Source organism: Propithecus coquereli, unplaced genomic scaffold, assembly GCF_000956105.1.
Source record: "Propithecus coquereli isolate 6110/MARCELLA unplaced genomic scaffold, Pcoq_1.0 Scaffold439, whole genome shotgun sequence".
In the NCBI taxonomy this organism is placed as follows: domain Eukaryota; kingdom Metazoa; phylum Chordata; class Mammalia; order Primates; family Indriidae; genus Propithecus; species Propithecus coquereli.
Window position 1 is genome coordinate 1,628,638 of NW_012150163.1, and position 144,179 is coordinate 1,772,816.

Here is a 144,179-nt window from a genome sequence, read left to right on the forward strand (position 1 = left end):
TGTCTCTGAGCCCTGGGCTTCTGCGCAGCTCAGCGTGGAAACCGCGGCGTCTGATGACTCAGTGCAGCCCCGACGCGCTCAGGACAGCTCACTGCCGCTGCCGAGAGCCTGACCGGCAGCCCGCCAGGATTCAGCCCTCCTGGAAGGTGACCGGTGGAGGCCAGACGGGGGCATATGTAGATTCAATACTTAAAACACAGAGCCGTGCAGCTGGGCAACGGCGTCGGTAATCAAAGTCATCCGTCAGCTACGCAAGGGGCAACGAGCGGCGGCTTCCCTTGCACCATCCCCATGTCCCACCGGGAAGGAGGGACCGTGTTACCAGGGAGGGCTTCTGTCTGTGCTCCCGAATCCTGCCCCACGGTGCCACTGCCGCCTTTTTATCGACACTCCTGAGCCGGGGTTCCCAGTCACAGATCTGCGCGGTGGGTGTGACACGTGGCCGCGCAATGAGCTCACACGGCGTCCACTGAGGAGGAAAACGGGACTCTGGTCTCACGTCCGAGCTGCAGAGTGCTCCTTCGACACCAGTGCCCGTCAGCGACGCTGTGCCCAGCCCGTTTCTTCGCAGCGGTTTGCAGAACTGGGGAGTGAGAGGTCCCCTCTGCACCGGACGTTTGACAAAGCAGCTCCAAGAAATGGGCCCGTGAACGTGGGCTCTCGTTTCTCGGGAGAAACAAGCTCTGGGCCTCGGGAGGCGAAGGCTTGACGACGGGCCATCTCCGTGAAGGCGGCTTCTCGCTGTCACTCGCGTAGCTGATGGACGGCAAGGTGCCCACCGCCCCTCTGACGCCTCCGCACCCACCTTCCCCCCGTCCAATCTCCTCGTGCTGCCTCCAGTGGCCCCTGAGGTCCTGGGCCCTGACCCCTGCGTCCTCAGCCCCAGGTGCCGGGGCCACCGGGCACCTGCCAGTCACCACGATGAGGCTGGTGCTGCTGTTAGTGGCACCCGGGATGGAGCTGGGATTTGTGGGGCTACCTGCACTCCCCTTGAGCCCTGGGGCACAGGGCTGCCTGCCAGACCCCGGGGAACGGGACCGCCCTTCACAGACAGGCCTAAGCAACGGCTTCTCCCAATGTGGGTCTCTTTACCCGGGACCAACAGTGCTGAGAGCAAAGCGCGCGAGGGCTGCGATCAGCGCAGAGCTTCCCGTGGGAACTGGTGAATTTCATCCCCGCAAATCCACAATCTCCTTCCTCGGGGGGCAGAGGACACTCCAGAGAAACGTGCTCTCAGCTATCAGGCCACAGTGAGTGGCCCGTGCCAGGCGTCAGGGAGTGAGGCTGGTCAGGTACCGACCGCGGCGGGCGCGCTGGGGCTGCGGGCTGCGCGGGGGCTCTGTGACGCCGGGGCCAGGCCCAGGCCGCCAGTGTGCCTTCCAAGGCCGCGTGGGGGGTGACAGCAGAGCTCCACGGAGCAGGGGTGCTGCTGTCACCGCCACGGCAGGTGAGAGCATGGGGACGGGGGAAAAGGGGTGACTTTCTCACGGACACGGGAAAGGCGGGGAAGTTCGCTCCCGGCAGGTGCCGCCCAGAGCTTGTCACCAGCTCTCCCGACTCCACTTGCATGCAGGGCTTCCATGTGGTTCCCTCCGAGGCTGGACGTGCCCAGCACCAGCTCCAGGTGGGCAGGGCTGTGCCGTTTACCCCGGCCCCACAGGGATCACGGGTTGCGGAGCGCACACAGACGTCGGCCACCTGGCCTACTGAGCTCTTTTTCTATTGAGGATTTGGGCTGCATGTGATTTAAAAATGTCTTATTTCTGGAAACTGTTTCCTTTTAAACATGATAGAGCAGTAGAAGTGTCCACCCTTCTGCCCCATCCCCTTGTCTTCCGTGGGGGCCGTGAGAGTCCCAGGGAGGCTCTGACGCAGCGATGCCGCCGTGTTTACTCGGGGGAACCTCGGCCGAGATTCCCTATCGCTGCCGCCCCCGGGTGTGGCTGGACAACGGAAACCGTGTCTCTAGTGTCAGTCTCCAGCAGTTAACGCCTCGGTTTGGCAAATCTAAAGGGGCTGGCTGCTCCGATTCCGCCAGGCTCTGTGCGGTGGGAAGAGTCCTGCGGGAGCCCCGGTGGCGGCTATCTGGGAGCTGTGTGACCTCGGGCAGGCCACAGCCTGCACGCCCCGATTCCCTTGCTTCTAGAACAGGATAAGAATGCCTTTCTGACTTACCTGTCAGCGTTGGGAAGGATCGAACGGGACCAAATGAGAGGGTCGTGGGACAGCAGGCCCAGGGGACACAGTTCGATGCCAGGCATTGCCGTGCCGATGTCCCTGACTGGTCAGACTCGGGAGTGTGCGCGTTGACCGTCAGGCACTGAGATAAAGCTCGCCCCAGAGTGCCCTAGAGCAAGTGCAGTGCCCACTACTGTAACAGCACCCTGGCGGAGCCCTCTGCTGACCCGCTGCGGGACAGGGAGGAGAGAGCGGGGGATGTCTGTTTCCGTCGCAGGAATAGATTTGCACCAGGACCCGGCGGAGTTTCTGGCAGAAGCGTGTGCGCTCACCCCGCCTCCGCCAGCTCAGCGCGGGCCAGTCACGGGACCCCTGGAAGCAGCAGTCTGCACCAGGGACAACGAGACCACCAGCAGCTGGGGAGGGGTGGCAAGGCAGTGAGGAAGCTGTGTGTCCTCGGGGCGTCTGGACCCCGCCCGCCCGTCTGAAGGCCACAGCTGCTGCCGGTTTCAGCGGCTGCCGGAACTGACTCTCGGTCGTGCGCTGCTGTGGAGATGTCATGTGCTGATCTTCTGACATTTTTTGCTGCCGATTGTTTGCTCTTGGTATAATTATCGTTCTATTTTGTAATAATCTCTATTTTCTCTCCAGTGGCTTTTAAGATGCTGAATTCTTTATTCAATATTTATGCTTTAAAATGCTACATTCAGCATATATGGGGCAAATATTGCGCAGTCTTTATGCCGTGTTTATTCTTTATTATTGATGTTTTACAGTTTCATTATGATGTCTTTAGACATGGGCTTATTATTTAAGCCTCTTTGTTTCCTGAGTGCATTTTCTGGGTGAGAACGAAGGCCTTTGTTCAATTCTGGAAAGTTTCCCATCGTTCTCTTTCCAAATATTGCTTCTTCAGGATTTGTTCTTTTCTTTGGAATCCCTCTTCGACCTCAGCTGAAAATTCTATCCCTACATTTTCTCAACTGCTTTTCGCAGACTTTATCTGTGCGTCTCTGTGCTGTGCTCTGGATGAATTCTCGGTTCTACGTGAAGAACTCGAGTGTGTGCGCAGGCGGGAGCACATCCCGTCTGTGAAGTTTATTTTTTTAATGACTATATTATCGATTTCTAAGATCCCATCCTGATTTCTTTTTTATATTCACCTGTTATTATTTAATGCCAGCCTGTTATTGCTTAATTTATTTCAGTCTTTCTGAAATTGCTCTGTTTTGTCTGGAGGGAACTGTGTCCTGACGGGTACGGCTGCTGTTTGTACGCTCGTGCTCTTTGCGCACCGTGGCCGTGTCTGTGGCCGCGTGTCAGGTGGGACACCCTTCGTTTCCCACAGTCTCTCTTCCCCTCTGTGCCCTCCTCTCTGCCGGGGGCCTTTCAGGTGCTTCCACCCAACCTCCTGGGGTCCCCCGCCCAGGAGGGAACCAGCTCACGGGATGCTGGCTGGGGCCTCTGCCCTGTAGTGACATTGGGGACACCATAGGACTCGTTGCTGGCACCACAGGCCACTCATCTCCGTTCCTGATCCACGCTGAGCCTGCATCTGCGTCTCTCCCTGGGCCTGCGGCCTGCTTGGAACCCCAGCCCCAGAACGCCCAGATTTAACAGGGATCCCAGATCTGGTCCAGGACATTGCCCAGGGAACTTACCCTGTCGCCCCTTAGAAGTCCAGCTAAGGACACCTCTGCAAACTCCTGAAACTCAAAACTTTGAACCTTTGTGCCGTCACTGTGTGGCAGAGCCTTCATTTAATTAAACTATTTGTTTGAGATAATCATAGCTTTGTATGTGTATATAATACAGAGAGAGCCTGGGTACACTGACCCTATTTTTCCCAACGCTAACTTCTTGCGGAACTGAGTACGGCCTCGCGAACCAAGGTATCGACGTTGACAGTCAAGACCCAGGACGTTTCCACCACAGAGGAGTCTCGTGCTGCCCTTTCACGGCTACCCCACTTCCCTCCCACCCTGCCCTCTCCGTCACCCGTGGCAACTGCTAGTCGAATCTGTTTTCCGTTTCTGTGATTTCATCACGTCAAGAAGTTCATATAAATGGAATCATGTAGCCTCGTAAACTTTGGGGATTGGCTTTTTTTCACTCAGCATCGTTCTCTGAAGACTCATTCGTGTTTCTGCGTGTACTGATGGCCTGTTCCTTCCTGCGGCCGCGTAGCGTCCAGGTGTGGCCGTGCCGCACTGCGCTCAACCATCCATCCGCCGAAGGACATCTCGGTTGATTCCAATTTGGGGTTATTATGACTACAGCTGCCATAAATATTGGTGTACAGGTTTTTATGTGAACATACTTTTTCATTTCTCTATGAGAAATGCCCAGGAGTGCAACTGCTGGGTTGTTTGGGAGTTGCACGATCAGTGTTTTACAAAACTGCAAACTGTTTGCAGAGCGACTGCACCATTCCCCTCCGACCAGCAACGTGCGAGTGAGCCCCCTCTCCGCAACTTCGCCAGCTCTTAGAGTTTCTACCACTTTTTGTTCTAGCCATTCTAACAGGCGTGTGGTGGTTGGACTGGGCATTTTCCAAGTGGTTAACGATGCTGAGCATCTTTTCCGAGGCCTATTTGCCAACTGCATGATCTGTTCAGTAAAATGTCTCTGTTTTTGTTTTGTTTTTTTTTACCCATTTTCTTTTCTTTTTGTTTTTTCTTTCTTTCTTTCTTTTTAACTATTGGGTCTTGATAGTTTTTTTATATATTCTAAATGCTAGTTGTTTGTCAGATCTGGTTTGCAAATATTTTCTCCTGTCTGTAGCTTGTCTTTTCTTAGCAGGGTCTTTTACAGAGCAAAAGTTAATCATTTTTATGAAGTCCAGTTTATCAATTTTTTCTTTTACGGATTATATTTTTGGTGTCAAGTCCAAGAACACTTTGCCTAGGACTAGATCCTGAAGGTCTTCTATATTTTTCCTAAAGTTTTATAGTTTTACAGTTTACAGTTAAGTTCATGGTCCATTTTTATACCAAGCGTGAGAATTAGGTTGAGGTTTATTCACGTATTTATTGGCCTATAATTTGCAATTTTATAATTGCTCCAGCACCATTTACCGGAAAGGCCATCCTCCCTCCATTGTGTCGCTTCTGCAGCTTTGCTGAGAGTCGGGACAGTCATGGAGCCGGTTAGAGGTTTTCTGTAGCATGTCACGGCTTTTATTTGTTCTAAGTATTATCCGACCATACTCAGCGCAATGAATTCTGTAGTCAAAGTTCTTGGTAACGTCTCTCCTCTCCGTCCCCAGCAAAAGGCCACGACACCTCACACCTGTCCACTGAGTGAAACGCTGGTGCACACCTGCTCGGGGTGAAGGGTGCCCCACCCTTAGAGTCCCAGCCCGGGCTCCCCCACCCCTGTGGGACCTCAGTGGGCCTCTGTCCCTGGTCACCCTCGACTCAGCCAGTGCGTATCACTCCAGCCCCCCACTGTTCCCCAACTCTTCTGTCCACAGGGAGAGCTTCCCTCCTGGGGATCCCAAGAGGACAGTGACATGACTCCGAGCAGCGGAGTTTACATGGCACCTTCCGTTCCTCAGAGTCAGAACATTTGGATAAAACCCTAAAGACTGCGTTTGTGGGCCAGGGCTTCAGAAACAAAGTAGGATATATTTCTTTTTTCCTATCGTGTTTCCGAAACATGCTCGATATGGGAAATTAATTAAAATTATAGATCAGATAAAGGATACCGTGTTTAAAAGTCTAACACAGTGCGTGGCCATGAAATTAACAAAGAGCGCATTCACGCTGCGTAATCTCTGCTCATCGGATCCGGCCTCTCAGATGGGTGTTGCTTTTGACTGCCACTTGTGATTTGTGTTGGTGGGGTCGGGTTTTCTTGTGAGTACAGAAAAAGGTACTTAATTTGTCACCAAAGCTTGATTCCTTTTTTCTCCCCTGCACGTAAATCCTGTCAATTAGGTTAATAATAGAAGCAAACTTCATCATGAAATGAAATCTCCCCCAACATTAAAGACTGTGCAGTGGTCTCTTTGCCTAATTGTATTAATAAAATTTTCAGCAACATAGTTTTAGGGATCAATGTAGCAGGCCCTGCCAATCAAAGACTTTTCCACTTACTGAAAAGGTGCTAGACTTTTTAGTTTCTTTGTGACGAGCTATGGAAAGGCTGAGTTGCCCCCAGAAGATTAAATCTTTAATTTCGCATTATTTCCAGCCATCTCTATAGAACAAAGTGGGCTTTACCTGTTGAATATCGGGCTTATGCAGCTTGAAGTACTCTTGAGACATTAAGAGGCGGCCGAGAACGGTCTCTGAGATTTAAGCTGAGGGGAATTCTAAAGGGATTACCACTGCATTTTCCATAAAACGAGAAATAAAAACAGACTTAGGCAATGCATGATCATAAATGCATTCCTGCCGAGATGGAGGGTCCCATTCCCACTGCCGCCCGGAGGCCCAGGCAGGAAGCTCTGTCAAAGCACCCACACTTGTGAGGATTTGTGTGAGTCCGACTGATAATGAAGTTAGGGCTGAATACTTTGGAATGATTGGCTATTTAAAAAAAAAAAAGATACTCTTCCATTTTCTCTGGTCCAAAGGTGAGAAATGCGCACATTATTTTGACATCATTAAGATATCTTTTGTATGGCACGCTAACTTGCCCTGACCAGAACTGGGTAATTCTATGAATAAGTAAGAACAAAACTCTTCCTGGGAAGATTTTCACGACTGATTAACTATGTGGGTTTAAAAAAACGATGTCTTCCAAAGATTAAAAGAAAATGGGGACCCCAATTAAAATCCCATCATCCTTACTAATCAGCTTAAGAAACTCAACTAAAACAAAAGTTCTATTAAAAACGTACCAGCGTTCTCAAGTGTGCGTTGATTACTCGGCAATGCCCATTTTACATAAGCGCTGGATCTCTTTATGTTCTGAGGACATCTTGCTTTGAGAGTAAATGACTGAAACAGCGAAAGAAGATTAGAACAAATCGCTAGGATTGGTGTGAGGCAAAAGACAATTTTCATTTTCAAGTCTTCATATTCAAAGTAAATTTCTGAATTTGGGGAGTTGGGAGGACATCACCTCCCTGCGGCCGTCTGCCCCCATTTAACAAATGAATTAAATTAATTCTTCCATCGTGACCACAAATTTATTAAGAGGAAATAGAGAGTCTATAAACTGTTTCTTCTTACCCTGACTACAGAGGAGTTGGCCACACTTTTCCAGCTACACCGCTGCACGGTTAGACTCTTGCAACCTTTAGCATCTGTGATGCTAAGTACAAAACTGGTGTTTTCCAACAATACAAATGCAGACCAAATACGTCAAAAGAAAACTTAAGAACTGGACGATTTTCAGAGTCGAACCTTCCAGAATTGCATAATGCTATGGCTCAACTTGCTCAGGGTCGCAGGTCCGGTCAGTGGCAGAGCCAATAAAATCCAGACGTCCTGTCCCGGTCCCGTCTGCGTCGCAACCAACCCACCCCCCCCTCGCCCCCCCAACCCAACGGCCCGCCTCCCCCAAAAAACGCCCGCCCCCGCCCCCCGCCCAAAGAACAACCGCAAGGCCCAAGGGGCCACCCCGCCGGGGCAACCCGCCCAGCAAGGAAAAACCCAAAACCCTGGGAAAGAAAACGGCCCCCGCCCCCAACCGGGCCCCCCCGGCTGCATGTGTGACATCCGGTCCGGCTGTGATTGAGGACAGCGCTGTAGGCACCACGCAGGGGCCGTGTCCCCCAAAGCCTCACTGGGGCTTGGCACACCAGGAAAGACCCATTTTCTAGAACGATTTTGACCAATGTCCACCTCAGGAAAGGATGGGCATGGAACGCACATCCAGCCCCAAACTGTCCCTGTCAGCCCGAAGGCCACGTCTGGGACGTCCGAATCCCTCGTGTTACCCAGTGACTTGTCTAAAAGGAAGGCCGGCGGGAGCAGGGCCACCGGCACGTGCAGAGGGGCTGCAGGCGGGTTTATGGGAGGCAGGAAGCAATGCGAGGGCAGGTGGAGACAGCAGGAGACAGACGTCACCTCGTCACCGTGGTCCCAGCCTCGCAGGAAGGAGAGTCCCCAGCCTCCCTCTCCGAGGACCCCTGGCCTTGATGTTCACCTTGGTGGGGGTGTGTTCCTGGGAGGGTGGGCCTCTCTGGCAGAGGGAGGTGACAGGGCCATTGCCCCTGCTGCCACGCCCTCATTGCTCTTACCTCACACCCTCTTAGGCCGGGAAGGACTCTGGGTTCTCCTCCTCCCTGCCGGGTCTGGTGGTCCCCGGACTCCGCTCAGTCCCCCTGGGAGCTGGACCTCCTGCCCTTGTGGGGCATCCTTCGAGCACTGGGAGGCTTTTCCCTCCCCTCTCCTTTCCCTCCTCCCCAGGGAGCCTGCATCCTGGAGCTCTGGCCCTGGGGCAGCTCAAACATTTTCTAAATAAAGTCCCCAGGAACTGCAGTTCCCAACCCCTGGGCCTCAGCCCAGTACCGGTCCGTGGCCTGTTAGGAAACAGGCCGCACATCACTGCCTGGGCTCTGCACCACCCTCCCCCTCCCATGACACTCCAGCCCACCCCACCCCCCATCCGTGGAAAAATTGTCTTTTGTGAAACTAGTCCCTGGTGCCAAAAAGATTGGAGACCACTGCCCAGCAAGATGACAGCTAGCCGCTTTTCTTCAGAACAAGTAAAACCCATCTGTCCTTGCAGTTCATACTTGTGTGACATGGTCCACAGCCTCTCCCGGCCTTGTCGCTGCTGGGGACATGCCAACTTATCAAGAACCTCTTAGATGCAACACCCCCACTGAATGCAACTCCAGGACTTCTCTGTCCAGCAAAGAGCAAGGCCTGGCTCATACTGTCTTCTCGACGGGAGCCCGGGGGTCTTTGTCGCAGGTACCCCCAGACCAGCTCTCGCCCACTGTGCACGAGCACAATTGATTTTCTTAACTTACACCTGATCTTAGCAGTGGGTGCTTCTGCTCCCCCAAATTTAGGAAATATCCACTCTGAAGATGGCCATGCAAAAAACAGTTTTTTACATCCCATTATTTCAAGCCCAAAGTATTAGCCTCACATGCATGTTAATAGATTTTCTCTACTGCATGTCAATCATCAGTTTACAGAAGTGCCGTGGAATGTCACATAAACGCTGTGATGCCAGACGGTGCACACCGTAGGCTACCGTGTACGTTTTTAATAATGCTTTTGTTTCAGGTCTATTTCTAGGCTGAATATTGAGGAATATGGGGTTTTACTGCTGCTTCCAAGCTCTTTCTTTCGTTGGAAAATGTCACTTTACCAACGCACGCAGCTATCGATGTTTGCTTTGGGTTCCTGTCTCACTGCACGCGGCGCGTGTGGGATCCCGAGTTTGTGCTGACAGTGCCCTGTGTCCAGGTACTTCTCGTTCCGGTAAAACGGGACCCAGAGGTGCCCCTTGTTCTGCTGTGTCCAAGTCAATCCTTTCAACAAATTTAATTGACAAATAATAGTTGTGTATGTTTATGGGATACAATGTGATATGTATACATTGCGGAATGATTAAATCAAGCTACTTAACATACCCATCACCAGACGAGCCTGGAGGACGTTATATGATACTAATTATTGAAATAAGCCAGACATGGAAAGACAAATACCCCAAGATCTCACTCACGTGTGGGACCCAAAAGGGCGGAACTCGCACAGCAGTGAATGGAGCGGGCTCAGGTGGGAAAGAGGAGCTGTCGGTCGAAAGGCGCAGCTCCAGGGGGCGGGAAGAGTGAATGTCCGTGGTCGACGGCACAGCCCGGTGACCGTAGTTAATGCATGTTTCAAATCTGCTAAAAAAGTAGATTTTAAGTGTTCTCACGTCAACCCATCCTTTAATCAACACATTCTGATTGAAAACCCCGTCGGCCTTGGTGTGGGAGAAGTCTCCTTTATGTGTCTCGGTAGAAGCGTGCGGTCTAGTTAGGGAAATACAACATAAGTGCACTAAAAAAGTCCTTCACCTCCCGCGATGGACTGCACATTTGTGCGTCCCCCAATTCGTGCACTGAAGCCCTCGCCCCCGGGGCCAGCACTGGGAGGAGGGGCGGTGGGAGAGGAGCGGTGGAGACGAGGTCTCGAGAGCGAAGTCCCTTGCTGGGATCAGCGCTCGTAGCAGAGGAGAGAGGGACTAGATCTCTCCACCGCGCGGAGACACAGGGAGAAGACAGCCGCACGCGAGCCCGGAGAGAGCCCTCGCCACACGACAGCCCTGGACCCGGGACTTCCAGCCTCCAGAACCATGGGAAACAAGCGTTTGCTGTCCAGGCCGCCCAGCAGGAAGTACTTGCCGCAGCGGTGTGAGCAGATTATTAGACACCCACGGGACAAGGGAGGCTCAGCGCTGTGCCAAGGGGATGCAGTCCTGGGGTGGAAAGGCTCGGGAAGGAGTTCACTGTGGGTGGGACGGGGGGATGCGTGGAGGAGCAGAGGAACTTGGGTCGGTGGGAAGGGAGCAGGAGAAGGTGGAGTCAGGACCTGTGTAAATGGCGCCCGTGCGGGCTGAGGCAGGGATGGGCCGCTGTGTAGACATGGACTGCGGGCACAGTCATGGGGCCTCCCTGGGGTCCACCACGGGAGTGAGAAGGGGGCGCCCAGGTGCCGGCTCTGGGCTGACTCTTCTTACCGACCGTTCCAACAGGGGTCTGACCACGGAGACCAGCAGGTGGGGTCGACACGGAGGGCGGTGGGGGGACGGCGGGCGTCCTGGGGCCGGGAGACTCCGCTGAGACGCTCCTGGCCGGCCAGGGGCCTTGCCAGTCTGTTTGAATGTCACCGTGGGTAGAATTCTTAAAAAGAAAAAGGAAATTAGGATCGAGATCCAGCCACAACGCTAATCTGATCATTAAGTGTTTCAAAGACCCAGAGAAGCCTCATCTCAGACTTTTCTATGGGTCACGAAATGACCACCTGCCACGAGTGCGGGGTCTTCCTTAGTTTCAAAGAAGTGTCTTTTTATACGTCCGTGAGGAGAGACTCACTGAAGCTCTGATGCGAAACAGCCTCCGTCAGCGCTGCAGCCGCACGCCAGCCCACCCGTTGCGCGCTCCGGCCTTCTCACAAGTCGCTGGAAACCGCGGTGAAAGAACTGACGCGGTTCAGAGCCACTTTCAATAAAAGTTCACGCAGCAAAGCCAAACACGACTGAGGATTCCTCGCGGCCTAGTCCATGCACACAGACTCCGTCGGTGCGGGCGGGGATTAAGTGGGATTAAAGGCCCTAATGACACTAAAGATGTGGAACGGCTCGTGTCTGGGCATTAAATGCAAGGATCGGAGCGGCCTGGAGTCCCTTCCGCCCACAGGAGGAACTCGCTGGGCGAGGCGGAGGTGCGGATTTGAACCCCTGGGCTCCTGAGCTGGGGCTGCAGGGTGGGGCCGGCTGCCCGCGTGTGGCCACAGTGAGGCAGAGGCTGCGCCAGGTCACCCGCGTCACTGCAGCCAAAACGTGGTGGGTGGATACGAATCGTCAGAGGCCAAACTCTATGTTCCTAGCTCAGAAACGATGCAGAAGTTGGTTGACACAAAGCACCTGTCCAGAATACGGTGCCCTGGCTGCTTCCGGCCCCTCCTTCCCCTCCTCTTCCCACGTGGCGGCACCCACGAGCTGGGCAAGTCACGAAACTTCTCAGGTGCTCAGATGAAATCAGCTACCCCCTGACATTTTACCACGCAAGTTGAAATTATAGACGGTGACCCCAAAGACTGTAAGATCCTCAATGACAGAAATGATCAGGTGGAATCATACGAGACTGCCGTTTCCGTGGTCCAAGACGGTCAAATATGAGTGTTGCCAAACTGTTCGACCTTAGTCACTAGACGCCTCTACAAAGAAAGGAGGGAATTCAAGACGTGCTGCAAAGATTTTCACTCAAACGGACCAAAGCCCTGAACTGAGTCAGCCCCCACCGACACTCCGGCCGCCCGGGGCTTTCTGAAGAGCAGCTGCATTCGCGGCTCTTTCGTTTTCAAAGAACAGATCTGCCAAGTAGGTTCTCAGGAGCGAAAGCTGGAGGTCGCAACCTGTCGCCTGCCCCAAGCCCCCAGTGGGAGCCACCGGGCAGTCTTGAGTTGGGGTGCGCTCCTGTGCGCCCTGCGGATGCCGGCGTGTGGGACTCGTGTGCCCTCCAGAGTGTGCGGCGGTTCCAGAGAGAAACAGTGCAGTGTCCCTCTGCTGTGGTCTTTTTTCTCCCCAGGGCCACCTGAGGACACTGCCCACAGGAGCCCTGCACCGGCCATCCCCTGGTGGGCCTTGGAAAGCCCTCCTGTCCTCTGGACCTCTTCCCTGCTTCTTGCTTTGTCTGAATTTCTCTTTTAAAATCTTATTACTTTAGCTTAAAACTGTCCTGGTGAAAATTGGATCCCCAGGAAGATGACATTATAAAACTGTTAACAGTATCACATTTTCTATGAAAAAGGATTTGGAACGGATTAGAATTTAATGATCCTGGGCCAGAGAGGCGCCAGGCCTGTGAGTTGCGGGAAGTAAAAGGATCCACTGTCCAAATGCCTTCCAGAAAAATCCGTCAGAATGTGGAGGCCTTAAGACACTTCAGTCGATTTGCATTTTGCACTGCTGGCGGGACGTTGCTGTCCTCCTGAGGGTGACTCACCTTCCCCTCCTGCCCCCGCGCCCGGTAATGACGAGGCCCTGGCTCGGGTGGGGCTCCCACAGCTGCTGCCTCCGGCAAAAGCCAGGAGGGACTCACCCTGGTCACTATCAAGCGCCTGCTGGGTGACTGCAGGGCAGGGTCTGGCGGGTGGGGTTCGTGCACGAGCGTCGTCCTCTGGGCGGCAGGGAGGAGCGTCATAGGGGCTGGTGGGCTCCCCGCACCCCCTCTCTGGCCACCCTGAAGCAGAAGTTCCCGATCCGCAGCTGAGGACCTTCAAGGATATATACATGGTTCCACTTTATGTAGGTTTTAGGACTCAGAAAACGTCTCCTGCATATTATCTTACTTAATCCACAGTTCAGCGGACGAGGGGCTGCGTCTCCCAGATGGTTGGGGGGACAGCTGGGCTCCGGGTCTGGTTCAGTGACAGCCACCAGGTTGTCTCCTCACCCGGCAAAATAATTAATCAGCACCAAGGCCGGACTCTTCAGAACCAAATAAACCCAGAAAGGCACAGGAAACGCATTTCAGGACCTTTCCTCTGTCTTTCTCATAGAGCGTCTTGTTCTAATGGTCGCTCTCGTGCTGATATTGTTCGTCACATCCCCCTCTCAGAAGCGTCCCGGAGTTCTGAGTCCCCCGATTTGCAGTTCTCCCAAAGGTCAGTGACAGCGCGGCCGCCGTTTCCTCCCAGGGCCACGGAAGGAGAGCTGTGAGCGCAGCAGTGTCCGCTCTCCGACTTTGCCTACGTCTGTCGCTGCTCCCGTGATCCGCGGCTCTCGACTCCGGCTTTACAACAAGAAGCACCCGGGGGCCTTCGAGAAACGCTTAGGCCCCCACCTCCCAGGCTGCTACTGATTTACTCCATCAGTGGAGCCCCAGGCCTTGGTACTTAAGAAATTTTCTGGATGATTCTAGCGTGCAGACAAGGATAAAAACCACCGTAGCAGAGATAACGTCATCGCGGGTCCTCAGGCGCGTCCATTTGCATCTGCGAGTTGCGGGTAGGCCGCGCAGCCCCGCGTCTGTCACACTCGAGGCTTCGCAAGCGCCACAGTGACAACTGCGACCGTTTATGGGGCGCCTAGTAAGAGCCGCACCGTGTGCTGACAGTTCACGTGGAATTTTAGTCACAGCCACGAACCCCGGCGCCTTACCGTGTCCTGCTCTCTTCACAGGTGAAGAGCCCGAGCCCCCGTGTGTCTTCGCGTTCAGCGGAGCCGAGACCGCAGCTGTCCGAGTGGACGGCAGGGCTGCGGCTCCCGGCGTGCGGTCCGCCCCGCGGTCACGCTGCACCGCGGCTTCGTGTGCGTGAACATGCCTTTAGCTCAGCTCGCCTCGAATGGGGAGGCTGGGGCTGGAAGCGCCTTTCAAGGGGCCTGTCAGACTTCCCGGTGAGGACCGTACGTTCTCATGTCCTTCGCTGCCCACCGCTTGGCCGTGGACCCCAAAAATCACCGACATGGAGCAGCGCGCAGCTGTGTTTAGTGGGGACAGAGTTCCAGGTTTGCAAGATGGGAAAGTTCTGGAGATCTGTCATCCAACAGTCTGAATGTGCTCACTGCCGCTGACCCGTACACTTAAGAACGGCCAAGATGGTAAATTTTATACGTGTTTTTTACTGCAAAAAAAAAAAAATGCTTTAAAATAATTGCTGGCATGAGCCACTACAGCTTTCGGAGGTGTCTCTTAGCATCAGAGGTATCGGGGCAGACGGAGGGTTGAACACAGAGTCCCTAAAAACCCCACACAATGCATTGAATTTAATTGACCTTTTAGTCTGGAAGAAAGGAATTCTCAGTGCGTCTTCAAGAGATTTCATTTTATTCTTAAGACAAACTTAACAGGAAACCTCAGTGTGTACTGCACCTGCCGGACATGCATGGAGATCTTGGGAGAATGAAAGCGCTGTCCCCCATCACCCCGTCAGCGTCCGAGTGTGCACGCTCTTAGCTGGGCGCGACGCCTGTGTCCCGTCTTCTGCCGTTTCCTCCATGTGCGCACGCGCAGCCTCCTCCCTCCACGTGCCAAGGTCACTGAAAGCAGCTGTTTCTGGCCAGTGTCTGCTCACCTCCACAGCGACGTGCGGGGGACGATCTGAGGCTGCACCCGCATCCTCGTGGATCTGGCGTTCGAATGGCGCGGGGAGCACTCGGACTCCACACTGTAAAGCGCTGTCTCCACTTCCCTGGCCGCCTCCCTCTCCACAGCAGCCACCGGTGACTAACGGACATATTGCAACTCGCAAAACAGAGAGCTCGCTACCTTTCCCGAAAGCAGGAGCCGTGCCTTCACGTCCTAGATCGCTGTGGACCCAGAGAAGGCCCGGGAGGGAGGAGGCAACGCCGCAGCCACTTCTGTGACCTCGCAGGGAGCAGCCGTTTTCCTGCCCCGCGCAGCGGCCTCGGCCAGCGGGGCCAGTCCGGGCAACGCTCGTTTTATTATGCGGCAAACAGTATCTCAGGTGATTAAATTTTTTATAGACCAAAGACATTTTTGTCATTTTTAATGTCTTACTACTAGTACTTTATAAAAAATACGTGAGATGATGTTGACATACGTTTTGCAGAGCGAACGGCTTTGGTGGTGTTTAATGGATGACTTATTACTCAGAAGGAATTCTTCGGGCCTGCTTCGCCTTTTAACTCGGGGCACTGTCTTTAAGCATTTTGCTGCGTTAGTGGGAGAAACAAAGTTAGTGGGAGAAACAAAAAGGAGGAAGACAAATAATAAGTATTTTGTCGATTGATCGGGAACCCTTAAGAACCTCTAGGAGAATAAGAAAGGCGTCATTTGGCCGTGAGGGAGAAACGGAAAATGATTTTCAAAAGTATTCCTCGAAGCATCACTCCAGGGAAAACAAACTGACCCTGACTTCCACAAAGGCCTGGAGCACCCATTTCTGCCCCTGTGGTAAGAGTCAGATCAGATCGGATCAGACCTGCAATAAGAAATGTTATTACCACATTGATAAGATGCCTCGAATCTTAGGAAGAAAAATGGCAACCATTAAAACGCAGGTCAATGGACCAGAACCGAAGGGTAACATCAGCTCTAGGGAGCTAGGACTGCGTGGGGGCAGCGGTCTCCGCGATCCTGCCCCGGTGCCCCCCGTGCCTTCCTGACCAGGCACTTTGGGTCGCAGTCAGCAAGTTTCGGCAAATGCCTGAGAACGATAATGAGTCACGTTTCAGTGAATCTGGTCGGTTCTGTGGCCGTCCCAACAGGAAGGAACAGCTCTCTGCCTCCGTCCTCCCATGATTCTGAGAGCCCTTCTATTCACGCTGCCTCTGACACAGAGACTGCCCAGTGGGATGTGAATCGCAGATCAACAACAAGTGCTCTTCAGTGCAAGTGTGTCCCACGCAATATGGGGGGTATATTTATTAATATAATGAAAAGGATTTGTTGACCCAAATTTCAAATTTTACTGGGTATCTTCTGTTCTTATTTGCAATATCTAGCAACTCTGTGTTCATTTCAGAGCAAATGGCTAACTCCATCCGTCACTGATAGACGTTGGACAGCAACAGAACCGCGCAACTCTGCCCGCGGCCGCGCAGGAGCAAACGTGACGAGGAGGCCGCCACCACCCACCCGTGCGGCTTGAGGAAGGAGACCGCTCACCCCACACTCACCGAAAGCTGGAAATTTTGCATTTTGCATTTTTTCCACCTAATTCTTACTCTAATTTTAAAAAGTTGGTATTTTTATTCCCATTTGGGACTCACTGAGACAGGTGACAGAGCCAAACCACCTCTGTGTCCAGGGAGAGTTTCTGCTCTTCCTTCTCCTCTTCTGCCCCTAGAGAAGCCCCCCTAAAACAGACGAGGCTGAGCAGGGGCCACGGAGGGACAGAGCTGGCAAGAGGGGCTCCTGGCGGCGCATCAGAAGGTGGTCCATGTTCATCCCGCGATGCGCACCTCATGCCATGTTGCCACCTGTACCCTCCGGGCCCAGCTGTAGGAGCCGCACGGATGTGCAGAATCCCCGTGCGGAGAGACGTCAGCGTAAGCTAACAGGACACAGCCGCGGGTAGAGCAAGATGGCAGAATACAGGAGCGAGGGACGCTGACAGAAGGACCTAGAAAGTCAGCTGAGGAACAGCAATCTACACTGTGCAGGGGACTCTAGAATTTTGATCTGAACGGCTGGATCTCTATAAACATCCACACACGACATCAGGAAGTTGTCTGTGGGTGCCGGGTTCCCGGGGGGCATTCAGTGATGGGGAGAAGAGGGATCAAGGGAGACCTGCGTGCCGCATGCTCAGATTTATGCAGGACGGTAAGGAGACCTCAGCTCAGAGTGTCACCAAAACAACTAACCAGCCAAGCCATGCTGGAGAGCACGCAGGTCAGGACGCAACCTGTGAGGGGGAGGCCGTGGGAAAAGAAGGCACAGCGACCAGTGAAAAATGAAAGTCGAGGGGGCTTCCTGGAGGAGGAGGGACTCTCCCATGGCTTTTGGTCGTAAAACCTCCAAAAGGAAATATTTTTCAATTAAGTTGGGAAAAAATAAGTCTGCAAATGGACCGCAGGAACTCCCTCATGTGCGAAGTATCCTCCTAGAGAAGGGTGCCAGGGTAAGTTTAAGATTTGTTCACTTAAGAGCTTTGGTGTGTGTCTATTAATATAAAATAAACAGCAAGTAATAAGTCATTGCCAAGAAAACACAAAGCGGGAAACGCGCATTAAAATGATGCACAACATAACTGCATTCAAGAATGTGCGCTAGGCCGGGCGTGGTGGCTCACGCCTGTAACCCTAGCACTCTGGGAGGCCGAGGAGGGTGGATTGTTTAAGCTCAGGAGTTTGAGACCAGCCTGAGCAAGAGCGAGACCCCGTCTCTACTAAAAATAGAAAGAAATTAATCGGACAACTAAAAATATATAGAAAAAATTAGCTGGGCATGGTGGCGCATGCCTGTAGTCCCAGCTACTTGGGAGGCTGAGGCAGGAGGATCGCTTGAGCCCAGGAATTTGAGGTTGCTGTGAGCAAGGCTGACGCCACGGCACTCTAGCCCGGGCAACACAGTGAGACTCTGTCTCAAAAAAAAAAAAAAAAAAAATGGGGGCTAATGTCAACGGCAAATTTCAACGATGCTCAAACCACAGTTCCTTTGCACCAGCCTACACTTCAGGCTCTTCGGGCCAGGAGCCCTGTCACAGGCCCTACTTGACTGGCTGGGTGGCACCAAAGCAGCCAGGACCAGCGATGAATGAACAAGCACAGCTGTGCTCCAAAATCCATGTGCGTGGCTGTGAGATTTTCTTATCATTTCCATGTGTTATGAATTATTATTCTCTTTTCATTTTTCTCAATCATTTAAAAATATAAATCCATGCCTCGTACAGGGATCATAAAAAATCCAGGCAACAGAATTGGTACTGGTGGTTTTAATACCCCCAAGAAGACTGTAAGTTTCCGAGGGCGGGGCCCAGGTGTGATTCCTGCAGTCCCTGCAACACTTTGCACAATGGAGGTGTGAACATGCAGTAGGTGTGGGCACAGGGCAGGTGTGGACACAGTGCAGGTGTGGACACAGGGCAAGTGTGGACACAGGACAGGTGTGGACACAGGGCAGGTGTGGACACAGGACAGGTGTGGGCACAGGGCAGGTGTGGACACAGGGCAGGTGTGGACACAGGACAGGTGTGGACACAGGACAGGTGCGGACACAAGGCAGGTGTGGACACAGGACAGGTGTGGACACAGAACAGGTGTGGGCACAGGACAGGTGTGGACACAGGGCAGGTGCGGACACAAGTGTGGACACAGGACAGGTGTGGGCACAAGGCAGGTGTGGACACAGGGCAGGTGTGGACACAGGACAGGTGTGGACACAGGACAGGTGCAGACACAAGGCAGGTGTGGACACAGGACAGGTGTGGACACAGGGCAGGTGCGGACACAAGGCAAGTGTGGACACAGGACAGGTGCGGACACAAGGCAGGTGTGGACACAGGACAGGTGTGGGCCCAGGACAGATGTGGACACTGTCCAGGTGTGGAGTTGTGGGACTGGGTCCCCAGGACCGGCCAGGCTGTGTCCCCAGACCTCTCACTGGGATACTTCCATTCCGTGCGGACAGGCAGAGGTGGTCCCAGCCTCCTTCCCGCTGCACTTCCACGGCCCCCCACAGCGCCGCGTGTAGGTGTGGAGACGGAGCGTGCGCGTCCGCCGTTGCGGGGCCTGGAAGGCGCGGAGATAAACAGCCATCCTGAGGGCGGTGCTGGGTGCGGGGAGGGGCAAGGGCTGGGACTGGGATGCAGATGAGTGACTGCTGGGCAGGGTGCCAGGCGGGAGCCAGACAGAGAGGTCTGCAGATTGCCATTTGTGGATGTCTCTGATTGATGGAAACAGAGGGAAATCAACTGATTTCTCGAGAGCAGAAACTATAATGGATGCTTTGATTTGGGTTCGCTGCAAAGCAATTTGCTCCCAAGCTCCAGGCTGGCTCCCCTCTGCTCCCAGTGTGGGCTCCCGGCCCAGGACCCTGCTCTCCCAGGTGCCACCTCCGCTGCCCGCCCTGCCCCTGCAGTGTCCTGGTTCCTCCTCTGCCCTCCCCTGCTGGTGCCTGCGGGTCCTACTCCGCAGGGCTGGGCGGATGCATCCGCTTCATCAGAGGACTTGCAGGGCCTCAGCCGGGCACTGCGCTCTCGGGCAAGCGTCCCGCAGGGGGCTCCAGAGAGGGACCTTGCACGCGTCACGGTGCCACTTCCACCAGATGTTTCAAAGACAGAGGGGCGGCTGCAGGGGCAGGTGGGCATGCCAAGGGGCAGTGGGAACACGTCTCCCTCCAGACGGGAGTGACAGCGGCGTGGTCCTGACTGAGCCCAGCAAGCACACCTGGCGTCCGGCGGGGCCCCGGATGCTCCCCGCAGACAACAGCGCGAGCCAGGCAGGCGCGGCCAGGTGGGGCGGGAGAACATGAAAAGAATGTTGCACGAGCAACTTGGCTGCTGCTACAAAGTGGAACAGGAGAGTGAGTGGAGATTAAAGGGAAGCAGTGGGAACCGGAGGAGATGACCTCGGGCAGAGCGGCAGGCAGCGCTGTGGGGGAGGCAGCCCCCGAAAGCCGGTCCCGCGAGGACGCGGGCTGAGGCCTGGCCAGCCGTGGCGGGACCTCTGGGGGCAGCACCTGTGTTCCCAGGTGAGAGCTGCCCACGGGTGCAGCTCGCTGAGCCACCAAGAACAGACCACGCGCTCCTGCGCTCTCAGGGAGAGCAGGGCTGAGTGGTCAGCTCTCCGCGGGTCACATCCCAGACTGGCTGTTCTCCGAGTCGCCTGGGGTGTTCGGGGGCGAGCTGGGGCCCACAGCTGCTGGCGTCGGGAAGTGAGGGGCAGGGAGTCTGGGCAGGGAGATTGCCAAGACTGCCGGGAACAGACCGTGCGGTGTGCAGGGTGGAGGGGCTGAGGGCGGGTGACAGCAGGTGCCTGGGGACAGGACGGGAGCTCCCACCACACGGTGGAAGAGTCTGCCAGGGCACCCGCCGCTGCACCCCTCGCAGAGAGGAGGATGTGGGGCTCCAGGTCGGCGATCAGGCGTGGGCGCCGGGGTACCGCGTTCGCTCCCGTCTGCGTCTGCAGACAGATCGAAGGCAGGACCGGCACAGGCCAAAGCCACAGGTTCCGGAGGCGTCTCCTGCTGCAGGAGTCCTCTGACCCCAGGGAAGCTGTGGGATTGTCACTGGAAGGAAAATACGGTGTCTGCAAAATCTGCAGCAACAGTGGGTGTCACGTGTGTCCAAATGCGTCTGCCTCGATCTGCGTCCCCGGCTCTGCTGACGAGGCGCAGCTACGTGGAGTCCCTTTCTAGATGTGCGTCTCCAGCAAGAACAGTCATCACTCGGGGACCGCCCGGCCGTGCAGGCACAGCCCAGGTGGCAGCCCTGCTGGCCCGTGGACGCCCCCAGGGCCTGCCCTGGTTTTCACGCCCCCACAGGGTAGTCACTGGTCCGTGGAGGTCTCACATCTGTCCCCATGAATGCCAGGGGCCAGGAGCGCAAGGGCAGCTTTGGGCCCTGCAGCCTCGGTCGCCGCCGTGGTGATTCTCCTGTTCTCAGGTCGGGTCCCGGAACGAGTGGGGGTTAGTGTGCCCGTCGTTGACCTGTTCACCCGTCGTCCACACGTTATCGGGGTTACTGTGCGAGGCCCTCGTCAGACCGTGAGTCGTGTCTGCCCTGGGGGGGCTTTAATGAGTTGGGGGTACAGTAGCCCAGGCCTGGCGGGGACAGTGACCCTGGAAACTGCCTTCCCGCCCTCCTGGGACTGAACCCACAGGGCCCTTCCACCTCTCCCATGTTTTCATCCCTTGAGCTGCAGGCCGAGAGTGAGTCCTGTTCTGGTGTTCGTGAGCTCACCGCGATGTCTTCTTTCCTGGAGATCTGCAGGCAGCGGGCTCTGGAAGCTTCAGTGTATCGCACGTCAACGTACAGGTGCACAGGTGACCTGGCAGTGGCAGCGTTGCCGTTGTCACTGCTAACGATGTCCAGATGCTCACCTGCCCGGAGGAAGCAGGCAGACAAGCTGGGGCCTCGCTGGCTACCCTCCTCCACCCTCAGGGCTGTCGGTCCCATGTGCTGTCCCACCCACACGAGGCTGGTCATGAGACTTGACAAGGGAGCAGCTTCCACTGTGCCGTCAGACACTGTCCCTCAAGCCAGCTGTGTCCCCAGGCCCAGGTGCACTACCTGGAATGGAGACACAAAGGGCCCAGCACAGCCCAGAGCTGTAGGAGAGCGCCATTGAGCCCTGGGGTGCACCTGGGGATCTGCTGGAAAGAGACACCGCTACCATCATTTCTGCAGGGGCGCAGGTCAAATGTCCCCATCTTGCATACAACGCCCTCGCGCCCTTGTCCAAAGATGAATGGCAGGGCGGAGGGACACGGGCACAGGGGTCGGCATGGGAGTGGTGGGGAGGTAGCATGGCGCGGGGGAAGGATACCAGAAGCATGGGGGGGAGGTGCAGGGCGCAGGGGCGCACGGCTGCGGGGGTGGGCACACAGGTGCGGGGTGAGGTGCACGGATGCGGGGCTGGGCGCACAGGTGCGGGGGGAGGTACAGGGCGCGGGGGCCCATGGCTGCGGCCTGGCAGCGCTCACCTGGCTGCGGCCCTGTCTCCTCGGACCGGTGTGCAGAGCCAGTGCGCAGGAACGTCGTTTCCACGCTGTGCATCCGGTTCTTTCCTGGCCTCTGAGTTTTGCTTCCATCTGATCACCAGGTAAGAATGGGATTACCACTATTTGGGCTGTTTTGATCATTTTAAAACAACCCCAAACAACAACACAGCATTTGGCTTTGAAATAAGCCTTCAATATCATTAGGCTGTCGCTGATTACCTGTAGCAACCGCTTATTAAAATGAAAAAAGCAGTTGGAAAAACAAGCACTCTAGATGCTATCGGGGAGCCGCTGAGGGGACCAGCTGGCCACCCCGCTCCACCCTCGACGGGGTGCTCGGGAGAGAGGTGAGCCCCAGGGAGCGCCCAGCCCGGGGAGCTGGCAAGGCCCCACCGTCTGGGGTCTGGCAGACAGGCTCTCCGGGAGGCTGCGGCCCTGCCCAGGTGTGGACCGGGCGGCGGCTGCTCCGGCGTGGGGGTGGGTGTCTGCTGCAGACTCCGGGAGCAGAGCTCGCTGCCTGTGCCCGCGCGTATGTGCACACGCGTGTGTGCATGTTGCCGCCAATCAGTTCGCCCTTCCTCCACCTTTCTCTGTTGCCTCGGGACTCTGATGGTGGAGAATTTCCTTGTAGAGAGCAGGATGCCCCCGATGTTAAGCTATCAGCTCACGTCCTGGGCTCCCCTTTGCCGGGCTGAGTTGACAGCGGAGATGAGCGGATAGCTCAGACCGAGGACGCGGGGGGCAGCGGGAGCGAGAGCAGACCGTGCCAGCACGGGGGACGCGGCCATCGGGGGAAGGACGTGTCAGTGGCTACATGAACTTGCAGCTCACGGTTGCCCCAGACAGATTTCTATGTTTCCTAAGTGAGAAAAGGCTGCTCGGCTGCAGAAACTGCCTCTCGCAAGGAGGGGCCACCCCTCCAGGACGGAGCTCACAGCTCCCTGAGGGAGACCCGCTGGGTGCTTCAAGGGCCGGGGCGGGCACAAGGGTCCCTTGGCCTGTCCCCGCCCTGGCGTCAGCTCCCAGTCACCCCACAAACGTCCCCCTGCTCCCTGGCCCTGCTCTGAGTGAGGGCGTGGACAGCCGGAAGGACGGAGCAGGACCCCGCTCCTCTGAATCGCTGGCCGGCCGCAGGAGACGTGTCGCACCGGCTCCCGAGACACGCAGCGACGTTCCTCACATGCATCTCCTCACAAACGTCCCTCCTCCAGGGCTCCGTCTCCTGGACCTCGGGGACTGGCGGGTCGTGGTCAGCAGGACCCGGAAGGCGCCGCTGGCTCCACCCCGCTCTCGCTCGCGCCCAGCACGGGCACAGCAGGGGCCGCTCCAGGCTTTAGGAGCGGAAGTTATTTTCTACAGCTGTGCACGTCCTGTGTTCCTGCTCTCTGCTCCTTTCTAAACCCAACCCTTCTGCAGCCCCACCCAGAGCCTCTGTGGTCAGGAGGCCTGCACGGACTTAGTCTGACGAGCACATTCGACACCGACTGGCGTGGCCGGGGCGTTCCATGTCTCCCCGTGGGCTGCAGGCTGCTCCTGCTGGCGCAGTCCTCCTCCCACTCGCCCAGCGCACTGAGCACGGTGACGCACGGCAGGGTGTGATGTGCCTGAAGAAGAACGGGACAGACGCTGCTGTCCGTTGAGTCCTTATCTTGAACTGAGCAAGGTCTCTCTGGGGCAGAAGGAACTTGCAGAGGAACAGCCGCTGTTGGCAAAGAACCACCCAAGGAAGCGTGTCGACGACATCATTTAACTACACCCAGCACCGTTCTAGGCCCTGCGGGGAAACAAAGAAAAGCCATGGTGCAGGTTCCGCCGTGGATCATACTTTTGGAGAGACAGGCTGGTGAGAGAAGCAAGACAATCCTGGAGCAATGCGGTTCACGATAAAATGGCCAGGTCGCACGGGGGAGCGCAAGGAGAACCGGCGCCTCTCCTCTCCCGTCTCCGCATGTGCCTCATCCGCGCAGCAAACGGTCCCTCCGTCCTTCGCGCTGCCCGGGGCCGGCGCTCACCGCCCCCCCAGGGCACACTCAGGGCCTCCACCCGCAGCTCAGTCCGTGTTCAGCCTCCCGCCTCTATACAACGAATCATTTTGGAAATAATCACATATAATCAACAATAACGTTCATTTTCTTGACTCATTCTTTAGAGTCAAAACAAGACACATTTTTAAAAGAATAAATTTCAATTTTAAAGATACTCTTCAAGTCCAGTTAATTATCTTAGGTATAAGTAAAAACTTGTGATTGTCAAACAAAAATATCATACATTCGCAGGTTTGCTGTTTTATTGCTTTAAATTTTCAGTGTAAATGGAAACCTCCACGTGGTCGCCTAGAAATAAGCAACGCAAGTCTCGTGTCCGTCCTCCGGGACGGGCGAGCGGCGATTGTTTATTCCGAATCCGCCGTGTCACGCGCCTGCAGGTGCGGACTCCGCCAGACACAGACTCCAGGACTCCTCACCACTGAAACCTGCCCGCTGGGTTGGGGCCGGCTTTTCAACAGGACTTTCTCCAAATTAACTTCCATAAATAAATAAAATGCTTAATCAAGAATAGGCATTAATAATAAAAACGTGCTCCTGGGAAGCTCACATGTATTACTAACAGCAGTAACCACGGCAATGGGGAACAAGGTCTTTTTTCAGTGAGGGTCTTTTAAGTGGCTGCGGTGTCTAGAATGGCAGGTGCAGGTGACAGCACAAGGCAGGTTCTCTTAGCCTTGTTAGTGTTCGCGGAGTCCCCGCAAACAATGCACTGGGAGCCCCACCCACAGCCGGCCCCACAGCCACTTGCCCTGTGGAAGCGCATCTCTGTGTTCCAGAGACCATGAGGGGCCACCACCTGTTCTACCCACCCTGGGCTGCACAGCTCCACGTCCAGAACTTCCAGCCCGACATTGTCCCCCTGCCACCCGCTGCCCCTGCACGTCTGCCCAGATGAGCCTGTTTCCTGTGTCTCCTGCACACACCAGCCTCCTTCTGTCCTTTCCCCGAGTCCTCTCGTCTCTGTATGTCCCCGACCCCAATTCCACCTTGTCTTAAGGGACTGTCTCCTTGTGTCCTTCCTCTGTGGACTGCTCTCTCGCTTTTTTGACAATAGCTTTGATAGCTGTTTGCATCCCTTACAGGCACCTATGTTACAGGTACATGTATTCCCCCTCGGTAAGAGGACAGGAACTATAAATATTTATTTTAGATCATTCACATAACCTAGTACAGTTCTAAACACAAAATAGACACTTAGAGGAATTTAATCCAAAGATTTTGAGCCAAAGACTTTTGAAGGAAACATAGCATTTGGGGAAATATCCCCTCTTCATTTGATTTCTGTCTCTGGGTGGTCCACCACAAAGCACCTAACCTTATGGTGCCTCAGTTTCCCCCCTCCATAAAATTGTCATAATAATATTTATTTCCCAGGGCTTACTTAATATTTGCAAGGCACTTTGATATCCTGAGATGAAAGGAGATACAGCCGACAAACATCATCATTTGCGAATCTGTCATTCCACCTATTGCTGTTGTTCACAAAGATTATCACGATCATCAACCATCATCATCCTCATGATGAGGATGAGGGCTGTGGCGGGATCTGGTCCTGGGTATCCTGACCCGGGTACGGGGTTAGACGCAACGAGAATCACAGACGCACCCAGATGCCGCCTGGAGGTGGGAGGTGTGCCCCTCCCGGCAGGCGCACACAGACGGGGGCTTCTAAGAGGTGGCTTCGACCGTTTTGTTCCCCAGCTAGAAATGTTCAGCGTTCCCTCGGGATGCCCGGGAAAAGCCCACAGATGGAGGGTTCTGCACTCGGGATCGGTCCAGGCTGGGCCCAAGTCCCGCGGTTCTGCCACTTGCTGCGGAGTTTACCGTCAAGCACCTTGCCGCTCTGGGGCTCAGGCTGCTGGTCCGTAAAACTGGGACGATGACGCCCGCCTTGTAGGGCAGTGTGCGGATCCCCAGTGACACGTGCAAAGCATTGTTACATTGCAACGTGACAAAGACGCGGAACGCACAAACCCTGAACACACTGACTCGGGGCACAGGCCCTGCGCCTGCCGGCCCAGCCACTTCCGGACGGATCGCAGCGGGAAAGCCCCGACGTCTGCGCCCCATCTGTAAAATGGGAAGGATAACAGCACCTGCCTCATAAAATGAGTTAACACATGAAAAATGCTTCTGACGGTGCCTGACCCGTGTAAGCACCATAAGTGTTGTTGCTGCTGTTATTATCATCACGCTGTCACCATGTAGGATGTGGCACTCCGTCAATCGTCAATGAGTAGCGACTTTTATTAATAAAAATTAAGCATCTAATTTTTATGCCGGTACCATAATAATTTCCATGAACATGGGATACCTTTCCGTTTATTTGTGTCTTCTTCCATTTCTTTCATCACAGTTTTGCAATATTCTGCGCAAGCCTCCTCCACCTCCTTTGTTAAGTGAAATAAGCCCGACACAGAAAGACAGACACCGTGTGTCCTCGCCCATATGCGGAAGCTGAAAACGCCAAAGCCACAAGAGCAGAGAGTAGATGGGGGTTGCCCGGGGCTGGAGTGGGGGGACAGGGAGACGTTGGGCCAAGGGAACCAAGCTTCAGTTAGACAAGAGAGTAATTGTCAGTATTGTTGGTGAAGGGTATGTTAATGGCTCAGTTCTATCATTCTGCATTGTAGACATTTGTCATGGCATCATTTTGTACCCCATGAACACACACAATCGCAGTTTGTCAACAGCCAATAAACATAAATAAATACAGTCAATCGCACTGACAGAAGGTGAATGTCCCAAATCCTGAACTCAGGCTTCCCCAGTGTAATCTGGCTCCAAAGAGCAGTGGCTGGGAGGTCGACACCCCAGGTCCCGGCCTGCCTCTCAGCCCTCGCCCTGCAGCGAGCAACCGAGTGAGCTGCGCGTCAGTCTGTAGACGTCAAGGTTCATTCGGCCTCAAGCTCTGAAGGCCGGTGCCCCCAGGCCCCTACCTTGCCCTGGCTGCTTTCTGCCGCGGACACGTCGGCCACAGCACAACCCCAACATCGTCCCAGCAGATCCCACCTGCCGCTGTCCCAGGCATTTGCTGCCAGCCTGAGCCTTCTCCCCGTCCCGCAGGCCTTGCCGCATCCTGCCTGGGTGCGTCGTCCCTCCTTTGGGTCTGGCCGTCCTCACCTTCCCACGGCCCTTCCATGCCCGGCGCACCTGGCACAGGTTTCCGCACCATCTGCTCCTGCGCTCACCCAGCCTGCCCCACCTGCGCAGTTCACTGCCTGTGACCGCCGGTGCTGAACACGGCGGGCGGTTTACACGCCTGTGCTTCCGCCCAGAAGCGATCCCACTCCTGTGGTCCGCCTGAAAAACACCAATTCCTTCTTCAAGACCCACTGCAAATGCTGTTTCCTTCTGAGGCTTCTCTCATCCCGGCAGTGAGAACAAGCCTATCTGTGTGCCTGAGCCAACCTCACGCATTTCTGCACAAGCTCTGCTCGGTGACGCTCGGTGACGCTGGGGGTATGACAGAGCCGGGCCAGCCTGGGCAGCCACAGCCCGGGGAGAAGTGCCTTCTCAGGTAGCGTCCCAGCAACTCCGCTTCCACCAGTAAAACTGAGGGGAGACGGGAATGAAATTCCCCTTAGTAGGTTCTTCTAATTAAAAGGGAAGTTGGACCAGTTTACGATTCTTAGCCTGATACCTGCTCGTGCACCGAGAGCAGCAGAACAGTCCGCGTTAGAAGCCCGGGCCTCGGGAGCCTCCCCCGCCACGGTTCCTGTTTCTCAGGGGAGCAGAGTGAGGGCACAAGGCAGGAAATGGTTGTTCTAGGCCACACCAGACGCTGGGGTGCACCTCGTCAAACCTGGGCATCAGGCTAGCGGCAGCTTCTACAGGTCCGAATGTCACAGGCCCAGGAGAACCAGAAAGGGTCCCACATGGGGCTTTGTTGTCAACATCCCACAAGGTTTGAATGGCCCTGTAGGACCCCTTAAGGGTCTTGCATTTGCTACTGAAACGAACGCCAAGTGCCAACTCCCCATTACACTGAGAGCACACATCTGAGAAGAAATATGCATTTCAGAGAGAAAGCTAATTCAGGGCTTCTAAAAAGTGTTTTGCTTAACAGAGTAATTACACAGTTCTGGAGCCTTTGAACCTCCACGGGGTCTTTCATCAGTTTATGTGCAATAATGCGTGAGGCGCAGCGTAGCCTCTGGGTAGATATTATCACCTCCCACAGCTGGGCCCAGGGGCTGGAGAGGAAGCCACTTGGCAGAGGAGGTGAGCGAGCCGGGGACCCGGACCGTGACTCTTCTGCCGAGAGCTCCTTCTTGGCAGACGTCTTCAGGGCCACCGTGGCCTCCACCGCGCCCCACTCCTCCCCAGGCCCACCACTCCGCTCTCTCTGTCCCAGGTCCCAGTCTCAGCAGGGGAGGCTTCCGAGTGGTCCGGGTTCAGAATTAGTCCGATTCTGCACATTTCCCCCCCAGGGGGTTTCGGCATGTTCCCCACCGTCACCGAGCCTCATCTCCCCATCTGTAAAATGGAGCGATCGTCACCATTTTGGGTCAATGCTGGGAGGGTCGTAGCAGGGCACACCCGGGCTGGCGGGAGCCCAGCCGCGAGCGGGAGAAGTGCGGCGTAGGAGTGACGGCAGCGCAGACAGCAGCCAGCGACGCCGCCTCCTCCCCGTGCCGGGAGCTGCGCCCTTCCCGTCGCGCTGCAGACGCCATGAAAGCTTTCCGGGAGCCTGACACTGGGGGCGCTGCCACGCTCCGCCCCTGGGGCGCTACAGGAGAAGCGCTCACTCGCGTGATTAATTCATCTGAGAGGAGGGACTGATGGGTGATAACGTGTTTCCAAAGCCAGGGGCCTCTGCCATCCTACGGGTCAGGCCTTCCCATGACAACCAGGAGGAGGGAGTGGCATGGATTTGGGGACCAGGTGTGTGAGGACACGGCTTCCCCTCCATGCGGGCAGAGGGCCGTGCGCGGGTGGAACATGCCTAGCCGCTCCTCCGGGACTTGGCCGGCTCAGTGGCCAGTCAGTGCTTTTGACAAAAAAAAAAAAGAAAAGAAAGTGGGAAGGTCTACATGACTTTGAACTTTTATCTCATCATGATTTTTCACTGTGTCATGGGCCAGATCTCACCTGCGTGCGGCAGTGGATGGTGGGGTCTTCCTGGCGCACTGCCCCAGGGCCGGGGCTTCCAGATGGGCAGTGGCAGCCCCGAGTCCTGCTCTCTGCAGCCAAAGGTCTATGTCCTCCAGCGAGCACTCGGCCTCCCTTCCACACCTTTCTCTGTAGGGCAGAGCGCTGAGTGGAGCGGCCCTGGCCTCTCCCCCTCCTGCCCCCTCTGGCCTGTGCCCGTGGCCCACTGTAGAGTCTACACCGCTCAGTTGGCCTCGGAACCCCTGTGGGCTACCAATGCTGGGTCCCTCTGACTCCCACCAAATGCCCTCCCGGGAGTGGGGACACCCGGCTCCCTCCTGTGCTTCAGGAAATCCCTTTCCTGATGGGCTCCCATTCCTGGCAACCCTGGGACAGGTGGACGACCCAGCAAGAGCCAGACGGTGCTGGGGGAAGAGCGGGCTCTGAGCCTCCCAAGGGCAGGGCCACAGCACAGAGCAGAGACATCCCCCCGACAGCTGCCGCTACTGGCACCTTGAGGTCTGCTGCGTTCCGTACAAGGAGCAGCAGGTCCCTGAAGATCCAACCTAGCCAAGAAGCCACAGCGCTGGGTCCCGCCCCGGGTGGATGGGCCCCAGGAGAAGGGCACAGGCCCTCCTGCAGAGCAGGTCTCAGAGGCAAGCCCTCCTGCTGTGCAGTCCTGCCTGTGTCCAGCCCAGGCCCGGTGTCTTCCGAGCCAGACAGGAGTGCTCCACCTCCTCCCTGCACCTCCTCCTCCCTGCTCGCTGAGACGCTGTGGGCACTTTGCAGGCCGGCTCTGTGTCACGAGAAAGGACAGTCAATGGGGACAGAAATGGTGGACACTATGGTGCTGAAAGCCAGCATGGCAAGTCCTGCTGATGCGGGCCCGTCCGTGGGGCTGGGGCGCGGGGAGAGAGCTGCACAGGCCTCCACCAGTGACTCCGCGGCCATCAGCAGTGAGCACTGTGAGCTCAGTGGCTGAGAGCCCGGCGCTGGGATCAGACAGTCTGAGTCGAGTCCTGCTCTCCTGAGCCAGACGGGTCACCTGCCCGCACCAGGCCTCAGTCCCCTGCCTGTGACACGGGAGAACGCTAGTGCGCGACTCAGTCACCGGGAAGACGAAGTGATGTAAGGAAGTGAGCACCATGCCCCGGCGGCACACATAAGGCGCGTGTTTCATCACCAGCAAATCTGCACGCAGTCCGTGCTGGCCTCCGGCTCGCACGCAAATCCCTGCTCAAAATGCGCCCCCACTTCCAGGTCATTGTCTTAAATCATCATCATTCCTAACGCTATAAAGAAATACCTTTTCCAGGAAGACGTCTCCACCTACCTGGTTGCCAGTGTTCTTCCTCTTTTACAAAGTCCTAGAAAGCCTTTTGTTTTTGATCTTGGTGTGACCATGCACACGTCGTTGCCTGCGTTTGAGACCTGTGTGTGTTTCTACATTCCTGGTCCACATCGTCCAGTAGACACGCAAGAGGAGCCACAAATACAAGCTGGGCATGACACAGATATTTTCCAGTGGCCACATTTTTAAAAGGAAAAAGAACCACGTGCAATTCATTCTAATACTATACATTTTTAACTAAACAATCCAAAATTATATTTAACATATAATCAACACATAATCAGCATGAAAAGTTCTCAATGACACATTTACATTCCTTTTCTTTCACTAAGTCTTTGACATCCACGAGAGCAGGCACCGCCTGGACCGGCCACATTTCACGCACCTAGGGTCCCGTGGGGCTGGCCATGGCCACCCTGGGGAGGGAAGCCCCAGACGGCAGAGTTCCCGGGGCACAAAATGGGCTCTCACAGGACAATCTCACATGGTAGGGCTGGAAGCACTTCTTGAAACATGACAGATTATCATGAAGTATGTTGTTAGACATTTTCGTGACCCGTGGCAATTCGTCCTGCATTTGGACCACATCATGCGTCTTATTTCTGCACTGATTTTTCAGGGGTGCTATTAAAAATCAAGTATGCACCAAAGCCCTGTGTCTACCCTGTGATGGAGAGCCCTGCACTGGGCTCCAATCACCCTGGGAGACTGTTCCGCCATTGGCTGGTCCTTGTGTCACACGCAGTCGTTGCTTGAGCTCTTAAAACGCCAGAGCTGCCGCTCAGTCACCAAGTGTTAAGCGGGAGTCACACGTGTGCAGGGTGCACAGGGAGCGCTACCGCCCACGCGGTCACTCCTCTGTCTGGGGAACCTGTGTGGACAAAGTGGATGCCCGTCGCTGTCACCGAACTGTGCATCGTTTCTAAGAGGCAAAGGTTCGAACTGCTCTACTTTAAACTTCGGAGTATTTTTAAATAGTTCAAGGAGCGTGGCAGAGTCGTTTGTGAGCGGAATGTAAACACACGTTTTGCAGAAGAGGCTGGTGTGCAAATTAACCTCAGCATGTTTCAATTCCATGTTAGTGTATTTTAAGTCTTAACGAAAGACACAACAAACTGGATTTTCAAGTCTCTTGAAGGGATTTCAAAGGCAAAAATCCTGAATTGCCCCATAGAGTAGATGTCTGGTTGATTTGTAAATCGTTGGTTGTACCAGAGGCACAAGAACACATCCACAAACTTACGTCAAAAAATGCTATCACGTCAAGGGAGGCTCTGATATCAGGAACACTAAATGATCCACAGCTGCGGGACGCTGCGGTGCTCTCCTATTGATAAGTAAATTTGCACCTCTTAGTCATAAATGTTGTCGACACTTGCCCTCCGTGAACATCATTTAGCTGTAAGCTCTTTGATAATGTTTTTAAAAATACAAAGGTCCTTCCTTAATGACACCGGATATTGCTGTGTTTGATTGCCGTCTGAGAGCTCAAGGCACTTTATAATGAAAGAGTTATGATTTCAGAAATCCCCCAATTATAAATAGAGCATCCCGCCTTCAGGTTTTGCCTCAGAAGGGGAGACAGCTGCCTGGCCTGGCCTCGGCACACCCCGGGAACAGCTGCCCCGCCAGGGTGGTGGACGGCGGCTTGTGTGGGGAAGAAGGATGGAAACATTCTAAGATGAGAGTTACAGAGAGAGGTGGCTGGTGTCTACCTGGAAGAGAGAAATCCCGCACCGGGCCGGCCCAAGTACACAGGTGCTAGAAAGGTGCTCTCCGTGGCAGAGGGGACCTTGCAGGCGCAGCGCTCAGTGGGGGACCCCCTCGAGGGCCTCTGGCTGCCTGGCTGCGGCTCACGCGGCATGAGAACCATCAGCCCACACCCCTCTGGAGGGAGGGGCCTGGTTCCTAGAAAGGGACGTTCTCCCTTTCGTTGTTGGTATTTAAACTGGTTCTTGGTTCGTCAGTTCCCTAAAGCTCCTTGGTTACTGGCCTGTGCTCCATCTGGGCGATGGACGGAGTCATGGTGCATCTCTGCCCCTCCTGCCCACAGCCTGGGCCACCTCCTGACACCCATCCTCTGTGGTGACTGTCCTGCCCTGCACTAAAGAGGTGACACCGCAGGAACAGACAGCAAGTGGCTCTCCCATCTCCACTCCCAGCTGCAGGACAAGAACAAAACAGGCCTAGTGCAGAGACACCTCGTTGGAAGGACGAAAGGGACTGTTGACAGTTGCAGTGGGGGTACCACTCCAACCACGAGGTCTGCAAATGTCCCTGAAGTTTTTGTTTTGTTTTCTAGAGAGGAGTGAACACATCATAGAGAAACTCACATGCGAAGGTGAAGTGAATGGTGTCGCGCTCGGATAGCAGGTCAAGGAAGGTTTGACCCTGCGCATGCCTGTGCCTGGGGGCTGTGCCGAGCCTCTGGGTCGGGGGCAGAGTTCAGGTGGGTTGGGGGAGAGAAGCTGGACCAGTGTTTGATTAAGAAGCATTTTGTTCCTATTGATTGTGGGCCAGCAGGCAGAGAAAGGGGATTTGAGGGTCCCTCTACCTTGGCCTGGGCAGACAAGGGGCCTCGTCAAATCACACGGGAGAGCTTCCTGGCAGTGAGCTGTGTCCCAGGACACAGGGTCAGGATTTCTTACCCACTGCAGCTCTCTAGTTCTCACAGGGCTCCTGTAAAACTCAGCATTGTCACCACCAAGGCACTGACACCCACAAAGGCAAGACAAATGTGCCCTTCTTAGGACAGCCATGGCGAGTGCTGGCGGCTGCTACTGAGTGGAGTGGCCAGCGCTGGGCGGATCAATTCCATCCCCGCGTCCCAGGGAGGAAGTGGGGGTGAAGGCAGACTGACCAGCATCTCTGAAGGATGAGAAGGGTGGTTTGAAAAGGAGCAAGAAACAGGGAGCTTTAGTCAAAGGAAACAGTGTAAACAAAACTCTCCCTACATAACCTGAACCATCACCAAAACAGAGACAATCCTAGCCCGACAAGCAATGTGGATGATCCCGGGACAGAGCTCCAGAGGCAGCGCCTGACCGATGGCCCAAAAGAAAATTTACGAATTCAGACAGGATGAGAGGTCCAGGTGTTTATTGGCCCCAGGGAGATGGGCGTGATTTGGAGTGCAGCAGGCAGCCTCATGGGCATCTGCTGAGGCGGGAAGGGGCAGCAAGTGGCCAACTTGGAGCAGGAGACGGGTCAGGCTCTGGGGGCAGCTCGGAAGGCTGGATCGCACCCCACAGGCAGTGGTCGCCTGCCTAGCCCTGCACGAAGCACCTGTCGGGCTGGCACCAGTGTTTGAGGATTATCAATCCGACGCAGTGAGTTGCGCCCAGCCGAACACCCGGTCTCCTCAGCCTCACTCTGGTCCTCCACCTGCCAGACGGGGCAGGAGCGCGGCTTGAGACATGGAGGGATGGGTTCCCACCACGCGCCAAGACCATCAGCAGGCGCCCGCCGGGCAGCTTCATGTGTTTGTGGTTTCTGGAAGCTTGGTGCCTCTGGTCTGTGGCTATGCTCCCTTTCCCCAGAACATTCTGGTCTCGGATGACTCCTCGGCTGAGTCCTACCCCTCTTTCGAGACTGGCCCAAGATCTTCCCCTGAACCCTTTCCTATCTGTGTCGTCACCCTGAGCTCCCGCCGCGGTCTCGAGAACATGCCCCGGCCCTCAGAGGGAGCCAGGCTCATCCCAAGCACAAAACGCAGCCTACATGCCAAGCCGAGGGGTGCTGAGTGGAATGTGCTGCCGGTAAAACAGGAGCCCCGGAAAGCTCTTCGGGCCTCCAAGACAGGTGTGAGACTGGGAGGATGCCAGGCCCGAGACCTGGGTACCGGGAGAGGCTACGCGGGCCCGTGTGCAGAGCGCGCACCCTGAACAGCCGGGAAATGCAGCACCGTCTCCACTGCTATTCCTGCCTCAGTGTCCCTCGACCCCGGTAAGGCCTCCCCGGTGGATCATCAGTCAAAGTGGAAGGAAACTCGGGGGCTGAGCCGGAAGGCTGAGCTGCTCATGCGGAAGCCCAGGGCCAGGCACGGCTCGGATGCACGTTGCGTTCTTGCCACCTTCCAATTTGAGGGTTGAGGTTTCTTTCTTTATCTTAAAAAGGGTGGATGAATAATAAAGGAATTGTGGTTCTGTATCACTTGTGATATTAATATTTTACACATATATATAAAGGAATATTATTTGCCTTAAAAACGAGGGCAACTCTGCTATTTGAACAGCATGGGTGAGCCCAGAGGACGTTACGCTAATGCAACAAGCCAGACACAGAGAGGTGCACATACGATCTCACTAAGTGCAGGACCCAGGAAACAACATGTTGAGTGACTAGAACGGAGGTGGACGGCAGTTACAGGGCCAGGGAGGGAGAACACGGGGATTGCGGGCAAAGGTCCGAATTCTCGGGCAGGTGGAGTGAACAAGGCTGGAGCTGCGACACGCAGCGTGAGGACTGCAGGGAATATTTGCTGCACAGGGAAACTGCTGGGAGGTGGGTTTGCAGTGCTCACGCGGCCGCGGGAAGGGCGGCGGCAGGTTCGTCTGCCTGTGGGATCACTCCACTGTGTCCGTTGGACCAACACGTCGTGGTCATCTTAAGTGCAGACAATGCAAACACTCTTCAAAAAACAAAGTACTGCGTGAAAACTAGAAAATAGAGGGAGGGCACCCCAGGCCCGCAGACCCGGGGATCACCAGGGCCTGTCTCAGCATTGGCCGTGGCGCAGGCCTCGGAGGAACTTCCCACAGAACGGAAGCAGCGGGAGGCCAAAATATTTAAGGAGGGACGCAGCAGCGAGGAATGACTATGAGAACCTAAAAGGCACAGAGGTGACGTTCCAGGGTGACTTTCCCTTTACTGCAGGGAATTTCATGGAAATAATTCTGCACTTGCTGTCACCACCCCAGCGCTGCGAGGAGGACACATTCGCGCCGCGCAGAGGGAGGAAAGCGCCGACCGCCCGGGGCCGCGAGCAGTCTGGTCCCGGCGGACCGGCTGCGGCGGGAGGACCCTGGCGCTGCTCACAGAGCTGTGGGGCAATCGGACGCCGGCCACGGTCCCACCGCAGCCCTGTTCCTGCTGCCACCTGCTGTGGCTGCTTCAATCACGCGCCTCGGAAAAGACACTTGAGGACCACAGGTGATGCTCGGAGTGTTGAGGATGGGGATGGATATTCTTTGTCATGTTTCAGGGAAAGGAGAGAAAACTGAACACAAGCAGTGAAGAGCCGCCCGGGCTGGCACCACGCCTGCGCCTCATCTCTTTTCTCATTTTCTCCGTTCTCAGCCTCCGCATGCGCGTCTCCTCCTGACTACCCCGTTCCCTCTCGCCAAGGGCCGGCCGCCCGCCCACCACGGGGCCTGCCCCGCGCCCACGTGCCTCCCCCCCCGCCCCGGCCTGGGCCACCCCATGGTGTCTGGGACCCCAGCGCCCTCCAGAGATGGTGCCTGCCCCAGGCTCTGACGTGAGGACCGGCCCCGGCCCTGCCCTGCGCAGGCACCAACACCCCTTTCACAGCCTGTGGGCCTGGGGGCGCCGGACCCTCCCCCTGGACCTCCCTCTGGCTTTCCCTCTCTCTTCCCGCCTCCACGGTGCATGCCGGTGTGCTCACTGAGAGCTGGAAGCGTGTGTCCCCCAGGCTGCTCTTCCTCAAGGTCAGAGAGTTCGGAGAGAAGCGAGGGCTGGGTGAGGGATGTCATCTGTGTAAGGGGACAGGACTTAAGCCGCTCCCAGGTGGTCCAGCTCTGTGGCACGGGGACGCTGGGCATGCAGGTGGGCGGGGCCTGAGCTGAGTGCTTACGGCCTCTTGTTTCCTTCTCTCGACAGTCCTACTGCTCAGGACCTCTGGCCATCCCCTGGGCACCCCCCATTGTCCCAGGTGTGCACCCTGCACAGGCCCTAGGGACGGGGCTGAACGCAAGCCACACCTGCTGCCCAGCCCTGCGCGCGCCTTTTCTGACTCACGCCCCGGTGCTCTGCGGGCTGGCGGAGGCCTCGGCTATCCTCACCGCACGTCTGTGGACCTGAAATGACGGAAGACGCGAGGGATGGAGCTTAGATATCTGGGTGCTGGTGACCCCCCTCTGCTCAGTGGCAGACGGCAGAGCCCCTTGGACCTCGGGAGGCCGCTGCCCCCCTGCCCTCTCATCACAGACCTGCTCTGTGCAATTCCAAGTTGTTCCTCCATCTCCTGTGCACGTGCCCTGCCAGGGGCATTATCTCCTAGTACGTGAGAGTCGGCGAGTTTGGCTGCGGGAAAAGCAGGTCGGACACCCCCTGCTTCATTCATCCCTTCACCCGTACGTCGCTTGGGAGCACCTGGCTGGGCACCTGGGTGACCACAGCAGCTGAGTGGGGACAGCATGTGCTCATCTCGGAAGGGCGTGGGGAAGAAGGAGGCAGGCGGGAGAGGGCTGCACACTGAGATGTCCTGGGCACATCGTGAGCACTCAGTGAGCCTGCAGGGCTGGGGACCCTGCCGCCTGCGGCCACATGTGGCCTTCTAGGCCCTTAAGTGCGGCCTTTTGACTGAATCCAAATTTTACAGAACAAACCCCAATTCTGTGAACTTTATTTGTTCTATAAAGTTTGGATTCAGCCGGGCGGGCTGCACTGCTGTGCGTCTCTGGGCACCGACACGGCCTGTGGTCCCCTGAAGTCTCAACTTGCACCTCCACAGACTGGAAACAAATGCGTACGTTGTGGCAGCCGAGTGTAGCCCCCTGGAACTTCACAAGTTAGCTATGCCCAACAGCCATCCCCCCAACAAAACCCAACTGTCCACAGTTTCTGCGCTCCAGTCCAGGGGTGGCCAATTTTTCCTGTACAGAACCACATAGAAATGTTTGAAGCTCCATGGGCCACAGGGTCTCTGTCACAAGGCCTCACCTGTGCTGTGGTGGCATCAGGATAATGTGCCGGTGCATGACAGTGGCTCTGTTCCAATAAAACTTTATTTACAAAGATGGGCAAGGGCCTGGATGTGGCCCTTGAGCTATAATTTGCTTCGCTCAGTGTCGGTTCCTGCGTCTGGTCAACATGGGTGTGTCCAGGACCTCCAGGGTCACTCAGCATCCCCCACCTTTGAAGACGCAAAGTCATTTTCCCACAGGCTCAGCTGAGTGTGTGCAGGACCAAGCTAGGCCTAGCGTCCCCACCCCCGGGTCTGCGCAGCCATTTGTCCTTTTCTCCTCTTGCCTGTGGTTGAATCCTGCAGCAGGAAAGTCAGTTGAGACAGGAAGGCAGCCACATCCCACTGGCCTGGCCAAGGGACACCTCCACAGCCCCGGGTGGACGTGACCTGCACTCCGGCTGGAGCCTCCCTGCAGGCTCGGCTTGTGTTACGGGCCAACCTGTGTCCCCAGATCCACACGCGGCCGACCTGAACCCCAGGATCTCCAGGCGTGGCTGCCTTTGCAGGCGGGGGCCTTCAAACAGGGGAGTGAGTCACATGCTCACGGGGTGGGTGCTGATTCATACGACCGACATCCTTATGAAAAGAAGAGGTTAAGACACGGACAGGCACAGAGACCCTGTGAGGACACGGGGAGGAGATGCTGCCTGTGAGCCCAGGAGAGGCCTCGGGAGGAACCGGCCCTGCTGGCACCTCGATCTCGAACTTCCAGCCTCCAGAACGGAGGGAAACCAGCGTCTGCTGTCTAAGCCACGCACGTGGGCCTGTGATGGGAGCCCCGGCAAACTGCGTGGTTTGCCTGCAGCGAGGTGAGTGAGGGCTGACGTTGGGAAGAGAGAGGCCAAGATTGCCACGTCCACGCGACAGGACGGTCGTCTTGCCTCCGGGAGCCACAGAGTCTCCACACGCCCACCCCGCAAGCCGCCCTGAGGAGGCCGAGCTGCGTGAAGACGCCGGACAGGGACTGGAGGCCGAAGCTGAGGGCTGTGTCTGGGCACTGGGGAGACGTGGCCGGGAGGAAGGGCCTCTGTACCGTGGCCACGGAATGAACAAAGCCCGGCGCTGCAGGGCCCCTCCTGGGGTCAAATCTCACGGCAAGCATGTCCCCATGCCAGGACAGCGTGGCCTCCAAGGAGTCCCATCTCCAGGTGACACAATAGCCCCAGTCCTCGCTTACTGAGCGGAGCAGGCAGTGGCCCGGCCTCCCGGAGGACAGCTATGGAATTAAAGTGCGTGGTCAGGATGTCCTTGAAGACTTAATCTTCCTAATTTTTCCTACATCTCCTAAGATTATTTTCATTTTGGAGCAGAGGAGGAGTGACATAGCGGTCGGCAGCGACTTCCTCCCCGCACGCCACAAGATGCAGACGAGACCAACTGTGTCTCTTTAAGACTCCAGCCCGAAATTTGCTCTCGTGGTTTTCAAAATAAAAACACGTGATCATTCCTTTTTATTTGAAAGAAATTTTTTTCAGGAAGCCTTGGAAACATTCTACTCTATCGGGTCTGTCTCTGCCCAGAACTGGAAAAGAAATGGTGAAACGAATTATTTTCCTCTACAGAAAAAACCTTGCCGGAGGGAGGAACACGAAGCGATTTGACAGGTGCAAGGGGCCGGAGGTGCAGGGCCCGCGAGGCGCGTCCCTGAGAGGCGGCGCAGACCTGGAAATGAATAAAAATGTTTCCCAAACACCACAAGATGCTCTGTGAGCGCGTGTCAGGGAGACAATGCGCACAGACGTGCCGGGGCCTCTGCAACGTGGCCCCGTGCCAGCCCCGGGACAGCTGTGTGGTGCGTAAGAATCACAGCAGCTGTATTTAAACTAGAAATTAAATCTCCTTCTATTTAATGTGTGCAGTCTTTTTAGTTATCAAAAAGGAAACATTAGCAATTAGGGAGTGTGTATTCGTGGACGGCGTTGGATTTGCTGTTTTTGTTGTGGATGTCTATGATCTCTCGTTCTAAGATAGGGTGGCGCGGGCGGCGGCGGTGGCCAGGTCTCCCGAAAGAGAGGGAGACTCTTACCACCTTTCCCTTTGTTAGCAGACAGGGATCTCAGACGCACCCCATCCCCGAGCTGAGAGAGGGCCAGGAAGTGGCAGGACTTTCATTCTCGAGTTTGGTTCTGATTTGAAATGCTAAGGTGGGGGAGGGGAGGGAAGAGGAGACAGGCAGGTGCGTAGCTGCGCACTCAGACGCACAGAGGCCAGGGAGACACGCGTTTCCATGTTACAAGCACAGGCAGCCTTTCCAAAGATGTCTCTGAAGGCCTCTGCGACCTGTTGGTCACCTGCAGGGTCAAGGTGTGCTGTGATGAGCTCGCGGTGACAGGGAGAGGAGGAGAGACACTGCTCACCTGTGGTCCCCAGTCCCCACACCTCACCCACGGGTCTGAGGTCTGCACCAAAAGGCAGAGGCCAGAGTGGGAGCGAGGGAGGAAGGAGAGAGGGGAGAGCCGTAGGTCTTTCCCAACGATTAATTCTGATAACACGTTTCTTTCGTGGCTGCTTCTCTTGCCCTGGTGTTTACTTTGCAAAGCGTGTTCACACCCACCAGTTTGTAGGTCTCTACAAACACCTCGTGAGCAGGACAGCTCTGGTCTCCACTCGACACATGGAGAAACTGAGTCAAGGTCTGCTGGGGAAAGCAGCAGCTCTCCCGCTTTGTCAACAGGAAAAGGACAGGGAGAGTCTCTGGAGAAGTCGGTGTGCGTGCGGGGAAGGCAGAGGGCGGGAAGCCGCCCCCGCAGCCTTGCCAGGGCCCAGGCGGCAGCTCCCCCACCTGGGCATCTTGTGGGCCACACCTATGGCGGCCAGAGGGCAAAGGCACCAGCCACATCCTCGAGAGCCACGTCCTCGCTGTGTGTCTGTGGACACCACCTGGTCTCACCTTGCATGGCAGACCTAGGAACGGGCCGCGTTGGGTCGTTCTGAGGCACCGGGGCTGGTCTGAGTGACACGAAGCGTGGAGGCGGGAGACCCAGGCGCCTTCAGGAAGTGTCCCAGGAGGTGGCTCCAGCCACGCTGGCTCTGCGCGGTGCCCACACCAGGCATGGGAGGAGAGGAGCGTGGAAGGCACAGGTACGTGAGGGGTCTGAGAGGGAGCTGCAAGCGGTTTAGCACGACCGGGGCAAACGGGAACCAGGCTGGGGAAATAAACAGGTGTCACTTGACTCTGAGGACCAGGACTGGTGCAGAAGGATTTAAGCAGGGAGGTGGCGGGATCAGAGCCCGTCACACAGGGCAGTGGGGCGCGGGGTGGGGGGGACTGGAGGGAAGTCCGGGATAGGGGCAGGGAGAGCCGACAGCAGATGCCCCGGCAGGGCGGCACATCCTCGTGTGGGGAGGGCAGGGGAGGGGAGCGGAGGCCGCGCACGGCAGCCTGCAGGGAGCTGGGCGCGCCTGCGGGGGGAAGCACCCTGCTGGCGCGATGGAGCCCGGAAGGCGAGGGAGGCAGACGCGACACATTCTACGACCCACCTTGCCCTCCCGCTGTCCCTTTATAGAAGACAGTTTTTAATCTGCCAAAGGATATGGCACTTTGCACCTCTTCACGCAACAAACATGACACTTCTACGAGCAAGTCTTACGGTAGGTAACACATTTTATATCTCAAAACTAACAGAGAGGCTGAACACTCTAAAAGACAAGTTTAAATACATCTGATAGTCAGTAAAACGTCCACTAGTGGGAAACTCGCACTCCAGTTAAATACTCTGTTGTCAGGACGTTGGCAAAGGCAGAACCCACTGAGCACAGCTGCGGAGCACGGCTCTGCCCCGACACACGGGTGAGTCCTTCGTCCCTCTGCTCTGCACCGAGGTCACGCCTCTCCGCCCAGGACAGGTAAGGCGACCACACCCCGCTGCGTGATCACCCTCCAGTGGAAACCTGCCGCGGCGTCCCCCGTGCCCTCTGCCAGGGGTGGGACCTGCTGCGGCCACATCTCCCTCAGCTGACGTCAGCTGGCCGGGAAGACCGGACGTTTCACTCAACTCAAGGCCGGATTTATCCAGCCAAAACTGTTTCCACAGGTTTTACAAACTGAAAGATCAATTTTTCCTTCAAAATGAGATCAATTATTTCCCCTGTGGCCTCAAGAACTTCTAGAAGGTTCCAGTTTTAGTTCAAACCCAGCTAAGGGTTGCCTCTTCAGCAAAGATAGGAGCAGAACTTCTCTGCCTTCCAAACAGCAGCCACCCTGTGTGTTGCAGGTGAGCTCTGCTGGCACTGGGAGCTCCCCAGCCCCCGTCACCGGGGTGGGCTCACTGCGCGCGGCAGGAAGGGCTTTGTCCCCACGCCCTTCTGAGGGCTGGTGCGGAAAACCTGCCATGGCTCCCTTTCTCTCTGGTCATGCTTCGAGTGTACACCATGGAGAGGTGATGGTTTAAGGTGTGGTCAGTTATTTATGCCTTTTGTTGAATGGAGGGATTTTTAAAATGGAGCAGAGTCAGTGCATGTTTGCGTTGTTCGTTAGTGGGGAAGACGCATGAGGAGTGAGCGTCCGTGACTGGCAGGACGCAGGGAGGGTGTGAGGAGCCGGGCCCAGTCTGTCGCTGAGACCCAGGGTCTTACGCAGAGGACAAGAGGCAGTCGCTCTCCGACAATGACAGACACACAAGGCCAGAACCCAAGTCCTTTAGTGCAAAGAGCCTTCCCAGGCAGTCTCAGTGTTTCAGAGATTCCCACAGAGCAGGGTCTTCCCTTGGGGTGAGGCATGGATGTTTCTAGAAGTTCTTTTTACAAGTGCAAGACCACCTAGCAGGGAGCACATTAAACTTCTTGTGAGTAATTTTATCAGAAGGTCAGTTTGCTGCCAGGGTGGCAGGCCTCAGCCAGGCGGCCTGGGCCCAGCAAGGCCAAGATGACACAGGAGTCGGAGAACAGAGAAGAAATTTAACACGCAAAGAGCAGCTCCTTCCCGGAGTCCTTCCCGCCAGCAGTGGAAAGCATGACCTTGTAGCACCGACCACCAGATATCAAAAGGATTAATGGTAAGAAAATGCTAATTAAAATGACAATTATTCCTTTCTGTCCATCAGACTAGCACAAACTTTTAATACCTTGAAAGTTAACAAACACAAGAGTTAGCAGTGATGGGGTGGAAGGGTGCTCACGCATTGTTAGAGGAATTATAAACTGCTACGGTGTTTGGGGCGGGGACGGCATGGCAACAGTTATGAAAGTTAAAAATACTCTTTGACCTGGAAATTCTCCCCTGAGAACCTCTCACAGAATAAAATTTTTGCATGTAAGAACACATATTCTAGAATGTTTATTGCAGTATTGTTTACAGTGAAAAAAATCTAGAAACAAAGAGAAGGCCCATGAATAGAGGAATCGTTAAATTAGTGACAGCTCCCACCCCATAGAAGATAAAGCCCATTAACTGTAATAAACTAGAGCTGAGCAAAGTCTCGGGGGAATCTGCATGAGGAGTTGCCGAGTGATGCAGAAAAGTCCGTACAGCGTGATCCAGTCTTTGCACAACGACACTCCTCGCCAGATGTGATAATAGGGCACAGACGGAAGGATGTGAGAGCGCCTACCTGGTTATTAGCGCAGCTACCTAGGTATAATGAAATGTGACGAGCAGAAGAGGAGTGAAGAGTCACACTTAAAAAGAAAAAGAAAAGGAAAGACCAGCATAAAGGAAAGAATCCATAAGACAATCACGTTTGCATTTTAAAAGTTATATATTGTACATATATGCATATAGGTATAATTAAATAGAAATTAAAGTTATCAAAACAACGACAAAATCTAAATGATGTTCCATCTCCACGTGGATGTCTGACAGCCATCTGTTTGAAACAAAACATGTCAATAATGGGACACTTTCTTTTCCACGCAAACACATCCTTCTTGAAGCTGTCACCATCTAAGCAGCGAGCACCACCATCCCACCAGTGGCTGACACCAAAACTGTAGGAATCGTCCTTAATTTCACTGTTTCCCTCACACTCCACAGCCTGCCAGCTTGTGACCTGTTCTGCCAAAACTTATGTGGTATCTCTCCCTTCTCTCCTTGTGTAATGACCACGACTGCCCTCATCTTCCTGTGCTGTGACAGGAGCCTCCTAAATGGTTTCCAGCCTCTAAATTGTCTCTTTTAGAAGCTGCTCCTCATGCAGGACCCAGAATGATCTTTTAAAACTGTCAATCAGATCATATTCATCATTTGCTTTACCACTGGGTATGTTTATACAGTACAACGGTTTTTTGTTGTTATTGTTGTTGTTTGTTTTAGATAGTTTTAGTAAAATATCACATGCATACATTTGAGCACACAAATTTTACATGTACAGCTCAGGAAATTTTTGCTGAGTTATCAGCTCTGTGCAACTACCATGCAGCTCAAGGTGAACCTCTCCCTCCCAGGTGCCGTCCCACTGTCCCCAGCTTCCATTGTTTCTGTTGAAAAGTCGTCAGTCACCTCACCATAGCCAGCTTGAAGGCAATGCTTACTTTCTCTGCCTTCTACTAAGGCTTATGTTTGTCCCAATTTTTCCAGCACTTTGACTGCAATGTATCTAGTGTGGTTGCTTTTATTTTTTTCCTGCTCAAATATGTTAGGGCTTCACCCGTGACTTACTGTCCTCCACCAATTTTGGAAAATTCTCGGCCAATCTCTCTTCAAATATTGCTTCTCCCTTCATATCTCTTTCTTGTCCTTCTGAGTGTCTTGTGTCTTTCTGTCCAGCCTCTGTGGCAGCCATGGAAATGTGTGCTTGGAGCTCCCTTTGAGGAAAAACTTGTGATTCACGTAAAATGAATGCATTTCGCTGGCAGCCTCTAGCTCAGCGTCTCTAGGATCCACTGCAACCTTCCAGCCACCTTCCCGCTTTTTCTTGGGTGTCCCCTGCCATGACTGGCCCCTGGTCATTTCCACCCAATGCAGGGCTTCTCCACCAGGCCATCTTTGTGCTGCTGCTCCCCTTTGGGTTGGCCAACACCTGGTCAGGTCTGCAGGCCTGTGGCTCTCCCTGGCCAAATCCCTCTTCCTCCCCCCACCTTTCTTTTACGGGATTCGGATGCGCAGCATGGCTTTATTCTGTTTCCTCTCCCTTTTATATTGGATAGGAATTGTCCTAAAAAAATTGCTTAGACTCCTGCTCTTCTTTCAGTGTCTGCTTTCTGGAGGACCTGGAACACTTTTTATGCATTGTACCAAGAATCAGGAAGTTTCCCGAGGTGACGCGGTGGTGGGAAACGTAGGACTCGCCTCACTCATTTCACTTTCGGAGGATGTTGGTTCCTTGGTCTTGGAGGGCTTACCTTCATGGCTGCCTGGTGCTGCCAACAGATGCTTTTGTGCATAGTGCATAGTTGTCCTCGGAGGAAGGTAGTCTAAAACCTGCTGTTCCCCCCTGGCCAGAAGTGGGAATACCTCCCCTGGGCCTGAGACCTCCTCTTACTAACTCTGACTTGGTGTTTTGGCAGCCTGTCTTAGGATGTCCTCCAGCATTCTTAAATTTCTGTAGGAATTTTTAAAAGGGGAGATCCCTGCAGTTCGTGACTGTTGAAGAAATCTTTATGTAGAAGTTAGGGCTTCCCAAAGGGGAGCCTAGGATTGATGTAGCTATATTTACTTCTTTTAGAGCTCACATTCCTCATCTATAGAGTTGTTTTCCCTAAGTCCCAGGCATCTCTTTCTTCATTGAACTTCACTCATTAATTCATTTTACTCAGTGCTATGGTCTTAATGTTTTTGTCCCCCACAATTCATGAGTTGAAAACTAATCACCGATGTGATGGTGTTAGGAGGTGGGGCCGTGGGGAGGTGGTTAGGCCGTGGGAGTGGAGCCCTCGTGAAGAGACTGCAGAGAGCTTCCACACAGCAAGGTGCCATCCATGAGGCAGAAATCAAGCCCTCACTAGACACTAAATCTACCTTGGTCATGGACTTCTTGGCCTTCAGAACTGTGAAAAATAAATTTATGTTGCTTATAAGTCATCCAATTTATGGCATATAGTTATAACCACTGGAATGAACTAAGATACTCAGGACATGTTTCCTGGGCACCTACCTGGCCTGGGACTCTCCAGTGGGAAAGACAGAGCCTCACGGGTGGGTCTTTGCCTTGAAGACACCACAGTCCAGTGAAGGAAACATAAGGCTAACAGACATCACACACACAAAGTGTCGGAAGGGAGGCAGGATTGTCAACACATCGGCCACCGCTGCTGTCAGATGGGGTCGGGGTATGGGGAAGCCATGGGCTGCGTAGCTGCGGTGCCAGCCGCACAGGTCAGACAGTCTGCTACACATATCCGAGCACCAGCCGGGAGACCACGAGAGGCAGGTGCGTCCTGCGCTGTCGACAGTGAACCAATCAGTTCTGTGCAAGCCCCGATGTTCATGTCTGTGTGTGAGCCTGAAGCCCCCACTGTCCCTCTGCCACATGTGACTCTGGGTGACAGGCTGCCTCGTGCCGTGCGCTGTGCCTGCGGTTCTCTCCAGCAACACTGCGGTCTCCGGCGGGACGCTCAGCTTTACCAATGCAACTCGGCGACGTCTAAAACTCTACGTTTGTGAAATATATTCTTTTGCTCACAATCCCCTTTAAAGGAGCTGAACAGATAGTTAGACCAGGGAGACAGTGTTCTCCCCTTTCATCCTGGAACTCATCGTTCTTCAGATAGAAAGAAACGGGCCACTGACTGTTAGCAAAGCCCTTTGCCCTGTCACAATGGTAAGCAGGGCCCAGTCGGACCGCCTGGACTGGATTCCAGACTCTGCCACGTCCTCGCCGAGTGGCTTCGGGCAAATCACTTCACTCCTCTGCCTCAGTTTTCCCACCTGCAGAATTGAGTCATTAATAGTACTTATCTCAGAGAGCTGTCATGAGGATTAAATTAAGTTATTAAATCAAGTTATTATAACACAGCAGTTAGAACAGTGCCTGGCACATTGTAAGCACTGAGTGGATGATTTATGCTATTAGGACTATTACTAATATTGCTAACAAAGGGCATTTATGTTCTTAAAGGCTGCTGGTGTTCCTGAGATAATAACCACTTCTAATTAATAATCACTGATTAAAACTACCCAGTGACGGAATTATCTTAAGTGCATATGGTCTTTTCTATTAAAAATAGTCTGACTTGAGCAGCAGCACATTGTACTACTCCAGAGCTCCCTGGAAGACACCCGCAAGCGTCCCTCTGCCCGGTCACATCCTCCTCCACCCACTCCTGCCACAGCACGCTAGGACGCACATTCCTGGAACACAGCGTTGGGGGATAATGGCCACATAAACCTGGTAGCTCGATGATCTCATGAAGGACTTGGCAAGGACATCATGAAACCACTAAGAGAAAAACATTGAGAAGTCACTTGGGGACAGAGGCCCAGCTTCAGACAAAAGGGGCTTGGCTCCCACCCTACGCCTCGGCGGTGGGGGCAGTGCCGTCCTCCATCCCCAAGACAATCGTGAAAGTTGGAGTCATCAGAAAATCTACACTCATCTTGTAAGGAACTCCCGCATACGAAGCGGGTAACAGCAGAGCCACTCAGGGTGAAGCAGGGTGGGATATATAGAATCCTTCCCTGTCCCGCCCTGAACCCCCAAACCCCAAGACTCGCCTGCAAGACCCTAGGACATTCAGGAGTACATTCTGAAAACCATGAAGATAATCATTTAAAAGCCTTTCATCGACTATAAAATGCTACTCAACAAAAGGTCTTTTGAGTTACAAATCATAGTAGTAGTATTACTAGCGGTGGTGTCGCCTGATACGGCGCAGCTAGTGACATAGCCATGTTTTCAAATGGCGTAGTGTTAACTATGTTAATTATCAAATGGATGGTCACTGGAGGTAGCGACTTGTTTTTGTGCCCTGGGGGAAGAAAGCGTTGCTTGGCGTACGCCTGTCGTGCTCAGTATTCCCGGAGTCACTCCTCAGCCACAGTCAGCGTGTTTGCTGTTGGAACGAGTGGATACCCTGTGTCCCTGTTGGCTGTGTCCAGGATGAACAACGCAGGAGATGAGACATGCGTCTGTCCAGTGGGTATTCCAGGCAAATCGAGGGTCCCCCAGGAGCAGAGCCTTAGGGCAGGAATGTCCCTGCTCAGATTCCCTGACTTGGTGTCTGGGTAGAGACGGGGCCAAGAACTTTGAAGTTTGCCTATCGTGAATAGAAAAAAACCCCACAATTCCCGAAATGATGTTCCTGATTTTTCAAAAGCCGTCCAAATCATGTACCACAGGACAGATTCACTAAAAGACGGTGCTCAGAATATTCAGCCTTTGCTACTGAGCTACCCTCGAGCTTGTACCCGTCTGACCCCCATCCCGGCTACCACGGCCGCCGGGCTGGGCGGCCGATCTCGCGGGAGAAAAAGCTAGACTCGAGCTCTGGTCCGCGCTTTCGTCTCTGGCTGTGTGTGCTACGTGCATCCATCTACATTGAACCTGGCAGAGCCCCAGAGGGCCTCCGGGGAGCCACCTGCCTGCCAAGCACATTCTCTCCCGGTTGGCGGCTCCTGGAAGTGACCTGTGGCTGCCTCGGTCTTGTGCCTCCTGCCGGCTTTCTTTGGTGAATCACGGGTCCTTTCACCCAAGGAGACGGACATGGTACCATGCTCTGTATTAGGGAGCGGACGTTACGGTAGCCGGTAGGCAGGGAGGACAGTCTCACACCTGGACGATGTGTCAGCACCAGTTGAAACCAGCCCCTGCCCCGTCCACAGAGCGGTCAGTGTCATTAACTTGCCGCCGAGGGGCTAAGTGCCCTCAAGAGGGGGTGCTGGCTGGGGGTGCAGCGTTGGTTTCTGGGGCCAGCACCTTGGCCGTGCTGGAAGCTCAATCAGCCTCAGGGAGAGGGGCCCATGTCCGACTCCCCCCTCGCCACCAGGACTACCTGCTCACGTGCCACTGGGCCAGCACAGAGGTGACCGATGGGAGAGGTGGCTGACACCACCTGGCCAAGGTTTTGTCCTCTTTAGATGTTAGTGCCTCATCCACCCTGGGAGCTCTGGTGGGAGCTCTTGGCTGGGAGTTACTGTCCCATGCTCTGCGCCCCTCCCCTGTGTCCAGCCACAAGCCAAGATCCCGCCATCAGTGCTCCCCTCCTTCTCCTTCCAAGCCCCTGACCGGCCAGCCACGCTGTCTGCCAATCCCCAGATGTCTTCCTAGTTTATCAAAAATTTATTCTCACGCTCAGCGACTTCTTGGTCCTCACCAAGTGGCTGGGTGGTGGGCGGCTGTTGCCCACCCAGCGGGAAGGCTTTCCTCACCACGGTCACGCGAGATCCTCGGGAGAAAGGCTGCAGGGTGGTCGCCCTCCATTTCGGGGCAGCACCCGCAGCCCGAGCCCCATGCTCAGGCCGCTCCTTCCTGCTCAGCTGACTCCATGATCCCCGTGTGGCCGCAGGCGTGTGGGGGGCAGTGGTGCTACTGTGACTCTGGCAGATGCCACCGGGCCTGGGTCACCTACTGGTGTGTGTGCAGGTCGGGGTGGAGTTCTCTAGGGAAAACGCACACTGAAAAGAAGCAGAACTGGACCGAGAACGTTGAACTGTGGTGTCGTTATAGTAGAAGCTCCGCTGACCCTGCCACTCCTGACTCCTGCTGGGGTGGGCTGCAGAGTTATCTGGAATCGAGGTGGGGGCTAGGCCTTTGAACCCTGTACTAACCAGCCAGTGAACTTGGGGTGCACCTGGGAGAGACCCTAGCCTCGGAGAGGCAGCTCCTTCAGCTGGACAATTGCTCCAAGGGTGAGATTCAGGCCCCTGCAGGCTGGAAAATGAGTGTCTTCTTGCACGGGGCTCTGGGTGGGACACCACAGCCTCCCTGCATCGTACGGCGAGCCCACGAGCCCCTCAGAAGCCTGGCGGTCAAGTATAGAGATCGCCGGACATGTTTTGTTGTCCATGTGTATCTCACTCTTCCTGGAAGAAAATTGTCTCAGGTAAAAACTAGTGCTGCACAGAATACCTGTGTGATCTTTTCTAATTGTGCCTTCTAACAAGCGTGGATAATGACAGAACCTAAATCACAGCGGTGTTTGGAGGAGAGTGAGGTGATGCAAACAAAACCTGTGATGCAGGGCAGCACCCGGCACGAGCCGTCAACGCAAGGCACTGTCCAGAGGGCTCTCAGCGCCCTTTCTGGAAGTGCAGCTGGTCACCCAGAAACCCTCCTGGCCTCTCTCCTGTCTTTTTGCCCCAGTTCTGACTCTCCCATGGAAGTTTCTCCCTAAAATGACTGCATCGGGTCCTCTCCAGAGGGGCTGTACTTTGAAAGCAATTTGGGAGCCAAGATGGGTAGGGAAGGACCATTAGATCTGGAGCCCGACCAATGGCAGGTTCAGCAGCCACCTGCCCAAAGCCTCAGCCCCAAGTCTGCTGCTCTGCTACTCTGGGCTCCACGGCAGCTCCTCTCACATCAGCCGCATTTGCAGCTCTCTCCTTCGATGCCCTAGGGAGCCACAGAGGGAGACAGCACAAGGGAGTGCACCCAAAGGTCCAGAATCTAGACATTGTTCTTTGCCTTTGGTGCGGTTGTTCTGAGCACGCTCTGTGCAGATAATTCAAAGGAAATCATTTTACAGACGTAGGAGGGGCTGTCTGCAACTGCTGACTTTGCCTTTGGGGAAACTGGGTTCCTTCTCTCTCTTCTCTGTGTGAACAGCTGACTGTAGCCTCGTCAGAATATATTGGACAGCGCCAATTTATTCTCACCGGTTTTGCCACCAGCATATTAGCAAGAAGACCCCACTAGGAATTTCCTAATGGATGGTAAACACTGTTTGGAGTGTTAGAGAGTAATTAGGTCGTTTAGTAAACACGCTGGCACGCGGCCGTGTTCAGAGACCTGCAGGGGAAACACGTCGCGGGCCTGGCTGTGTCCACCTGCAACGTAGGGAGTCAAAGCGGAAAGAGCTCTTGGAACCTGACGCCAAAGCAAAGTCCCTCTCTGTCACTATCCTGAAAACAAGACACACCTGGATCTCAGACCCTCCTTCACAGCAGGCTGACCACGCTGCCTGTCAAGATTGGTCGAATGTCCGAATTAACTCGCAGCTAATCCACCCCCAAAGGCCCGTAAGAACCAGATCACAAGTCTACATAATAAATTCTTTGTGCCAGGAAATAGGAACTAAATTGTTTTAAAGAGTAATGTTTAGGTAAGTAAAGTAAAAAAGGCTTCCTACTGGGAGATATGTTCTGAACAAAATTAAATATTATAAAGCCATATTATTAAATTCTGTCAAAAGGTATTAATCTTGCTCCTTTGGCATGGAAGCCTTGGTTCTCTGTAACTACAGATCACTGTAAACTTAACCTTTTCTGTTCTCTTGCAGCCAACAAGTAACACAGGGTTAGAGAGAGTAAAAAGAAAAAGATTTGTGAAGCATTTTGAGTTTGGCCATCACCGACACCTAAGCTGGAGTTTGAACTTGTAAAGTTGCTGCTCAAAGGCATTTTGGAAACCACAGTGAAGGCCAGCTCACACCCACACACACGCACACACACCCACACACACACAAGCACCCACACACCCACACACACGCACGAAAACACACACATGCACCCACACACGCACCCCCCCACAAGCATGCAAACACACCCACACATGCAAGCACCCCCACACCCCCACACACACATGCAAACACAAACACACGTACCCCCACACACATGCACGCAAACACACGCACCCACGCACCCACACACACACGCACACATGCGCCCACATATGTAAGCACCCACACACCCACGCGCATGCGCACACACGCACAGTCCACGTTTCCTTCTCTTTTTGTTTCTTTTCACCTGACACCTGCTCAGAGTGTGTGACGAGGGAATAGCAGCCCCAGGCCCGAGGAGCGTGTGTGTCTCCTACTTAGCACCTGAGGGTTTGTATTCCTCGATGCCCACGTGAGTCCACCTGTGCAAGGATCTCCTTGCAAAAATCTCCCGGCAAGTTCAAATGTCGTAGAGTTAATGATTTTTTCGAAACAAGCAAGAGCTAACCCTTCCCACTCACTCCCTGGGTGCCGCTCGGGGCTCACGTGTGCTGTTGGTCCTCATCGCAAGCCCAGGAGGCGTGTGCCGTTGCTATATCCATTTTAAAAAGGAGGATACTGAGGCACGAGAGCTGGTCCAAGGTTGTAGTCTAGCCCCAGAGGCCACACTCATGGCCACCGCACTGTGTGGCTGTGGCCAGAGCCCTCAGGTCCCGCCAGGGCCTGGGACCGGTGCTGCGCGCAAGGACGGCTCAGAGAGCAAGACGTCCCCTCACTTGCCTGCAGTTGCGGCTCCTGCAGGCTCCCTCCTCTCTCCGTTCCGCCTGTCTCTCCTGACGCTTTGCTCCTGTGGGTCATCTTCTCCCTCCTCCTCCTCCACCTGGGTCCCAAGGCAACATTATCCCCACACGCTAAAAGCAAACCTGCCACACCCTCTGCAGCGACCACGAATCTCGGCATTCCAGCCGCCCCACGGCCGGGGCGGGCACGTCCTTCGCAAGGAACCAAAGAAACATTGAGCACGTCGCGCGGGAAAGGAAATGTCGCGAGTGGGATTTACTCTGTTTGCATGGGTGGGCGTATGAGCTTCCCATGGCTGCTGCAACCAATGACCACTTCGCGGCTTAAACAACACGCACCTGTTGTCCCGCAGCTCTGGAGGTCAGAGTCTGCGGTGGAGGGCAGGGCCGGTTCCTCTGGAGGGTCGAGGAGAATGTCTCCCGCCTTGTCCAGCCTCCTGGGGCCACCTGCACGCTTTGGCCTGTGGCCTCCTCCTCACCTCACTCTGAACTCTGCTTCCAGCTGTGCCCTGGTGACAACTGACCCGTTCTGTTCTCCACATCTGACCGTCACTGACAACATTGATAATGGTCTGTGCAAGCGGTGATGAAATCGCGTTAACGCAGCTTGCAATTGTGACATCATGTGGACACTGGCACCGGACGCTCACTATTTAGATCGTGCTGACCTTGGCAAGAGGCTACTCGTAAAGTTTCTGCCCCTTCAGACTTAGGATACAGTTTAGGGTACAGGAGACATTTATAAAAGAAATAATAATACAGGGTTGCAAACGCTAAGTGCCACTTCAGGGATATATGAGTTACTGACGATTGTGTCCTATGGGAACTTGAATTGACCCACACTTATTGCGGCCACGAGGGATTCTCTGTCCCAAAACAATCCCTGAGAGGTTCATTTCCAGCCTCCACGCAGGAAGCCCATGGAGAGCGGTGGGGGCGCGAGGCCGTGTGTCCCAGCATCTGCCTCGGTCCCGCTGTGGAAGGCTCGTGCGAGGAGGAAGTGCCTTTGTTTCCTCCTCTGCAGAATGAATGAGTCCATCAGGATGGCTCTCCCTTCATCCCTTGGATGCTCCAAGGTTAAGAAAAACTGAAAGTACAAGCAGTTGCTGTGGCCCAGGCGGCATGAGCCTCTGGTCTCGGGTTCCTCGAGCAGTCAGTCCCGCGGTGGCGGTGCTGCATCCACGCGCTGCCACGCAGGTCGATCTAGACGCGGGTCTCCCTGTGCTGAAGACTGGAACAGAATACAGTGGCGCCCAGACACCAGGGCACCAGGGCCGTCCCCTAGATGCACACTTTGCGAAAATTTAGAGTGAGGCTATTCTTGCCCAGCAACGATTGCCGCCTGACCTGCCTTCAGTTGACATTTCCTCCTTGGCCTGCCCGTGGCTTAGTGGCTCTCAGCCTCCCCTGTGCCCACTGGGGTCCCTGTGCCTGGCTGAGCCCAGATGTGCCTCCTCTCACCGCGGCTGTCAGTGACTCAAGCCGGGTTTGCCATCAGTGACTCAGTAAGCACAGGTGCCAGTTCAGTCTCCCAGGACCACGCGGGGTCAAACAGGTGCTCTCAGCTGTCCTCGGTTCCCCTCTGCACACTGGGCTGGGAGTGGCCAGGGCGGCCCACGTCCCGCAGCTGTCAGGGAAGCGCGTCTCGTCTCCTTGGCTGGTTCCCTGTAGACCCAGACGTTAGGTTTCCGACTGTGGGATCAGTTCTGGGCTCTAGCAGCCCTCGGTCCCTTATGTGAGAAAACAGGGCCCCGACTGGGGACAAAGAGACAAACCATTGTGCTATTATACCCTCAGCAATAAGTCATTTACAGGTCACTTATGTGGGGACATCGCAGGAGAAATAAGGACGCTTATCTTCAGCCAATCGAGAGAAGACGACGGACAAAAAGGGAGTGTGCAGGACAGGTGAGGGGTGTTATTTAAATTAGGATGATGTGGATCTTGAGAACCAGAGAGAAAATCCAGAGAGGAGATGCTGGAGAGAAGGAAGGGAGGAAAAAGGGAGGGCGGCAGGCGGCGGGCAGAGGGCAGCCCGGTGGGAATACACGCGGCCAAGGCAGGCGCCCCACGCTGGACCCCGCCGAGTTTGCCACCCACACACACCCCAGAGCGAAGGCTCGGTCCCTAGCTGTTGGGGTTGCTGCCTGGAGACAAGCCTCACGGGTAGCTCTTTGGAAATTGTCTCAGGCGAAGGGAAAAACAGCCTTGCTAAGGCCCCGCCTCCTTCCAGGAGCTGCCAGCAGCCCCAGCCGCTCCAGGTGGGGTCTTTGTGTGACCTGGGCCTCACTCCGGCTCAGGACACCTGGCAAGGCCCCAGCTCTGGCTCCCTGGGGACCTTGAGGCCATTCGCCTTCTCCCTCTGCTCCTTCCACAGGTGTGGACCCTCCCAGACGCTGGCCCCCAGTCTCCTCCAGAGCTGGCTCCTGGGTGGCCTGGCCTGCACCCAGCCCCCCTGTGCACCGCTGTGTCACACGAAGAGCTGTGTTCCCCCGAGGGTGGCCTCCAAGCCCACCACCAGCCCAGCGAGAACGAAGAGTCCAGGGCCACCTAGACCCTTTGGCTCGGAGTCTTCCACGACGCAATCTAAGTGCCTGTGCCTCTATCGAGCTCCCCAGTGATTTTGCTGCAAACTAAATTCAAGAACCACTGCCTTAGTGCGGAGTAAAAAGGCTGGAAGAAGAAATTTCCTGGGTCCTTTCTAACTATGTCACCTGCAGAAGACAGCAGGTACCTTATGAAATGCTGACTCCTAACTGTGCCAGTTGAGTGACTGTCCCATTTTAGGAAAGACCCCCAATTCCTCACCCCGTCTCCCACGTGTGCTGGAGACACGCTGGACACAAGTCCTTTCCAGAGCGTGTCTGCACACGCACAGCCCTCCCCTCTTCCCTGGCTGTCCTGTCCTTCCTGCTGTCATTGGAGAGTCTGTCTTGATCCATTTCGGCAGCATGAGGACAGTGTACTGAATCCTATAATGAATGTAATGTCAAGTGACTTGTAAAACTGAGTGATGTCACATGGCCAATAAATTGCCCTGGGCCACACGATGAGATTCCGGCCAGGTCGCTGTGTGTGAGTGGAGAAGGAAGGAAAGAATAGGAAGCCACGGCTCAGACCTGCAGCCCCCAACTCCAGGCTGGGACCGGTACCAGTCTGTGGCCTGTTAGGAGTGAGCGAAGCTTCACCTGTCCTTGTGGCCACTCCCCGTCGCTGGCATCACCACCTGAGCTCCGCCTCCTGGCAGATCAGCCGCAGTGTTACATTCTGCGTCATGGTGAGTTGCGTAATTATTTCATTTTATATTACGATGCAATAATAATAGAAATAAAGTGCACAATAAATTGTAATGCGCTTGAGTCACCCTGAAACCATTCCCACCCCCACCTCCCTGGTCCATGGAAAAACTGTCTCCACGAAACCAGTCCCTGGTGCCACAAGGTTGGGGACCACTGCTCAGCCCGTGCATCTCTGGCCCTTTCCTTCCCCGCAGCTCATGCGCATGAACACCTACTGCCCTGAACTCTCCTCCAGGGACCGACGGCTGTCCCTGCATGTCATCTCCCTGTGCTGGGGAAGGAGGATCACAGAGAACGGTGACTGCATCCTAGCGTTTCATAGTCCCCGAACCCACTTACGAGGGCTTGCTTGTAGGCGAGTGCCCTCAGTTTGATGACTCTTGTCCTTTGCGTCTGAGTGTTGACAAAGCACCTAGCTTTGTCCCAGAACACCCGGCCCACACACCTCACGTCCACCCTACTTTGGGGCTTGCGACGTGCCATAGCCTCGTGTGTTAATTCTCCTATGACGAATGCATCCAAAGATGTCCTTAGACAAGGTAAAGAGCTGTCACCCCTCTGGACCGCGCTTCTCTGAGGAGCGCAGGACAGGGGCAGCACGGCCGACTTGGTCTGCAGTTCACCGGGCTAGCCGAGCAAGGCCAGGGTCCCGGGCCTGTTTCTCCGTCCAGAGCGGCTCGAGTGGCTCTGCTCGGGCTGGCAGCTGAGACCGCGGCGATATTGATTTGTTTAGGCACATTTTGATATTCTGGTGCGCTGTGGAGTTATAAATAGAAAATGGTGGTTTTCCCTTTAGGCAACCCAAAATTGTTAAAAGGGGAATTTCCTCAAACTTTCCAGAAGAGTCAAAAAGAAGACGGCGAATCTCTGGGGACTGAGAAGGACTTTAGAAAGCTTTGTCTTGTGGGAGGATAATCCGGAATATTATGGAGAAAAGGAAGCGAAGGAAACACAGTCTGAATTTGACTCATTAGCTAGGTCTTAACAGGAAACACAACGTGGGCAAGTGAATTAAAGCCAGCTATTTTGGATCAAAATAATGTGTCTATTTGAAATATCCAGATAATTTAGGGAGAAGGATAAGAATTATTTGGCTTTAATTAAATGGCTCTGACTAGAGAATGTTAAGTAGCCCCAGGAATTTTCAAAGAACATATAGGAACACTATTTCTGTTTGTCCTCGAGCGATTCTCTAACAAACAGCACACCAAAGCCCTTCCTATTGCACTGTCTCTAGAAAATGTTTGTCAGGCATTCGAGGCCAAAGAGCAAAAACAAACACAGGCGCACTAATTCTCAGCGGGAACGAGGGCTGCTGAGACGGAGAGATGAAAGGTGCTCCTTTCCCTCACCTTTCATCCCAGCGCTAACACCTTCAGGAAGCTGGCTTAGGGAGACCCTGATATTTAAGAAGTAGCTAGAGGCCTGTCATTACTCAACTTGTCTTCACATGGATGTTGCATACATCAAACCAGCCCGGCCGACGATCACCGCGCCTTGCCGTCAGAGTCAGGGCAACGGACTTGGTAAACCTGAGTTCTGAAGCTCGTCACGACACCGCCAGAGGTGTGCACAGTGGTGGGCCAATGACCGGTTCTCTGGGGCAGAACCAGCCCGGCTCGCAGCCTGTGCTGTTCCCATGGCGCAAACATTCCTGCACGTCCAGCCCCAGGGTCTCGGGAGCTAGTCCAGGGCAGCCCGAGCACACCCGGGACGCTGCAGAAACACGGAAGCGGCCTTGTCATTTGGGTGGCCAACAAACGTTTGTTAATAATTATTACACACAGCCACTCGACAGAGCCGGCCCCATCTTTGTCCTCTGGCAAGACCAGAGGGAGTCTGTAGAATCCCTTAGTGAGCAACACCTCGTCTCCACGGCACCCTGCGCTTCGGACAGTGGGCCCGTCAGGACAGTGACGGACTTACGGGCCATCTCCTCGGCTCCAGGAGAGAGGGGCCTGGGAGACTCTCCACCACCCAGCCAACGTCAAAGCAGAATCCACTGCCTTGCATGTTACTGCAATGAACATACTTTTATAGGTAGCTATAAAACGTCACTTCAAAGAGCCGAAGAGCAAACAATAGGACAACACGCGTGGTAGACATCTGAGCAGTCCCCACCAGGCCCGGCCCCAGGGCGGCAGCACCCACCAGGCCCCCGAGCTCAGCCCCAGTGAGGGGAAGCAGCCGTGAGCTGGCCATGGGCAACGTGGCTCCTAACAGCTGATCAGACTCAAGCCTGGGGGCGGCTTCTAGGGGACGGAAGCCCGAGACCCGACTTGTGTTCGGAAGCATCACTTTGGCAGGGCAGGTGGAAACAAGAAAAGACAAACTTCCAAAAAGAGGAGAAAGAAGAGTCAGATACCGCATTATATCAAGAAAAGGAGATTATTGCTCCTGCTTGGACATGGTGCCTTGTAAGTAAGAAAAGGTGAGGGAACACGTTCTGACCACGCTTGCGGAAAGCTGCGGCAGTCTGCCGACTCCCTCCAGCACCCGGCACGGTCCTGGCCACAGCAGGCATCGCGCGACACAGATCAACCCCTCCCACCCTCCACCTTCTGGAATGTTCTGCCATCTTCTGAGTTCCTCTCCTGTCAGGTCTCTGCAGCCTGTGGAACCCAGGACCTTCCACGCAAGGTCAGAGCTGGCCCCTGACAGGCACATCTGCGCAGCCTGGTGAGGTGACTTTGTCCTCAGGGAAGAGTTAGGAGGTTCCTGAGACACAGGCGTCCCCTCCATGCTGCTTCAGCCACCCCGGTGAGCAGATTTACTTAATTAATGTTTTCCATGGCAGTGCCCTGCTGTTCCCACGTACATACTGAACTGTTCGCTGCTGCAAAGGAAAATAATTGTTTTTGTTTATTTGAACTTCTGAATATCTTTCATTGTCTGTTTTAGTATTTAGAATTCCAGCACTTTAATAGTCCTATGATAGGTGAGTTGAAAATCTATGTATATTCATCATTTTATCAAATATTGTTTACTGTGATTACTTCAGTCTGCAGTCGCTTGTTTTCCCCTGTGAAACACACGGTTCTCAGGCAGGGGAAGCGCAGCGTCAGTCTCCCCCAGAGATCAGAGGACAGCGCCGCTGCCGGTCTTCACGCCGTCGTCAGAGGCCACCCGACTTGTTGCCACAGATCCGGCTGCCAAGCCCTGCACGGCCTCCAGGCTGGCGTGGCCAGCTGTGGCGGCTGCCCTCTGAGTGTGGGTATCCGGCCATGGTCCTCGAGTTCTCCCACTTCCTGGGCCTGAAAACACAGGCAGGGAAGTGTCCTGGAGGGAGAATTTGGGGGGACCAGCAGGATCCCTAGGAGGCGTCTCTGTCCTTGCGTTAGCACCAAGAGTCATCCCTCAAGGAAAGAGGAAATGTCTTCAAACCCGTGGGAGAAGGCTGCCCTCTGCACCGCCAGGTCTGCGTGGGTGGGTGCGTGCTCAAGGGAAGGGAGCCACTTCTCCCAACACAGGGACAGCACAGCCCCACCCGGCAGGTCTTGTCCACGGAGGCAAATGGCAACTGTCTGGAGGCCTGCAGGGCACGTTGCTGTCACCCTCGGAAAAGAGAGAGCCCGGGTAATGCCGGGCTGCTCGGTGAGGTCTGTCCCCAAGGGGGACGTCATGACAATTTCCCGCTCTCTTTCGTGGAAGTCAGCGCACCTGAGAGATCTGACTGGTTCACGGTTCTCACCTGGGGCCACAAAGCCAAACTCACGACCGCAGTCCGACCAGCGTCGCTGACTCGGGCGCACAGCCTCTCCCCGTAGGCCTCAGGACAGCGACTTTCTAGAAATGAACCGGTGGGCACGTTTTTCAAATACTCCATCTACGGAAACATCTGTTGTAGAAACAACGGGACAAGTCGCGGGGACTCGCATCAGGGCTGTGAAAGGACGCGAGAGGGTGGGGCGACCTGATGCCTCCTGGCCTGCCGCGGTGCCCTCCCACCGCCAGGCGCCGTGTGACAAACCTCCGCTGTGCCACCCCAGGTGCTGGCGCCCTCCGACCACTGAGCATTGTGCTCTAACAGTTGCTGCCCCCTAGATCCCACCGCCCCAAGTCTGGCGTGAGACAAAGAGCGCTGCATTTTCCCAGCGACAGGCATGCAGATAAGCCCCGGCACACCCGTCACTCGGAGGTAAGGACTCCGGGTAAATGCTGAATAAGCTCTTGTCACCTAATGTGACTTGACCTCGGAAGCCCGTCCCCCAGTGCAGCCCAAATCCTTGCAAGTAGCACCCAGTCCGTGTGGACTCAATCCTGAGTGGGTTCCCAGCAGGATGAGTCATGTATGTTAACTGCCCGGTCTGTCAGTTCGGATTACCCTCCTCCTGCACCGCCGGTGCTCTCCTCGCATCTCTAAGCAGGGTCTGTAATCGCAGCGGCGTCTTTCCGCCTGCTCAGTGAGGTCCCGGTAGCCTCGACCTTCGACTGCCGTAGCAACCCTGATTCCATGCTTCCCATCTCCCTCAAGTCCAACGCACCTAGAACGTGTGTCAAAGTTTCAGGATACTACACAAATTAAAACTAATAAAAAGCCGCATAAATCCAGGAAGGGATAAAGAGGGCAGCTGAAAAGTGGTTTCCCGGTGCTCTAATGAAGGCTTCAAATTGCTTCGGGGAAGGAAAGTGAGCAGAGAACCAGTCTGGTCCCGTGTTCTAGCGCGAAGACAATAAAGTTATACCGAAACAGATTTCCAAGGGCCGTTAATTATGGCTGCTCCTTTCCGTGTGAAATCTGGAAAGCACAGACTAACTTCTGGTCCAGTCTTCTGTGGACTGGACCCACGCGATGCTGCACAAGCAAAGAGAAGTTGTTGTGGGGTAACGTTACCTGCGTGTGTGGGGGGTTAACACGCACAGGAGAGTGTGGCATTGTGTGCAGGTGGTCAGGAGGTGGACCAGACAGCAGCTCTGCCCGTCTGCCCTGCGATTCTTCCTGGCTTTATTAAGGTAACGGATTCTACTTCTTGGCACAGGGTAGGCGTATGCAGCTCACTGGGTTGATCGTAGCATCTTAAATCCCTGGCCAAGGGACATGTCCACTGGGTGAGCAACAGAAGAAAATAGGACAGTGAGATTATCTCCTGGGACCTGCAAGTCAAGCGCAAACAGGCAGCGGATGTGAGTGCACGGCACCTGGGGAGAAATCCCATGTGCTCCCACCGCAGAGCTCCCCAGAGCTGCCCTGATCCCGCCTTTCTTGAGGATTGGTTATTCTGATTTTCTCTACTTTTCAATAAGTTAATCAAAGCCCATGTCTGTGGCTTACAGAACAGAACTTGAACTAACGCCCTGGGTATGGCCTCTCGACAGAGACGCAGTGGCCTGAAGATTCTCCAGGGAGATTTCCTGAGGAATGGCTCTTTAATCCTTGAATCTAGGCTGGTGGGTACCACAGTCCACGGCGACCTTAATTCTCACTTGTGCAGAGACACGGCAGCCAGGTGCATTACTCGGAGGACCTGGCGGGCTCTGGGGGAGAAGTGCTTTGATCCAGCCACACTTCTAGGCTCTGGGCCTGCTTTTGGTGAAACTCCTTTTGGTGACCATGAAAAGAACCTCCCCCTCCGTAGGATCAGCATCTTCCTAAGTTCCAAAATACACACAGGTGCCTCCCAGATCTCAAATGCCTTCTCCCAGGCACGGGTCCTCTCCCTTCTCTGCACTAGGGGCGTAGGGACGAGCCTGGTGCCACAGGTTACAGACACGGGTATTAGTATTTCTGGCGTGGCTGGTCCTTCAGTGAGAACTGTTCTTGAGAAACTTCTGCTCCTTATCTTTGGAGAAAGGCCAAGGTCAGAGGGAAAACAAAGTCTCTGATGCAGATTGCTATCTCAATTTTCTTGGAATCAACACCCTGGTTTTCCACAGCTGGAAACTAGAAGGAGAGCACTCTGGAAGAAAGGAACACGAGCGAGCGGTGGAGCGCTGCTCTGCCGCCGCCCGTCCTGCTAAGCGCCTGGGTCAGCGCCTGACTCTGAGAGCTGCTGGGTCTCGGATCCTTGGCCCGAGGTCCTGGGCCTGCTCTTCAGCGAGTCTTCTGCGCCGGGCCCCTCACTCTCCCAGCCCAGGGTATGAAGTAGGTGAGCTCTGATACGCAGCCTGTCTGGTCTCAATAACTCTATTGTTCTCGGGGTGCTCTCCTCCTGTATCCCCCCGAGACCTGAGGGGACCTGCAAAAAGGTTCTGAGAGGGTTGAGATACTTTAATATCACATATGTAATATTTATAATATTTACATATTGTCGAATAAGTGGGAGATTGAATGCGCAAATTATAGAACATGTTGGACCCGTTGAAAATTTGTCTGCTTTTTAATGCCTGAGAAACTCATCAGTGTCCCACACCAGATGGCGCGTGCGGGGTGAGAAAGCGGAAAGAAAGTGCGGTTGAGCAAATGAAGTCCTGGTTCGGTTAACTGCAGAGTGAAGATTGAAGAAGGGGCCTGGCGTGGCGCAGGTGCTTGGTAAATATTTGCTGTATTTGCGAGTGACTAAAGGAGTCGGACAGGCGGGAAAATGGCGGAGAAGCTCACGGAGACCCAGGCAGTCAGGGGTATTGGGGGGATCCGTTTTCACTGAGGTCGGCCGGTGCTGGCCCGCGGTGCAGGCTGGCTCAGGAGACGGGCTTATTCCTGCAGGGCTCACGGTGGAGGAGCGGTTCGCTTCACAGCCCCGGTGACATGCTTCCATCTGATGGGGACGGATATTGATTTTTTCCGCCTCTTCTTGGCCTGTAATGTCCTAAATCACTTCCTTTGTGCGGTTGCCCAAACTCGCAGCCCGGCTCCCACAGCGAGGGGCTGGAGGTTAAGGCTCGGAGGGGCGCGGGCCGGCCCCGGCGAGCAGATGGCGCTGAGACAGGACCCCCGTCCTGGCAGCTCTCTCCATAATGGAATCCGCATTAAAAATGATATTATCTTCACTTTTAAAGGCCCTAATGGACGATATTTATGTCCGTGAAATGTGTTCCCGACTGCACCGTACATAGTATATGAAGAACAAGCGTCGGGAGAACCCTGCTTCAGAGCGGAGAGAACAGTTGTGGATGAATTTCTTTTCCAAGCAGCCAATCAGTAAAATATGTTTTAATACATGACAAAAAGTGCAGTTTGTCCGTTTTCCCCACAGAGTATAGCGAGGAGTTGAGCTTTAATGTGATTTGACAGCCTTGTGATACTTTCCGCCATCCTTGTTCTTAGCAAAGTGCTCTAAAAATGCATCCATAATTTATTTATGGGGCCTGACAGTTAACTCATGGGTAGCCAGAGCGCTTCGGACGGCACCGAGACCCTCCTCCCGCCCGTCGCTGGGAAGCGCCGCGTCTGCGTCCCAGGAACGGGAAGCGACAGCTGCCGCGCCCTCCGTGCCAGACAGACACGGAAGAAGCCACGGAACAAACTACCCGTATCTACTAGAACATCTCAGGGCTTAAAGCATTAAATTGAGTAAATTAGTGAAATGTATTTAAAATCTCAGAAGCTTCCAATTCTTTTCACTAATGACCTAATATTTACAAAGAAGAAAACTGTTTGGAGACTGAATAGCATTGAGCTTGAGAAAAACTCTAATAACCAAAAATACAAGCAAAAAAAAAATCACGCTCTCAGACCTGTGAATGTTGACCCCATGACTGAATCCCTGTCAACACGGGCCTGACCACACAACGCACCACCTTTGCTAAATTTAGTGTTTCACCCAATAAGGTGGAGAAATCTTAACAGAACCACAAAATATTCTTGTTTTTCAGCATCAAAAGGAAATGTCGTATTTTGCTTTTATTTTAGCCTAGATCTCACTACGCTCAGCAAGGAAAGAAGACAAGAAGCCGTTCTTCAATGACTCAGGCCATTGTCAATAACCAAAGCAGATCATCAGCTGTGGATGAAAGTCACTGCCACTTGCGCCGCCCGGAGCCCCAGCACAGCTCCCCTGACCGCCCCCTGCTTGGCGCAGACCAGGGCTCCAGGCAGGTGGGTGTGGGTTTCACACTCGCTTGCGATGTTGACATCTGCTCAGACTTCAGACCTGTTGCTTTACATACATGCGCAAGCACAAGGTGGCACTCTGTGTGGACATCACTAAGGGTCTTTCACTGGTTAGAAATTCCCATCCTAATTCCCAGTTAAGATGACAGTAATCACAGACACAACATATAAAGGTGAGAAGTCTAAAATCTGCATCCTACGCACCCTTTACTCATAGATGCCAAACATTTTATTGATCCTCTATTAGAAAAAAAAATCAATATTCCAAGGAAAAGTTTTCCTGAAAGATGAGACAAGGGAAATTGCATTTAATTGAACAACAAAAGTAAAGTACAGAAAGATTCAGACTTTTACTACTTCCGTCATGTATGTTTGGATGTTAATATGAATCTATACTGCATGAAAACTTCTCCTTGCTTCAGTCTAGATTTATACACTAGCCCTAAAGTGTATTAAAAATGATGATTAAAAATCATTAATTGGCTCACACCCGTGACCCCAGCACTTTGGGAGGCTGAAGCAGGAGGAGCACTTAAGGCCAGGAGTTGGAGACCAGCATGGGCAATATAGCAAGACCCCATCTCTGCTATGAAAGAGAAAGAAGAAACAAAGAAAGAGGAGGAGGGAAGGAAGGAAGGAAGAAAAGTGGGAAAGAAGGAAGGAAGAAAGAAAGGTGGGAAAGAAGGAAGGAAGGAAGAAAGAAAGGTGGGAAGGAAAGAAGGAAGGAAGGGAGGGAGGAAGGGAGGGAGGGAAGAAGGTCATTAATAACTCAGCATTTGCTAAGCATCCCGCAATGATCAATTTCAGCCTTGGTGAAATTTGGCCTCTGCCATATTTTTCTGCCACACTATGAACAGCACCTGGTTCCAGGAAGTCCACCCCCACCCCTAGCAGCCAAGACTTCCCAACCATGATGTTAACAGCGGTAACCCCAGGCGTGCGGGCTGTGGGTGTCTAACTGTACCGCCTGCTTTAATTCTGCAAAAACCAGGTGCCATTAGGACCCTAGTCTTACAAGTGAAGCGCCCGGCACTTAGCGATGTCGCGCGACCTATCTGAGCTGACCCCACGGTTTAGGGACTAGGCGAGGGGTGTAAGCCCAGACGGTTCGTGTCTGAACTGCCCTCTCGGTCGCCAGACCGCGGGCTCTGGTTCGCACGTCCGCTGAGGCTGCAGCCGTGTCAGGCGGGCAGGTACAAAGCCGTGCAGGTTTCTGTGGGTTCGAGCGGGAGCCCGCTCTGGAGAAAAGGGATGCCACAGGGAACACAGAACTTCCAGCAAGGGCTGTGAGAAGACTGCACAGGTGAGAACAGAAATGATGAATCACTGTACGCGCTGAAAGCGCCCAAATGGCAGCTGCAAGTCCCGAACGTGTGGCAGAGCCTGCGGTGACCGCTGCAGACCGTGCTGACCGCCTGACGTTTCTCCCATCTCAGAAAACCTTCCTGGGCTGCCGACTCCCGACAGCGAGAAGGCCCCCGGCCAGGCGTCAGGGCCCCGGCACAGTCAGGCGCCGCGGCTCTTCCAGCTTCATTTCTTCTCCCACTTTTCAGTCCCTATCGCTCATTCGCGTTGCTCTCTGCGCTCACTCTGCTGGTCTGAGTTTTGTTTTTCCATCAAGGCCGCTGCAGGAAGTAATGAAACACGCAGTCACTGTGAGCCTCACAAGATCCTGTGGGGTTGGTCCCACCGTTACCTAGACACAGAGGTTCACAGAGCACGATCTGCCTGGTTGACGAAAAAGGACCTCGGATTTGAGGCTGGGTCAACACAAACCCAGAGCCCAGCGCTTAGCGGCTGGCTACACTGGCCACACAGCCCACTGCTGCCGTGGGGGGCTCCAAGACCTTTCCGCTTTGCCCGACTTCTTTCTCCGAATTCACAGCATTGAGGGAGAGACTGGTTTGGCGACTGTCCTGGTGGCATCTGTCACAAGGAGGTGGCTGACGGTTGCCACGCTTCACGGTGTGTCTGCCGTGGCTGGATCAGGAGCCCGCGGAGCCCAACCTGGTCACTGTCTTGTGTTCTCCACGGAGCCCCTGAGAGATTCCCGCCGATTTGGAAGTGCGGCCACAGCAGGTGCGCATTGGATCATAAAATCGGCCCAAGCACAGATTTCAGTTTACAAGATAATTTTTTAGTACTGAAAAAATAATTTGCAACTTCCAAAGTTTACCCTGAAAGCAAACATTCCAAGTTTCCGGTTTTCTGGCTAGCACTGAACCCCGGCTTGCTGGTGTCCGGGACCCTATGAATCGCCGGCAGAATATCGGAGGGAAAGGCTCGTGCGAGCTGGCGGGCCTGAAACTGATTATGTGGGATCCGTATGAGTTTCTGTGGGCGGGGAGGGGGGTTCCTGGGGTTTGGGTTTGGCAGAACAAGCCACCCCCTTCCTGCTCCCCGTTTCGGGCCTCAGAATGTGTGGCGTGGCCAGAAGCTTGTTGTAAGAGAAGGGGAGAACACGGGCCAGGTCCTCACTCCACCTGCCGACGTCGGGTCACTGAGGGGCAGGAGGGGGATGGAGGAGCTCTGGATCCGACCCCCTTGTGCAGCCTAGATGCCCGAGCTGCAGGTTAGCTGGCCGACACTGACGCTTTCGTTTATTTCACAGTGTCCATAGGGTAAATCTGGAAGAGCTCAGAGAGCATTTGTTTTGGAAGTAAAAGGTGTTTTCTTAAAAAATTCAGGTGAAACTAACTCTTGAGAATGACCTCGTCGGGACTTGGGGGAGGGAGGGCACTGGGGAAATGGATGCTTGATGAGAATCCATTTGCCGTGTGATCTCAGACAAGTCAGTTACTCCTCTTCCTCCACGCCCTTATCCAAAAATGACTACAATACGCAACTGCACTGTCCCTGTCACAGAGATGTGAGGACACCGATGACCTAACAGTCACAGAAGTGCTTTAGAAAACACAGACCCGTGGGAATGCGAGTGGGATGGGCACGGTCCTGCCGTTGGTGTCTGTTCACACATTTCCTTAGTGAGCATTTCTCAGCTTGACCGTAGACCAGACAGTCGGAGCCACTTTTGCAAACACAAATCCAGCCGGCACCTTCGGTGCAATGTTACAGACAGGAAGACTGGGCAGCAGCTCCGGGACTCGCTCACGGCTGGGCAACGGCTCCTTAAATTTAAGAACTGGGAAGGCGCCAGCGTGTGTGGCGATGAGAGAGCCGAGTGTTGGCCACGCGGGAACCTGGCCGCCAGTGCCGCTCGGACTTGGTGGTGGGGGAGCGTTTACCGCATGGAAGTCGCAAACAGGCACGGGAGGGCCCCGTCCTCCTTCCCCAGCTCCCCCACCCCAGGCTGGGCAAGAAATACGCCCCCACGGCAAGAGGAGGAACACGTTGTGCCCACATGCTGGGCATCAGACAGATGGCTCCTGCATGGATCATCTTTGTCTTCCTGTCTCTGTTCTCTCGATTGCTGGACGGTTGGTTGGGACCTGGAGTCTGAGAAAGCCCTGCTGAGGGCGAAGCACCAAGTTCTCACACACCACCCTAAAACCTTCAGCGTCCCTCTCTCTCAATAGGGAATTTGTGTTGATCTAAGACCTTCCATTTCCGTTCTCTCCTGTTTTATTTTGTCCCTGGGGACGCGGGGTAACTAGTCCCTACTCTCAGCTAGGAAGCCCCTGTGTTCAACTCCCCCCGGCTTTTCTCTCCCGACTGGTAAAGCTGAGCTGATCATTCACTGCAGAAATGTTTATTGATAACCGACAACATAGCTCAGCGTTTTATGCTAAGCCCCACAGAAGAATTAAAGATTAGGAAGCATTTCCATATTAAAGGAGCGCAGATTTGCTGAACAGCTAACATAAACACAGGAAGGGCTTTCCCCAGAGCTGCAGTTGTGTTCGTGGGTCCCCTCTGGCTGTGCGGGGACCTCCCGAGTGCCTGCCGCCGTGGCGCAGACGGCCCGGCCTTGCTCAAAACGGCCCTGCGAGCTGGGCGTGGCGGAGGATGTGCTAGAGTCCGAGACAGGTCCAGGCTGGAACACGGTTTCCACCACCAGCTGTGTAAGTATGAACGGGTCACAGGCCCCCTAGTCTCGAGGTCGTCAAATGCAACATACCGTCCAATTTGCGATCCCTTACCCCCAAACCCAATCTCAGACCCAATGCTCCAGGGACCAGACATTCTTCTCTCTCATTGGTGAGTGAATCCTGTCCTGAACTGACATGAGACTATTTTTGGTCTTTATTTATTCCACTTAATGTGAATATTCATGTTTCACTGCGGCAGCATCCGTGTGCTTGGTTCGGAGCACGGCTCCTGACCCCCGAGTCTGCCACACGTACTCCGTGTGTGCACTTCGCTGCCTTCCTGACACCTGGACACGCCTGGTCCCACGGGCTCAGACACCGGAAGAAGAGTGGCCCCGCAGGATGCTGGCTTTGCCACCCATGGACAGAACAGGTTTCTTTCAAGACAGGCTCTGCCCGTGTCCGGGTGCCCTGGCGGTCCCCCCGCCCGCAGAGGCAGCACGTGAAAGGCAGGTGGTCCTGATCGCCCCGCGTTCAGCATCGCAGCCCCTTCAATTGTACGATCTCAGACAGAAAGAGGAATCACCGAAGGACCGAAACATTCACTAACGAACTTAACGCTTACAAAGCTTGGTCTCTGCTATTCTGCCCATGAGGCCAAAGCCTCCTTTGGCCTGTCAGTGACAGCCCAGTGCTGCGAACATCCAGGAATGCAGGGCACGTGCGACACAAGCCAGTTGCAAGGAGACATTGCAAACGTGACACAAAACGGTGGGTTTTGGGTGGGCAAAGGGATGTAGGAGGACTACCCACACGCCGAGCAGCCGACGCGGCTCAGCAACGAGGACAGAGCGCGGCCTACTAACAGCTGGAGCAGAAAAGATAGAAGAGACGGTGACAAAGTTCTCAGAAGGGAATGATTTGAATACGAACTTTTAAAAGACTCTCTTAGGAAAATTGATGCTACTCTTGACTTTTGGTGTTAAAAGATGATTCTCTTTCAACGGTGTTGTGACATTCAAATGCGACGTAGAGGACGTGGGTCCCGCTACCACAGCGCTTCCTCAGGAAGGTGAGGACGTAAATAGTCAACGCCCGATTCATTTAATATTTTTAAATGAGCATATAAATGCAATTACAGCACATTTTGTTAACTAGAAGAGAAGAATATACATTTTCATATTACGTTTCATATTTTTTCTAGACAAATTTCCAATCAACTCTTTTTTGGCTATTTACCAAAAATGTTGGCTTCTATTTTAACTGAATTCATTCTTTCTAAGTGACCTTTTTCTAGTACTGACTGACCTTGAATAACAAAGACCTTCTGTCTATATTTCAACATTTTTGTCTTTTTAAGTCTCTCTCTCCTCCTGTGGCTGTATCCACACTGCAAACTGCCTCCAGGGGAGTCCTGGAGCCTGGAAACGGGCTCGCGTCCCAACGTCACTCCGCCAGCGCCTGACACGGAGAGGATGACGTAGGGCCTGGACGCTCACTCAGGGGACACAGGGAGCAGGGAGTGCCCAGCCTGAATCGTCATGCGCCCCTCGGAGAGGGATCCAAGCCCCAGCCCCATGCGTGCTGGCTTCCCACAGCTCCTAACTGTTCCCGCCTGGCCCCGTCACCGGGGGTCCACGCACAGCAGTCAGTCTGCATTCTGCGCAAACTCAGCCTCCGCGCTGCTCCCACCCTGGGCGCCGGCTCTCCTCGCTGGAGCCTGATCTTCCTCCAGCGACAGCCCTTCCACCATGGGACGACTCCTCTCGCATCCTCCAGGCGTCCCCTCGTCAGTGCACAGCTCCCCTCCACGGCTGTGGCCGGGGCTCCAGAACCTTCGCCCCCTGCTCCTCTAGCAGGTCACAGTCCAGCTTACGGACACTTCTCCTGAGACTGGTGAGCAGAAGTGACACGATTCTTCAGATCGCTCTGAACTGGCTTGATCGTTCAAAATGAATAATACAGAGTAGGCTTTTAAAAATATTTTGGGGGAACTTATGTCTCATTGACGACTTGTATCAAGGTCACAGGTGGCCAAACAAACGCCTTATAAAATGATTTTCGAAACTACCTTTCTCTCTCTTTTTTTTCCAATAGAGTTAATTTTCTGGGACCCAGTTGCAGAGTACTGTAGGAACTCATCTTCCATTTCCTCTTGCTGTAGTTTACTCATTGTTATAGACTGAGATGTTTCAATAGTTTCCCTGTATTTCTAACAGAAATTTTAAAAATAGAGAAAAGTATAACCAAGGAAATAGAAATGGTCCACAGTAGGTCCCTAGTAGTAACTGCCTCAATCTGCAGCCTATTTGTCCAGACTCTCTTTTCCTCTCCCTCAAGCGTAAGGACACAACATGTGTGATGGGTGTACACACAACGTATTTACTGGACAAGATACTGTGAATACTTTGCCATGGCATTAAATGCTCTTGTGTAAATGAACATGTGTGGTTTTAGTTTAAAGCTATATCACAATGTATTTAACCAAACTCTTACTGTTGGATATTTGGATTGTTTCTAATCTTTGCATCACATTAATTAATCTGCAGGGAACACCCTGGGTCCTAAATCATGTGTGCATCTCTGATGATGTTCGTGGTACAAACTGCTTGAAGTGAAATTAGTGCATAAAGACGTGGCAATCTTTAAAGCTCTTGCAATCTTGTTGAAACTGGATTAAATATGCAACGTGTTAATTTTGTATCATTTACATATTTGATAAACATCCTCCAACTTCAGCTAAGTGTTCAAAAGGCAGAGTCTTGTGGCAAATCGGTAGTGCCTGATTTTATAATTTTACCTGGATATTTTTCTCTTTTATCCTCAAATTTAAACCGCTACATATTGAGCAGGTGCCGTGTGTGAGACTACGCTTAAGGCATCACCTTGCAGCAACTCTGAGTGGCCAGTGTTATCATCATCCTCTTCCAGATGAAAACGGACTCTCACGTTTACTCGAGGTCACTTAGCGGGAGGTCGGTAGCAGCAGCCTTCAAACAGGTGTGTCGTATTCTGAATGCTTAGCTCACATACATTTCAGCCTCCACCCAGGACTTCTGAGCCGTTGGGTGTCCCCGGGCCCCTCCCAGGGGTGCTCCATTGCCACATGCCTCAGCCGGTCTGCGGCTGTAGCAGGGCCTCGTCTTCCCTGGCGCAGCCGTGTAAGTGCCACCAAAGGAGCCTCTCAGTCTGCCTAAAGCAGGGGGAGTGTCGAGCCCCATTCTTTGCACCTGTGATTTCTCCTGACTCCATGGCGACTCACGGGCCACCGCAGTTTCCTCCTGAGAGGGTCCCTGTCATGTCCCAGTGGGACATAGCTCTGGGGACCTGGACTTCTGACTCTCCTTCTCCTGGGTCTCATGTGCTCAGACCCTTGTATCTCCTCTGTCTCCCGAAGATCCTTTAATTTCAGCCTCCACTTACCCATTCCATTCCTCCACCCTTTCAGCGGAGCACAGAGGGTTCCGGACGCTCTCTTGCTCTCCTTCAAGTGCCCAGACCCACGTACGCTGGCCAGTCCGGATGCGGCCAGCAGCACCTGCCCTGTGGCCCCGGACGGGCCGGTTTCTCCCCCAGAGAAGCTAAACTGGCGGAGGCGGTGCGGTAGCTGTTGTTTCTAACGATTTCTTCATAAACTATGACTGTTTGGTCGACAATTCACTTCTGCATTTATTCACCTCTGGGCCTCCGAGGACCCTGCCTTTGGGGCGTCTGGCCTCTGCAGCCCCCTCGCCGGGTGGGGTGAGAGCCGCGGCCACAGCAGTCGGCGCCACTCCCGGTCCCGCGCTCCAGCAGGGACCCAGGAAGACTCAGCAGAGAGAAGAGTCGTCTTCGCACATTTCTAGGATCTTTCCTGGTCGTTCCGCGCAGTAAGCCTGGGGCTTAGTGACACGGAGGAGAGGGAACTGCGGACAGCCTAGGAGAAGTGCCGAGCGCAGTCGGCCCACATGCAGCCGGCTGCTCCCACAGCGTGTGGGCGCCACGGACGGACGGTCAGGAAGGTGACCATCTCAGGGGTGCTGAGAAGACAATCCTGTACCAGGTGGGGCTTGGGAGGCCGTGACAACTCGATTTTCCCAAGAAAGGCATGATGTGAAAGGGTAGAATGTCTCTGGGAGGACAGGACGGGCTGACCCGTGTGAGTTAAATCCCCGGACAGTGTTTGGGAAGCCAACTCCTGGATGCGCCAGCGCTGGGCTCCTCCTTCCGGCCTACTCGTCTCTGCTGCCTTCTCACAACCACCCCCCGCCCGAGCCACAGCTGACTCCCCCTGGCCAGGGCCACAGGAACGACGCAAATGAGCCCGGCCCTTCCCCACCCTGTGCTCAGTCCCCAGCTCCTCCTCCCCCAGCAGGGACCTCGGGAACTTCACCGTGACAGTGACAATATTAGGATTGGTGCTGCTTCCCTCGAGCCATGCATTAAATTGTCTTATGCTGGGGCTATTAGCTGCAAACAATGGGATAAAATTGAGCCACTCTCATTTCTGTGATGCCTTCCATTAATCACTATTAACAGCCGAAGACTGTCAAAACAGACAAGTGATGTGTACCCCGAGAACAACTCGTCTGATCAGCGCTTTGACATTTTAATCTCAGCAATTTCCATCGCTGGAGAAATGAGGCCCAGATAACCTAGACAGACACACGCACACAGTGTATAGTAATGACAACACACGCCATGTGTATAACGACGCACACATGGCCGTGTGGCGAGGCACATGCTCAGTGTGTACAGCGCACATACACAGCACCTACGGCACGCACACACCCCCGTGTGCAATACGGCCGTGCCTATAAACTATCCTCTGGGGTCAGAACAGGGAGCAGCCACTGCTCCCGAGAGCAGGACGGGGCCACAGACACGCTCCACGCTGACATCTTCCAACCACCAGCCACTGGTCCGTGGCCCTGAAAATACATGTATTTTTTTATGCTTTTCAGAGGCACAAAATCTCATGAAGCTATGAGCTGTTAACACAGATGTTTTAAAAATAAAAGACATTTTAGGGCTCAGAGAAGGATGAAATGTAGGAATTCCCACACAGGCAGAAAGTTGCTGAGTTCATAAAAGCATTATTTGACTCATAGTGGCCTTTACTTTAACTGGGTCTGTCTAGTGGGCACAAATCCCGTGGTCTACGCATCCTCTAAACAACTTTGAAACACTGAGCCCATCCTGCTGAGATCGCCCCGTGCACGGAAACACCTGGATTGATCATTTTCCCCTCTTTAATGCTGGTATTGACTTTGGCCTAAAAATGACAGGTTTAAAGACTGTCATTAGTCTAAATTACAAACAGATTATATGTTGATATAATAAATGTTTTACCTTTAATTTTTGTTTTAGTATCTTCTCATAAATGGGTATCAAACCATGTTGAACCTATTTATTAAGGCTTTCCTCTGAAAGGTGCCTTGGTTGCAAAAGAAAACCTTCTCTCTTTATCAGCCGGCTTGGGGTCTGGGTTCTGACGAGGGTGGCCCCGCGCAGCTGCCCAGACACCTTGTGCGCCGCCGTCCCATCTGCCGTTCTTGCTCCTACTGCCCGTCGCTCCACAGACATTCCTTCCTCCACCTTCCCCACCTGTAAAACTCTGCTCATCTCAGAAATTCTGGCGTCATGGACAGAATCGTCTCCCCCTGCCCCCAAATTCACATGCTGCAGCCCTGACTCCCAGGACCTCAGAATGTGACTGCATTTGGAGATGGGGTCTTTACAGAGTTTATTAAGTTAAAATGAGGTCATCAGGGCGAGGAGATGAGAGCACAGACACCCACAGAGGGACCACGTGAGGACACGGGGAGAAGACGGTGTCTGTGAGCCAGAGACGCTGCAGAGGGAACCAGCCCTGCTGACGCCTTGACCTTGGACTTCCGGCCTCCGGGACTGAGGGGAGAAGCCTCTGGTGCTGCAGCTGCCCCGTCCGCAGCCCTCGGCCTGCAGTCCACGCCGACTCACACCTGGCTCGATCACTTTCTAGGGACTCATCCCAGGGCAGAGCCTGCCCAAGCCCAACGCGGTTCCCAAACAACACCGTTCCCATCACCTATACTTTCCTTGATCAGGACAGTCCCCTTGAGGCAGAGACTTCTTGTCCCTGGCCACAAAGCTTGGTACACTAGTGCTCAGGCCTCAGGGTGGCCAGGGAAGAAGAGACTCCGTTCTCACCTCCACTTGTAGGGCAGCACCTCCCTCCCTGGACCCACACAGCCGTGCCGCCTGGCGGACCCTAAAATTAGTCTTTTGGCTCCAGCTTCGCCTTGGTTTGCAGTGGGCAAGCTGTGACGTGTGAGCAGAAAGGAGAAGGCACAATGGCTCCAGCTACCTGGCTTTGGCCTTGTGAGACGGGTTAAGTGTTCAGGACCGGGGACTCGAGGCAAGAGCAGAAGGCAGAACCCTTCCAGCTCCTGCCACAGTGGAGAGGGCCCAGACGGGACAATGAGAGAATCGGACACTCTCCTGGGAACAAGCAGAGTTCCCAAGGGAGCGCCCGGGATGCGGGCTCTGCAGGAAGCAGGGGAGGCCCAGCAGTCCCAGCTGCAGGCAAAGGGGCCATTCGGCCGGTTGTAACTGACTTTTCCAAGCCATAATTAAGGTTCTGAGCAAAGACTTAAGCTACATTAAAAATGTAATCACAACTGAAGTCTGTAAATCAGTGACCATCCATCGGCCGACCACAAAGTCCTGAAGAGCAACTTGCTAGCTGTGATGTTGCCAAGCCAGAGCTCAGGGCCCCCGGGACCAGCGGGGCTGAATACCCATAGAAGTGTGATGTGCTGAGTCATCACACTATGGGAAACCTTTAGTTTTCCTTGATTTCCGTGTACCAAGAGACCCCATTTAGGATAACAGCTACAAATGAAAAATAAACAGGCTGTCCTCTAGACCTTGATGTGCAGACACACATTGCTCTGACTATGGCACGTCTGTCTCTGATTTGTGACAGTGACACGTGCAATTGGTACAGATTTCTCTTTAATTTGGAGCAGTGTGAGCTCTAGTGAGCTAATCTCAGAGCGGGCTGCGGCACCGCGCCAGCGTGTGTGCCAGGAACACCGGGGTTTCCACCAACTGTGTCAGATACAACTCGGAGCTAAAATGGCGCAGGCTGGTAGCAGTCACTTCCTCTTATATTCCCGCTTTCTCCACTTTCCTCCTCTTCCTCCTCCCCTCCCTGTCTCTGTCTCTGTCTCTCTCACTCACACATGTGCACGCGTGGGCGCGCACACACACACGCACACACGGGATTGTTCCGCCGGATGAGAAGTAGGCTAAGCTTTCACAGGGGAAGGCCCCTTCCCAAAGTCTAAACCAAAGTTATTATCAGTGAAAAACTGGCTCTCAGGTGTTTTCCAGGTTGTGGGAAACAGGACACTCCCTGACGATCTCTCTGCCCGCAGGTGAGCCACGCAGTAGCAGCGCATGGCTTCACCACTGGGTCCTTATCTGCTGTTGACCGAGCGGTGACAATGCCGATGGCTTTCCCGGGGGGGGCCGACCTGTGGACAGCGGTGGCTCGGCACGGGCGTGAGGCCAGCTGAAGGCACCTGGGATCTCGGGGCAGGAGGTTCCCAGCCCCCTGGAGGATTAGGAGGCAGACTCCAGCCAGCGCAAGCACCCGGGCAACTTTCTAGCCCGTGCTTTCCACTGGCAAATGAGCGGGTTTGCATGGAAAGTCATTAATTATCTCCCATTTAATCATCCATTTTAAGAGTGTCTGTGGGCTGGATAATTAAAGATATGGGATTTTATAGGGATTACTGGGGCACGTAAAATCCCCAGCCATGTGCCAGGCTGCTAGCACTCGTCTCAAACCCTTAGAACCCGTCTCTGATCACGGCGAGATGCTCCTGAGCTTCCTTTGAGGCCTGGGGCTGCTGGACTCAATTGCCTGGTTTCTTGCTGCCTCCCACCCTGTCCTGGGTCCGAGCAGTCTGGCTGGAGAAGCTCTGAGTGTCTGCTGTCGTGAGAGGCCCCAGTGGCGTCCCTCTTGTGCCAAGGCCGGAGGGAGGGAGGCTGCTGCAGGACGGTGATCCTGGCGGGGTCTGGGCTTCCTCTGCAAGGGGAGGCAGCAGAACTCGCTGTGGGAGCAACTTTCCAAGGGGTCTTCCATGCCCCGGACTCCTATTCACACTTTTGTGGAGCCTCCTTCCTTTGGGGGTGGGCTGCACCCAGTGACATGCTTTTAACAAATAAAATAAGGCAAAATTGATGGGATGTTGCTAGGTGATGATTAGGTTACAAAAGACTGTGACTTCTGGCTCAGTGGCATTTTCTGTCTCTCTCTCTTTTTCTCTCTCTCTCTCTCTCTCTCGACTTCTTGCTTTGATGACGCTGCCATGTTGGAGAAGCCGTCACAGAAAGGAGCTGAGGGTGGGCTCTGGCCGACCGCCAGGGAGGACCTGCCTCCTGCCAACAGCCGTGTGAGTGAGCTGGGAAGCAGGTCCCACCCCCGTTGGGCCAGGAGATGAGACTACAGCCCCCGCTGACACCCTGACTGCAGCCTGTGGGGCCCGGATGCAGAGGACCCGGTTAAGCCCTGCCTGCCCCGGATCCGCAGAAAATGTAGGGTAACAAACGCTGCTCTTTCAAGCCACCCAGCTTGTGGTGACTTGTGGTGTGGCTGTGGGTTACTAATCCACTCGAACCGGCTACACAAACCGTGCCTGTGATGAGTCTTTGCGTTTTTCAGCACAATTATTTTTCAGAAGGGAGAACCTCTCGGCATCAGAGTTATGTGTTCAGCAATAAATATCGAACTCCATTTGTCATAAATTGGCAGGAGGAGAACATCCACATTGAAACCAAGACATTGCTCTTTCATCCGTATTTTTAACAGGTCACACAATCTTGTGACTACTGACACTGCAATGCTGTTGACCATTCAGTGTATGAGCCATTCAATGTCTTGGGATCCTCCTGTCTTACCTGGGACTTGCAAACAGGTTAATTCCTACCTTGTTTTAGCATCAGAGTCAAAGAAAGAAGAAGCCCAAACTTCCTCTAACTCTGTAGAAATTGAATAGCCTTAGGTGTTCATGTGGCGTATGAGAAAAACATCGTCAGTAGGACACATGACAAAGGTGACAGGTGCAGGAGAAGGCAGGAGACGCATCAAGGGTGGAGCAGGAAGAAGAGAGAGTAGGTGGAAGGTACTGCTGAGCGCTGGCCCTGCCTGGAAACTTTGAAAAGTGATCCCTGTTTTTTTAACCCAGGTCCCACTGCCAGGGCCCTTGTGGTCCAGCCGAGTGACAGAAGGAGCAGCAGAGGAGAAAGTGGACACAGCTTGGCACATCCACTTATTTTCTCATCTACATACTGTGAAACTCCAGGCTGCACAGGAATGTGTCCCAGAAGTTAGCTTAAAACAAACACACAAAGCAACAAGGCTTTGCTCACCCATTTGCAGGTGCTCCTACTGGAGAAGCTCCAAGTGCCGACGCTCTGTGCAGCCACCTAAACAGGGGGCAGCGGTGTGGCTGCGTTACTCAGACTGCGGAGGGCAGCGCCCCGAAGGGGACACACACCACTTCACAGTATGCCTGGCTTTGTTTAAAGGATCATGCTGTCTTTATTTTTCTTTAACTTTTCATCTTATCTCCTTATAAAACTATGATCAACATATTTTCCTTCTTCAACTGCCCTCCAAAGCTGTGGAGAAGAACAGGCCACGGTGACATGAGAGCTGGGAACGTGGGCGGAGAGCCCTGAACTGGGACGTGTGGGGTTGCCGTGTCTGCCTTGTGTTTTAGATCCCATTTGGAGGACTGTTGAGCAGATGTCCACTGCTTCTGTGAGTTTGCACGGGACAGTCCTCGGATGCTCACTCTATCGTGTTTCCTGAAGTTCCATGAGGACGTGCAAGTCACCACTTGCTGGAGCTCCCATGAACTTACCAAGCACCACACACCCTCGCCGCGCTACGCGCGTTCTCTAAGAGCGCAGGTGGCGCCGTCATGCACCATCACTCTAGGCTGCAACTCTGTGAACTTGGGAAACGCCATGTTCTGCTCACAGCCGTGTCAGAGACCTGGGGAGAACCCACAGACAAGATCCAGCTCAAGAGACTGGGCTAAGGCAGAATTAAAAATGCAAGAGCGGACGGGGTCATGGGACCCAGAGGTTGCCGAGTGCGGTGTTGGGACAGTCCGCTGCAGCCCGAGAAACGGCTCCCCTGAGCCAGCAGAGGAGGGGAGGAGGGTCCCAGGCAGGCCACAGGAACCTGGGGATGAGGACAGCAGATGTTGACATCGCAGTTTGTCAGGATTGACAGAGAAGTGAGAGTAAGACAGAAGCCAATAATGCATTTGGTAAAGGTGAACTTGACCTTCAGTTCCTACAACCTCTTAGGGCAATTATAGAGGACAGCGAGGGGGCCAGTGCTCAGGGATAGCCAGGTGTGGGGTTCAAGAGGAACTCCCCCTGTAAACTTCATTGTCCTTACCAAGAACTTCAGACGAAATGTTTAGGGAAAATACCTCCCAAGAGACTAGAAGTTTTCCATCTTCAGTCAAAGAGGCAAAAATATCTCTTGTGAGTTTTTTAAAACCAAAAGCTATGCTCACGCAGGTTTGTCTTTCAAATTTGCACTCATTAGTGGTCCATGACATCGTAAGCAAGATTACGGTTCCTGGGACCCGGGCTTAGCAGGACAGCAGGCACGTGAAGAGCAGACGAAAATCCTCCCGAGAGGAACCGGACTTCAAATGAGGCCTCAGAAACTTTCCACAGATAAAATCCAGTAAACATTTGCTCACACTCAAAAGGAAAGGACACAAGTGAATCTGCACAGACTGTAGCGACAGGATCATCAGAAACTTGATTGTGTCACTGTGTGTGAGCAGGTGGACCAATGGTGGTGTTGGAAATGATAACAGGTGGTTAGAGGTGGAAATGACGAGAACAGTGGACAAACTGGATGTGAGGTATCCACGACAGAGTCACGGAGAGGCCTGAGCGTTAGGGTCCGAGCAGTGGGGAGAATCAGCCTGCGTCTGTCCCCAGGGCTCTGGCAACACATTCGGCCCAGCCCAGCCCCGGTGTGATCGTGTTGCAGGAACAGCTCCTCTCTGGGGCCAGGTCCCTGTCCAAGTGAGGAAGGCAGCAGGTCTCTGTTCTGCCAGGTCTGCACTGCCTGCCGATGTACGAATGCAGACGCTGTGAGTCTAGATCACGGGTGGACCTGTGGGCTCGAAATGTCACATGCTCATCTCCAGCATTCGTGGCAGGCCAGCAGGCCAAACGAAATCACCAAGAGAAGGAGCATGCACAGGAAGAGAAATGGACCAAAGGCTGAGCCCCGGGACACCACAGAGGAGCTAAGACGCTTCTGAGGACACAGTGAGGGACGTGGAGAAATGGAAATGACACAGAGCTGCTGCCCAGAGCTAAAAAGAACCAGAGACAAAATGTCGGGTTTGAGAGAAGACAGAGGAAATCTCCCGACACACAACACTGGTGCCCCGGAAGAGAACCAAAATAACAGGACATAAAAATATTTCAAGATGTAATTCAAACAGACTTTTCAGAAATAAAAACAAATCTACAGGCATAAAGCACACACCAAAGTCAAACATGCAGTGACATAATGTAAAAGATCATAAATATCCAAAGTCTGATGTGTGTCTTGGGCTGCGACAACAAGATACCGCAGACTGCGCAATCCACAAACAGTGGAAACATGTTTCTCACAGTTCCGGGGCTGGGAGTACAGGGTCCGGGCACCGGCGGCTGGTGTCTGGGGAGGGCTGCTCTCAGGGATGGCGCCTGCTGCGCGTCCTCCATGGGGACGGGCGAAAGGAGCCCCCCCTTCACCAGGGCACCGATCCCACTCCCGGGGCTCTGCCCTCATGTACCCATCACCTCCCAGAGGCTCCCCTCTTAATACCAACACACTGGGGATTCAATTTTAACATGTGAGTTTTGGTGAGACACAAACATTCAGACCACAGCAACATAAAACAGGGATCAGCATCATAGCCAAACATCCATTAGCTGAGACACGCACAGGCAGTAACTCCCACTCGAAGAGGACAGTCGGGTAGGAGACAGTCTCATTCCACGCAGCTGTATAGTATACAAGAAGCACTGAACAGCGACTTGGAAACTTTGAAAGTAAAAGGATGTGGGGGGAAAAAAAGCCAGGCAAATTCACAGATTCAGTTCACATAAAGAAAAAAGAAAAGAAAACCTGCAAAAATTACCAGGCCAATTCTGCAGAGAAGGAATAAATGGGATCTAATCAAGCTGTAATTATTAAACGTGTCACACTGGGACATGCACAGATAAACAGATCAACGTAACAGAATAGAAAGCCCATTCATGGGACCAAATGCATTTCAAGTCAGTAGAAGGAAAGACGGATGATATCACAGTGTTGTAACAGTTGGGCTGCCACCTGGAAAAAAGTCACAGCACTGCTCACTTCTTCAACAAATATAAATTCTGGAATGACAAAATTTGCATTATTGAAAAAAAAAGCACATACACACAAGGTCTAGCACTCTTGGAGGCTGAGGCAGGAGGACTGCTTAAGCTCAGTCCGCAGCGACCGCAGAGCCAGACCCCATCTCAAAAAAAAAAAAAAAGAAAAGAAATGAAATGAAACACAGGACAATATTTTTTTTAAATCTTAGACTATGAAAGGCCTAAGTATGATACATAACTTGGAAGCCATAAAAATTGATGTTATACTCAACAAATATAAAAAATTGTCTTTATAAGGAAAAGTGAGATATAGTCAAAAGACAAATACAAATTAATAGAAAATATTTGTAGGACATATCATAGAGAAGATACAATTTTTGATTTATAAAGAGTTTTTATAAATCAATAAGAAAAACTAATGCAACAGAAAAAATGGCCAATATTTATAAACATGTAGTTCATAGAAAAAGAAGTCCAAATAGCTCTTAGGCACATAAAAAGAAACTATCACTCAGAATAAGGGAAGTATAAGTTTAAAATATAATGAAATCGTTTTTAAAACCTGTCAGGCAAAGATCGAAGCACTTGATGACATATTATTAGCAGGCTCCCGGGTACAGTGATAGTATTAATATTAATAGATATAACTTCTAGAGGAGAAAATCTGCCAATATCTATAAAAATTAAAATCTCTCATACAGTTGACCCTGCAATTCCACAGCTAGGAATGTAATCTACACATAAGAATGGCATACATGAAAATATACTGAATATAGCACCTATTTAATTGCAAAAGATGGACAATAGCATAGGAACCAGGTCAAACAAACGATGCTACAGTGATGCAATGAAACGCTGTGTAGGTGGTAAGAGGAGTCAGACGGTTTCAGGTGCTTTTATATGAAACGCGGCTCCAACATGATTGCTAACAGTCCGCGCTGCCACCTAAGAAAAGCTGCCGGACGTACAGGTAGAGCACCAGACGTGAGGGAGAAAAGGAGAGTGCGTGTCTGTACGTGTGCGTGTACGTGCCACTTACTCCGGAAGAGCCAGCAATACGGCTCCATGGAGGAAACCAGATGGCGCCAGGACAGGAGTGGGGAGGAAAATTCCTTTTTGCTCTATGTCTTTTATAATTTTTGAATTTTTTACATGTGCATATGTTATTTGAAAAAAAAACCCTTAAAAGATAAATTATGTTTTTGGTTTTTTTTTTTAAGAAGTGGATCCTTCAGTATCTCTGGGTTAGCAGGAAGTTTTGAACTCTGATTGGGCTGGGGATTCTGAACTGACACGATCTAATCAAAGCACCATCTCTCAGGGAATAAGAAACCCAGGACTGTGTGTTGGCGAGGTTTCCTAAGCCCCGTCGGCACAGCGACCCTGCAAAATGGCAGGTGCTTGTATATAATCAAGAGTTGATTTTAGCTGCTCGAACCCACTTCAGAAGAATAACAAACAGCTCAGCTTCAGTTCGACCCTTTTCTGGCCTATATTTTCTATAATTGAGGACAGATCTCTGAGTGATGGCCGTGCCTTGAGCAAAATCCTATCTCAGTGGTGGGCTGGGTTATATTTTTTATAACCCATCTCCCTTTGCTATTCCAATACCTGCCTCTCAAGCCAGATAAATTTCACTTTGATTGAGAGATTGCTGGGACCTGCCTTGTCATGCCCCTTAGGAAGCTTTTCATGCTTATAAACTTCCAATCCTACGGAAAGGACACTAGCTGCGGCTGACCTGGCCAGCGCCCCTGAGGAAGTCTCTTTTTCGTCTCTTGCGTCTCAGTCTCAGACGAGGCAGCAGATGAATTAGAAAATCATGACAAAAATAAAACATCTAGAGGTGCTTTCTTAATTGTTTTAAGGTACTGTGAAACTAGTAAAAACATGGGTAAATCAAGCTTTCTTAATTTACCTTAAACGTTCGTAGTGGGAAAGCATAAAACTGGAAATTGGCCCAATGGAAGCAAATGTTCACGACGCCGTCATAGATGGAAGCGGAACAGAGAAACGGAGGGGCCGGCGTGGTTTGGGGAAGGGAGTGGGTTCCGCAGCTGGCAGCAGGGTGCGACGGCCACAGCGCTTTGGGCACAATGTTGAGACCCCCAGCTTGGGGCCAGGCTCCGTCTCCCACCGCCTTTGCTTCCAGCTGTCTGACTCTTCCCTCTCCCTCAAGCCAGATGGCAAATGGCCATTTCTTCCTTTTTCCCCTTGGAGAATCCCTCTGGCATTGAATCCAGATCCCTTAGTGGGTGCTGTCAGGGTCACCCATGTGCCTGCCAGGATGACGTGTGATCATCACACGCTGCTGCGTCTGCATCGCGCTCCGTGTCCCTTCTGAACGCCGCGAGCCTCTTCCATACCTTTCCTGCACCTTGCAGCAAAGGTGAACTCTGGAAAATGTCACAATTCCTCTTCCATTTCGGCAGTTAGTACAAGCAGAATCGAGCCTATTGCCCTGTCTTAAACATTACTTAAGACCTTATGGCACGTATTTTTGTGTCTTGCCTAGACTTCTGGTCTTACCTCCAATTCAGAATATTTTTCCCCAGCTGTATATACACACGTGTGTGTGTGCACACACCAAAACACACACACTCATTTCTTACAGTACCTGTAATTCTTTAATTAATTGTGATAAGTGTACTTTTCATTGAACCAAGCTATGCCCCTTTTGGGCATAGGCGGGGTTTAAATCACGTAGACACATGACCCCAGCCACGTTATAGTCCACATTACAAAGGCGGTGCGGGGGGTGGTGCAGCCTCCCCTCAGAGCCCTGCTATTCCGTGACACCCGGAGCTCAGACAGGTGCCATCTGTGGCTGAGGTAAGGGGAAGAGGCCTAACAGCCAGGCAGCAGCGGGGCCCTGCTGCACCTCCCAGCCCCTTCCCGGGCTGTGCGCCGAATGCAAATGCGCACCCCTGTCTGCCACTGGGCTCAGGGACAGCATCAGGAGAGGCAGATGCTGTCATCTGACGAGGTGGCTGTTCTTGCTGAGTCTGAAGAATCCCTTCAAGAGCCAGTAATGAGAGGAGCTGAAGCTTGCACTGATTACAGACTGCATCAGAATGTCAACGACAAGGGCAGCACGTGGCAGGCAGCACATCCCCACCACAAAGAGGATGGCGGGAACAGAAACGGAGCGGGGAGGGGTCCTCCCCAGGCCCCCGGGGCCTTCAGAAGTGGACGCGTCCCATGCCGGAAGGGTGGGCTTTGGGAGGTTCCAACTGCATGGGACAGGTCCATGCGAGAGCCCAGGCCTCACAATGCAGCCTGCAGACCTGGGCACAGCCCGGAAGTGATAGTCACCACCGCCAGGCCCCATGTGTGGATGTCAAAGTCAGGTCACAGAGGAGCTAGGAGGGTCCTGCAGGAGAATATTCCAGGCAGGAGAAGAGAACAGAAGGGATGGCGGGGGAGGCAGAGGCAGGTACCATCGCAGGCAGAGCTTCTAGTGAGGGGGGCCGCAGGAGCTGGGGTGTGGGTTCTCTGCGTCCTTCGTGCCTGCCTGTCCACTTCTACTGCCTCCTAGATGACCCCCACGTCCAGCAAACACAACAAAAGCAGGGCGCGTTTCCACCAGTTCCACAGTGGCTCCACAGTGCTGGAGCACTGATGCTGATGTGTACACTGGTGCCGACAGTGTTAATGCTAACGGTAGCGCTAACACCGTTGCTAATGCCAACACAGTAGCAATGCTAATGCTAATGCTAAGACTAGTGCAATGCTAACGCTAATAGTAACACTACACCATCGCTAATGCCAACACCAGTAGTAATGCTGATGCTAATGCTAATGCTAATACTAGTAGCAATGCTAACACTAACGACAATTGTAAACTAACACCAGTAGTAATGCTGATGCTAATGCTAATACTAGTGCAATGATAACACTAATAGTAACACTACACCATTGCTAATGCTGACACCTGTAGTAATGCTAATGATAATGCTAACACCTGTTCTAATGCCAATGCTAACACTAAGGCTAATGTTAATACTAGTAGCAATGCTAACACTAACAACAATTGTAAACTAATACCAGTAGCAATGTTAATGCTAATGCTAATACTAATACAAATGCTAATACTAGTAGCAATGCTAACACTAATAGTAACGCAAATGCTAAACTAAAAACAGCAGCAATGCCAACACCAATGCTAACACTAATACTAACGCTAATGCTAAAATCAATACTAGTAGCAATGCTAACACTAATGGTAACACTAACACCGATGCTCAACACCACGAATAATGTCAATGCAATGCTAATACTAATGCTAATGCTGATACTAATACTAGCAGCAATGCGAACACTAATAGCAACACTAACATCTAACAGGAGCGTCGCTAATGCAAACACTAATTTTACTGCTTGTACGAATCCCAACACTAATGCTGATCCTAATACTAATCCTAACACTAACAGCAGCACTGACATCTAACTACAGCAGCTAATGCCAACACCAATTCTAATGCCAACACTAATCCCAATCCTAATACTAATCCCAACACCAGATGTGATGCTGATGCTAATACCAACCTTGATCCCAATACTAATGCTGATTTAATCCTAATGCTAATACTAGTCTTAATTTCAATCCTGGTGCTAAGCCTGATGCTGGTAGCAATGCTAACACCAACAGTGACACCAACCCCTAACTACAGCAGTGCTGCTAATGCCAGTACTAATTCTAATCCTAATCCAAATCCCCATGCTAATCCCAACCCTAATCCTAATGCTGGTGGGGATGCTAACACTAATAAGCAACACTGACATCTAACTACAGCAGTGCTGCTATCGCCAATACCAATTCTAATGTGGATACAAATCCTAATCCTAACACCAACCCCAATGCCAATGCTAATCCTAATCCCGGCACCGATATGATAATCCTAATACAAATCCTAATCCCAATGCATGTCCTGATGCTAATGCTGACCCTAATCCCGATACTGATATGCTGATCCTAATCCTAATGCTGATGCTAGTGTTGATACTGTTGCTAATGTTGAGGCTGATGCTAATGCTAATACTGATACTAGCAGCAATGCTGGTGCTAATAGTAACACTAACATCTAACAACAGCAGCATTGCAAATGCAAACACTAATGCTAATACAATCCTAATACTAATCCCAATTCTAATACAATCCTAATTCTAATACTAGAACAAATTTTGATGCTAATCCCAATCCTGATGCTGATCCTAAACTGGATGCTGATCTTGATGCTGGCCCTAACCCTAATCTTGATGCTAATTCCAATCCTAACACTTATGCTGACCCTAATCCTAATCCTGATCCTGATGCTGGCAGCGATGCCAGCACTGACAGTAACATTAACATATAACTACAGTAGTGTCGCTAATGCCAACACTAACTCTAATGCCGATACTGATCCCAGCGCAGATCCTGATGCTAATCCTAATACTAACCCCAATCTCCGTGCAAATCCCAATACTGATCCTAATCTTAATGCTGATACTAATGCTGATGATGACGCCGGTGCTGTTGCTAATTTTGATGCTGATGTTAATGCTGATACTGATACTTGTAGCAATGCTAGTGCTAGTAACACTAACATCTAACAGCAGCAGTGTTGCTAATGCTAATGCTAATTGTAATGCTAACAACAATACTAACATTAACACTAATACCGCTCCCAACACTAATGCTGACCTGATCCTGATACTGACCCCAATGTGGATACTAATCCTAATCCTAATGCTGACACTAATGCTAATTCTAATGCTATTGCTATTGTTGATGCTAATGCTGATACTGATACTAGTAGCGATGCTAGAGCTAATAGTGACACTGACACCAGTGCTGAGCTAGCACCAGCATTAATGCCAATGCTAATGCTAATGCTAATACCAGTACTAACACTAATGCTGATGCTAATGCTAATACTAGCAGCAATGCTGACACTAATACTATTTGCACAATGTTAACTGCCGACAGCCCAGTCTGGTTCAGGTAGGACAGAGAGAACTGATGCAGGCGGTGTAGACCAGGGAGCCTTGGCTTCCCTTTGACACAGTATTACCTAGACAACCACATATCTAAGACCTGTCCAGAATCCAGCCGGCCCTTCCCCCACAGTGATGCCCTCCGTACTTTCTACTTAATGGTGCCTGACCCTTCAGCACTGGAGATTTATTCCTGATGTGGATGTTTCAGAGTCTGTGATAAAATTCATGTTTCCTTGGCAGGAGTGATGTATGAAACCAGTGTCAACCCTGGGTGCGTGGGGCTGGCGGATGGCCTGCCACGGCAGAGTTCTGAGGGGCTGGACATTGGCCAGGTGAGCCTTGGCTGGGAGGGAGAGGAAATAAAAATTGTGGCGAATGCAGAAAGTCCCTGCTCCTCATCTGTTAAAACCAGAAGCCTGGGGCCGGGCGCGGTGGCTCACGCCTGTAATCCTAGCTCTCTGGGAGGCCGAGGCGGGCGGATTGTTTGAGCTCAGGAGTTTGAAATCAGCCTCCCATCTCTACTAAAAATAGAAAGAAATTAATCAGACAACTAAAAATATATAGAAAAAATTAGCCGGGCATGGTGGTGCATGCCTGTAGTCCCAGCTACTCAGGAGGCTGAGGCAGGAGGATCGCTTGAGCCCAGGAGTTTGAGGTTGCTGGGAGCTAGGATGACGCCATGGCACTCTAGCCCGGGCAACAGAGTGAGACTCTGTCTCAAAAAAAATAAAAAAAAAACAAAAAAATACAGAAGCCTGGATCCCTGCTGCTGCTCCCATCCCCGGCAGAGCACCGCGGTGCCTGAGCCGGTGGACGGGGCAGAAATGAGGGGTGGGGGGAGGAAGACTGTGTCTGCGCCAGACCTGCCAGGCGACAGGACTAAACAAAACTGAAACACTCATTTTGCCTTGGGAGTAAGAAATAATACATGGAGGTAGTGTTCCCGTTTTTATAACAAATCCCCACATCCTCGCATGCTGTTTGGGAAGAATGAAAGAGAGAGGAGCGCAGAGCAGCGCCAGGAGCACAGACATCAGCCCTGATTTCCCGAGTGTCCTTGACTGTCCCCAGACGGACGTGCGGGGGATGGGGGGGAGGGCGGGAGACAGAGGGGAGCGGGGTGTGGACCACCCCCGGGCTGCGCTCACGCTCCGCCCACACCTCCAGACCCACTGAATTCCGGGGGCTGATTTAGTTAGTGCCAACGTGTCGTGGGGCCCCGTGAAGTGCAACTGTGGGGTTCTGACCTGCCAGAGCAGGTCTCACTCACACACACACGCACACGCACACGCGCGCGCGTGCGCACACACACACACACGGCGGCCGAGGAGGGGGCTTTCTGCCCTCAGCGTGCTGGGCGCAGCCCCTGCCCGAGCGCCAGGCACGCGGGAGCCCCTCAGCGCGGCGGCACTTTCACCCGGCATCTTCGACCGGAGCTGAGGGTTGCAATCGTTTTTAACCCTTCTGTTGGAAATTTAGATGGAACTCATCAAGCAATACCACGTGTGGTGTTTCTATGTTGTGTGTGTGGTGTGGTGTGTGTTGTATGTGGGGTACATGCATGGCGTGCAATGTGATGTGTGTATGTGCATGGCGTGGATTATGTGCCTGTTGTGTGTGTGTTGTATACCGTGTGTGATGTGTGTGTGCGTGGTGTGTGCATGGTGTGTGATGTGTGTCGTGTGTGCCATGTGTGCAACAGGCTCACCTTCACCGGTGAGGGAGGGCAGACAGGTGGTTCCAGGTAACTGTCCATGGATCCCGTCCCCGAGGCCCAGCCCAGGCGGAGCAGCCCCTCTGCTCCGGGACGAGCCTGGGTTCGAGCCAGCCGCACACAGAGTGGCACAGAAGGCCCCGGCTGTCCCCTCCCCCGGGGCCTCTGCAGCAGCTCTGTTCTATGACCCACGTTCCCCCAAAGTTTCTGCACTGAGAGAATCACCGTTTCACTCCTCCTGAGGTAAAAGAGTTCATCTTGGGTGATGTCGCTGCAGAGCCCAATCCGAGGAGTCAGACAAGGTACTATTTTTCTCAGTCATGATTTAGGTCACAGCTTCCTCAGATTGGCTGTTGCCATAGCAACCAGCGCGCTGCCTTTGCACAGGGACTTGTAATACTATTTCTCAAGGCAAAGGAGGCATCTAGAATCCTATAAAAGATGCCTACCTGACGCCCAGAGCACGCCACCTCGTACCCTACAAACCCCCAAAAAGAAAAGTCAACACAATCTCATGTTTTTAAGAACCCACTTCACTTGTCAGAGATGAAAATTTAACAGCCATCCTTTCCCGGAGGCCTCCTGGAACTGAATATAACCATTTTCTGTGAGATCTTGGAGAAACCAAATTCACGCATGATTCCCAAGGCTCAGAACACCCCCGTCCCCCGTGGGACACCGAGGTCACTGCGCGAAACCAGCACCCCCGCTCCGGCCTCGCGCTGCGCCACCTCTGCACGTCCAGTTCTGAAGGCCCCCTGCCGGTGCTGGCAGTGACAGAATGCCTGTCCTTGCCACAGAATATCACGTTTGTCACCTAAGGCAGTCTTTTGAGCTCTCTGTGCATTCAAAGAGATATTTGAAAGAGTCTAGCAGTTACCTGGCGATACCTGAAGACTCGCTTGTCAGTCTGTTTGACACATACCTGGAGCTTGAGCTCAGCACAACCGAGAGCGGCTTCCCTGCCGACGCCCACCCTGCCCGTCCCAGGCTCCCGCTCTGTGCGAGGTGTGCGAGTCATGGCCCAGACAGCGTGTCCAGCGTAGAGAACACTGGGCAGGTCAACGGTGAGGGTTTCCCCAGGGACGGCGCACAGAGAACACAAGGACAGTGTGGGGCGTGGCCCACAGAAACACCCCAGAGAACCTGGGGGTCAACTCGGGAAGAGCCTATTCCTGTGGCTCCCGAGGGCTAACCAAGGCACCACAGAACTCCCAGGCAGGCTCCAACCCAACGTAACATTAGGAACATGCCAGCATCATGCTGCATGCTTGTTGCATGGCAACCCTCATCACGGCCCTACAGGGAAGGTGCTGCTATCCCTGTCTCTGTCTTAGACATGAAGACAGGTAACTGCAACACTAACTGATGTGACCTCAGGCTCCCGAGGTCAGTCCTGAAGGCAGGTGTGCTGGCAGCTTCTAAGATGGCCCCAGATGCCCACCCCAGGTGTACACACCTGCACTGCCTGTCCCTCCAGTGTGAGGGGCCTTGCAGGACGGGGTACAGCTATAGCAACAGGGAAGGGGTTCTGCAGACGTAATCAAGGTCATTGTTCAGTTGGCTTTGAGTTAATCCAAAGGGAGCTTGCCCTGGGTGTACCTGACCCAGCCAGGAGAGCCTCCCCCTCCTACGGGCCTTCAAGAAGCCACCTGCCACGAGTGCTACATGAATTCTGCCAGCACACGTGAGAGCTCGGATGAGCACCCCATGCAGGGAGGTAGCTTGCCTGGGTTCAATCCACTGACCACAGAAACAATGACGTCATAAATGCATGTGGCTCCCCACTGTTGCAACTGTGGCAATTTGTCACCCTGCAAGAGAAAACTAACATGCTGGGCCTGGCTGACAGCCACATCCACATTCTGATGACCAAGAGTAAATTGCCTCCCTCAAAGTGGAACTTTCAACACATCAGGGTTGTCCCCTGACAAGGCTATCTGCACTGCCACATGACCTGCTCTGTCACTGAAAACAGCTAAGCAGATTGAGGGACAACCTGTTGGATTTCTGTACGAAGAATTTAGTATGAGAAGGATTAGGTCACCTCCAGGGTTCTATTTAATTCAGATTTTATGACACTTTTGGGAAGTATCATAATAATGACACTTTATTCATTTGAGAACCTTAAAATAAATTTACGGCTCCAACTCCTCCTATAATATGCATACACCAGAAGTCATTCTAAAACTTAGACGCTAAGCTAACCAAAGCTCAGGAGATAGGGAAATAAATATTCCTTATTTCTTGTATTAGTCAGCATTGCTGCAGTAACAAACACACTCCCATAGCGGCAGCCTATCATGTCATACATTTGTTCACGTGCCTTCTCGCCCCAGCATCCACTGGAGCAGCAGCCCCTGGGGACAGGTGGTCTCATGACAGCCACACACACATTGTGTTGGCCTGGTGGGGTGCAGGAAGGCTCTGCAGGTCTCCTGGACACACAAAGTCCTCCAACAGGGGTGGGAGGCAGGGACTTGGGAACCACACTGCTGAAGAAAGGCATCAACAGGGTTATGATGTCATTAATTCACTGACTACATTTTCCTGATATCATTTTAAATTTAATAACAAATCTCCCTAAGCTACCTTTCTGTGATTTCTATTCATAACCATTTCTGTAGACGGGATTACTTTAAGGTTAATTTGGAATATCAGATTCCTACAGTAGGAAGGCGAGGAGCAGGAAACATCCACCAGCTCGAGTGCTCCAGTGCCGTGTACCTGGGGGATGAGGAGGCAGAGCCCGGGGAGAAGGCCTCTTGCCTATCAGGGCGTGTTCATTTTAGTCTGTGGGTATGTGGGATCCGTCAGAGGTTGGATAACAAAATAAAATTTATATTCTTAAAGCGCAGCTCTGTGATTGGAGCAATGGGTAAGCCAGAGAGAGAAGCCAGTAGGAAGCTGTTGAAATACCCCCGATGGCCACAGGTGGACGCCCAAAGACACGTCGCAGCAGAATCAAGAGGCCTCGGTGGCCAGTGGGAGGGGAGGGGTAAGATCTTGCTGGGGCATCCTCTGGGACCAGACAGAGTGACGTCTTGAGCCACCATAGACACCCAGGAAGCCCAGAAGTTTTGGGGAGAAAGACAAGGAGTTCAGGTTTCTTGACGCTTTACTAGAGATGCGTGTGAGACATTCATGCTGACACCTCCCATAGAAAGAACATCGCGTTTGGAATTCAGTGCAGAGACCATTTCAAACATTGCCAGTGAGTAGATATTTGAGTAGATCGGACGGTCCAGAGGGGACTTCGAGGGAAAGGGTGAGGAGGGCGTGGAGCTGTCCAGGGCTCTGCCTGCGTAAGTTGCCACGTGAAACACCAAGGCCACCTCCCACCCACTCATCGCCCTCCCAGCCCCCAGATGGAAAGTTTCTGCCCATTTCTGGATCTCTAGCCAGTGTCCACTCTCTGCCATATTTGGCTGTTCAGTGTTCGGGACTTGGAGGGACTGTGTTCTAGCTGCTACCCACTGCGCAGTTTTTATATACAGAGGCAACAAGGATCGTGCTGGTTAAACTGCTGCCGTGTCACCAACCCAACTGACAATCTAGTCAACTATGTCTCTTGCACGAACTTTAGAGACGGGCTTCGTTCTGTCTGTAGGGAGCCCTAAAGACATTCTCAAGCTGGAACTAGATCATTTCAGTGGAGGAAGGGCTGCGTCGGCCAGGAAAGGCACGCAGACATTATAAACATGGCAGACAGAGGTTCAGGTCCGGAGGAGTCAGTGCCAAGTGCAAGGCACCAAAATGGTCACTGTGGAAACACCATGATGTGTATGAGACAGTTCCTGCCTCCAGGAGTGCGGGGCTCGTGAAGAGACATATAGGGAAATCACTGGTGAAAAGCCAACCGTGGCAATGGCAATAGCCGTAGCTAGGAACACCAATGAGCAGGCCAAGCGGGGAGAGGTTGTTCTCATAATGGAAAGTTGGAGGATTTCTGGAAAAGCACCTAAAAGAAGTGGCTGTCTGAACTTCAATAGCCAGACATGCACCTTTTAGCTCAAAGAACAAGTAGAAGTTCTATGGGCAGAGATGGTGGTAGAGGAGGTGACGGGCCGGCGGGAGGGGACATCCGTGCCAAGGCTCGGGCTGTCCCTGAGTTGCCCACTGTGCCAGGAACACCGCGTGCAAGGGAAGAAGGTGTGGGACGTAGGCGGGGCTGCAGCTCAGCCAAGACTGGGAGCACTGAGCACTGGCCAGGGAGTGCCTCACACACCAGCTGTCCCAGCCTCCTGGGGCTGCGTGACAGAGTGCCCCAGCTGGGGGACGTATGCAGCAGAAACGGATCATCTCACAGCTCTGGAGGCTGGAAGTCCAAGGTCAAGGTGTCGGCAGGGCTGGTTCCTTCTCAGGCTGTGGCCTCTCTGGCTTCCGGAGGCTGCGGCGATCTCTGGCATTCCAAGGCTCATGGAAGCAGCACCCCAAACTCTGCCTGCATCTTCACATGGCGCTTGCCCCGCGGGCCCCGCTGTGTCCAACTTCCCCTTCTATGAGGACACCAGTCATGCTGGATTTGCCCAGGTTAATGACCTCATTTTAACTATGTTTATGGTGAACCTATTTCCAAATAAGGCCACATTCTGCGATCCTGGGTGTTAGGGCCACAACATACACATTTCGCAGGGCCCAATGCAATCCATAGCACAGGTGCAAAAGCAATGCCCATTACCGCAGCCGGCCCACACCCTCTTTTGTGAGAAATTTTTGCTTATGTCTCTTTTAATATCCTGAAATGAAATTTCTAAATAATTAAATCTACTGACATACACAGTTTTTAAATATCTAATTATATTTTCTGATTATAATACTATATAAAATAAAAAATTATATATAAAATATGTATTTTTAATCTGCAAATACTTGGACATGACGAACAATAGAAATTATATAAACTGGTCAGACGCTCTCATTTGCTTAAATAGTGATAATTTCAATGTAAGATAATTTCAAAGTAAAATATAAAACAAAAAACCCTCTGCCTACAACAAGTGATGGGCACTGACATAAAAGCTATTAGGATAAGTAACAACTGGCAAGACCTATCTGTGAGAAGGAAAAGGGGAAAAATTTTAAAATAAGCCAAGCTGCAGGCGTTACATTGGAGGAAACGAGGAAGCACGAGGGTCCTGTCAATGACGGGAGCTGCTTTCCCAGGGCGCCGGACCTGCCACATCACGACAGGGACGTTCCAGGGACACAGCGTACAACAGCGGGCCCAGCCCTCTTGGCACCAGGAGCCAGTTTCATGGAAGACAACTTCCCCACAGATGGAGCGGAGGCGGAGCTCAGGCAGTGACGTGGGCCATGGGGCGGGGCGGTTGTAGTAGGGAAGAAGCTTCCCTGGACAGGGGGAGCGTTCCTAAGTTAAATGGAAGACGGTTTTTCCCAATTTTTCCACAGACAGGGGTGGAGGGGTCTCTAACAGGCCACAAACTGGTGCTAGTCCACGGACCAGGGGTTGAGGACCGCAGTATCAGAAGACACACGTCCCCAGCTCTAAATCCACTGAACATGGGGGCACACGTGGGACACCGTGTCTCTGGGTGAACCCCCCACTAGCTCCAGCAGCATACTGATCAACCACCTTCCAGTGTTCCGAGAATGTCCCCAACAGCCCCACCCCCATCCCCTGGGCACTGGGCCTGGGCCTTGCACCCGGGAAGGGGTGCCGAGGACAGAACCACATCAGTTCGCGGCTGCCCCTGGGGCGCCAGGCAGGGCATCTGCAGGGCAGGTGAGTCCGGCTGGCCCGGAACAAGCAGAGTCCTGGCCTCTTCCTTCGACTCCTTCACCTGGATCTATTGAAATGCTGCAATTTTTTTCTCATATAATTTTCTTTATTGAAATAATTCACATACCATAACATTCACCCTTTCAGCGTGTACAGTTCAGTAGCTGTGCAACCACCAGCGCAATCTAATTACAGCACATTGCCATCACCCCCAACACCCCACCCCCAGCACCGGTCACTTCAGACGTCCCTCGCGGAGCCCTGGCAGCCGCTCACCTGCTCTCTCTCCCTGCGCATTTCTCCCTTCTGGACGTGGATTTGCTTATTCTACAAGTTTCTTATAAATGAATGCAACATGTGACTTTTGTGTCTGGCATTTTCCTCTCAGCGTAATGTTCTCATAGTTCACGCCCCGCGTATCAGCGCTTCCTTCTTTTTCTGGCTGAACGACACCCGGGGACAGGCAGACAGCATCGTGTTTGCCCACCCTCGCATGACGGGCATCTGTGTTGTTTCCGTTTTGCGACTGCTGCGAGCAATGCTGCTGAACGCCACGCGCACGTCTTTGTGCGGACGTGTTGCTGTATCATTCCAGTTCTCTTGGGCACATACCAGGAGTGCAATTGCTACAATTTCCAACCATTGCCGTATCACTCAGAAAGGAATAGACACTTGTAGGAAGTAAACAACACATCAGAGAACAAAGTAGGAAGAGCAAGGACCCCACCTCTATTGCTCTTGCGCAGGGAGAGCCACTCTGTTATTTTTTATACCACACATATTGTTCTGCAACTTGTTTTTGGAACTGCCTACATCGTGGCCATGATCCTAGGTCAGGACACACAGATCCACCTTCTTTTTAATAGCTACCAAGTGCTTTATATTGTAGATGTACCAAAGTCTTTAACCAGTTCCTTATTTACACATACATAAATTGCTTTTAGTTTTTCACTATTACAAATATTGTGCAAAGAGTATCTGTGTGTGTGTACACATATTTTTCCCAAATATTTCTGTGTGCACTCCTATACCATAGCATCCTCTAAACAGACCTGCTGAGCCAAAATATTGCTGTAAATGTCGAGCCCAGTTATACAAAAACATGTCAATAAGTACTGGAAACAAGATTTGAAATAAAACATTAAAAGTAGTAGCCAACTTCCGCTGCCACACTCAGACCCTCCCCTGCTAGCCTATCCCCTGGCACCCCAAGTCACCCCTACTCAGGAGCCCACATCGGCTTCCAAGTGTCTATCACAAGGAATCCAAATTTGTGAATCCTTCCCCCGCTGCTGCTTCTTTCACATCCCATTACAGTTCCTGGAAAAGCATAAAAGGAACTAAACACTGTGGTGATTTCCCACCACCTTCCAAGGCGACTCGGCTCTACGATGAGCGTCCTACAACTGTCAGGGGACCCAGCCTGCAGAAGCAGCACACAGCGTCGCGGGGGAGGCAGAGGGAGGATAAGAGGGATTTGGCCACTGAGATAAGGAAAAGGGATCCGTGCGAGATCCGTCTGCCAACCTGCGCAGCAGCTGCAACGGAGCACCCCGAGTCCGGGTTGCTGGCGGCCTTGGGAAGCGCGAGACAGGCAGGGACGGGCTTCTCCTGAGCACGCCGTGCGCACGGATGAAGAGCGGGCATGGGAAGGGCAGCGCCCCCTGCAGCACTGGAATTCTGTCGACCGCAGACACACACGATAATGCTTAAAAACGGAAATTAAAGCTACCTTCGCAAGGCTATTCTGTGATTACCGAACTAAGAAATGCGTGTGTGGCTTGCTCTGGTTTCCAGATCCTGCTGGTCCCGCGAGTGGAGAAGCACGTGGCGTTGACTCGGCAACGGTCTGCCTGCGTGGATCGCAACAGCGGTGATTGGGATTCAGGGGCTTTGCGCTCACTCTGTGAACGCTGACAGCACTTAGACTTCTGCTCACACAGAAATTGCAAGCACGGCAAGTCAGGATCGGGTGCAGAATGAGGGATTCCTGTGCAATTCCCATCAGAGGCATGTTTTCTGGAAACCGGAAATTATGAACACCCTACAACAAGCAGCTACGGGCAGAGGCTGAGGACACTGGCCGGAGCATCAAGCCCACCCTCCCGCACGCTTCACGGTGGGGACAGGGAGCGCAGCTTGGGGGGCCAGAAGGAGCGCGCATCCTTGCCTAGGCGGCGAGACCCCCACAGCCCTCTGACCAGAACAGACCCTGGTCCTGGCGCCCATCCTCCGACTGGCGATCAGACGGCAACACCCTTTGCGGCTAGCTGAGAAAAATACCTGCCCCGTCCACTTGGCCACTTCGTGACGAGGCCGAACTCACATCATGGGCGCATCTGAGCCCAGGAACACAGGTGCTGATCGGCGACGCCTGCCACAAGGCTCAGCTTTCCTGCCACTGTGTTGGAGTCAAGGGCACGTGGAGGAGGGGCTGAGTCCTCCAGGGGTGCCTGTGGGTGCTCCCACCACGCTGACAGGCCCACGGGCACAGACGCCAGGGTCCCCGGGGCAAGCAGATGCAGCTGGATCAGAAAGCCTGAGCTGCATGGCTTTCTCTGTCACGTCCCTCATGTCCCCTGTACCTTGCGGCAACTGGGTCTGCTGTGGTTGGTGACTCGGGACATGACATCCAGACAGAGGAACCTCCGGAGGGGGCGGAATCAGAGCTGAGTGAAGAAGCAAAAAAACACAAGGGCACAAAAGCAGGTTCCGCGCTGGCTCTGCCCCGCCTGGCGGCTGGGCCCAGGCAGCCAGGTGTCTCCGGGTCTTGGTTTCTCCATCTTCACAGCAGGCGATATGAACCCGCCCATCTCTGTGGCTTCCTCCAGCCTTGAACTCCAGTGACAATGATGAGAAGGAAACAGGCTGACAGGCAAAGCCGGAGGGAAGGAGGCACGTGTGCCGCGGGGCCCGGACAGCAGCCATCTCCACGGAACCCAACGGGCTGGCCTCGGGTCCCGAGAACTCGGCGGTGGCGTGAGGGACACACACCTGTGAGCGCGACAGGGTGGATCAGGACAGACACAGCTCGGTGTGGGAGGAGAGGGAGACCAGGGCTAGCTGAGCATCACTGCTTTGTAGAAAATCTACCACTGCTCTAAAGAGCAGGACGCTTCCGCCTTAGAAGCTAAAGTCTGTCGAGAATGAAGCTGTTACCTGTGAAATAACAGGCGAGAGCACCAGGCTGGCTTCCCAGCTCTGAGGGACTCCGTGACGCCTGACGCATCTAAGGGGAACGCAGAGGAAACACTTAGCATCGGTTAAGAATATTTTTGGCCACTAATAACGGGATGCTCCAACGACAATGGTATTCAACGATCTCACAGAGGAGAAGCGCAGCGGCAGGCACCTCCACAGTCCGTCCTGCAGCTCAGCGCCTCTGAGAGCCCCACCGCCTGCAGGGCTGTGTGGCCAGAGCATCTCCAGGGTCAAGTCCCCACAAGCGTGTCCTAAGTCAGGAGGAGCCGGAGCAGTTTTCTCCAAAAGAGGCCGTTCAGTTTTGCTTCCCAAAGCCTCTGGGGCAACGCCCTTTGCTGGCCCTATCAGCTCTAAGCGAGAAAGGAGCCCAAGTGTGCCGTGGATGGGAGGACCTGGACTGCCTTGGACCAGTGACTTTGGCTTGTCACAAGGAGCAGGGGTGCTCTTGACATCTCACAGATAGAGGCCAGGGTGCCGCTGAACATCCACACTACGCAGTGCAGCCTCCACGCAGAGAACTACTAGTCCCGGGTGCCACGGTGCGGGGCTGGGAAGCCCTGACTTGGACCAGCCATGAGTATCCCCCGGGATGGTGACACATGTCCGTTCTGTTCTCGGTAGAGGAGTGGCATGTCTGTCGGGTTGCTAACAAAGAGAGCCTACCACTCCTAACTCTCCAAGGCAGGTTCTTAGCGTACGGGATGTATTATCCAAAGAGATGACACTGGGAAGGACAAGCGTACTCTCCACAACAGGGAGAAAACAACTTGTAGCAGAAATCAAGAAACCTCTCCAGACATAGCTGGATCCGAAGGGGAATAATTGGAACAGACACCGGATCCTTTCCTGAGAGAAGGCCTTGGAGAGCACAGGCGGGGGAGCAATGAGAGACAGGAACAGCTCGGGAGTAACAGAAAAACGTGCAAATAGCACGCACCCTGCCACAGGCCCTGCTTAAATGCTTTACAAGTATTAACTCTATTAATCTTTACCAGGATCCAATGAGGGATCCACATTTTACAGTTGAGGAAATCTGGTCTCAGAGAGATTAAACTGCCCCAGGTCACTCAGCTCGTGACTGGCGAGGGTAGAATTTGGACTCAGCCACTCGAGCAGCTATTCGGCCTCCGTGACAAAGTTCGAGTTCTGTGTGCTAACACTGCTTTCCTAATTTCCTAGATTTTCCCAGTGACATTACAGCCCTGCTCCCATCTTCCTCCCAGTGGCTGTAATCTCATCGGGAATGTTGCCGCAGTACCCAGATGCCATGGTCCGAATGTTTGTGTCCCCCCAAAAATTCATCTGTTGGAACCGAGCTCCCAAGGTGATGGTGTTGGGACGTGGGGCCTTTGGGAGGTGATGAGATCATGAGGGTGGAGCCCACATAAATGGGATTAGTGCCCTTATAAAAGACCCCAGAGCACTCATATTCTCTCCCCCTTCCTCCCCGTCCACGTGAGGGTACGGTAGGCAGCATCTACGAGCCAGGAAGAGGGCCCTGGCCAGGAACCAGTCAGCCACACCTTGATCTCATGCTACAGCCTCCGAACTGGGAGAAATAAACTTTCACTGTAAAAGCCACCCACCTGCAGTATTCTGTCACAGCCGCCAGCACTACTAGGACACCAGCAGCCCTCTCGGGACTGGGTGGCCGGCGCCAATTGACCACCCGGCCTCGGAGCGTTAGCGTTGGTATCAGCGTTACTCTGAGCTTTAGCGTCGGCATTGCTACCACCCAGTCCCGCTGCCTCCCTCCCCCGGGTGGGTCTGGGCCTCCCCCCCATGCTCCCGCTTGCCGGCGCTCATGGTGGCATCCTGGGGAGCCCACTCCTTGTCAAACAACCCCACGCTCTGTCCCACCCTCCTCCCTTCTCTCACACTCACTCAGACTGCAGGTTCTGCATCCAGCAGCACGTACTGGCCCAGAAGACACGCCAAGCCTTTCTCTCACCAACCTCCTCAACACAGTGCGCAGTACACCCATAAATATTTATTGCTGACTTGATTTGTAGAAAAGCATATTTCACCTTCATTACCAGAATCTCAAAAGATTAAAAATGCTTTTCTGATCATCCTTGAGTTCCCTTTAATAATTAATTTTGGAATGATTGTCAACAAATTTATGTAAAATGCTCCTTGAACTTGTTTTTCCTCTGGCCTCGACGGTGGAGAGCGACTGTGCCGTGCTCTTTCAAAGCTCATTTTAGCGTCTCTAGACGGGGTGCATTTCCGGGCAATTTCCTTTCTAACCTTTGCATACAGAAATCTAGCTACTCAGAAATTTTAAAATGTAGGATATAAGCCAAACTTCTCTTACAATTAAAATGTTTATGACAAATGTTCTTGTTATGCAATGTTTATGCTATTTTTTTGTTTTGTTGTTCAAAATAAGCAACAACTTTATAGGAGTCAAAGCTAATCAGTGACAGAATGGGGTCGGAGACAGCTCCCACCGCTGGAGAGACACGGCTGTGGACAAGTTACCTGGCCTCTCTGCCTCCCTTTCGTTACCTCCAAAAACGAGGACAGTAAGGCCTCGTGAGATTAGATATTCTGTGCTGACTAAATGAGCTGATATATGTAAAGCAGCTCAAGAAACATCTAATAACCACAAGCACTCAATGACTGTTAGGCCTGACTCTGAGATCGTAGCTGATATCTATTGAGAGCTAACATGGGAACGTTAGGAAGAATTTTAAAAGCATAGATCTATACGTAGTATTGCTAAAAACATTATAAGCAAACTTCACTAGACTAGAAACTGTTGAGGTTTTTGAGAGAAGATAGGGTTGAAATAACACATGTGAAGTATCTGCGACCCAGCCAAGGATGCAGGTGGACCCATTATCCCGCAGATCTCAATAAAACACTCGAGCTCAGAATCCTAAGAGCCGGGGCGGGGGAGGGTGGCGAGGCTGAGACTCTCTTGAAAGGCCGTGTGCGCATCGCCAGGGTGTCACTCTGCACAGATCAGCGGGCAGGGGAGGCAGGAACGACCCCAAGTACGAGATGTTCTTAAGGGAGCAGGTCTCGTGGTAGACTCTGGTTCTGAGATGAGTGGATGTGGAGAAATTGAAAGAGCAGATTTTTACGAGTGGGCTGCATACGCGTGTGTTCACTTTTCCTGCTTCCTCAAATCCCAGGAAATGACAAAAGAAACAAAAAGTTAAGTTTAGGACAGTTTCTAGCAGCAGACCTGAGTGGTGAGATACCGCTAGAAGACATCCAGCGAACAGAACCAGCGCGGGAACCAGCGTGAGGACAAAAACCAAGGGGGCGTCAGCAACCCCCAGCAGGCAACGAGAGAACCTTTTTTTTTTTTTTTTTTTTGAGACAGAGTCTCAATGTGTTGCCCGGGCTAGAGTGCCGTGGCGTCAGCCTAGCTCACAGCAACCTCAAACTCCTGGGCTCAAGCGATCCTCCTGCCTCAGCCTCCCGAGTAGCTGGGACTACAGGCATGCGCCACCCTGCCCGGCTAATTTTTTCTATATATTTTTAGTTGTCCAATTGATTTCTTTCTATTTTTAGTAGAGACGGGGTCTCGCTCTTGCTCAGGCTGGTCTCGAACTCCTGAGCTCAAACAATCCACCCGCCTCGGCCTCCCAGAGAGCTAGGATTACAGGTGTGAGCCACCGCGCCCGGCCAAGAGAACCTTTTAGAAAGTGGCTTTCCCAGGGAACTCAGAGCAGGCACAGAGTTTGAGCCCTGAGGGCTAGAAGACAGCGGCCAAGACTGAGTGCTGCCCTGATAACCTGGGAGCACAGCAGCGGCTCCTGCTGCCAGACTGGCTGCCGCAGCATTTTTAGTTAAGCAGAAGCTGCACATCGAGGTTTCTGACGCCTGAACTCTGTGCCCAGGGGAAGCAGCCATCACAGTGGATGGTGGGCTGCGACCCCTCCCCGCACTCATTCTCTGCAAGAAGAACCGGTCTCCGTTGGCTGCAGAAACACACCCGCTCTCAAACCCGAGCGGCCCACACTGGGCCAGTTAGGGAGAGAATCATTCCGTGTTTGAAAAAACCCACGAAGTGAGGGAAGATACCAAACTCAATGTAAAAGTCTTTTCCAAGAAAAAGAGCTGTTACAAGTAATGCAAGAAAGTGCAATAAAATATTGACAATTAACACATCCAGAGAGCCTGGGGAGGATACTCCATGCATACAGATAGAGCAGAGGGTATGGAAAATAGTTCATCAGATGTCTTATGAATTAAAAATACGACTGTAAAAACAAACCAAAACCTCAGTAGAAAGTTCCAGTAGCAGGGAAAGCCAGAAGAATGGGTCAGTAAATACAGCATTTGAAAGCGGTATGCAAGTTCCACAAAACACTAAAATAGAATTACCAAATGATCCAGCTTTCCCACCACTGGGCACGTACCCAAGGGGAAGGACACTACACGTCGAAGAGACATCTGTGCTCCCACGGACATTGCAGGACTGTTCACAACAGCCAGGATACGGCATCAACTCAGGTGCTCGTCGATGGATGACCGGGTAAAGCAAATGTGATACACATGCAACGGATACTACTCAGTCTTAAATGGGAAGAAACGTCTTTTACAGCATGGATGTACCCGGAGGGCATTATGCTAAGTAAACTCACTTATATGTGGAATATGAAAGAGTGGGGCTCACAGAAGCAGAGAGTAGGATGGTGGTGCCGGGGACGGGGGTGGGGCACGCCCAGACCATGACACGACTTAGGGGATTTCAGAGCCAAGGTTCCAGGAAAACCGAGACTCTGGGGGAAACCAGCTTACTTGCCAAGGTGCAACGATCAGACCAAAGTGAAGTTGGTTGTTGACGCATTGATGTGTCAGAATGAAACGATGCCTTTACATTTTATCACAGAAAAAGTGTTTGAAATCTATAATTTGATGCCTATTAACAGTTAAAATTTGATGCAAGTACAAAAACAAGATAAAGATATTGTATTTCCAGATTCAGATTTTGAGAATTTACCAATAATTAAATCTTTTTGAAGGAACTCTTAGCGAATATATTCCAGCAAAATTAAAGACAGAAATAAAGGCCAAAATGCAGATACAAGACACAGAAAGAGCAGCAAAGGCGCTCGGAAACCTAAGGGTAGGTACTGGATTGCCGTGCGCACAGGTGAAAAGAGGGAAGGCGATTTTTAAGACACTATTCTTGTGAAAGTGAATGCATAATGTGAAAAAACCAACCCTGGAACTAAGACTCCAGATGATTTTGATAACCAGAGGAGGCAGGAGGGAGAAAAGGTCCTGAAATCACCCAGGGGAGAAGAAAACGGCCACAGGCAAAGTGCCGGGAACCGAACTTCTCAGCAGCAGCCGTCCACACGGGAAGTCGGTGGGGCAAAGGCCTTTGAAATACTCGAGGAAATACATTTTAGAATTAAAACTGTTTCCCTTCTGAACCACCAAGTGTGAGAGTAAAATAAAGACAGATTCAGGCACAGAGATCCTCAAGAAATTTACCTCTCCGGGAAGATACCTGAGGCTGTGTTCCCTCACACAGGAGCGAATCCGGGGGAGGAAGGCAGCGGCAGGCGTGGCCCGCAGGGAACAGTGCAGCTCGGGCGGCGAGCAGGGGATTCTCGGGTCGGCAGCACGTGCGGGTCCTGGCGAGTCTTCGGTCCCATGGGAGCAGACGCAGAGGCTCCAGGAGGTAGCCGGGTTGGTGGGTTTCCTGACATTCTCAGTACATGGAGGCTGTCGTAGCAGATGGAAAGTCCGAGAATGAATTGTCAGTAAGTGCACTCAAAGTGTCGAAGTTTGTTGTCTTTGGGGCCAGAGGATGGAGGAGTGGGACTTGAACGCGATTTCCCTTTGTGATGATAATTATGCACTTTTACTAAGACATATACTAATTACATTGATCAAAATAAAAAATTAAGTTTAACAATAAACATATGTTGGGCAGCAAGTACATTGATGCCTTCCATAGTACTCCCTGTATAATAAAAATGTTTTTTAAAATATAAGAAGGCTTGATAGACATTAGCATTTCTGCAGCTAGCGTAGGATAGACTCTAGGAAGTCAGGACCAGATGAGCCGGCAGGTGGGAAGGGTGTGGCGGGACCAGGTGCCCTGCCAGGGTCTCTGGGACATCCCCAGGTGGACGGGTCTAAAGGAGAGTGGACGTGAGCGTCAGCTGGAGGTGAGGACGCCTGGGATTGTGAGGCTGCAGAAGCAGCTCAGACAGTAGCAGAACCAGGGATGAGAGAAGGCGACCGTGGGGAGGTGACAAAATTCTCAAGCAGCATGTGTGGACTTTCGCTGGACCAGAGCAACAGAACCGATGGTCAGCACGTGGCCAGATCTCAGTGTCAAAGGAGACACCTTTTTTTTTAGAGTAGTAAAAACAAAGCTTGGAACAGAACGTCTTGACAAATAGCACTTAATAACAATAGTGATATGTCCGGTAAAGGAAAAAGAGAGCTCTGAGTTTTCAAAATTAAATTACACATACTGAAGAATTACATACATAATACATACATTTATACATAACAAAGAACCAGTGCCTTCAATCTCTGAAGGACTTACCAGGTTCAGAAATTTCCTTCCCCAAAAGCCAATCTACCAGCTTTCTTCCACTAAAGCAATCTATTTTTAGGCTAGAGCAGAAGAAAAAGAGACTGCATCAATCTTCAAGTTCAGAGGATTTTTTTAAAAAATTAATGGAAACATCATCCTAATTCCTACTATTTTTCCACGGTATTGCAGTTGCATTTTAGGTTTAAATATGCCTTGCAGGCTCGTCTTAAGAACCCCTCCACCATTCATAACGTTGTGTTTATGGGAAGATGTATTTAAATTAATCCAATTACAAATAAAGTGTTAAGATGAAAACCATTTTTAATAAGGGATTTCATGCTTATGTTAACATGTTTTTATACAATAAAAGCATAAGAGAACTTTCGGGCCAATAGCTTATAAATAATACTTACATGTAAATATTCCATCAAACTGTCTGCATTCACCTCTTTGTGACTTAAAGCTCAGTCATTCCCCAGCAGAGAGTGGAACGAGGCCACCAGAGTGACTCTGGCCATGGAAGGCCCAGCCCAGCCAAGTCTAAAAGGCAGGAATAAAATTGAAGCTGTTTTCACGTAAGTCTGCCACTTTTCAGTTCTCCCAGGGAGCACAATGGAGCGGCTAGAAACTCCTGGAACTGCAGCCGGTCCTACCCCACCCCCCAATCAGGTGTGAACACCTGCTCAGCCCCCCAGGCCCTGCATCTTCCTCGGTCTTAGCCATGCCGCAAGGGCCCCTGGGGGTCCGTAAAATAACTAATGGAACAATGGAGTCCAGTATTGATCAACTTGGTAATGGGAATGCGACATCATATATTCATTATAATGCTCTACGCTCAATTATTCTTTTTGTTCCTCTTTTATTTCCTTTTTAATGTTTCACAGCAAACTAAATAGCTAAGAAATTGCAAATGTGGAGCAGCACATAATTCTTATTATTATGGTTAATTAAATAAGTCTCTGCGACATGTCGTGGTAATTATCCCTCCCCCTCACGCTCCTCTTCCTGCTAATTTAGTTCCTAAATTTATTTCTGAACTATGGACTTTAATAGATAGTTGTTTTAATGAGGTCTTTAAAAATGCGAGTGTTGTTGATAAGCTCGCTCCTAAGATTCATTTTCAATGTGACATAGATTTCAGGTAATTTAAAGGTAATTTAATGAAAAACTGAACATTTCTTGAGAAATAATTGTGAAAGTAATGGAACTGTTTAGTAGTGATCCAAGCCTTAGCAATTTCCTTCACATATTGGTTTCCATTCTATCGTGGTCTTACCAGATTTGGTCTGATTTCTTGTCCTCGGTCTGATCCGCCAACCATTTCCAAGTGTCTCGTAAGCTGTGAATTTATGCTGTCCTGGGAGGGCAGCTCAGGGCAGGAAAGACCACGCTGGCAATAACCCTAAGACACATTAAGGACATCAGTAAATTCTGTCTTTTCCTTAGGCCACCCCCAGACACCGCAGTCTCTCTGCTTCCACCCCAACTCAGGGGCCCACCCCCTCTGGCTCCCGACGCGCCCCTAGGAAAAGATCCCAGCCTGTTCACACGGGAGCACGATTAGCTGAGAACTCAAATGACACCTCTCCCAGGAGGATTTCATAGACCTGGGGTTTTTTTTTAACCTCGTCTAAAAATAAAAAGATATTTCGATCCAGGAAGAAACAAGGGAATTATTTTGAACATGAAATTTACATATCCGAGGAGAAATAAGACATTAAAATCACATTTCAATGTTTGTGAATTAGAATCTCTACCACTGAGCCAATGAACGCAGCATGTGTTCACGATCTTGTTGTCGTTCTCCGAGTCACAAAGGCCTGAAGGCTCGGGCCGTCCCACCACCCAGGCCCCAGGGACGCAGTCGCAAAGCCCGTGATTCTTTTTCTTGTTCCCGTTGTCCACTCTGCCCCTCCCTGCTTCCAGCATCCCAGCCGGCTTCTCGCTGTCACCCCAACCCTTCTGAAACTCTTTCACTGTGTTGGTCTCCTTTCCCAAAGAGCCCCTCACCCTTCCTGGGAGGAGGGTCTGAGCACCCTGAGGTGCTCCCAGGAAGTGCCGTCCCTGTCCTGACCAGCAGGTGCAGGTGTCCCGGCCTGCTCCCAGGTCGCAGGTCACAGGGCCAGGGGAGGTGGAACGGCTGGGCCCTGGGGTGGTGATCCCCCTCCTTCGACTCTGCCGAAGCAGTTGCTCACTGCCCTCGGTGTTAGCTCAGCACGAGGCTGGACGTGCGTACAGACCTCGAGGTGCAGCTCAGATTTTCCACGTGTGCACACCCCGTCCCTGTGATCCAGACCAACACGGAACGTTTCCAGCAGCCGGAGCCTCCTGGCACCCACTTCTCTTCAGCGCCCCCCAGTAGTAACCACTGTTGCATAGGTCTCGGCGTTCATCTTGCTTAATCTTATTTATTCTGCGGCCCTCGCAGCGCCTTGCCTGTAGCAGGTACTCAGTCACAGAGCGCTCTGAAGGGACGGAAGATGGAATTTATGTCACTTTCCATGAAACATCACTATCTAGGTGCAGGTTGTTAAAAGTTCCATCCCGAGCCTCCGTTAGATTTTTGTTCTGTAGATGTCTTTTATTTTGTATCTTTTAAGGCCTTCTATTTTGTATTTGATTTTTGATACTATGTTCTAAGCAAGCTAATTTTTACCACTGTTCATTAGAAACGAAATTGTCCTGAATTACAAATGCTGCCTTTCCATACGTGAGTGATCATAAAGAGTGAGATGACACACGTTTCGGTTTACAAGTCGCTTCCCCTGGATTTAGTATGAAGGGAAAACTGAATGACAGCAAGTGTAATTCAGAATTTACCTGTAATCAGTGAAACTGCAGTTTTAAATGACTGTTTACTTCACTTTTATAGCTGAAAGTGGATGAGGGAGAGAGAGCAGTTTCTCTGTGCCTGTAATCACCTGCCCGGTGAGGTCTCGGGGTTTGGGGTTCTTGTGTCACAATCCGCCAGAAGCAACAGCACCCAACTCCATGACCTGCACAGAGGGGTCCACAGTGCTGGCTGATTCGGGGAAAGGAAGCCCCTGCCAAGGAGCCCTGTGAAGCCAGAAACCACGTGTCCCTTTTCCTGCTTCTCTTACCCAAATTCAGGGTAAGAGAAAGTCATATGGGTTCCGCCAACCTAGATTCAAAGGCAGAGAAGTGACCGGACAGGATTCCTAATCCTCGCCTCACTCACTCTCTTTTACCCTTAGGAGTTGGAGACTGTTGCTATTTTTTCCCCCAATTTTGGGTGGCCCAGGAGCCATGTGGACATCCGGCTTTCTAAGCAGATTTTTTGTTTGTTTTGCCATTGCCTTTTTAAAAGAAGGGCTGGGGTGGCGCCTCAAAAACATTCTTGGAAGGAAAACCATCAAAAGTCACAAGCCACAGAGACAGTTGGGTGGACCAGTGTTAGGGAATGGCCAGTCCCGGAGCACCGCCCTGGGCCACGCCTGCTGCTCAGCGAGAGGACTTGACGTACGTTTCCGAAACCTGCTCTCGTCTGAAGGGTCTAAGTTCACCTTGTCTGGACTGACACTCAAAACCGACCACGCTGCCCCGATTCAGGGGCCGGTTGTTCTTGAGAACCCTGTGGCTGTAATCAAACCAGTGTCACCACGTGTCCCCGTCCATTGACATAGCTGTTGTTCAATTCCCCCATTACACCGACAATATCCTGACTCTACGAGAAGCCCAGGAGAAAGTACAGTCGGTCGGCTTTGGCTTTGGGAACTTGTTGTCAGGGAGAAGGCGCCCCCACCTGTGAAGTGGGCTCCACCCACCATCCCTCTTCCCGGCTACACATCAAACTCTGCAAAATCCCGGCTGACTTCAATTCAGCACAGTTCCTTGTAACCGCGACATAGTAAAGGACGATGTTATCGTTCAGATGCTCGTGGAGCAAATCAACTCACGTTCCAGTCCAAGCCTTCTCAGCCGTGTGTACTTGAGTGCATCATTTGACATGTCGGTTCCCCAGATTTTCCACCTATAAATGAGGATAATATCAGGACTTACTTCACAGAATTGTGTGTGAATGAATGAGCTCACGAATGACAAACGCTTTAAACAATCCTGGCATGTAGTAAGCACTGGAAAACACTATTTATTGTCATCATTGTCATTTACTGACTACATCAAGGTGCAAAATCTACAGGCAATATCGCAGTGCAGTGAGCCAACCACGCCAGATTTGCGCCCACTCAGCCCTGGGCGCATTTTATACTCTGTATGCGGGATCGTCTCAAACGACCCCTGAGCTTGCTCACCCGGGTACTCGGCACTGTCTTCAAATAACTCTAAATGGGACTGTTCTTCTTACGTCCTTTCTAAATCCTAACCACAAAGAGATCACATAAATACAGACTAAGTGTATTCCAAAGTTGTCCCCAAATTATTTGATGTCATACAAAGCTGGGAGCACTTTACACTGTTTTCATTTATCAAATTCCACAGGCTGAGAGATGGATACAGAAACAGGGTTTAGAGAAAAAGAAAAGAGAAAGTAGGTGGGTGGAGGGGAAGGACTGATCCTCTTCCGACGCCCCCCAGCCGCCCTGCCACACGCTACGGCCACAGTATGAAAGCTCCGCTGGCCTTTCCCACATTGCAAGTTCTGCTGTGGTCAAAACACGACCAGTTCTGCTTACTTTATTATTTTGTTTTTTATGTTTGTGTTTTAAAAAATGTTTCAAATATCATAATTTCAAATTACTGAAATGGCAGATTTAAGGTATTTTGAGCTGACCGCACATTTTCTGGTACCTAAATTAATCTGGCTGTTTATGTGTCCGGTGTGTTTGGACGCGTCAGTTCCAGGGGGGCTGCAGAGAGGGACCCTTTCTTTCAGGAGCTCTGCGGCCACCCTGGGTCCTGAGCCCTGGTCTTCCAGCAGCAAGTGCAGCCCGAAGACGGGATAAACTTTTCCACTGACCTTTCTATTCTGCCCCCATGAAAGAAAGTGCTGGACTCGCCATTATGTCATTTCTCCCTCTCCCGTCCCTTCTCCCATCCGCCCCCGCCTCTCGGGCATGGTCATTAGAAGAAAACAGAGGACCACACTTTCTACCTTTTAATTGGGTGTTTAACGGGACAGTGTTTGAAAGCAATTAATGGGGAAAAACATTTTTGTCCCGTTTTATCAATTGGTCTTCAAGAAAAATGCCTGCCCAAGGTAATGATTCCGTGTGAGCCAGGAAACTGCTGTCCTTTTCAGTTTTTCCCACGTCACGGTTTATTCATTTAATTCAGCTCTCCAAAACCGCCGCCGCGCCAATTATCTCTCCGGGTAGGGAAAATGAGCGCGGCCTCCTTGAGCTTCTCCTTCATCCGATGCCTGCTTTCGGCCTTTCTTCTGCGCCTGAGCAATGTGCGACGCGAAAAAAAGGAGAAGGTCTTCAAAAATATGTGAAGTGGCTAGAGTGGCTTCTTGGTACCTGTGAAGAGTCCCCTCGAAGCAGCTTAGGGGACAATGGCAGATTGCGCCCGGCCGGGGTTTATTTTGTCCACACGGTCCATTTCACACGCACCCAGGCAACTGATGAATAGAGGATTAGCACAAGTTTTCACCTTATTGAAACGAGTAATTCAAAGCAAACAAATAGGGCTAACTAGTTAGAATATGAAATTAAAGGTTCTCTAAGTCCCTTTGTTGTCCTGCAAGTTACATTCACACTCCAGGAACGAAGATGCAGATAGACACACAAACACCAGGCCACAGGAAGCCTCCAGGTTAGCTGGGTCCCCTGGGGTGGCACGTTGGAAACACTAAGCAAACCTGCGGCACCACGTAGCGCGCCCTCGCTCCTGGAGAAGTGCTCTGCATCTCCATCATCGGAACTCAGATTAAAAACGTAATTAATCTGTGTATTGGGAAGCGTCGAGATAATGATCCGCTCTTAGGTCATTCTGTCTTAATGCCGAATCTGAGTCTTTGGCCATCACAATTATTATGAACTCTATCACAGATACCGTGTAGAACAAATTCAGACCAACACTGAACTAAAGGTGTCTTTAGTTTCACACTCTGTAGCTTTGTTGGTCTCAAGAATTTCTTTATGACTATTACAGACTAATCCACCCTGCCATTAACAGTAATGCACAAGAAGGTCACATGCACACACACGCACGCACACGCACACACACAGGCCCCTACAATCAGAGTCCTCGAATTCACTTTGTTAAAGGGCTGTCTTCAGCAATATTTAAAACCAGCATGAAAAGTAACTAACATGATGAGTATTTCATTTTTCAATAGTTTTAGTTTTTCACATTTGTATTCACATCTGTTTTTAATGATGTAAATAGCCTATTTATTTCTAAGCGTGTTTCTCAGGCATAACCAGAATGTGGGCTCAGTTTCCTGCCCAGACCCAATATTACCGAGCATCGCTGCAACAAAAGAAAACAAATTCTGACAGAGTTTTTTGATATGATTCCATATAGTTATTGAAAAGAGAATTTTTTCAGGTACATAAAATTTTATTTTTATTTGTTAATGTATTTTTGAGTCCCCAAAAGATGTACGGCATGTGGTATTGAGGAAAGAAAAATAAAAAACAATAATGCCCAACTTTTACAAGCCCATGACCCTGGGGAGAGGACAAGTATGCAAATTCGAGAGCAACATCACGCAGTTCATCGTAAGCATCAAACCACCGGTATTGACATTCAGGGAAAAGTGTAGGTAAAGTTGGTAGAAATACAGAATTCCTGTCAGAGGGGAGTGAAGGACAAGATTATAAAGACGAGTTTGCAGGAGGAGGATGGAAGACATCTGCTCTGGCCAGCAGGGAACCCAGGGACGGAGCGTGAGGCTGCGAGCGGCCTCTGAGGGGCCACCGGCACCTGCTGGGACAAGAGGTTCGCAGCCATGCGGCTGTGAAGCGTCCCGTAGCACTGGTGTCGTGACCCCCGCCTGCAAGTGAAGTGAGGGGTGTCAGACGCCACCAGAGCAGCAGCCGACTGAGCCCAGAGGACGAGCGAGAGTCTCTGTGAACTGGGAGGAGGGGTGACACGGCCGGCACACAAAGACATCGCGGCACGCGGACCTGAGCTGACGGAGAATACACTCCGTCTGAAAACGTGGAGGCCGCGCTGTGGACGGGAAAGCTGAGTCAGAACCGTCGGGGCAGCGGATGGAGAGGCCGGAACGGGAGACGCGGATCAGGAATCGCCCTGCAGGAAGGTGCCAGGAGAGTAACCAAGAAACCCAAGGCAGGGGGTTCAGAGCCACCGAGCGCCGTGCGTGTTGTTAGATCTCAGGGGTGGGAAGGCAAGGAGGGCAGGAGCAGTCAGGGCCGGGGGACTTGGGGTGCCACAGTTGGGGTGTGGAGGGAGCACCGTGAGCAGCGGCTCTCAGGACCACCCTGCTGCCCCCGCGCCGTGAGCCCGGCCTCCTCCGCAGCGCGACTGTCTCCACAAACTCCCCGACCCACAAGTCCACTGAGGGCACGAGCAAAACGAATGACCTTCAGTATAAAAAATCTTCCTCTGGCTTGTGACGTGCGCAGGACGCTAGAGTTGGGTTCATGAGAAAGGCAAGTTGGGGATTTCAAAACCCAGGAAAAATTTGTTATTTCAGAATGTTTTTGCTGTCACCAGTGAAATCTTTCTATTAACTGAATGAACTAAACTGGGTTTAGTATTCACTGTCACAGTATCATCATTTTTTGATTTACATTTCAAATAGCGAAAGTGAAGAAACGCACACTGAGCAGACACGCACACGTGCGCGGTGGTCTTCCCGCGTCTCAGCTCTGCGTCTGACCCGCCCCGTCTCCACGGGGGACGACAACACCCTTGGCCTCCGTGTTCCCTCAGCAGGAGCAGACGCCTCCGCAAATCCAGGGTCCGCCGTCCCCAGTGCAGTTTTACTCTTTAGCAACACTTCTGTATATCTGTAAAGGTTACAGAATATGGGTTTACAAGGTTTTTAGAAAAGTTTTTATAGTTTATTAGTCCCGGTGAGAAATCTGCACGACCACTGCAGGTAACATCACGGCAGGGTCTCTGCTCCTGCTGTCACCCGCTCTCCAGCCCACGCTGCCAGCACCAACATCACCTGTGCGGCCCAGCTTCCTTCGTTCCATTCTTCGTTCCTTTCACCATATCCCGGAGGTCTTTTTTTTTTTTTTTTTTTGAGACAGAGTCTCACTCTGTTGCCCGGGCTAGAGTGCCGTGGCGTCATCCTCGCTCACAGCAACCTCAAACTCCTGGGCTCAAGCGATCCTCCTGCCTCAGCCTCCCGAGTAGCTGGGACTACAGGCATGCGCCACCATGCCCGGCTAATTTTTTCTATATATTTTTAGTTGTCCAATTAATTTCTTTCTATTTTTAGTAGAGACGGGGTCTCGCTCTTGCTCAGGCTGGTCTCCAACTCCTGAGCTCAAACAATCCACCCGCCTCGGCCTCCCAGAGAGCTAGGATTACAGGCGTAAGCCACCGCGCCCAGCCCCGGAGGTCTTTTCCTTCTCATGCTGGCCAGGTATTGACAGTCTGTGTTTGAGTTCATTTTTCTTGGCATAATCCAAGGAACCCAAAATCACGCCAAAGCCGTTGCCTTGCCACCACCCAGGGGGGTCTGAATCCAGATGCAAAGATGGCGTCAGCTCTGGACTTGCGCATTGTGGCTAGTTCCAAATTTCTGCCACAGGCGCAGTCGCCCTCCCACGGGAAGGGACATCTAGGACCATTCATTTGCACGGAAGTAGCTGGTTGGTCATGATTTCGCAGTCTGGGTAGTTATAGCATTGTTCATGACAATATGTGACCCTCGGGCAGCCAGGGAGGAAAGAGTGGATTTACAGGGTTTTATAATAACTTCATATAAATCTCATCGTGCTGTAGAGGAGTGCTTTCAACTGAGGAAAATGGTTCTTAACATCTATTCATGTCATAGATGTAATTCCGGTTCTTTCCTTCTGCTATTACAGAGTATTCCATTGTACGAATAAGCCACAATTTATTTGTTTTTGCTCTCACTGAAGGACATTTAGGTGGTTTTCCATTTTTGCCACAGTACGCAAGCTATGGGGAACACTCTAACAGATGTCTCCTGTGCCCGACGACCCAAGCTGCTCTGGGTGCACACTTTTGCTTTTTCTATAGATGATTTCTCAGAAAAGTAACGACTGTGTATGTTGTAGGTAAAAGTGAATGCTATTTTAAAATCCAGAATAAGAAAAAGTAATTGTCGACATTTTACATGTATGCTTTAGCTTATATTTTGTTTATTTGAAAATCGGGAAATTAATTTTTCTTCATTGATAACATGTTTGGTTTGATTGATGGAGATTAACATCTCCAACAGATTAACTGTAGGATCGCAAGGACAGTTAGTTTCTATTATACCGAAGATCTACAGTCAGATGGCCTGGAGGAAGACAATACTTCACTTCTACAAACCGAAATGATGTCAAGATTGAAAACGAATGCATGCGTTTGCCTGCCATCAACACTAGTACAGCTTGAAATCAAAAGTCACATTTAATCTAAGATATTTGATCCTGGAGATGAAGCAAGCTTCCCGGTGCACCAGCAGAGCCGGGGCTGCAAACCAGGAGCCCTGAGTCTTGACACTGGCCCAACAACCGGTGGCAGTTGTGGCGAGCGTGCCCTCGCCGCTGTGCCCCCAGGCAGCGTGCCTCATCCCCACGTGACAGGCACTGCCAGTCCATCCAGTCGGCACTTGTTTATGCCACACGTGCCCAGCCCTGCATGCAAAGCGAAGGCTAATGACACGTGAGAGGAGGCCCTGCCGCCACGCCAGGCCCGCGTGTGCTCAGAGGTCTCTCTGGCTGCCCAACACCCTCAACTAACTCAGACGATCGGCTCCCTGGCCATGTTATCCTTAATTTTGTCTCATTTCGCTCATATTTTTTTTAAGTGTTGTGCCTCCTTTTCTCCAAGGCTCATGTTACGATGCAGATTTATGAAAAGCGGTGTGAATTGGAATTGCAATTCTTTGGGCATATCGTGGCCATTTCAAAAAGCATCAGTGACATTATCAGCTTTGCTTTCGTAAGAGCCATGGAAACAACATAAGCTGTCCACGAGTTTCTCAGGATGGACGAATTTACAAGGTGCCTCTAGAGCAATGAAAATTGTAGTAAATATAAAAACTCTACTATGGCCTATTTCAATAGCCATACCTATTGAGGGGTGATACAATGGGTAATTGTGTCTTTGAAAAGCAATTTATACAATAGGGCTTTTAAATGTCTACACCACTTTAAAGGGAAATGTAAAATGTAGTATATTACCATTATACACTAGCCATCGGAAATTATCTTAAAATTGATTAAAGTATTACTTATCTTAAGTACTGTTGACCTATTTTCATTCAAGCCTGCCATCTATACCTCTAGAACATACAGTTTATAAGGAAACAGAATATCAATTTGGACACTAGAAGCCTCCTCTCCAAGAATAACGACCACGCTCAGTAACTCGTCGCTTCGCTAGATCACGAGCAGTGCCCAGGCTGAAGGTACATCACGGGAAAGCACATAGTCTACCTGGGGCAGGAAAAATGTGGGACTCTCAAGTCCCCAGCCTAGAGCTGACTTCTGAATCAATTTCAAGTCCTGAGCACATGTCTGAAGGTAAAACTTTCATGATCCATAGGTTCTAACATTTAGGCCAACAAATCCAATTCAGTGCTCACCTGTAAATTTGTCTTATTTGATATCTCTACTGTGTCACATTCGGTATCAGTATCAAGTGCGATGAGGAACACTTTCTATCAGCAGCGAGGGAGGCAGCCTCTTTCTAAACCCACCACCAACCATGTCATGGTTAATTTTAGGTGTCACCTTGAATGGTTAGGGAACACCTAGAAACCTGGTAAAGCATTGTTTCCGGGTGTGTCTGTGAGGGTGGTTCCAGAGATTAGGGTGTGGGTCTGAGTGGACGAGGTGAGCAAGATCTGCCCTCCATGTGCGCAGGCGCCGCGCAATCTGCTGGGGCCCGGGAGGGAACAAAAACAGAGAGAAGGTGGACGTGTCGAGCTGGGACACACTCTTCCTGTCCTGTCCTGGGGCAACTACTACAGGCTCCTGGGCCTCGGGATTCCAGGACTTACACCTGCGGCCCCCAGGTTCTCAAGCCTTGGCCTCAGACTGGGAGTTACACCATCGTCTTCCCTGGTTCTGAGGCCTTTGGACGTGGACTGAGCCATGCTACTGGCTACCTGGTCCTCCAGTGTGCAGATGGCCTGACACGGGACTTCTTAGCTTCCGTAATCATGTGAGCCAGTTCACCTGATAAATCCCCTCCCATGTAGCTACCCATCTATCTACCTATGTACCTATATATCTACCTATCTGTCTACCTGTCTACCTATTTACCTATCTATCTACCTATGTACCTGTCTACTTACCTACCTATCTACCTGTCTACCTATCTACCTGTCTATCTACCTATCTACCTATCTAGGTACTTATCTATCTACCTCCCTGCCTATCTGCCTGTCTATCTACCTACCTAAATCTCTGTATACCTATCTATCTACCTGTCTACCTGTCTATCTGTCTACCTATCTATCCACCTGTCTATCTACCTACGTATCTATCTGTCTACCTACCTACCTATCTTACTGGTTCTGTCTCTCTGGAGAACCCTGATTAATGCACCAACAGAGCACTTTAAGGCAAATAATTTATTGCATACATCACTAAAAGAAGGAATTGGGGTAGACAAATGGGTTTCACACTAAGCTATATAGAGTTCTAGGCTCGTCCATTCACTACAACCTCATCATTAGGGAAACGGGGAGGGACAGAGAAATTGAGGCAAAGCTACCGGTATTGCAATAACGACATAGTAGTTTTCCTTACTGTATATATTAAGAATCCGTGTAAGATTTTGCTTGAACAAGTATTCCACTATTATAATATTTGTAATTTACTAGACTATATTTGATTTTAGATGATATGCAGACTAGATCTCCTGATAAAACTTGAGTATGAGATATCTAGAAACACTAGATGAAATGCAGCGAATGTCCTTTTCACTGCGTAGCTGAACTAACAAAGTGCGAAATGCTCAGAGACCAAAGTCAAGAGGGACTAGAGGGCGGCCGAGCTGACTCTGCTCCCGGGGCGGAGAAAGGCACGTCCCCTCCCAAATGTGGCCCCCACAGCTGAGAGCCAGTTGGGACACATCCCTGGCTAGGATCATATCGTAAATTTAAGGAGAAAATTATAGACAGAGGGGGAGAGAAGACTGAGGGGCCGGCAGCAGTGGGAAGCCCCTGAGCAGAGAGTCAGGGCCACAGCAGGAGGCCTGTCACAGACATTGCCATGGCTGGGGCACGCAGCCCTGGGCCAACAGTGCCACCAAGGCATGTGGGGAGTGGGGCAAGGGACACTCTGAGCTTTCTCCCCTTGCCCTCTGACCTCACACCCAGGACTTCCATCAGTGAACCCAACCAGAACCCCACTGGTTGGCCAGGGGTTCCGGGGCTGCTGTCGCAGGACAGAGCAGGACGCGGCAGGGAGGAGAAGGCACCTGGGACAGCTCAAGGGCGACACATTAGGAAAAGTCTAGAGGAAGACGAACACCTGCTTCGGAAGGGGCAACAAGATTTCTCTGACGTGGCTTTGGATGGTAAAATTTTCTCCCCCGAGAATGTTGAATCAGAGACTTGTCTTCCCATGTCTGGGGCCAGTGCAAATGTATACTTTAAGTGGGGGGGTTTCAGGGGACCCCAACCTGAGAAATGAAAATGAAGTGTCTACACCGGTTCCAGATCTCAGTTTGCCTTACAGCTCTGACTATGCAGGGCTGAGTGAGAACGGCGATAGTGTCCGTAGATGCCCTGGCCCCAGGATGCAGACAGAGCTGAATAATACTATTCGTGAATCAATCTTGTTGTTATCATGACAATATAGTTTGTTTAACAACATTTATGCAGGCTCATGTGTGCCAGGAACTGTCTCAAGCGTTGAGTCAGTTGCTCTTCATAACAACCCGGTAGGGTAACTGTTGTTATCCTGTCTTACAGATGGGGACCTGGAGACAGAAAGACACGCGATGGGCTGAAGTCAACACTAGACAGTGGGACACATTCCCACTTTGCCTGCTCCCTAAAAGAGTCTATGTCATACCGACATTATTTCTTAAACATTTGGTAAAATTTACCAGCACAACTCACCACCCCAGAGTTTTCTCTAAGTTTTTTTTTTTTTTCAATTTCTTTAATACTTATGGAACAACTATTCTTATATTTCTTTTTGGGTCAATTTTTGATAAGTTTTCATTTTCTAAGAATTTTTTCATTCATTTCAACTACTTTTGCAAATTTCTTGACATAAAATGGTTCTTAAAAACACTTGTATTATTTCACTAATGTCTGAAGGACCTGGAGAGATGAATCCTTCATTCTAGACACTGGGTAATTATTTTTCTGTCTCTGGTGAATCTTGCCCAAAGTTTACTCATTTTCTTAGTCTTTGCAAAGATACTACTTTTGCCTTTTTTGATCTTCTCCAGTCCACATTTTTAAGCTTATTAATGTATGTTTTGTTCCATCATTCTACTTCCCTTGAGTTTAATTTGCTACAATATCCTAATTGTTTAAGATAGATGCCTAATTTACTGATTTTAAGCCTTTTTTTCTTTTAAAAGTGCACATAAACCCACACATTTCCCCCTAAGCAAGGCTTTGATTGAATCCGTCACGTGTTTATATACTGCGTTTTCGTTACCATTCAGTTCAAAATATCTTCTAATTTCCATTATCACTTTTCCTTTGACCCATAGATTATTCAGAAGTTCATTTCTTAATTTTCATATGTATATTTTTGTCTTTGTTTTTTAGTTATCCTGTTATTGGTTTTCAGTTTAAGTAAATTACAGTCAAAATATATACTCTGTATGATTTTAATTTCTTGAACTCTGTTGATGTATGTTTGCTCCGTGGCCATAATATGTTCAACTTTTATAAATGTCGTGTGTGTGTGTGAAAATAACATGTGCTCTGCAGTTACTGGGTGCAGCAGGCATCTCAAATATATTCATAAGATCAAGTTTGGTAAGTGCTGAAATGTTTCAGTCATTATTGATTGTCTTAGTCTGTTTGTGCTTCTATAACAAAATACTTGAGACTGGGTCATTTGTAAAGAACAGAAATAAATTTCTCATAGCCCTGGAGTCTGGAACATACGAGGTCAAGGTGCTGGCAGGTTCGGTTGTCTGGTGAGGGCTGTTCTCTGCTTCTAAGATGCCTCCCATTGTGGGGCCCTCCAGAGGGGAAGAACCCTGTGTCCCCAAGTGCAGAGGGATGGGAGGGGCAGAAAGGCTCGAACTCCCCCTGCCAGGCCCTCTCACCTGAGCACCTAATCCCTCCACAGGCGCGGAGCATCCACGACTCAGTCACCCCCTGGAGCCGCACCTCCCAGTACTGCTGCGTTGGGGATTAAATTTAAACGTGAATTTTAGAGGAGACACATTCAAACCATAGTAATGATTTTACAGTTCAAGTATTTTTATTAATTTAATAAGTTGTTTTATCAGATAATAAAGAGATGTTTTTAAAATTCCCATAATGGTTGTGGCTTTGGCTGTTTGACACCAGGTCCTGTCCATGCCAGCTGTGCTTGCTATAATTTGAGGCCATGTTAGAATTATGGTGTCTTCTGGTGAATTGAACCTTTTTTGCCACGAAGCAGCCCTGCTGATCTCTGGTAACACTTCCTAGTTTGATCTCTATTTTGATATTACTACGGCTACGTCCTTTTCTCTTTTTTGATTTAGTTCAGAAGTTCCCCAACTGTCTATGTTCACGGCACACTTTGTGTCCGGCAATTTTGTCAGGATGCACCAAGACAAGGAATAAAGCCCAATGGCGCCATTGATTAAACAGGGCCAAATGACTTGATAAATATTTATTAAGAAGTTGGGCACTACACAACTTCTCAGACCGTAGAATCAGATCAGAGATCACCCCCTCATTTCCAGTACCCCAAGGACATTTACACGATATTTGCTTTTTATCACAGGAACTGCTGAACATCACCTTTGTCAAAAGGAATGCAGAGCTCTGACACGGAAGCATGAACTACCTTGAGCTAGTAGCTTGTACAGAGTGCAACAGATTCCAATGTGCTTCCTTTAAAGTTGTAAAATATCCCATGTCACCTCTCTGAGCTTGCTGTGACAACACAGGTACCACAGTGCACAGTTTGGGAATTGTGGGGTTGGTATTTGCAAAATGTATCTTTTTCCATCATTTTACCTTCAACCTTTCTGTCTCCTTATATGTAAATGTGTCACTTGTGAGCAGCACATAGTTAGCTGCTATTTTAATTTTTCATCCATTCAGAAACACTTTGCCTTTTGATTGAATCACTTAGTTCATTGGTGTTTCAGGTGACCAGTGATATATTAGGGTATAAATATACCATCATGATGGTTTTATATTTGGATTATTTGTTTTATGTTACTTTTTCTCTTCTTCTTGGCCTTCTTTTGGATTATTTTTTATCAATCCTTTTGATTTTCTTTGTTGGCTTATTCTTTGTTTTTTGGGGGAGTGTAGGGGTGGCTTTGGGTTTACAATATACATCTTTAACTTATCACACTCTATCTTCAGTGATACATACCAAGTAACATGAAATAAAAAGCTGAAAATGTGTGCTTCATTCTGTCCTCTCCACCTTTGTGCTATCATGTCATATATTTTTCTTCTACATATGTTATCAAACTCACCCTCCATTGTTATTTTTGTGTGTCCAAAAAAGTCCATTTCATCTTTGGTTCTGAAAGATATTTTCACAAGATATCGAATTCTAAGTTAACACGTTTTTCTTTAGTATTTTAAAGATGGCATTTTACTGTCTTCTCCATTGCACTGTTTCCAGCAAGAAATCTGCCATCCCTGTATTTTTTCCTTGGTGTATAATCTGTTGTTTTCCCTCTGTTTTATGATTTTGCATCATTTTTTTTTCAAAATTTATGATTGTGAATTGAATTTAGGATTGGATTGTAATGTGCCTTGGTACAGTTTTCCTCATATTTCCTGTGCTTGGGATTCCCTGAACATTGTCGGTGTGCAGGTTTACATAATAGTTTTAGTCAAATTTGGAAAGTTTTAGTCATTATTTCTTCAAATATATCTTCTCTTCCATGCTTTCTCCCCTTTGGTGGCTGTGTGGGTGGGTGTGTTTGAGGCGGTTCAAGCTGCTCAACAGCACGTCATGCTCTGCTCATTTTCCAAAGGTCCTTTTCCTCTGTATTTCATTTTGATAGTTCCTATCGCTGTGATTTCAAGTTCCCTAATCTTTTCTTCTGCGATATCTAATTTGCTGTTAAGCCCTTCCAGAGTATTTTTCATGTCAGATGTATTTTTTTAATCTACATATTTAATTTGGGTCTTCTTTTATATCTTTTCTGTCTCTACTTCACTTTTTGAGCCTATGTAATAGTCACAATAACTGTTCTACTGTCTTTGTGTTCACTCTGATATCTGTGTCATTGATCAATTGCAATTGATTGATTTTTCTTGTCATTATGGATTATGTTTTCTTGCTTCTTTGTATGCCTGGCAATTTCTCACTGGATGCCAAATATTGTGGATTTGCCTCATTTGGTAGTAGATATTTTTGTATTTCTATATACATTCTTGAACTTTATTCTGAAACACAGTTAAGTTACTTGGAGATGGTTTGATTCTTTGCATCTTGCTTTTATGGTTCGTTAGGTGGACCAAAGCCATGCTCAGCCTGGAGTTAACTGTCCCTCCTCACTCAGCCGAGCTCTGCCTGAGGGCTCCACCCATGGCCCTCAAGTCATGTGGCTCCCACCTGGCTGGGGAGAACAGGCTCTATCCCAGCCTGGTGTGAACACGGGGCTCCCTCCAGGCATTTGGTGTCATTCTTATGCTCACTCACCTGTGGCAGTTTCACACGTTTATGCTGATCAAAACCCAAATAAATACTTGAGGGGCCTCCCCAGAACTCCACAGTTCTCCTTCTGTGTGGCTGTCTCTTCTTTGGTTCTCTGCACTGTGAACTCTAACAGCTGTCCAAGATCTTAGCTCCATCTCCCCAGCTCGGGGGTCTTCTGGGTTCTGCAGAATTCCCTCTCGCAGAGAAGTGGCCTGGGAGCTCTTGTGAGCTGCGCACCGTGGTGGTAACAGCGATCACGTTGCTCATTTCCATCTCTCAGAGATCACTGTTCCTTCTTGCTTGACGTCTACCACAATAACAACTGATAGTTCCTATATTTTGTCTAATTCTCTTGGTTTTCCTAAAACTTTAACCCTACACCTTCCATCAAATTCAATCATCTCACCCTAGTTTTACTCAAGAGTAATGAATGTGCATGTTCACACGAAACAATGCGTATGTTGTACACAAATATTCACAGCACATGCACGCTCTCTCGCTCGCTCTCTCTCTCTCTCTCTCTCTCTCTCTCTCTGTCTCTCTGCCATGTGAGGACGCAACAGGAAGATAGCCATCTACACACCAGGAAGAGAGCCCTTACCAGGAACCAAATCTGCTGGCACCTTGATCTTGGACTTCCCAGCCACTAGAACTGTGACAAATAAATTTCTGTTGTTTAAGCAACCCCATCTATGACAACTTGTTATAGCAGCCAGAGTAGACCAAGACAACAAGCAAATATAAAATCAGTAAGGATATAAAAAATTTAAACAACCCTATCAACCCTCTGGACCTAACTGACATTCAGAGGACCTCCATCCAACGATGGAAGAATAATGTGCTTTTCAACTGCACATGGAATATTTACCAAATAGACCGTGGTCTGGGCCATTAAACAAAGCTCATCGAATTTAAGAGGACTGCAATAGAGCAAAGTATCTCCTCTGACCGCAAAAGAATTAAACATAAAATGCTAACAGAAAGACTTTGGGACATTCGGACATATTTAGAAATTAAACAACATACATCTAAATAATGTGCACATGAAAAAGAAATAAGAGGGAGAATCAGAAAATAGTTTGAACTGAATGAAAATAAGAACACAACATATCAAAATTTGTGGGATGAATTTAAAGCAACAATTTGAGAAACATCTACAGCAGTAAATGTACCAACAGCTACCATCAATCTTTACAGTAAGAGATGAAAATCTTCCTCCCTGTAATTAGGGAGGAAGGACAATCGCGCCTGACACTTTATTCAACATTGCATTTGAGGACCCAGCCAACGCATGTCTGAAACACTCAGAAACAGAGGGCATACGATTTGGAAAGGAGGAGAAAAAACTGTCTTTGTTTGACGATGACATGATTATCTCCGCAAAACATCTTTAAAAATTTACCACCCCAAAAGTTTCTAAATGATTGAGTTAAGCAACTTCATGAGATGCATCAATACAATCACTAGTGATGAACAATGGGAAATCAAAACTACTATAATAGTAATAAAAATATTAAATACTTAGGGATGCATGATGCACACGTATGTATATACAAGCCACGAACATTGAGAACTGAAAAATATTTCTGAGAGACATTTTTTAAGGCCTAAATAAATGGAAAGATATACCACATTTGTGTACTAGAATACTCAAAATTGTTCAAATGTCATTTCTCTCGAATTGATCTATAGATTCAATAGGATACCAGTAAACATCCTTTTATGTGGCAATTCACATATTGATTCTAAAATGTATATAGAACTGCAAAGGATATAGAACAGTCAAAACAGTTTTGAAAGTCCACTAGGATGGAGGGCTTAACCTACCCAGTTTCAAGACTTTCTCGCAAAGCCATGGAAAACCACACGGTGTGGCTTGGCCAGCAGCACAGAGTCAGGACACCCACACAAGCGTGGTCGTACACAAAATTCCCAAGGAAACGCGGTGGGGGCAAGAGTAGTCTTTTCAACAAATGATGCCAGATGGCCACACGCAACAAAATAAACTCCAAGCTTTATCTCATACAACACACAAAAATTAACTTGAAATCAATTAGTCTGCTCGATTAAGGTGCTGGCTTCCAGGATCCTACCCCAAAACGTGAGGTGGTTCAGCAGCCGCCTCAGCAAGCCTGGCCCCAGCCCTGTGGAGCTGTCACCTCCACCTCTGGGCTGCTGGCTTCGGACCAGACAAGCTCCCCACGGAGCCAGGCAGCCCTGGGCGCAGGTCACATGCTGGTCCCAGCTGCCACCGGGCCCTGCCAACCTGTTAACCACTGAAATGTCCTTCTCCACTATGCTAACATTGTATCAGTTCTGGACTGGATTTGATTCATTGCTTATTGGTATCATTATGCATCTAGTTATCTTGCTGTTTGCATATCTGGTAGTTTTGATTAAATGCCAAATATTGCATTTGACATTCTTATGTGCTGGATACTCTTGTATTCCTGTAAATCTTCCTGAAATTTGTTCTGGGATGCAGTTAAGTTACTTATTAATAATTTGAGGCTCTTGGCATTTGCTTTATAATTTGTTTGGTGGCTCTAGAGTAGAGCTCAACGTTGGGTAATTATTCCTTTTACTGAGGCAAGATTTTCCTGAATACTTTACCCAATTTCCCATGAGTTATGAATTTTTCCTGTTTGGCTGGTGGGAACAAGTATTGTTCGGGGACCTGTGAGAGACTGGGCACTGTCCTCTCTAATCTCTTCATATGGTTCTTCCTCGGGTATCGGGTGGTTTCCTCGCATGCCTGTGCTGATCAGTACTCTGCGGAATATTCAGGGGAAACCCCCTGTAGGTCTCTGCGGTTTTCTCTCTGCAGCTCTCTCCTCTGGCACTCTGTCCTGTGATCTCCAGCCACCCATCTCCTGATAGCTCTCCCTTGCACCAGGCAGTGCGCTGGGTGGTGCCTCAGTGCCCTCCTCATGCCACACCTGGAACGCTCTCTCCAGGAAGCATGTCCCAGCACTCGCAGGGCCCAGTCTGCTTCCCATCTCCCAGGGATCGCTGTCCTCCACTGCCTGGTGCCCTGTTTCTTAAAAACCATTATTTTATGTATCTTGTCTCTTTCTTTCTCCCTTTCTCTCTCTCTCTCTCTCAATCTCTCTCCCTCCCTCCCTCCCTTCCCTCCTTCCTTCCTTCCTTTCTGTTGTTTTAGGAGGAGGATGAATCTCACTCCTGTTACTTCATTCTGGCCATAGTGTACATCCGCAAGTTTTTTTAATTCATAGCTATTTCTTCATTTTTTACAATTCCATATCCTCTTCCACGTCTCCGGATGTGTTCCAACTCCCAGAGCACTTCCATCCATTCTAGTTATTACTCTGCCTGCTCCACTTTTTCTGCTTCCTCCAGCACAGGTTGCTCTGACGGTTGTCCTTTCATGATCTTGAGTTTCTTGCATGTCTGGTGATTTTCTCTTTGGGCTCAGGTGTATTCTCTGGAACGGTCGGTTAACGTCTGACAGCGGGGAGAGTTCAGGCTCACTCCGTGCCTCCCCGGGTGAGTGGGCAGGACGATCTCACGGAAGAGTGCTCCTGCTTTGCAACCTCGGTTCCATCAGTCCCCATTTCCCCTGAAGGAGTGTGCCAGTAGGTCTGCCTGCGGAGCTGCTCTGCCTGTTCTCAGGAGCCGTCGCACCAAACTCTTGCCTTGGCGAGGGGGTGGGAGAGACCACGCAAGGTGAGCTGGCCACCGGCTCATTCTACTCTTGACAGCTTGACCACATGGCCGTTTCTGCTGCTGCCCTGGTGGTAGGGTCTGGCTGGCACTGCCGTTCTCCTGAGACGAGAGCACAATGCAGGAAATGGCCCACTCAGAGCAGGGTAAGGAAGAGGAGAGGCCACACCTGGAAAGACGGCCCAAGTGCATGTCCCCATGGTCATCCCTGACCCTCTCAGGCCGGGTCCCCCCACCTTTGGGCCCTATTGCCGTTTCGCTGCTTGAGATGCTGTTCGCAGCGGCTGTTGAGTGTTTCTGAGAGGTTCGGCACTGCCTATCCCTCGTTGCATCTGCAGGGCTGGGTTTGGGAGAAAGAGCCCCCACCTGTTCTTCATCTCACGTAGCCTTTCTGCTTCCTTCATAGATAACTTAATTATTTGATGACATGATTCTCTTGAATTATAATTCTAAACTTTTATTCATGATCATGACTTCAGTTGGTAATCTGCAGGTAGAAAGTGTTCCAATTAGAAAAATCAAATTAATTCTTTTTTTAAATAAGGAGAAAAAACTACTTATTCTATACTCCTGGGAAGTAGAAATTAGGTAGAATTCTTAAAATGAAAGGGACAATTATATCTCCCTCATTTATTTCATCTTCTCTTTTTTCCCTATGTCCTCTGCTCCCTAAAGCCCCAGAAGTTACGGGGGGGGGGGCGAGAATTCCACATACTGCACTCCTCACTGACGTTCTGCCAGTCGCCGCGCTGTCGGTGTGGATCGTGGATTAGAACGTAAAGGAAACTGCTATGGGATGTCTGGAAGACAAAGGTGCGGCCTTCACTTTTATCTGTGTCATGTCGGTCAAGGTCTGATCACAGGGAGAAGCAGGTGCGGCAGGTGCCGTGGGCGCCTCCAGGTCTCCCCACCGTCCTCTCTGCGTCTCCGCTCCACGTCTCACGCTCAACATTCTTCCTCATCCAGTGTTGAGTACATTAGAATGTCTTTTATAGAATCCTATGATTCTTCTCAAAGATGAGCCAGTGAGAATCCGTGCAGAGCTGTGACTAGTTCCATCAAGGTGGCCGCCAGTCAGAGGTCACCGTTTCAACTTCTCGGCTACCATTCAGAAGTAGAAACCCCGGGTGAACAGGCTAGAATTCTGGTCTTCCTACTATCACAATAAGGAAACGGTGAGTCTCCTTTTTAAAGGTTTTTAAGCTGTAGTTTGTTCATGGTGATTCTTTTGTTAGCTCGTTGCTCAGTGTCCTCATTTCTGCAGCCAGCTGACAGCCTCTGTCCCAGACAAAAATTCCACGAAAATCATCATTTTCGTCAATTTGTGAACTTATTTTAGGCCTAATTCCCAACAATGCATTCCCATATAAAAGGCTGATGATTTACCATGTGAAACTAAAACGCTATACTGTATTTTAAAAACGCCATAAATCCTGGATCATTCATTATTCCATTTGGAAAGAATCCTCTGCGCAGTGGTTGGCCAACATGGCAACCCTGTATCCCAGACAACAGTGACTTTGGGGACACGGGGAGCTGGACACTCACTGCTGTCGTCCTCCCAAGGCTGCAGGAGATGCAGGGCACTGAAGGTTCCGGCGGCAGCATTAATGTCAATAATAACAACAGGAGTTTCCTGTCACGACAACCCAAGATGACACAGAGATGGAGAAAGGAAAGTCACAACTGGTGGCTCTGTTACAAAAACAGCGGGGGGTGTTAAATAATTGCTGGACTTTGCAATTACTGGCAATAAATAAACCGCAGTGCTGTCTTGCTCCAGGCCAAGTGAGCCTTGGAACAATCTCAGTGTCAACTTGAGAAGAAGCTATGAGTTGGATTGTCTAATAGTGGAGATGATAACAGTTTCTATGAGACGAAGAAGAACTAAGAAATAAATATAAGATAAGACTCCTATATATTAGAAGGAAAAAAGACATCAACATTCTTGTAGCTCTGACCCTCCCTGAGGAAAGCATATTTGAAAGCGTTTTGAGGGAAGCGCTGAGTAGGGGACAGCTGTCCAAAGACTCTTGCTTTACTGAGCACAAGCAAAAGCATTAATATTAGAAACTCCCACGGTACTTAAACATGCAAACAGTAGGCCGGGCGAGACCTCCTGAAACAATGCCTTGTACTTATCTGGAACGTCATACTTGACTAAGTGCTTTCACGCCTGCCTCGTTTGCTCCTTGAGAACAGGTCTGTGGATAAGGCATCCTCCTTCGCCCTTTGCATCCAACGGAAGCCCCAGAACCTCTCAGTAGAGCAGCCCCCAGTCTTACACCTGGCCCTGAACTCCTTTCGTCTTCACCATACCGCCTCTTCATATCGCCAGTACAGTCTTCGGTGACTCTTGTCTCCTCTCATCACTAAAACTCCCCAAATAGTCATCTAAATAGATTTTCTACTTTGTCACCTTCCACTGTTTCTTCAACCTGCTCCTCACTGGCCTCCCGCCTTTATTAGAATTGGGTTCCCGTGCTGCCTCCTTGCTTCCTGATTGAGAGGAATTTCTCAGTATTTATTTCACTCAACCTCTTGGCAGCACTACTTCCATTGCGCTGGACAGAACAAGTCCTCTCCTCAGAGACGTCCACGTCCAAGGATCTGTGGCTCCGAGATTCTGAAGTCTGTGACTGTGTCTGGTGACATCGCAAAGGGGAGATAAGGTGGCCAATGGGATTACTGCTGTCAACCAGACACCCCTACATTAGGGAGATTGCCCTGGACTGCCGGGGTGGCCTTGGTGCTGTCCTAAGAGTCCCATAAGTGGAAGAAGGAAAGAGGCGAGGAGAAGGGCCATGCACAGGGACATGGCAACCTCACAAGTGGAAGGAAGCACTGAAGGTGTGAGCCACGTCCTCCGACACACAGAGGCCGAAAGGATTCATCACCAGAGACACACACGGCAAAGGATATGGATGGAAGTTCTGCGAACAGATGGAAAAATGACATGAGAGGAAAAAACAGATCTACACAGAAGAATGAAAAGCACCAGAAATGGTCAGCACATGGGTAAACATAAAAAGACTTTCTTATTTGAATTCCATTAGAGGCAGCTGTATTATGGAGCTCATAACCCACGCAGAAGGAAATGAGTGCTAGGGAGAGCATGCAGTCTAGAAGGGGAGACACAAAAGTATGCTCTTGAAAAGTGCTAATGCTGTACATTATGTGCTACGTGATAATTTGAAAGTAGACTGTGATAAGTTCAAGATACTATAAACCCTAAAGCAATCACCAAAACAACACAACAAAGAGTAATAGCTAAAAACCCCACAAAGGAGATAAAATAAAATTATAAAATATACTAAATTCATCCAAATAAAGGCAGATAAAGAAAGAACAAATAAACAGAATGGAGATGAGTTAAAAGAAAACAAATAGCAAGATGGTAAGCTTAAACCCTACCCTAGCAACAATTGCATTAAATACAAATGGCCTACAATGGACTATGATACAGAGCCCAGAAACACACCCTCATGTACACGGGCAGTTGATTTCTGAGCAGGGGCCAAGACAGTTCGTTGAGGAAAGGACAGCCTTCAACAAACGGTGCTGGGAAACCTGGGTGTCCACAGGCAAAGGAATGAAATTAACTCACGATGGATCAAATATCTGAATGTAAGAGCTAAAACTATAAAATTCTTAGAATAGGAGAAAATCTTCATGACATTGAGTTTGGTAATAATTGCTTGGATATAACACCAAAAGCTCAGACAAAAAAGAAAAAAATAGATAAATTGGGCCTTATTAAAACTGAAAACTTTTGTACATCAAAGGACAGCCCATTGAGGAGGAGAAAATATTTCTGAATCATAGATCTGAGAAGGGATTAATATCCAGAATACATAAAGAACCTTACAACTCAACAACAAAAAGCAAACAACCCACTTTAAAACTGGACAAAGAACTTAAATAGACTTTTCTCTAAAGAAGACACACAAATGGCCAATAAGCACAGGAAAAATTCTCAGCATCACTAGTCACTAGGGAATGCAGATCAAAACCACAGCTCACTTCATACACAGTGAAAACAGAAAATAAGTGTTGGTGAGGATATGAAGAAATTGAAATTGCTGGTGGGAAGGTAAAATGGTGCACTCTTTGCAGAAAACAGTACGGCAGTTCCCCGAAAAGTTCAACACAGAATTTCCCTATGATCCAGCTGCTCCTCTTCTGGGTAGATGCCCAAAAGAACTGAATGCAGGGACTCGAGCAGATGTTTGCATACCAATGTTTGCAGCAGCACTGACTATGACAACCAAAAGCTGGAAACAACTCAAATGTCCATCAACAAACAGATAAACAAAATGTGTATGTGCGGACAATGGATTATTCAGCCTGACAAAGGGGGGACATTCTGACACGTGCTACAATATGGATGACAAAGGGGAAGACGTTCTTACATGCACTACAATATAGATAAACCTCGAGGACATCATGTCAAGTGAGATAAACCAGACACAAAATGACAAATACTGTATGATTCCACTTACATGAGGCACCTAGAGTAGTCAAATTCATAGAAACAGAAAGTAGAATAGTATTTATCAGAGGCTGGGTGCAGGAAGTTTTGAGGTGGGGATATGGAGTCATTGTTTATTGGGTACAGAGTTTCTGTTCGAGATGATGAAAAAGTTCTGGAAGTGGATACATTTATAGATTTGCCTATGTTGAACCATCCTGCATCTCCAGGATGAAGCCCACATGGTCATGATGGATTATTTTTTTGATAAGCCCCTGCATTCGGTTTGCTAGGATTTTGTAGAGTATTTTTACATCTATATTCATAAGGGATGTTGGTCAGTAGTTTTCTTTTTTGTTGCATCCTTTCCTGATTTGAGCATCAGGGTGATGTCGGCATCATAAACGTGTTGGGGAGGATTCCCTCCATCTCGATGACTGCACCACGTAACGGGGACAATGAACACTATTCGGGTGATGGCACATTTATAGCCCCGGCTCAAGCCATGTATCAAAAACATCTGTACCCCCTTAATATTTTGAAATGTAAAAATTTTTTTAAAAATTAAAAAAAATGAACAGTGTCAAGAGAGTGGCTTAAGCCCATAGAGCCAAGGCACCACACAAAAGGGAAGGGCCAGCGTGCCGGCCACCACCCAGGTACTCCCACGGAGCCCAGCTCTGCTGCTGCCCTGCCCCGTGTCCATGGACACACGGAACATCGGCGCTCTCCCATTCCCAATTCCCTTTCTAGTGCCATATGTGCAACATTTCTGAGGCTCACTACAGGGAGGAGTCTTTGCCGCCTACTGAAGTTCAAAAGGTGATGAAAGAGACCAGACCCCACCCCCAAGGAATCTCCCAAATAGAGGGGAGATGAGACAGACAGACACACACACACACACACACTGTAAAATAAAGCAGTGGATGACGAGAACCAGGGAGAAAGGTGCTGACTATGTGGCCCAGGATGGGAATGAACGAGGTGGTTTCTGCAAAGCAGTTAGTGCGGCCCCTAATGCATAGTTAGCGCTGGACAAGCAAAACCTACTCTGCGGTGAGAAGTGGGAGACGCAGCCCACAAAGAACGCAAGAGCAAACCCATCCGGTTCAGCTTGGGAGCCTCGGCCTCCTGTCAAGCCTCACAATACTAGATAGGCAAAATGTATTTCATACAGTCAAGTGTAATCAGCAGCTCTTCTTGTGAATTCTGGGGTCTCCTGTCTTCCTCCTGGCAGGTTCTCTTCTAACACTTCTTCTCCTCCCCCGAGAACCCAGGAACTTCCCAGTCTGCGCACCCTGGTCACTGCCCTGCATGTCCCTGAGGGCTGTGTCAGGGCTCCTAGCAGCAGGCACGCATCCTCACCCGCTTTCTGCTGTCTGGCTTAGAGGCAGGAGGTGGGCATCTTCAGTCCGAGAGCTGAGCACCTGTCCATTGCACCTGAGCCAGGTGAAAACACTGAGATCTCCAGCCCCAGCACAGAGCAGGTTTGCATGGGAGAACAGGCTGGTGTAGGGCAGGTGGGTGGAGTGGGCATCAGGACAGACGTGCACAAGAACACAGAGCATTTAGAAAGCACTTAGCAGGCATCCGCGAAAGAATGGACACGAGGAGGAAGAGTACGTGGAGGCTGCGCCGTGAACGAATGTGTGGCCCGCACTTCCTGGTTCCCACCCCACCTGTCAGGTCTGGATCCCTTCCCAGGTTTCTGTGACTTGCTGGGGTGTCTCCAGCATGTTTGTGGATGACCTCTGGGGCTCATTCCTGCTCAGGACACAGCACTGCTGGCCCCTGTCCCCTCCCAGCCCACAGTCCCTGATGGGCAGCACTCCACTCAGCCCGAGAGCCCCCCACCCCGTGCCGTGTGCTTGGGGCCCAGCGGCTCGCGGCCTCCTTAGCAGTGGCGCTTCTTTCGTCTGTAGACGGCTCATGATGGCAGCAGCAGAAACAGGGACCTGAGCCCAGCACACCGCTGGCCAGACAAGCCCTTCCCCAGATGGTCCCTGACTTGCAATGGCTCCGATTACGATTTTTTGACGTTACGATGAAGCAAAAGCATTCAGTAAAAACCATACTTCAAATTTTGAATTTTTATCTTTTCCTAGGCTAGCAGTATGTGGCACGATGCTGTCATTATAAAATAGTGTTTGTGTAGATGTTTTGCCCAACTGTGGGCTAATGTAAGTGTCTGAGTGCGTTTAAGGCAGGCTCGGCCGAGCTATGACATCCATAGGGCAGGTGTATTAAATCCATTTTCAACTCACGATGGTTTCAGCTTACGATGGGTCTATCAGGACGTGAACCCCACTGTGAAGTGAGGAGCATGTGCAGAGTTCGACGCTGTAGAGAAAGCAAGAGGAGAAAGAGCGCGTGAGGTGACTGCAGCCCCCACGGTTCCCTGTGGGATCAGGGCCAGTGCGTGTACAAGGAAGGAAACAAACGAAACGACCCAAGCCCCATAGTAAGTTCTGTGCACAGTCCCCAGAAAGGGAGGCTCATAATAAAAACGTCTTGGGCCGGGAGGTGGAAAACTAGACTCCGATCTCATGTTTGCCTCCAATTCTTCAGTAAAATCAGAAAAAACTATCAAACCACATTTGAATCTACCCAGATCTCCAGAGCTTCTAACCAGTGAAGCAGTGACGCGATGGCAATGCCGTGTATCTGCGATGCTCAGTGACGTATTCTTGTCCCTCTGTTTGGGTAGTTTGCCAGTGACTTCTTCAGTGGTCACAGACCAGCCTGAGAAGTGGGTGAAAGCTACGAGCTCGCTCCAGAGAACACCCCGTGTGCACAGCCCTGCAGAATCCCGCACGCCACAGCTGGTCAAGCCCATACGAAAATCCCCAACATACGTTCACTTAGAACTTTCAATTTTTCAAGGTGCTTTCATTCCTAATATTTTATCTCACCTCTTTCTTTAGAATAAACGTATTTATTTATTCTAAGCAACTTGAGGCCTGAAACCGTACCCTCCATTCAGGGTCCCAAAAATATGGAAGGAAGCGCATGTTGCCACCACCCTGAGATTCTAACACGCAGGAAAGCCCGGAGCACCTAAAACTGGCATTTCACAGTCCACACATCGGCCGGAGGGGAGGCGGGGTAGGGACAAGTTTGATGTGATTCTTCCCCTCAAAACTACGGCAGGTGAAAGTTTCTGGAGCAATGAAAGTACTAAAAGAAACGGAAAACCTGCCTTAGCCTCCCAAGGGAGGCTGCCCGCGAGGCGATCGCGCAGAGGAGGAAAACACTCCAGGAGCCGAGTCTGGCCTTGGGGGTCCAGGGTCACCGGCACCCCCCGCCGAGGCCCAGCGCGGCGCTGGCGGAGGACGTGGGGGGTCGAGGGCCTCATTAACACCCCGGAGGAGGAGGGCGGCTCCTTGGGAGACGGGCCCGGAGCAATTACAGGGTGGCCGGGATGAATTCAAAGGGGAATGATGATGGATTCTCCTCATATCGGGAGCAATCAGCATAATTTATTTCCAAATCAGTGGCGAGACACAGAGGCATGCACGCCTGACGCATGGCCAGGCAGTGTGACAGAAATTGTTTTTTAAGCAGTTGCCCTCTGAAAATATTACCCTCTCCGACACCCGGGATAATGAGCCCTTGATTATCTGTCAGGCCTGTGAAATCAGGAGTGGTTAGCGAGGGTGCACACGCCGGTCGGGTCTGCCCCTTCCGAAGTGCTGGCTTTTTCTCTCTGTGGAATCAGCCTTTGTTCTCCTTATGCATGCTCTCACCTCTGCCCTTGCCAAATTTCTGTCTCCTGCCCTTTTGGGAAGCGGCCTTCTCTTCCCCACGTCCACTATGCCGTGCCGGTTTGAAGTCACTGCACACACGAGACAAGTCCTGGGGAGGAACGCAGCCCCCGTGGGGGCCGGGCAGCCACTGGCGACCCCCTGCACGGAGTCCTTGGAGCCGCCGCCCTGGCCAGCGGCCACGTGTATCCCCGTTCTGCCCTCGCTCTGGGAAAGAGGACAGACACAGAACAGGCGGAGATGACAGGACACCGGCCACCCCTTCCCAGTACATTTTATCCAACTATGAAAAACGAAAAAGAAAAAAAGGGAAAAAAACCCCCCCCCCCCAACCCAAAACCCGTCCCCAAGAAAAAACCCGCCGGCCTGAGCAAGTCTACAAAATACAGAGGGGCGGGTGGAGAGACAGGAGGTGGCCAAGACAGGTGAGGCTGTGTCCCCTGCTCAGAATTTGGCCTGGAGTCAGACACCTGTTAGTGGCACGGTTTACTGTCCCTGTTCACCACTCCATCTCCACAGTGACCCGCAGGAGCCACAGACCTACCTGTGAACCCTCGCACAGCTACACGTTCCAGGCTTCAGAACGAATTTCTCTTCACTTCACATTGGGAATTCAACAAATATTCAGTGTGTACATTTTCCAGGGATGCTTGGAGGAATAAAAAGATCAACCTAAAACAAATTCTGCCAGCAAGAAACCTAAATGAATGTTGATGGGAAGATCAAACTCAATGAAAGATGGTGCTCCGCAGTTGCGGATGCTGCAAATGTAAGGCGCGGCTGTCGTTGCGCGTCTCCTGGTCCCCGAATGGCAACTGTGATGTTCTGCGTGTAGACCGTGCTCAGCGCTCGCCAATTGATTAAGCTGTTCTGACTTTGGCAGAAAGACTTAAAATGTCTTCTGGCAGCAAAGAAGAAAATAGATTTATCTACAGAGAAGGAATTTAAAATTGATTGTACCAAACCACTGGCAATGCTGTAAGACGCGCGTTCTCTTTCCCGAACAATCCCGTGGTGTTGAAGGGCCGTCTCTAGCTGCTGAAAGCATCACTCGGGGGAGAGCAGCAGAGCCTGGAGCGCTGAGTGGCGCGAGGGCAGCTCTCTGACAAGCGATCTGAGACGCTGCTCGGCGGGAGAGGCAGCCGAAAGTCCAGCCTCAGAGGAAGCAGCAGCTTCACTCACCCCTCAAAAACCCAGTGCACGTAACGGTTTTCTCCTTGCGAAGCATGCTATCTGTTGTGATCGGCCGGAACAGTTTGATCGATCCCTCGTTACACCCCAAGAAACTACGAAATCTGCTCCACTGTCAGCCAAGTGAGACGGCAAACTCCACAGCGGGACACCAGCCATCACTGGCCTGTTGGCACAGGGTGGGACAGACATTCCATCTCCCACGGAGCCCGCTGCCTGGTGCTGGGAGACAGGGGTGGGGTGCTGGCATTCGAGGGGGACGGGAAACTCGCTGTGATCCCCAGCTGCTAGCACTGCCAGGAAAACCCAAGCCTCTTTTCACTTGTCACTAGACTCGCTCGTACAATAGGACTTTCCCCTGCCCCCAGCTTTGTTGAGGTTCTTCTAGTAGTTACAATTTCAGGTCTAAGTCTAATCCATTTCTGAGTTGATTTTTGTGAGATAAAAATCTAATTTCATTCTTCTGCATGTGGATATCCAGTTTTCCCGACACTATATTATTAATACGAAGACTATCTTTTTCAAAGATGTGTGGATTTATTTCTGGACTCTTCATTTTGTTCTATATGTCTGTTTTTATGCTAGTAGCATACTGTTTTAAATACTATAGTTCTGCAATATATTTTAAAATCAGGAAGTGCGATGCCTCCAGTTTTGTTCTTGCTCAAGCTTTAGCTATTTGGGGTCTTTTGTCGTTATGTGTGAATTTTAGAATTGCTTTTCTATTTCCATGGAAAATGTCATTGGAATTTTGATGGGGATTGCATTAACTCTGAAGACTGCATTGGGTAGAATGGACATATTAGCAGCATGAATTCAATTCATGAACACAGGATATCATTCCATACATTTCAGTCTGTTTGAATATCTTTCACCTATATTTTCTAATTTTTAGTGTACAGATCTTTTACCTCCTTAAATTTATTTCTAATATTTTATTCTTTTTGATACTGTTGTAAATTGGATTGTTTTCTTAATTTCTTTTTCAGACAGTTTCTTGTTACCTTGTAGAAACGTAACTGATGTTTGTGTGTTGATTTTGAATCCTTCAGCTTTACTGAATTCATTTATTTGTCTTTAGTGTTTTCTATATATAAGATCATGTCATTTGCAAACAGAGACAATTTTACTTCTTCCTTTCCAGTTTGGATGCCTTTCATTTCTTTCTCTTGCCTCACTGGTCTGCCTAGGACTTCCTGTGTTGAAAGGAATGGTGAGAGTGGGCATTCTCATCTTGTTCCTGACCTTGGAAGAAGAGCTTTCGGCTTTTCACTGTTGAGTATGATGCATATGCTTGTCATTTATGGCCTTTATTATGTTGAGATACTTCCTTCTACACCAAATTTATTGAGAGTTTTTATAACGAAAGGGTGTTAAGTTTTGCCAAAACCATTGTTTCCATCTGTTGAGATAATCGTGTGATTTGATACTTCATTCTATAATGCAGTGAATCACTTTTATTGATTTGCGTAAGTTGAACCATTCTTGCATCCCAGGGATAAATTCCACTTGATCAAGGGGCATAATAACTTGGTGTACTGTTGGATTTGGTTTGTAGTGTTTTGTTGGGGGTTTTTGGCCTCTATGGTCATCAAGAAGATTGACTTATAATTTTCTTTTCTTATAGTGCCCTTATCTGGCTTTGATATCCAGGTAATGCTGGCTTTGTAACGTGAGTTTAGAAGCATTCCCCTTCAACTTTTTGGAAGAGTTTGAGAAGGGATAAAGTCAGTCTTTTTTAGGCAGCATATTGCTATATCTTATTTTTTTAAACCCATTTAGCTACTCTATGCCTTTTGATTGGAGTATTTAATCCCTTTACATCTAAACCAATTATTGACAGGTGAGGACTTACTGTTGCCATTTGTGAATCATTTTCTAAATGTTACGTGTGCACTTGAGAAGATCGTGTGTTCTAGTGCGCCTGAGTGGGATGTTCTGTGTACGTCCATTCGGTACATTTGGTCTATAGTGTTGCTCAAATCTCTTGTTTCTTTAATGATTTTCTGTCTGGTAATCAGGATAATCCACCCATTTTTGAAAGTGGGGAATTAAAGTCTCCTACTGTTATTGCCTTGTTCCTCTCATCCCCTCCTGCTGTCTTCTTTCGTAATTTGATGATTTTTACAGTGATATGCTTTGATTCCTTTCTCTTTATCTTTGTGTATCTTCTACAGATTTGTTCTTACTGATCACTCTGCAGCTTACATAATATAGTTATCACAGTCAATTTTAAGCTGATAACAACATCAGAGGTTCTTACTGTGATTACGTGAGCCTGAATATTCAAGTGGTAAAGAAATTTAATCTAAGAAATCAGACCTCTACTGAGCCCCAACTCTAGACCCAAACTGAATAGAGAGCAAAAAAGAAAGAAAAAAAGACTCTTTCGAAGGAGAAAAAATAATCAGTAAATCTTGCAAAAAAGGTTTTTTTTAAAGCTTACCCTGCTCCCCCACGACCTCCCCCGTCACAGACATGCACATGCCCAGAAGAAGGGAGGAAACTCGGACGTCTGCCCTATGATGTGTCTGGGGAGCACAGAGGCGGGTAATAGGAGTCATGGCTGGAGGGGCTGTAGAAGCCCTTGCCATGGGAAGACTGCACAGGGGCGCAGGGGCTCTTCCTGCAGTAAGGAGGGTTCCATGAACTATTTATAAATATTTCTAATATTTCCCAGTTAATATGGAAGACAGCCCATGTTCCCTCGATGCTTCCCCCGCCCTGGCACCACGTAAGCTGCCAAACACGGCGGGGACGCACTTTCTGCCTGGCCCCGCATGGCGGTTCCGGGGTTCTGGTGCAGTTCCCTTGGCCAGGAGCTGGAGAATCGCAGCGGCTTCCGGGACAGGCTCAAAGGAGGGCTGATGTGTCTGGAAAACCAGCTTCTGAAAGTGAGTGATGCAGAAGCCCTCGCTTTAACTAAACAGAACAGATCATAAACGTGAAAGATTCAAACAGAGGGCCAGTTTAGACATAAACATGCAGATAAATGTGGCTCTTCATCTCTGCAGAAAAACTTGTGAATTTATTTTCTCTTATAATTTACTTATTGGATTTTGATATTTACACCATACATTGGTCAACTAACATGTTGGCATTTGTCTGGTGTTGTGTAACAGCTACCCTATTTGATTTTTCTGTAATTAAAGACCCTTAAAGGGAAAGAAAACTCAGTAGGAACTATGACCAATACCCGGATGCATTTTTCACGTGAAGCAGACATTTCTTAATATATTTGTTTCCTTTTTTTGCATTAATCCCTCAGAGTTATTCAGTTTACTGTTAATAAAAGATTATCAAAAGAGCATTTGTAACTCAGCGTGGCAGCAGCCAAGGATTTAACTCTAAGATTTCTGGAAATGTGCTAAACAAAGCTGTATGCTTGTGTATGCGTGTACATGTAGATCCACATGAACACATATACTTTAGTTTTTGTTCAGTTTAATGCTATAATCTCACTGAAAAAAAAGCACCTGCATAAAATAAAAATCTCAAAGAATGGGTCAATGCTGAAAATAATGTTGGAACAGGTGTACAAAAATCTTTGATCTTGAAGACCTTTTAAAAGTGTCAGAAACAAAGTACGGGTTTTAGTCAAAGAGAAAACCCCACAAGCATTGTTTTCTAAAGTAAGGGAGTTTTTTTTGTTTAATGGAAACTGCTCTATTGCCTGATATTTCACGGGATACAGTTGAAAGGACAAAATCCAAGGGAATTAGACACATGGTGCACAGGGATGCTATTCTTTCCCAGAACCACGAATGCTCCCAGGAGGAGGACTGACAAACAGGTGGCAGGGAGTCCTGGCACCTTCCCACACCTGAGCTGGAGCGTAGACAGGTGTGTCCTGGTGCTGCCACAACTGCCGCTTCTGCTATAAGCAACCCTCAAAGCAGTTCAGAAACCAAAAGCGGGTAGTTGAGTTAGGGGAGGGGTTAAGAGAGAAAGGAATCAGAGAAAAGGCATTAGCTTGTTATTTATAGATTTTTTAGCAGCTGGCACCAAGTAGTTTAGCTTCAGCTTTGCTGACTCCAATGCCTTTACTACCTTCCCATTAAAAGAGAAAGGGCCAAACAGTATGTGGAAAGGACATGGAATCTGGAGGTCGGCACGCTCAGGTCCAGGTGCCATGGGGCAGGGCTGGCTCCCCCAGTGCCCACGTGATCCAGCAACACCTGAGCAGCACCCCGTTTCGGTCACAGGACCCCTTCACAATCTGAAAAGGTATGAAGGACCCTAAAGAGCGTGTGTTTATGCAGGTTATATAGATCGATATTTGTTGTACTAAAAATAAAAACAGAATTCGAAACATTTATATATTTATGAATTTATTGTAAAATACGTAAATATTTTATTTATATGTACGTTAAAATAACATCTTTTGGAAAATAGTTACATTTCCAAAACAATATAGAAATTACTGAGGAGAGTGGCACTGTTCGATATCTTCACGAGTCTCTGCAATGTCTGGCTCGATGGAAGATGGCTGGATTTCATATACACAGGCAATCGCAGAGATACTGCGGGTCTGCTTCCAGACCCACCGTAATGAAGCGAATATTGCAAAAACCAAACCATGTGAATTTTTTGGTTTCCCAAGTGCATATGAAAGTTATGTTTACACTATATTATAGTCTACTAAGTCTGCAATAGCATTATATCTAAAAAAATGTACATACCTTAATTTAAAAATATTTTATTCCTAAAACATGGTAACAATCATTAGAGCCTTCAGCAAGTCATAAACGTTTTGCTGGTGGAGGGTCCTGCCTGGATCTTGACGGTCAGTGACTGATCAGAGTGGTGGTTGCTGGGCTGGGCTGGGCTAGCTGTGGCAATTTCTTAAAATAAGACAACAATAAAGCTTGCCACATTGATTGACTCTTCCTTTCACAAAAGACTTCTCCATAGCATGTGATGTCATTTGGTAGCATTTTACCCACAGTAGAACTTCTTTCAAAATTGGAGTCAGTCCTCTCAAACCTGCTGCTGCTTTATCAACTGAGTTATGGAACATTCTGAATCCTTGGTTGTCATTTCCACCATGTTCTCAGCATCTTCCCCAGGAGTAGGTTCCATCTCAAGAAACCACTTTGTTTGCTCATCCGTAAGAAGCAAGTCCTCCTCTGTTCAAGTTTGATCATGAGGTCGCAGCAATTCAGTCCCATCCTCAGGCTCCACGTCTGACTCTAGGTCTCTTCCTGTCTCCACCACATCTGCAGTTCCTTCCTCCACCAAGGTCTTGAACTCCTCAAAGTCATCCAGGAGGATTGGAATCAACTTCTTCCAAACTCCTGCCAGTGTTGGCATTTTGACCTCCTCCCATGAATCACAGATGTTCTTAATAAATGGCATCTAGAATGGTGAATCCTTTCCGGAAGGTTTTCAATGTACTTTGCCCAGATTCATCAGAAGAATCACTATCTATGGCAGCTATGGCCTTTAAAAATGTGTTTCTTAAGTAATAAGACCTGGAAGTTGAAATTTCCCCTCTGTGGGCTCAGGGAGCAGGGCTGCCTGAGAAGAGGGCGAGAGATGGGGAAAGGTCTGTTGGTGGAGCAGTCAGAGCACATCACATTTATCGATTAGGTTTGCCGTCTTATAAGGGTGCCGTTTGTGGCACCCCAAAATAATTACAGAGCGACATCAAAGATCACTGATCACAGATCACGATAACAGATATAATAATAATGAAAAAATCTGAAATATTGCAAGGATTACCAAAATGTGCAAAGACTCTAAGTGAGCACCTGATGTTGGAAAAATGGTGCCGACAGACTTGCTAAGTTGCTGACATGAACTTTTAATATGTAAAAAACACAATATCTGCAAAGCACAATAAAGTAAAACGCAATAAAACGAGTATGCCTGTAATAGTAAGTGCAGTGACAATAAGGTTCTGTCTTCCTAAGTGCTTGAACTTAAGTGTTTGTGAACTTCTTTGAACTTGGTTACCATTTTCAGAAACTTGGATGACAACAGCTCTGAAGTAATCCATGTGCAATAAAAAGAAAGCTCCTCAGCATGAAACCAAAAATTTTGAATTCCTGTGCTGACAATCATGCGATGTAATTCAGGAGATGGAGATGGGGACTGGCCTTGGATTGTCAGATTCGGAGGCCACTGTGTGGACACCGACATACGCTGAGAACCCTGGAAAGGGCCTTTCTTCGTCTACAGATCTGTGTGCTTATTCAGTGGTCGCTCCCAAATGGCCTGCAGTATAAAGTAAGTTGCTACATTTCAAGTTAAATTTCAAAACGTGTGTGTGTGTTGTCTCTAATTTTAAAATAGGTTATACATAGTGGCATATTATCCGGAGGATGGAACCACAGTCTGAAATGGACGCTGTAGTCCAAGGGCGTTGTGGGAGCTTTGAGTTTGCTGAGCTAGGCCAAGGTTTGCTGCTGCTGGGACTGAACGTCAGTCCCCACCTTCCCAATTTTAGGTTTTCTAATAGAAGGTAGCATTAGATTTAGAGCCAGAGTTTCCCAAAGTCCCATGATGAGCAGATGCTTTTACATCAGAAAATGCTGTCAGCTCCTCTAGATGTAGTGACACGAGCGGAAATAAAGCCTGGAGCTTGGAGGCCAACACCTTCACTCTGGAGACACGGAACAAGCTCCCAGCATCCTTTCCTCTGCCTCCGTTCGCCAGCAATGGAACTATTTTGAAATATTCATTTTTAAGGCCCAATTCCAATGGATTCTCCCATGTGAAGCCCTCTACAAACCTTTTAGTCAAAATGAATCATTCCCTACTCTGTGTGTCCCAAATGCTGCCCAGCCTGGTCGTTTTAAGGCTGCTTCCATCCTACAGCTGTATGTTTCTGTGATCATACACCTACTATTCTTCTTCTATCGTCTGAGCAGCTGTTTACAGTGCGTGTCCAGTAGATTATGAGTGTCCCAGGGAAGATATCATCTTATCAATTTTTGTAACAAAATAGCTTACATAAGGTAGGTGTTCCAAAAAGCATTCATTAATTGCATTGTGATTTTTTTGCATGCTTGAGTCTCCACAATGTGGCAGAGCCGGCATGTGAACACAGACCTGCTGGTTCAGTCTGTAGCTGATCGATGTTTTCTCCCCTCTACGAAATCAGCTCCATGTTGAACAGCTATAAACCCTCCTGTCTGAAACTTTCAATTAAATCAGATACCTCGGGTCAGTTTACATGAAATATGAAGCCTCAAACTTCAAAAGAAGGGCAGCTCCAGGAATCTTCCACAGAGATGCCCATAATCACAGCCCCTCGCCCCATGCACAAGACTGCACATCACATCCCAGTCTGCTCCAAGGCAGCTTACCAACAAATACCAACAGACACCAAGAACACCAACAAATACCATCAGACACCAACACAGCTCATCGAATACCATCAGATACTAAACAGATACTAACAGAATCCATTAGATTCCATTAGATACCAGCAGATACCATAAGAACGCCCCAGATATTAATAGATATCATCAGATACCAACATATACCAAGAGATACCATCAAATACTAAGAAGATACCATCAGATACTAAATAGATACTTATAGAATCCGTCAGATACCAACAGATACAACCATAGCCCAGAGATACCATCAGATACTAAATAGATACTTATAGAATCCATCAGATACCAACAGATACAATCACGGCCCAGAGATACCATCAGATACTAAACAGATAGTCACAGAGTCAATCAGATATCATCGGACTGTGACAGATGTCATCAGATACCAACAGATACCAATGGATACCATCACCGTACTTGTTCCCAAGACCATGCTGTTGCCCTAATCAAAAGATCTACTTCAAACACTGGCATCCCAAACTCCTTCTTTTTGGAAGATGGATTCCTGGCTTTCCTGCCAGGAGGGTGGCACCCCACAAGCCTTCAGGACAGGCCACCATCTGTACTGCCAACGTACAGCAGTGGGCTCACCTGCAGGCCCGTGGAGAAAGCAAGTCTAGACGTGGCATTCGTGCTCACCGGAATGTGCACGGTAGAACCACGCACCCTTCCCTAACTGCTGGCCGTGATTTTCAGCAAGGACACCTTCCTGGGGATCACCACACTGACGGCATTCTATTGTAAGGCTAATCCCCAACCTGCGAGCTCCCACGGCCAGACAGAGGGCCTTTACAAAGCCAGATTTCCACAGAAAGCGGAGTGGCTAAAGCTACTGGAGCTCCACATTCCCTGAGGTGTCTTATGAAAACATTCAGAAGCTTAGCAGGGCACTTAGTTTGTAAAAAGGTTCATCTCCCAAGCCTGTGTCTGCAATAAAAAAGGCATTTAACATCTCGGGATTACAAGAGCAACAATTAAAGCAAAGCCTAAAAGCTGACCCGGCTCTCTTCAGAGGCCTGCGCTCCTGCAGGCTGGAGAAACTATTTTAGACTTAGGTGCCAATTTTTACATAAGCCCTGAACCTCCCTTTAGCAAACAAAAGCTAAAGAAAAATTCAGGGGCCTTCCCGGACAGGAGCAGGACATAAACAGGGAGGTGGGGTGGGGGTGGGGGCCGGTGAAAGCTGGTCTGGGGAGGGTCCGCTGCGGCTCTGCCGCGAGGTCCCCCAGCTCCTTTCAGACTGCAAAGGAAAACATGAAGCTTTTCCACACGATCCCTTTGGTCAACTTTGCAAGGATGGCACTTTAGCGACTCCTTCTCACATACTCCTGCTATGAGTTCGACTTGAAAGTGTTCTTTAATGTCTTGAAAGCAAAAAGCAAACTGAAGAAACAGCCGAAGACCCTCTGATGGGCGTGGGAGCTGCTTGGGTCCTTTAAAGATACAGTGCAGCCCCGGGAAGAAAAGCCTTTTGTGGTGGGGGTTTCTCTCAACCGAACGCCCGCTTGCCGCTCACCACGCAATCTCAGGGAATATCGAAACCCTATGGGAAACCTGGCTGGCTTCCTGAGTCAGCCGTTGGTGAATGTCTGCAATAATTAGCAATAATATGATGGCTCCGTGTGTGCTCTTGGCCAGAGAGAATGAGAACAAATAATTCTATTGTGGGTAAGACTGGAGTTTCAGTATGACTTTTGCCCCTATAACTCACCTATTATATTTTTATGCTCTTAAATTAAGGAGAATCACTAGTATAGCAAATATCAAAGCGAACATGATAGTAGCAAAAATAAATAAGTGTGTTTCTTCTACATATCTGCACCAAACACGGAGACGCATTTCCAGGAGGGAAAGTCAGCGTGAGCTTGCTCGGGTTCTGGCTCCAAGACATGCACGAGACGTGGCTACTGGAGACAACCGTGCAGAGGCGTCTCCCCAGCACAGGAAGGAGGCGCGGCTGAGGCAGGACGGTGTGATAAGGGCACCGCCATCTTCTCCCCGGGTCCATCTCATGAGCCAGGCTGTTGGAATGCTAAGCTCACGGCTCTGGTGCAAGGGGTCACGGATGGTAGTTCCCCACGCCCTCCCCTGGCTCCGCAGCCCGGGCTTCCCTCGCCGGCGGCTGTACTGGCCTGTGGCAGGGAAACATGTACCTTCCATCCCGGCAGATGCCATTCCTGAGCCTCCCCGTGCACGGCCATGGGCTCTGTGTCCATGCATCTCCACGGCACGTGCCTGGATTTGGTTCACTCTCCATACAGGCCCCCACCCCAGTGCCAGCACAGACGTCCTGGGCAGGAACAAGCCACAGTTTGAACCCCGAACCCTCCGGTCCTCCGAGCTGCGTGGGCTCCGTCACCTGCCTCGGAGCAAGGAAATTTCTCCGCCAGGCACCTGAAGATGCGCCTTCCCTTCATTCCGACACATACGAGAACTTAAAGAAGAGAAAAACAGTAAAATCCACAGTGTCTGTCTACTTACTCCCTGTGAAGGCAATTCCAATTACTCTTATACCAATATTAAGTATGAATTTAGAGTTTTGAACAAGGATTTTGCAGGCTGACTCACTTGGTCATGCACACGTACAGCTGACCCTTCAGGTTTCTGTAGCAATGAGCTGCTGACAGTGTATCTTAGTGGGAGGGCAGGCCCAGGGAGGCCACTGTGGACTTGGACGCTGCTCTGGATGACAAGGGCACCAAGGGATACTGGGCTGTCCCTGACACCTTCTGAAAACTGGCCTGGAGATCCCAAATCCAGACACTGCACTGACAAAGAAAGGCCCTACTCGAAATTCTTTGTTGATTTCATTTTCTAACATGAGATGACCTGATTTCCCTCTGGCTTTCTAGAACCTTTAATGTGGCCTCAGACCAAAATAGCCACGGCTGTTCCCACGATTCTTCAGTTCACGCTGCCTGGCATGGCACCTGAGGCTGCTCAGGGCTGTGGCACTACCATTGTTCCCCCCATCTCCTCAGTTACACTCCGCCCCTCCTTGGCCGTCCTCGCCACCTTACAGATCCTTCTGTCCCAGCCCAAGCCTCATTCCCCTCCTCACGCTCATGGCTGCGGTTAAATGTACACCAGGAAAACAAACAAGCATCAGCTGGTGGCTGCTTCTTGCACAGCCATCCCGGCCGGGATGACTGTGGACAGTGGACAGCCAGTCCCTGCCCTGCAGCTGATGCCCCTGGGAGGGGACAGACCTCCTACACAGAACCACCCGCATCCACAGGTCCCGTCGCAATGGCAAGTGCTGCCAGGGAGCAGCTCAGGGGCTCTGCATGTGTGGAGGGGGCTTGGGCGTCCCCATTCAGCGGCAAGGAGGTTTGCTCCAGAAGGCGCATGTTATTCTGCCAGCTGAGGGATGGGCAGACACTCGCCACAAGGAGGCACAGGGCTGGGGAGGAAGCGTGGGGACGGGAATTAACAGTCCCTGGCCAGGGAAAGATGACATGCACAGGTACCGGTGCAAGGACTGAAGTGGATTTTTTCTAGAAACTGAAATAAGAAATAAGGCCAAGGGAGCAGAGTGCAAGGGGTGAGAGACATTCAAGACGAGGCTGAGGACCCACTGAACCACGAGAAGGAGTTTGGAGTGACACCGAGGTCGGCAGAAAGCCAATGGTGCATTTTGGAATTTTCCTTCTGGACCTAACGCAGAGAAGTGATGGGGGTGGGCAGACCCACGAAGAAGGGCTTGTAAGAGTCCAGGCAAGAGCTGACCAGCGACGGTCAGAGTCAGGAGGAAGCTTCACTCAGGGGCAGGTCAGCAGGACCAGGACTGACTCTCTTCTGGAGAGGGAGCAGAGCAGCTGTCCCGCCAGATCCCAGGTTTCTGTCGGGAGGAGGCTGGGTAGCGATGCCGTTCGCCAGGGTTAGGGCGCCTGGGGAAGGCACCGTGGGTTTACTCTGACACACGCTGAGCGTAGCACGGCTGTGAGGACGGGGAGGTGAACGAGAGACGTGGGGCAGGCGGCCTGGAGCCGAGACTGGAATCTGGCATGTCGCGGCTGAGCCCTTTGGAAAAGCCGCTTGTCTGGACTCAGGGGAGACGCCAAAGTCGGCAGGTGCAGCAGTGGCCACATGCAGGGTCCCCTGAGCTCTAATCTCCCTGCAAAGTGGTGGTTTTTGAGCATCTTCAGTAGAGAAGGAAAGAAAACAATGCATTTTCAGATGCCTTTACAAGAAATGCTCGGCGAGGATCTCACTCTGCTCCCACGTGCGAACGCTCCACCCGCTGCCCTGCAAACCTGGAGGCGGCGCCCCCGCCCAGCACCGCAGGCGGCGCAGGAAGGCAGAGATGCGACCTGCTGCGCACTGCAGGCTCCACGGC